Source organism: Diceros bicornis, chromosome 15, assembly GCF_020826845.1.
Source record: "Diceros bicornis minor isolate mBicDic1 chromosome 15, mDicBic1.mat.cur, whole genome shotgun sequence".
NCBI classification, from domain to species: domain Eukaryota; kingdom Metazoa; phylum Chordata; class Mammalia; order Perissodactyla; family Rhinocerotidae; genus Diceros; species Diceros bicornis.
In genome coordinates, this window is record NC_080754.1 from 23,997,209 (window position 1) to 24,138,713 (window position 141,505).

Here is a 141,505-nt window from a genome sequence, read left to right on the forward strand (position 1 = left end):
ACATGTGTGTAAATATACTCACAAATGGAAAGATATCCTCTATTAAAGTCAAACTCCACTTGGGTCATTTCCTTCATCCTGAGAAGACCACCTCTCACCCCAGTGCATTGCTCTGATTGACAAGACCATGCCAAGAGGAGCCCACACACATATGCACGCGGACAAGGTTACATCTGGAGACTGGATATCGTCTTTAATAATAATGCCACAGCCCAACATCCTTTGTGTTGCTGTAGCAGGTTGTGATCGTGTGTATGTGTATTCCTGAACAGATGAGGGACCAGCAGAGACTCCCAAGCAGGTCTCAGCCAACAGCTCTGTTGAGCAGCAACTGGAAGACAATCTCCATAGCGGCAGGGAGGCTGGACTCCTGCCTCCCTTTATCCTGGCCACCTTTTGTGCATTCTGAGGGCAAGGCTGAGGCCTGTGCCCGCCCAGGTTAAAGGGCTTCTCTGCAAAGATCAGTCTCCAGTCCCCAGTCCTCACTGCCTCTGACCAGAGGGATGTCCATGGGCAAAGTACAGACTGCTAGGCAAAGGTGGACAACCTGGGCCAGCCTTGATTCCCATGTCACACTGGGGCAGCACCACAATGGCCCAGCCCTGGGCAGAGAATCCAGAGCTACCGGGGCCATCTGATTAGTTCCTTTAAGAGATAATCAGGATGGATCCCAGGCCCTTCCAGGGGCCAGCCAGAGAGGGGCAGATTCGGCCCATGATGGCCACACAGCTCATCATTTCCAACCCAAACCTATGAGCCTGCCCCGCTGCCATCTCCACTCTTCAATTCCTCACATGCCTGGGAGGTCCACAGCCCAGACATGGCAGGGAAGATCAGCATGATGGTGGGTCACAAGGAGGCCATGACAGACCTGGGCTGAGCTGGAACTGCAGCCATGTGCCAGCCTGAAGCCAGCCCTCTGCCCCATGGTCACCGCCAGCCAGAGCTCTCTGAAGCCGGATGGGACTCCCCACAAGGCAAGGCAGCAAGTTCTTGGCCTAGTGCAGAAGGAGAAAACCAAACTGGCTCCACTGTCCCATCTCCATCTGCTCTGTGCCTTAGGAGGCAAGGAGCCCAAGTCCCCAGGACAGTGGTATCAGCTGTTGGGGAAGCACCGTTGTCCAGGTGAGGCCTCGGGCCGGAAGCTGTGTTTGTTCAGTGGGCTAGGGTAGTAGGTGGTCGTGTACACGTTGGTCTGCTGCAAAGGGTAGAAGTTGGCTCTGTCATCAGGGATCAGGTTATTCTTGTTCAGGGTCTGTGGGAGAAGGAAGGAACCAGAGAGGAGGGGGTGAAAGGAGAGAGGGCGAAAGAGGACAGGCCAGGGCAAGGAGATCAGGAACCAGCAATGAAAGAACATTCTGACGGCTGTGCAAACAGCGTTCTGTTCACAACACCACTGCTCCCTCCAAGTGGCAGCCCAGTTACACCCAGCTCAGGCCAGAACCACTGCACCCTTCCCCCTGCCCTCTGCTTCTACACGGAGACTCCCACCTTGAACTCCATGGGTGTGTACTTCTCGTTCTTGGGGGTGCCCCCACCCTTGTAGTGCAGGTGGTTGGGGGTGGCGGGATGGATGAGCGTGGACTCCTGGGACTGGCGCTGGCAGCGCTGGCAGGACAGGTAAACTGCCAAAGTCAGGAGCCCAGAGCCCAGGAAGCAGGAGACGCCCGTGGCCACCAGGTGGATGAGACTGAACCCTGGGAGAAGGAGATGCAAGTGGTAAGGAAAGGGCCACTGTGAAGAGGAGAGAGGCTCTGAGATATAAGAGAAACAGGGAGGCTAGGCAGCCCCTCACCAGGCACTACTCTCACAGGACACCCTGTGGCCTGGGTCAGAGGAGGCAGCCAGAGGGTGTGGAGTTGAGTGACTCCTCCTGAATACAGACTTGCTGACTGCCTCCTAGTTAGGTGGTAGGGATGGGACTGCCCAGACCCCCCTAGAGACGGCCTCAAAGCCATGGGGGTCCTCTACAAGGTTGTCTGTCTGGAGCAGGAGGTGGAGAGACTCCAGATGTCAGAGAAGGTGGGTCTCCTCCTTGAGGAGGAAGAGCAGAAGGGCAGTGTCATGGGGTGGGGCAGGTCCCTTTTACCTCCACAGCCGGTGGCCTCCTCCACACTGGAGGCAGGCAGGATCACTGCAGGAAGACAAGCAGAGAGGGGGTTAGGGCAGGGAGGAGAGGCCGGGGTCCCCTGGGGCTGAGTGTGTCTCTGGGAGGACCCTTGGGTCAGCACTGAGCTGTGGGACTGGGCCTGGGGGCCTTCATTCTTCTCTGTCTGACCCAGACCCCAAATCCAAGAAGGGTCCGCCCCTTTACTACACAGGGCTTGGCAGAAGCTCAAAGTGTGTGCTCCTCCCACCATCGTGTTTCATCCTGCACCCCGCAGGATACGTGTTCCAGGAGGGGAAGGGGCGCAGGGTGGGAAAGGTTGGTGTGAAGGTGCTGGCTTGAAGGCCTACCGGGAATCTCGCTGTAGGGGCAGGGGCGGCTCTGGCTGCTGTTTCCAGCACAGGTGCTGGGCCCTAGGACCAGCTCCTCACAGTGCCGGCTGCGGCTTTGGGCTCCGTCCTCAGTGCACACGCTCCACTCAGACCACAGCGACCAGCCTTCTGTGGGTTGTGAGTTGGGACAAGGTTAACTGCCCCAGGACCCCCTGGTAGGGATCGGAGGGCTCCACGGTGCTCCCAGCCCCGGTCAGATGCACTCAGTACCTGGGCAGGCCTGCGTGGCACACAGCGCCTCTTCCGTGTGCAGCCCGAGACAGATGTCCTGGCCAGGGGAGGGCGCCGGGCTGGTGCAGGAACGTGTGCGCTGATAGTGGCCACCGCCGCAGGAGGCTGAGCATGGGGACCATGAGGTCCAGCAGGACCAGGCGCCCCGCACTGCAAGGAGACAGGGTGTATGAAAGTGCTGCAGGTGCACACTGGGCCCAAGCCAGTTTTCTACCCCATCCCAGGCTAGGTCACTCTGCCCTGGGCCACCCTGACCTCATCATCTGCCCCACTCCCACCCACCCCCACAGCCCACTGTTAAGGAGTGCCGCCGCTTCCTCAGGGGTGGCAGGGGAAATGCAGGCTGCAAAGGAGTCATAAAAAGCAACTCCACCTCAAATCAAGCTCCGTATCTGAGGATACGGGGGGGGGGGGGGGGGGGGGGGAGGTTTCCTAGGCCAAAACGCCTTAGCGCAGAGCTACCTGGACAAGCCTGGGGGTTGCAGTCCTGGTACTCGGCGGCGTCGCCTACGCAGGGCAGGCCCCCGTTTCGGGGCTCCGGGTTCGTGCACGTTCTCTTGCGGACGCGGAAGCCCAGCTCGCAGTCCCGGGAGCAGGACGACCACGGACCCCAGACAGCCCAGTCCCCGCTCACCGTGTGTGGGGAGCTGCCCCCGCTGCGCAGGAGATCCTCCACCAGGGCTGCGGGGGTGGGGAGCGGGCTCAGCGACGTGGGCGCCCAGCAGCCCCCTACTCGCGCCCTGCAGGCTCCCGCCTTCTTCCAAACCACGCGTCCCGCCCACTCGCAGCTCCTGCCCAGCCTCCCCCACCCCTGCCCCATTGCTCTGGGCCTGGGAGGGAGGGAGGGAGGGTGGTGGTGGAGCGGGGAAGAGGGAGGGTGGCTGGGGGGGGATGGAGGGGGAAGAAGAGAGGGAGGCTGGGGGGTAGAGTGGGGAGAAGGGAGGGTGGCTGGGGGCGTGGAGAGGAGGGAGGGAGAGTAGCTGGAGGGGGCAGGAGAGGGCGCAGGGCTGTACCGTCGGTGTCACAGGCTCCGGAGCCGTCCGCGGGGCAGGTCCTGGTCTCCGTCCTCCTCCTGCCGAACTGCAGGCCGTGGGGGTCGGGCATGGGCGCGCGGCACGTGAAGCGGAAGCGCTGCTCCTGCCGCGCCCCGCCCTGGGTCACGTTCACCGGCAGCCACGGGGTCCAGGGCGTGTTGCGCCGCACTTCGGGGCAGCCTTCGGGGTTGCACGTCTTGAACTCCTTCGGGATGGGAGCGGTTGCTGCTTCACAGCCTCGCGGCCCCCGGGCCGGCCCGCCCCTTGCCCGGTGGTGCTCGCGCCCCGCCCGCGCCCCCTCGCCCGGCCCGTGCGCCCTCGCCAGGTGCTCACCACGCCGCAGCCCGGGCAGGAGTTGCCATTCTCACAGGACCGCCGCCGCGATTGCACGCCGCCCCCGCAGTTGCTGCTGCACTTGCTCCAGGAGCCCCAGGATGCCCAGAAGATGGGCACTGGGCAAGGCGTGTTTTCGTTACAGAACCTGAGGGGAAGGGGAGAGGAGTCATCATCCTAGGGAGCGGGCACCCCCTTCCCTAACAAGAAGTCACTGGGAGTGCAAGACTAGGAAGAACAAGAGTCCACTGGATCACCGGATCAGCCAGGCCACTTTCTAGTGGGCCCAGAAAGTCTGGGACCTCAGGGCTGGCTTGTCTCAGAAACCTCCAGCCACACCCGGCTCACCGCTCCTCCCGGCTCTTGCCCACGCAGATGCGGCCCCCGTGGCGGGGAGCTGGGTTGCTGCAACTTCGCTGGCGGACCTGGAAGCCAATCCCGCAGGAAGTGCTGCACAGGGCCCACGGTGACCACGGGGTCCACGCCCCATTCCTGGAGGGTCGGAGGGGACAAAGACAGATGACCTCTGAGTCCTAGCTTCTCAGATCTAAGCTACATCTGCACAGATGGATTTTGTATTGTAAGGAAGCACCAGGGAGTGACACAAAATATCAGCTCCTAACCAGCCCGTCTCAGGCACACCCATTCGTTTGTTCGTTGGTTCACTCCTTCTCCAAGATGTATTGAGAGTCTTCTTCCATACATCAGGCTGTGCTCCTGGCTAAGGGCACAGAGATAGGACATGGCCTCTACTCACAGGAGCAAAAGGACACATTCTCTAGAAGAAGGCCCCAGTTGCCTTTCCAATCTTGCAGCCTTTGTTTCAACGCCCCTGTTCTCCCCTGCCCATGCTGTGCTCCAACCACAGACACCACTCACTCTTGTCTACTTTGACTCTAATTTTCAAATTTTGGCTCCACCACTTACTGGCTGTACAAGCCTGGGCACATTCCAGAAACCTTCTGTGCCTCATCATACTCTTATCTACGTAAGAATATGATTGTATTCCTACCCCATGAGGTTGTTGTGATGGTGAAGTTATTAAATGTATATAGAATCAAGTTATTTTAACAGTGTCTGGAATTATGGGTTACTTCTTATAACCACTTTGTGGAGTCCCCAGGTACTAAGCCATGTGCAAGCACTTTATATGTATTATTTCATTTAATCCTCCCAACAACCCTCCAGGTGGGTACTGTAACCCTCACTTAGAGCTCAGAGTGGTTAGATGGCTTGTCCAAGGTCACCCCCAAAGAGTAGCAATCCAGGATTGGCATCAGGTCTGCCTGCCTTACCATCATGCCATGCTGTCCCTCATGTTTGGCACAGGAAGGCTCATTGAGGCAATGGCTGTCTACGGGTGACTCTCATGCCTGTCCAGACTTCCTCTTTGTATCAAGAGCCCTCGCAAAGCAGAAACTTCTCTCCCACTAGAGGGGAAACTCCCCCAGGGCTCATGATTCCTACCTCAGACAGTAGCCACCTGTCTAGTCCCCTGCACAGCCCCAAAGTGGTTTCTGTCCCTTAGTGCAAACACGTGGCTAGGGATGACCCATTTCCTCTGTTCCCCCTACTCCAGGCCACCGCCGGCCAGGCCTGTATCCTCACATACCTGGAGCAGTTGGCGATGTGGATGGCAGGCCCCAGGCAGTTGCGGCCCCCACAGCGGGGTCGGGGGGAGTCGCAGGCTCGGGCCCGACACAGGCAAGAGCCTGAGTTGTCCCCATCTAAGTGCTCACATGGTTGCCATGGTGACCACTGGCCAAAGCCCCCATCCTGAGTCACGTTCCGCACCTGCAGACACACATGGGGGCAGGACCTGTCACACAAGGCAGGGGTAGGGAAGCCACAAGGTCCTGGGGGACATGGGGATACTGATGGGGAGTCACAGCCTGCATTGAGGGAAGAGGTCCTGGGTGGGGGGCATGAACGGGTTCTCACAGGACACGCTGTGATGTTCTGGGTCCAGAGGCTCATGTTGGAGCTGTCCTCAAGCGTGCTGCAACGTTGCTGCTTCCCATCCCAGCCGCAGTACGGGTCCCGCGCCCCCAGGCATGCCCTGCCAGACAGAGGTCCTGAGACTCAAGCCCACTGGCCTCCCAGCCTCACCTGCAACCCAAGAACACACCTGGACGCTCCTCTCTGAGTAGCCTTTTCCATCCAGTTCCCCTCCACAATAATACTACGTTCATCAAGCAATTATGTGTGCCAGGCATCATTTTAAGTATTTATAAGCATGAATTAACTTAATACAACAACCCAATGAGGAAGGTACTGTTATTATCCCAGTTACATGGAGGAAACCCAGAGAGCTTGTAACCACGGGCCCATTTAGAGCCAGTTTGAACAGACCCCATCTCTTATCAACAAAGTGATTAAGCATTGTCTTTCAGAAAAACTGCAAAGTCACGCAGCCAGGGCATGCGCAAAAGAAGAAATCATGACCTGAGACGACCTCGGAACCAAAGAGCCTCCTTCTATGGAACCCAAGGACCGGGACGTGACTGGAACTTGAAAGTCGGACTAGTATCAAAAGTGAGGGGTCCCTCATTAAGGAAAATCCGGTGTTAAAATTCCTTCCCAATTTCATCATAGATGTTTAGAACCTCATCATAAATGTTTAAAACCTTACCGTAAATACCTGAAGCCCACCAATCGAAACCTGTCCCACCAGCGTATCCGCGTGCCAACCTGTTCTCCCTAACCTCTTAAATTTTGTCCCAAATCCTGAATCGGGGAGACAGATCTGAGGGCACACTCCCCCTATCTCCCCAGAGATCGATCTTGCAGGTTAAAAAGCTGATTTCTCCCCTCAAAGGCTGGTGCCATAATTAATTGGCTCGTTTATGCGCATCAGGCAGAGAACCCCAACTTTGTGCGGTAACAAGCTGACCACGGACGCATGCCCTTGCTCTCCAGAGCCCACACACAACCAAGAGACTGCACTGCCTTTCATGAGTCTGTGCCCCACATTCCTCATCTAGGGCCGCAGGAGAAGATGTGGTGGACAGAGATCCAGAGAGGTCGTGCCTTTCCATCAGATGCTATGACAGTAGAGTCATAGAACATTAGCGATGGAAAGGTCTTAAAGATGATCTTGCCCATTGTTTCTCAACCCTGGCTGCACATTAGAATCACTAAAGGAGCTTTTAAAAAATACTGATACCTGAGCTCACCCCAGACAAGAATCTCTGGCGGTGGGGAGGTTTTTAAAAGCTCCTGGATTACTCTTATGGGATCCAGGCTGAGAATCCCTGGGATCCATAATTCAACCTTTTCATTGTACAAAGGAAGAAACAGTCACAGAGGAGGGAAGAGGAGCTTCCACAAGATCACACAAATTGTACATGGCAGAGCTGGGGATGGGACCTAGTCTCCCCAACCTCGCTTTCCCCCTCCTGCTCCTGCCTCCCAGACGGAGGCTGTGTCTGACTTCACACACTGAGTGAACGTGGGCCTACACTTCAAACACAGGTGCAAGGCCAGGGACACCTGGGCCCAGTCCAGGGTCACCTGGGGCATCCACACGCTTGTGCTGTTCAGTGGCAGGAACCAGAGTTCAGTGCGTTAGCAACATGAGAACAAGCTCAGGCTGCCAGGAGAGGGGCCACATCCAGGACCCCAGGGCGGGTCTCTCTGCAATGACCCAGAAAAGGTGATGTTCACACACCGAGGTGTGCCCCACATGCCTCCACTTCTCACATTCAAGGGCTTCTCGCTTCCCTTTCTCCTCTGACTTTTTCATTGTATCCTTTCAGTTTTTAACAAAATAATTAAATCTCTACTAGTAAGACTTCAAGGAGGAGAAAAAGATTAGGGAATTATGGAATCAGGATTTGCTGTCCATTGCTAAGTAAATAGAATATCAGACTCTGGAGCCTGAAGGAAGTTCCCCCTAACACCCAGAATGCCCACTGGCAACCCCAGAGATACCCTGGATCCCTTCTGCCTCCTTCCCCAACTCCCACCCCCTCTGACCAGGCCTGGCTGCTCCACTGCCATGGGCCTGCTAGAGAGGGTCTAGAGAGAGCACTGAGAGCGGGGGCAGAAACTGGGGGTTAGAAAGCAGACGAGGCTTTGGGTGAGGGAGGTGCTGGACTGAGGAGGGCGGGGAGTCCACGCCATGACGTGAGTCTGCAGATGGACTTCCCATTGGCCAAAGGGGCCAAGGACACGAAGGACTAAAGGGATACACTAAAGAGTCAAGGGCTTGCCCTTTCTGGTGTCTCTTTCTCTTCTCTTGAAGCTTCAGGAAGAGTTACCTGTCAGGTGAGTTCTTTATTTTCAGTGAGTTCAACAGACCATGTCAGGCTCCAGAGAGAAAAGAGGTTATATGAGAGACTTTACAAAGAAGAGGGTAGGGCTGCCCCTTGTCGCCGGAGGAGATCAGAGGAGATAATGCTGTCCCTTACTTGGGCAACCCATGACCTCATGTAAGGGAGGTGATATTTGGGGTTTCAGTGGCTGAGGGGTAAGGGCCTCGCTGGACCCCAGCAAGCACACTCTGGCTCATCCGGGAATCCAGAACGCTCATCTGTTGCTCGAGAATCTGTTTCCACTTTATTTACTTGAGGACGATTTGTGTAAATTGTACAATATGTGTGCTGATCTTTTCATCCGGGATCAATGGCTTCATTTGGGGGTGTTTCACCAGCAGAATGCATGGAACTAGACATCATGGACCTAAATACAATCCGTGAGCAAAAGGAGTCCCAGCAACCTGTGGTTCTGAGACTGCTCACTGGCTGACATTTGAACCAAATGGCATGCTAGCAAATTCAACCAATCAGAACTCAGTAGAGCCCACCCCCAGAGTATTTCCTCAGCTCTCAGAAAGGGTATCAAACTCTAGAAGCAGCTGATATGGCATTTTATAAGCAACATAAATTAACTGGAAAAAAAAGAAAAGAACTAGCTATGACTAGTGATTAATAATAATAATAATAATATTCTCTCCATCAAAAACAAATGCCCGCCAGTAGAGAAAATGGGTAAGAGCAGAAAATTTAAATTGGCTTATACCAGACAAAAGCAGAAGATTCTGGAAGAATGCAATTTGCCTCATGCTACTTCTTTCATCTAGGGCCTAACCAGTTCTAGAGCAGTAATTCCCAGTGTTGACTCCTGGGGATCTTTTAAAAAGCATAGGCAAACCAAACAAAAAACTCGCCTACATCTGGCTCTCTTGAACTGGAGTAGGCCCAGACACTGGGGTCTTTTAAACGCTCCCCCAAGTGATTCTCATGAATAGCATAGTTGAGAACTGCTGTTCCAGGGCCACTTTTGTCAGGGTTCCCTAGCCAAGAGATGAAGGGCTTGTCTTTCCAATCCACGACAGTAAGAAAGGAGGGAAGAAAAACGCAGAGTAGATGCTGGCCCCAGCCCCCAATCTCCCCTCAGGCTCTCTCGTCCTCTCAGCCTCTCTTGCTCTCAGTTCTCCCAGAGAGGAAAGAGGAGACCAGATTCTCCGCGGACACACCTGCCCTGCCCTGCCTGCCCCTGGCCCTGGCTGCCTGAGGGGGCCTGCGAGACTCCCCGGGGCCAGTGCCTGAGCTCTTTTCTTGTGCATATCCACCTTCCCTACTTTTGGCCAAAGGCCACTCCAAAGCTTACAGAGCAGGGAACGTTCTTAAGAAAATTAAAGCTCCAAGCAGAGGAGAGTTAAAGTGTGTCTCTGACTGTAGCAATAGGTGGCAGTTTAGAGTTCCTTTCATAAAAGCAGCCATCAGCCCAATAATATATCACCATGTCTTTCTTACTACAATGTTTCAAGTAGCCATTACAAAGGGAACAGGTTCATTCTGTGGGCTCGGAGGCAGGACAGAGATGGATGGTGGAAGCTGCAAGCAGGCGAATTCCAGTACCACGTAGCAACAGCCTCACAATGGGAGCTGTCCAAGGTGGAGCTTGGGAGCAAGTGGCCATTACTTCAGGTGGCAGCGGAGGCAGACCAATGACCCCTGCCAAGGAGGGAGGTCAGGAGGAGATACTCTCTGAGCCACCTTCCTGAGTGAGTTGGGGCAGAGAACCCTCTCCCCCAAGGGCAGCGTAAGAGGCACACTTCTGGAAAGAGGAAGGGGGCAGTCCATGCATAAAACACCTGCCTTGTAGAACCAGTCAGCGGTTCATTCTCTGCTCCTCCTCCTGTGGGCCCTGGTCTCTCTCTGGCCAGGCCAGGGTCCTGCTGGTGCCCCATGTGGGCTGAGATTTGCCTGAGTGAAAGGAGCGGGCTGGAGACAAGTCCCTGAATTCTGGGCAGAGGAGGGGGCCTGAAGGGGCTTCTGCTTACCCCCTCTCATCCTCCTGCTAGTTTTGATAGGAATGAGGAGAAAAGCACAAATTATCTATCCTAGGAGACAGTAAAACCCTGTGACAACCCGCCCTACAAAAGCGCAAATTCTGATACAATGTGATAGGCAGTCGGCTCCCAGACTCCCGGGGTGCATGGGTGGTGGCTGCACCGGCTTACTTTGGTCATTTTATTAACTTTGCAATAACATGACTTTACAGCTTACATTTCTAGATCCACGTACAGCTTTATGGCCGGGTTTTCACTGCACACATCAAGGGCTCTTATTCCAAACTCAGGAAACCAAGTAGGACCAAAGTATCAGACTTGAGAATGCCCTCTTTCCACCTTGCTGCTCCACCTGGCTCCAGGGTAGGAATTCTCAGCCACGCTACGCAACCTCGCTGTCCCCTCTCTGCAGTGCCACGTGAGTGGGGAAACGTCCCGACATCCTCCTTCCTCTCATTCCGCTGCAGACCCCACTACTTCACAGCTGGCCTGGAGCCACACTAGCTCATGCTGGCCAGCCATCTGCCCCACGACAATGCTGCTCACCACTGATTGATCTTTGTAAAACACCTATTCACACTGCCTGTCACTCTACTCCCTGCTCAAAGACCATGTCAGTGCCCACAGTCACAGGAGTCGAGTCAAAATCCTCCCTTGGCATTCTCAGCTGGCCTCAATCCACTCTCCAGTCTCCAGCACCAACCTCCTCTTGGGCCAAATAATCAATCAACTGAAGGATCAGTCAACTTAGTTCCTTGGGCTTGGTGGAGTATAAAAGTACTGGGACACTGGGTTTGCCTTCAAGGATTTACAACCTCTTGGAGAACAAGGCACATGTTAAAAGTTTAATAACAACACGAGAGTTGAAGAACACAAGATACGGGGGAATGCTGTCAGCAGGTGGCTGGTCACTCAGTGCCAAGCAGCACTGTCTGTATTCAGTGTCACAGAGGCTGAGGCCCCAGAGAGCCCAGGAGGCTGGAGGGCCCCTGAAGGCCATTGTGGAGATAAAGAAGGAATAAGGACACTAACTACCACTTACGACTCGCTGGACTAGGCACTTCATGAATATTATTCCAATCCTTACGACAACTCCCAAAATTAAATATCATTTGTTCCATCAGAATTTCCCCCTATTTTCCCAATAAGAAAGCTGAAGCCCAAAAGGTTAAGTAACTTGCTCAAGATCACATAGCTAGTGGATGATGGAGCTGAGATGGGGCCCCAGGCATGTCCAGTTCCACCAAGTGGTCCCTCCCACTACACCCCCTCTCTTTCCCCACGTGTCAGATACAGGCCAATGTTTCTCTCCCCAACCAGTCATCTAGAGCTCTGAGGGAGATGAGGGTGTTCTAGGCCTATTTCATCTCGCCTCCCTCCTCTCACACCAACAGCCCTGCAGAGTGCTCTGAGCGTGGTAGGGCTGAGTAAATGTCTGGCGTTTTGCTGATGGAGCCACGTGTTGGGGCTGAGGGGAGCTTGAGTGTCTGCCCACTCACTGCCTCCTCCCCCTCCTCCCCCTCCATGGCTGCCACACCATGACCGTCCAGCCTCTCCCTGGCCTCCAGGCCTCCACCTGACTCCCAGTACCCCGCAGTGAGGCTGGACAACACCCCTTGGCAGCAGGGGTACCCTTTGTCTCCCAAATCTCCAGAACAGACAGGCAGAGCCAGGAGGTCTCTGTGTTGCAAAGGCCACAGGAGCCCACGTGGCTGTGGCTATGCCCGCTAAAGGCAGCTTTTGATTAACTTGAAAGTGAGGGGGTGCTGTTCGGGGCACCTCAAGTGGGAGGAGACTTAGACACATTTCCATTTGGCTTTGGCATAGGCTTTTGTTTCTCCCTTACATGTCAGCATCATTGTTGCCAAGTTATCCAAGAATCCACTTGAACCTAAGGTATGGAGAACTGACCTCAGAAGCAGGTGGGAAGCTAATGCAACGTGTCACTTGACTCCTCACCTCCACCCCACCCAAGCCAGGCCTCTCTGCCTCCTCCAAGTAAGGAAGGAAGATGGGCAAAAACTGGGGCCTGACTCAGAGCATCACCTCCCATCTGCCCCCACACCTGGGTAATAAGTGCTGTGGTTTCAAAGATGAAGACCAATCTCTGAACTGAAGGAACTGAGAATAAGTCAAGTGGGCTAGAGATGGCTGACAGGCGCTGACTATAAGGTTGACAACAGGAATCACAACAGCCACCACATCCTTGGCTAAGCACATACCTCCCCCAGGCAGTGATAAGTGGTTTATGCAGATTATCCAATTAACCTTCACAAAAACCCTGCAGAGATTTTATGAGGAGGAAACCGAGGTTCAGAGAGGTTAAGTGACTTGTCCAAAAGCACACAACTGGAGACTGTGCCAAGTGCCATCCCAGGCCGACCTGCCTCCAAAGCTCCCTCTCTCAAGCGCCCCTTCTGAAGCGCGACAGGCGGGGAAAAGCCCGCCGCCCTCCCGCCGCCCGCTTACCCCTGGCTGCGGTAGGCGGCGCAGCGCTCCAGCGGGACCCGCAGCACGCCGTCGCTCAGCCCCACGAAGAGCGCGCGCGCGCTGTGCAGGATGCGCAGGCTGCGCAGGGGCTCGCGGCGCCCGGGGGGCAGCACGTGCAGCTCCTCCAGGTAGCAGCCGCGCAGGCTGCGGCTCGTCGTGGACAGTGCCTTCAGGATGGTGCCCGACTCTGGAGAGGCCAGAGGAGGGTGGCCTTGAGGGCCCCGGACCTCGCTCGCAGCCCAGCCCCCGCCCCTCAACCTCCTCCCGCCCGGAGGAGCCCAGGCTGGGCGGGCGGGCTCACCGGTGCCGATGTAGAGCACGTGGTAGAGCGTGTCCTTGGCCTGCACAAGGTCCACCACGAGGTGTGAGAAGCGCACGCTGTCCTGGGTGACACAAGGCTCCGGGGTCACCGGCTGCACGGCCTCGCTCATCAGGAACAGGCGCTGGGCGTCCTGCAGGCTGCGCTCGGTCAGGTTCTCGTTGGGGCCCACCTCGGGCAGGGTGCCGCACTGCCGCGGGGAGCGGGGTCACGCGTGCTCAGCCACCCGGGCTGCCGCGATCCCCTGTGCCCCTCCTTCCTCACGGTAGCCCAGGTGGCCGGAACAGACTCTGATTCTCCAATTCCCCCATCCCCAACCCACCCGCTGGGTCCCCTGCACCCACTAATGGGGAGAGATGCCTCTTCTTTGGGAGGTCAGGGGAAACGCGGCTGGGAAGATGGGGGAGGAGAGACCTGCCAGGGCTGGGGAAGAGGAGGAGGAAATGAAAAGGGGGCTGGATTATCTAAAAACGGATATTTTGCGTGTGAATAACAAGTGTCCTGTGATCCTGTGCTGTTCTGTAGGTGCCCCTCCCTCACGTTGGGCTAAGCCATGTCTTCCCTCCCGTGGCCCTACTGGCTCAAAGCTCTTAGTCCGTCTAAACTGAAGCTGCACTGCAACTACCATTTATTGATCACCTACTGCCTGGCAGGCACAGTGTCATATCTATGAGGCACATATCTGTGAAGTCAGGGGTATTATCCCCACATGCCAGATAAGGAAAAAGAGACACTGAGAGGAGATTGAGACTTGCCCAAGGTCACACAGACAGAGGCCTAGATCTGGGTCAGGATTGTTGGACTGCATTGCCTGCGATCTTCTCCTGCTCCGTACTGCCGCCTGGGCAGGAAGTTGGATGGATATGAAAGTCCACCACCAGTAGTTTCCTTTGCCCCATGGCTCTTTCCCCTGGCCATCACAGCACTGGAGATGCTCACACCACCCGTGGCTGGGCCCTGACCACTCCTGGCACTCAGAGACCATCCAGGCATTAGTACCTATGCTGGGTAGACTGCAAGCAAACTCCAGCTAAAATCCCTGAACTCTGGCCAGACAGCTCGTAAGTGCTCTCCTGGTCCCCTACACTGAGTAGACCTGAGGTCCCACCTCCCTGCCTCCCTGGTGTGGGGAGGTGTAGGGTCACATTTAGAGATGGCTCAGAGCATGCTCCCTTGCTCTGCCTTCCACTCAATCTCCCCTTCTCGCTCCACAGTCTTAGAGGGTGTCACCCTCTTACGGGACCATCACAGACCCCACAGATGGGTGTAGACCAGCAGGGACAGATTTGGTGTTTGTGCTAAGTAGTTGGGAATCAGCTTGTGGCTGGTAGTCTGGGGAAGGCGGTGTGTGAAAAGAAAAGGGGAAGAGAAGCTATACCTGGAAATTGGGGATAGGGTTGGCGATGGGGAGCCAGGCAGCCCTGGGGTTCTCCTGGTAGCGAAACGGGCCATTGAAAGCCTGGGAGATGGCACTGAGGTTGAAGGCGCAGACAGCAGAAGCAGCGATGCTGTTTCTGAAAGGCAAGAGATGGTGGGATGCTGCCCTCCCTGGAGACCTCATACCCTCTCCTTAAATCCCACCGCAGGCTATCAAGCCACAGCAGGGCACAGCTCCAAGGCTTATTAGGCACCTGTGATGAGTCTGGTGCCTTCTGCACCATAAAGGGTGTCACAGAAGGTTGTCCTCACTCTGGAAACCCTCTGGGAAAGAAAGATCCACTGATGGAGATCCACTGGTGGATCCTCCTGTGCTACTTCCTCATCCTCTTCCCTTAACCAGTGAGAGGGTCAAATAACGTCAGTGGTTTTCAAACCTTTTAGTCTCTGGCCCTCTGTAAGAAATATATTTTATAGTACAACTCAGTATAACAGACACAGACAAGCACGCACACAGATCTGCGATGAATCTCCATGAAACAATTCTTACCCTTACTAAATATATTAACCTCTGATATTTTTATTCCGATCTATTCTGTCTTATTTATTTTATTTAAAAAAAAAGCTGGTTACCAAACCACTGATTGATGCTGCAGCCCACAGCACCCTGAGCCAGAGGACCTCTCAGACCTCTTTCAGTCACAGAATCAGACGTTTCTATGAGGGTGACGTGAACAGTTCAGAGAGGACACAAATACACCAAATGTTTCCGGTTCTGTTCTCTGCATTGAGTTCTTCTCCCCAGTGTGCCCATTTCTCTCCCCCTCTGCCTGGCCTCACCCCCACCATCTCCCCCGGATGCTGCGTGTGCTCCTGACTGGTCTCCCTGCAGCCTGACTAGTCTCCTCTAATCCATTCTCCACACAGCAGCCCGAGTGAGCGTTTCAAAATGCACCTCCAAACTAGTCTCTGGCCTGCTTCAAGCCCTTCAATAACTTCTCCTTGCTCTTAGGATAAAGATCAAAACCCTTCAAGCAGTCTATGGGGCCTTCGGGACAGAATCCTCCCGTCCCAGCCCTTCAGCCTCCTCTCCTCTCTTTCTCCTCCTCACCCTCCAGGCTCCTGGCATGCTAGTCTTCACTCAGTTCCTCAAACATTTCTTCCCACCCCAAAGCTTTGTGCCTTTTATTCCTTCGGGCTATAATGCTCTTCTCGCCTAGTTAATTCCCACTCATCCTGTAGATGTCACTTCCTATAGGAAGCCTTCCCTGATCACACCCCTCCATACAGGTAGAGGCTTCCTTGCACACTGCCTTTTCCCTTTGTAGCATTTATTACAGTTAAAAGGGTGTTTTATAACCGCCCTTTCTAGAATGTAAGCTCCTTAAGAGCAGAGCCAGGTCTGCTCTTGCTCACTGGTATCCCTCCCTGCTAACACTCCAGGACAAGCACCTGGCATGAAGGCAGCTCACTATGCATAAACTATCTACAATCCACACTCATGTCATCATCTGCCCTTGATGCCTCTCCAGCGGCTCCTGCCGTTTGCTCATGGTGCCCACGCTCTGGTGCTGACTGCCGGGCTGTTCACCGAGTCCCGGCTGTCAGCTCATGGCCCGTGTGGGCTGTGCTGCATGTCTGTCCCCCTGGCTTGGACGGCTTCTCTGCTTTACTCTCATCCCCCCAGACAGGATGAGCCTGGCACTCCTCCGGTGCCTGCCACCTGGGGCCCAAGAGAAGCAAACTCCACTTTACAGTTCATATGTTTCTGAGGTCCTTACAAAGAACCCTGCCCAGCATCCTGTACAACAAATGAGTTCCTTGGTCTCTGATGCTATTTAGCCTTCTCTATACCACAGTCACCTGACTGGGCCACGCCTTGCATAGAAGGAGGCAGCAGGAGTGGGATCTCATGATCTCCATGAGGGCTACCCTTCCTCACACCTAGGAAACAAAAGGGGCTCTCATCCCCAGCCTGTGTTTCCCAGTGCAGTCAGGACTGCCAGAAGACCCTGCTGGTTAGGTTTAGCAGGACCCCGGAGTCCTGAGGTGGGAGGGACCGTAAAGAACCCTCTCTGAGCCCACCCATAAAGGGCTGCTGCCGACCGTCCGGGGCTGCCATCGCCCTTGTCCAAGGCAGACTGTCTGACTTCCATCACAGCAAGTCCTTCCTCTGTGGAGCCAGATTCCAGCTCCTCTGACTTTCCCCATAGCCGGCCTAGGCCTGCCCATCGCAGCAACCCAGAATAAGCGCTTCCCACTCCGGAGGCAGCAAGTCATAAAATCCTCAGACGACCCAGTGCAGAGGGCACGGCAATCCCCAGTTTACAGAAAGAGAAACAAGGGCTCAGAGAGGGACTCGCCCGACCCCACCGCCTGCGACGCCAGGGGAGGGCGGGGACTCACATGTTGGTGGTGAAGACCCCGTAGATGAGGTCCTGCTCCGGCAGGTGGAAGGCACTCTGCAGCTCGTTGTAGTAGAAGGGGACCTCCCCCGGGCGGGAGCAGTTGAGCCGGGCTTTCATGAACGTGGTCCACGTGTCCTCCAGCAAGAAGCGGCCCCCCACGTCGTTCTTGCACACGCGGGCCACGCGGGAGTACACGGTGCGCCCGCAGTCATGCTCCACCGCGTTCTCCCGCAGGAAGAAGTAGGCGAACAGCCCGATATCATAGGCAGCCACGAAGTTTGGCTCTGGGGGCAGAAGAGGAACCAGGGGTGGGCCGCGCCAGCAGGGAGGAAGGCGACACTTCCTTTTTCCCAGATAGGCATCCTGACGCCCCCTCCCATCCTGACATGGGGCGGGTGGTGGTGGTGGTGGGGGTGGCTAACTAACCTGTTCCCACCTCCAATACCAAGTGCAGTTATAGTAATTGTGAACATGTGTTACTGAGCACTCACTGTGTACCAGACACTATTATAAGTACTTCATACGGATCAGCCCATTTGATCCTCATAACAGCCTATGAGGCAAGTGCTATGATTCTCCCTATATAACAGATGAGAACATTGTGGCACAGAGAGGTCAAATACTTGCTCAAGGCCACACAGCTAGTCAGTGGAGGAGCAGGGATTCAACTGCAAAGGGCAAGAAACTCATGCTGCCCTCCCCCAACCCCTTCTTTCCCATTACCTTTTCTCCTGACCAATTCCTGACTCTTGCTCTCCCCTCATAGCCTGCCCTCCATCTGTTCTGGGTCCTCAGGACATCTGGGATTTCATCTGGAGGCCATCTCTAACATGCTGTGGCCCTCGGGCAAACATCTGCCCCACTCAGGGCCTCTTGATGAAGTGCATGGAGCCCTTTCAGAGTTTGGGCAGGAAGGAGGACTGATGGAGGTCAGGGTGGGCTGGCTGGGGCAGAACCAAGGGAGCCCCCACTCCGGGGCTGAGCCTCCTTACCATTGAGCCACTTGGAGTTGTACTGGGCAGTGCGAAGTGGCGGCCCGCTGCCCAGGCTGCGGTAGATGGCGGGGTCCCGACCTGAGAAGTCGATGACCGTGGCAGCGTAGAGCTCCCCCTGGGAGGAGATGACAGCTGTGGAGTTGTGGCGCGGGTCGTAGGGGCAGCGGGCCACACCATTGATCTTCTCCATAGTCCGGCTGAGGTTCCCCACCTGGGGACGACAGGGAGAGGAGGGCACCTTTCCCTGAGTCCCAGGAGCTGCCTGTTCTTTCAGAGTTTTGTCTCCTCCTGGGCCCCTGGTCTCTCTGGGCCTCCCCCTCTCTCCAGCCTCCTCCTCACTGCCGACCCCACAGCCCCCCGGTCAGGACCCTCCCAGGTAAGGTTGACTGATAAAATACAGGAGGCCCAGTTAAATATGAATGTCGAACAACAATGAATAATTTTTTAGTATAAGTATGGCTCGAATCTTGCATGGGACACAGTTATGCTAAAATATTTGTTTATTTGCAATTCAATCTAACTGGGCATCCTTTTTTGTTTTTGTTTCGCTAAATTTGGGAACTCCACTTCCAGGCCGTGTGCCTGGGCAAGAGAACGTCTTGGTGCCCGCTCCTGCCTGCCCCACCCCAAAGCCCCCACCTGTCTAGTAGAGCACACTGGGGAGAAGGCATTGGTCCCACACATGAACACTTTCCGGCCAGCGACAATCAGGACTCGCACGTAGTTCTGACACTCCTCCTGAAGCAAGAAGGGGAAGTGATAGAGGGCTGAGCTCTCCAGGTGTGGCTCTGGGCATCTGTCCCTCACACCACTGCACCACAAACATTTGAAAACACTCCCTCCGCCCCAGCTCCGGCCTGCTCTGAAGTTCAGGTTGCATCTGTGGACATCTCCTCCCCCGCACCTCCCTCCCAGGCCCTCTCGCTGCACCACTGCCCCTCACACGCTCAGGGCTGCGTCCTCACCTGCACCTGGAGCCTCCGGCCCCTCCAGGCTGGGCCTCTCCCTCCATCCCCACAACCACAAGCCTCCTGCCAGTCCAAGCCAGGCCCCGGACCACCAAGGCCACGTACCTCAGTCTTCCCTTTGCTCTGGCAGGAGTGGCGCGTGTCCTCGTTGGAGGCCCACTCTGTGGCCTGTGGGAGGAGCATACAGACATCACACGGCTGTGTCACTCACCGCAGGGGCAGGCAGCAGCCGAGTCTGGAGAGGACAGGAAGCTGGGGAAGGGTCAACGACAGCCTGCAGGGTGAGGGTTCCTCTCACTAGGTCCACATGGACGCGGAGGGCAGCCCGATATCCTTACCCAGAGACCTTTAAGGAGTGGACGTTCCTCAGTCCCACACCCTCCCCACCTGCGTGGGCCAGGGGAGGCCCGGAGTAATGACTCCCTCATGCTGCATCATCCCCCTGCAGCTCTGTCCCAGGACCTCCCCAGTCCTCCCTTCTCTGGATCAGCCAGGGAGCTGGAAATGGCCAAGCAGGGCCTTAGTACCACCCCAGACCCTAAGTGCGAGACGGGAAATGTGCCTCCATTGTGTGCCAGATGTCCCTCAAATGAGTGGGAGGGAGGGAGGGAGGAAAGGCTAGATTTTGCAAACCTGCGAGACAGGAGATCTATTTAATTTTCACACTACAGCCCTGCAAAGTGGTTTCATTTTTCTTAACAAATGAAGAAACTCAGGTGCTGGTACGTGGTGGTCCAGAGATTGGAACCCCCACTGCTGATTCCAAGGCTCTGTGTTTGTTCTCTTTACCCACTGTCTCAAGGACTCGGGACTTCCCTGTTCTTATTGCCACCCCTCCCCCAACTCTGTGCCATCTGCTTCCCCCTTGTAGCATCACTCATGCTTTATCCTGGGGTCAGGTGGTGGGCACGCAGCTTTCACTCGGGGACCCAGAGGACATTACCATGTTTCTAAGTGCCCAGGGCATTAGGAGAGGGCTCTCCCCACCCAGCATCCCCCTTCCCTTCATCTCTTCTTTCTCTCCTCTGACATCCCTTCCAGCCTCTGAAGAGCAGCGGGAGAGAGGAGTGGTACCCTCCACATCCAGGCAGCGTCAGTAGCCCTAATGGGTGGCTCATTTTCTGTTTCTGGGTGACATGTATAAACATGAACTGCCTACCTGTCCTGGGAGGGGGAGCCCTTGGCAAGCAGCTCTCCCATCCAAATGGGAAAAAAAAAAAAAAAAAACACACACCTGCTTTTAATTTCTAACAAAGTTCCTTCAGGCTGTGAAGTCACTGCCTGCAGAGCTCCAGAGGCTGGAGCCGTGGGAGGTGAAGAAGGGCACTGGGAGAGGGAACGGGAGGGCCACTCTCTGCTTTCCAGCCTGCAGCCCACCCACAGCCCAGAGACGGCTGCTTTGAGGGCCAGAGGGAGGGCTGACTTCTGCAGACCCTGGATGCAGAAGCGAGGTCATGAGTTTGGTCACGCCTCCATCAGACGTACAGCAGGCTGGACTCAGCCTGCCACGCCAGGCCTGGAGCTCAGGCCTCTGCTCCCAGACCTTGGAGAAGGGCAAATGGCCCCTGGCATCTGGCCACAGAGCTACAGGGTTCCTCTGGACAGAAACAATGGAGCCATTGTCGTACTCAGGACCCCATCAGCTCCCAGGCTGAGCCTGATGTGAGAGGAAAGAGGGACATAAACAAGCAACCTCAGGGCCTCTGGGGCCAGAAAAGAGCAACGACCCACAAACACTGCAGATGTCTGGGCCTAAAGCTCCTAACAGTGGGAGGCTGCGGGGGGAGTGTGTAGGCAAAGGGGCCTTGCTGGGGCCTTGGGGTCCCTGAGCACAGGGGCACTTTGAAGGGATCAGCCTTGTTCCTAAGGGGGTGGGAATCCCCTTGGGTGGGGGGCAAGTGTGTACAATTAAAAGGAGTTAGGTAAAGTCACACTGAGCTGAACACGGGGACAGCCACTGTCAGGGACTTGACACCTCTCCTCCCTTTGGTCCTCACCACAGCCAGTGAAACACATAGCTTTCTGCTCATTTTACAGGTGAGAAAAATGAAGCTCAGAGAGGTTGAGCAATTTGCCCAAGGTCACAAAACTAGTGGGCAACAAACCCAAGACGCAAACCCAGACAACTGACAGCAGAGCTAAGCTCTCTTTGTTACATCCCGCAGCCTCTCACAGTGAACGGATGTCTTAAACCAAAAGTTAGAACGTATGGCCTGAAAAGAAGATGTATATTTACAATGATAACAGCACAGAATGGGCTTGTTTGAATCATTTTGTTTATTTTTATTTTAAAAATTATTTTTATCAAAGTAATGGTGTACAGAGTTGAAAAAGCTAAATAGTATGAAAAAAATCATTATATTAAAAAAAGCCAGCAACCCACTCCTCCCACACCCCAACCCCATTTCCCAAGGACAACTACTTTCAGCTCTTTTAGCTGTTTCTCTATATATGGTTTTTAGTCCAATTTTTCAAAAATATATATCAATCTCAGATTCTGACTTTCTGTCACGGAGGTGAAGATTTTTCCCACTCACCCATCCCCCTTCTCTCCCACCCCAAAGCACACACGTTTCTCCTGTCCCTACCCTCCCGTTATAATTATGTAATATTAATGGTTTATTATTTTAATATAATTATTTAATATTTTAAATTAAAATCAACATTGGTATTTACATTATTATGAATATGTAAAAATTGTTCATAGTACCCCAGATTTCACTGAATGGAAGACACCATCAATTGTAATATGAACCACTAAGAAAGAAAATAGGCTGCCAATCAAACATTTATTGCTTAAATTTTAAATGTAAACTTATTGAAAATGCTCTTATTTAGACATACATTTCTTATCATATATCAATCTTGTGCATACAGAAAAGAAAAATGTAAGCAAAGTTACTTAAGCATTCTTAAACCTTCTTTGAATTCTGAGTTCATCTCTTGCAAATCACTTTCCTATTCAGAGTTGTCAGTGCTCATTTTTTGTTGTTTTGTTTGTTTGCTTGTTTTAGAGTATCATTTTTGAGCCACCCAGGGTGTCAGTGATGCAACAATTCTTATAGAGTATTCCACTCTGGTCTCCAGAATTTCCTTCCAAGCTACTGATCCCATTCTGCAAGTATGGATGCTGGCACTTTCTTGATCTTGCCAGAAGGTGTGCAGAGGTTTTCTGACAAACCAGGAATCATATTCCCTCCTCATTCGATCCTAAAATGGTTTGTGGACTGAAATGTTAATGGGTTGCTGTTGTGGGGTCAGAACCCAGGAATAATGACCAAGTTCACGTCTGCAGAGGCAACGACAGCTCCATCAGGACTGCAGTCTGGCCGACAGTGACTGTAAGATTCTTCCACAGAAAGACGTGGCCTGATTTCAGACTCATTAAAATGTGGAAATGTGTATCTCAGAATCAATGAAATAGGCCTATTCTGATGAGTTTTCCTTTCTTGACCATCTTTTTGTTTTTCCCAGACTGAATAATTGTCTTGATTTTCTTCATTTGTTTGTTTTGCAATGTAACTATCACTAATTTTTCCCAAATGCCCAACAAGTGTTATAAATCCTGCTCAGTATCATTTGCTAACTGTCCACACAAATGGTTCAGATAATCTGTTGTTCCCATCCTCTTCCTCCTGCCCCAGCATGGACTATTGTTCTTGAGGCCTGTTGTGCTTGGCTGTTGACTTGGGACTTACCTTCTCTCCTCTCCTCTTTGCTAAATCTCATGTTTCCCTCTTTCTTGATTGACTTGTTTATTCTGGTAGAACACATCCCCAGCATCTTCCTAAGAAAAGGAACATGGTAGATCAATTTTTAAAAGTTTTTGCATGTCTGATCCATTCTGTCTTCATACTTGATTGATAGTTTTGATAGAGAATTCTAGATTGATAATAATTTTCACTCAGAATTTTAAAGGCATTTATTCCTCCATTGTCTTCTAGATTCCCATGTTGCCATTCAGAAGTCTGATGAGACTCTTATTCCTCATCCTTTGTAGTGGCCATTTTCTTTTTCTTTTTTTCTTTAAGTTCTAGAAACTTGAGGATCTTCTCTTTAATAGCAGTATCCTGAATTCCACACTGACGTGCCTTAGTGCACGTCTCTTGGGAACCCAGTCAGCCCCCTCAGTGTGAAGACTCGTCCTCTGTTTTGGCAAGTTTTCTTATGTTATTTCATCCTTAATTTCTTCCTCACCTTTTCCTCTGTTCTCTCTCTCTTTTTTTTTTTTGTGAGGAAGATCAGCTCTGAGCTAACATCCATGCTAATCCTCCTCTTTTTGCTGAGGAAGACGGGCTCTGAGCTAACATCTATTGCCAATCCTCCTGCTTTTTTTTCCCCCAAAGCCCCAGTAGATAGTTGTATGTCTAGTTGCACATCCTTCTAGTTGCTGTATGTGGGACGTGGCCTCAGCATGGCCAGACAAGCGGTGCGTCGGTGCGCGCCCGGGATCCGAACTCCGGCCACCAGTAGCAGAGCGCGTACACTTAACCGCTAAGCCACGGGGCCAGCCCTCTGTTCTCTTTTTAGTAACTCTTATTATTAATCCAACACACTATTGGCTCTTATGTATTGCTCCTCTAGTTTTCTGATATATCTCCTCTATTTTTCATTTCTTGTTTTTTGTCGTTCTAATTTCTGGGAGATTTTTCTTCAACTTTATCTATTTCTTCATTTCAATTTTTATTTCCTCAATCATATTTTTAATTTTCATATTTTTAATTTATTGCTTTGTAAATAAAAATATTTTTATATCTCAGAAGATACTAATCAGTTTTTTCTAAATAATTTTTAAAAATATGTTCTTGTTTTTCTTGTGTGGTCCCTGTTCCTTACAGTTTCCTTCATTCTATTTGCTTATTTGTTTTGGTCTTTCTCTTTCACTTTAGAGGGTTTCTGCAAATGTCTGGTGATTTTTGGCTATTTGTGCATATTTTTTAAAAAGTCACTAACCATTTTCCACTGAAAAGAACCAGGGCTTCTTAGAGAAATGGCTGATTCCGTCTGGGCAGAAAATGTACCAAGTGAGCCTGGAACACCTCGTCACACCAAATAGCAAGGATGCAATCAAAGACAAGGGTCCACTCAGAGGACCCCAGGGCCAACTTGAAGAGGCCCCCTACTGGCAAAAGATGGGATAGTCATGCAAGACAATGCAATGGACTGAAACACATAATGTTTAAGGCCATGAGTCTGTAATGATAATAATAATAAAAGAATAAAATTAATTGATCATCATCGACAGATACTAGCAAACCAGCATATTATTTGAAAACTGGTAAATAAAGACAGCATATCCAATATTTATCTATATGACTTTACTATATGACTGCATCAGTGGGTAACCAGAGGATAGAAGTTTCTTTTTGTAGAAGTAGTCCAGCTAATATATTTTAACACCTAAGAATTAATGGATCTAGGAAACGATCATCAGTGGCTGCTAACATCAAAAAAGTAGAGAAAATCAGATACCAAGTATCTCCTAAAGAAAGTACACAATAACACCTATGAAGTAATCTTGTTGGAATCTAAATTGAATGAAGTCTTTAGATCTAACAATCAATTTACAGATGATACAGGGAATAGAAGAGCATGTTAAGTTATACCATCTAGATTGCAATCAGCAAAATCCAGACTGTGGGAGACTCTATAGGTTTCTTCAATAAATAAATTGCACAGAGAGAAAGAAGGGAAACATTGTTTAGAAGGAGCTTAAAAGACATAGCAACAAATTGTAAAGTATAGTCCTTATTTGGATCATGACTCAAACAACGAAAACTACTTAAAAATTTTATAAGACAATTGGGGAAACTTAAACATTGATTGGATATTTAGTGATACAAAATTGTTAATTTTGGGTTGCTTTTTTATATAAAAAATAATCTTTATTATTTAGACATGCATACTGAAATATTTATGATGGCAAGATATGTCTGAGATTTGCTTCAAAATGATTCAGGGCAGAGAAGTGGAGGATATAGATGAAACAAGATTGACCATGAGCTGGTAATTGTTAAGCTTTTAAGTTGCTATTGAGGACATTACGTTCATTGTATTATTCTCTCTACTTTTGTGCGTATCAAATTTTACATAAAAAACTGTATTTGTTTGTTTGTTTGCTTTAAGAGTAAAGTACTAAACAGCTAATTGGGTACTAAACTCCATGGGTAGGGCTTTTATAGACTGGTGGGCTTCTCTTAGGGTGCCAGAGGAGGTGCCTTTTTCACTGGGAGACCCCTCTATGTCATATTCTAGAAGTTTGGTCTCTGGAGCCATTGAGTTTCTCCAGCAAGGACTCCTCCAATCTCCTGCCTGGGAGTAGGGCAGGGGGCATCCAGAAAGTAGACTTTCATATGATCTGTTTGTTCTAGTCCCACACCCCATTAGTTCTCTTTACCTTTCCTGCAATCCCCTCACCAGCTGGGTCTCTGGAGAAAGGGTCTTAGTCTCCTTTGTTGGGGGAGGGGTAAGATGGAGGAACAGAGTGCTGTGTAGGATGGAATAGGAGACTTGGGTTCCAATCTCTCAATTTAGAGAATTTCAACCATTCCTCCCCTTTAGCCTTGTACATCATCCTCACATTCCACAATACCTGACACCCCAATTTATGAGCCCTTCTGGGGAGCTGGCTTGCTTCTCTGCCTTATCTCCCTCTATAAACTGTTCTGCTCTGCTAAGTCAATTATGATTGCTCCATCCACTTTCCATCTCCCCAGAATGCGTTTAATCTCTTCTCCACTGATGTCTGTTTTGTTCTCTCTGTCATTGTGGATCTGTACCTTTTAAAGTTTCTCACTGTCCTTTTAGTGGGGTTTTGTGAAGGAGTGGAGATAGACGTGTATGATCAATCTGCCTCGCATAATGCTTTAAACTAGGACTGTCCCATAAATTCCAGAATGGCAATCTCTAGTAACAGAGTAACTGCATGGTTTTCTGCTACGGGAGAGAGCAGGTGAGACAGCCAGGAACTGGATAAACTTCTGTAGACTCAGCAACTCCCCTGGACACCAGAGACAATGGCTGAACATTAAAACATCTTCTGAGCATTGAGTCCACCCCTCAGCAGAGTTTAGATTTCCAACAACCCTAGAGCTGCCAAGACTCTAGCTTGGAGAATGTGGAGATAGCGAGAAGAGAGCTCAGAAATCGCTCTCACCGTCTGTCTAGGCCCAAACAAAGCCCCATATGCATCCTGATGTGTGTGTGCGAATGGTCTCCCTTTCTGCACTTGGAGGACATCTGGCAGCCCAAGATCATAAATCCATTGCAATTAGGCCTCCAGCCACATCATGCCCTGGAACTGCTCTGACAAAGGTCACTCATGAGCTCCTCATTGCGAATCCAAGTCAGCACATCATACAGCAGCACCCCCCCTACCCCCCGCACTGCTGACCGCTTGCCACCTTTTCTTTCCCAAAACCCGTCTATTAAGTTACATTGATAAATAACCATCACAGGTGAGCTCATTTGACTTCCCCTCCTTCTCTGCAAGCATGTGCAAGTGCATACACACACACACACACACACACACACTCACACTGCCCTCTCTGCTGCTACCTGCCTCTCTCCTCCTTTCAGTGCTTGGAGAATTGGGAAGGCGGCTGGATATTTCGACATTCCTTAAGGAATAGTAGTTTACATAAATTGCTTAATAGGGCTTAGGTACTTAGAAGTCCTTTTAACGGACACTGGTGTACATAAACTGTTTGCATTTAGATTTTTCTTTAAGGGATGATGTTAATTATTTAAACTATCAATAAAGCATTGCATTTTAAATTTGGTTAAATCATACCCTGGGGCTATGTGGGAGCACCAGTTGGCTGTAAGGGAGAGTTACAATCCTGCATACCCCCAGGGCAGTATGGAGCTAAGGGAAGCTGGGCTGGGGGGCCTTGGCCCTGCCTCCTCTTATTGCAAAGCGATGCAGCTCATTTTAGCACTTGGCTGCTGGGAGCCACTTGTGATAACGGATGCTGAAGACTGAAAGCTTGTAAGTGGAGACCCGAAGCCCCAACAGCACAGTGGCGGAGTGTGCTGAAGTCAGGCTTTTACAGTTAAAAGTCAGGGCTTTCTCACTGGGCCAGACAACAGACCAGGGGACCAGAGGCCGAGGTCTGCCGCAGCCTAGTCAAGAGGATGTTGGACGGCTCACTCCAACTTCTCTCTCGGTCTCTCCCCTCTGTGGCCACATGGTAGCCCCAATGGTGGGGACATGGACAGGAAATGTATTTATTTCTCTCCTTAGTTCTGTCACAGAGAATCAAGTCTGAACTCCTGAGGTCAGGCCAAAAGAGACACTCTGGGAAGGTGGTAAAACCAATTCCTTGCACTTGTGACTGGTTTGCAGGGCCCTTCAGAGAACCCCCTGAAGCTGAGACCCTGTCCAAAGCACGACTTATGGGGCTGGCATAAGATTTTTCCGATGGCTGAGACCAGATCAACGTGGAGCTGCATGAATCAGACGCCGAGACTCATCAAACAGCCAGAGAGTCCTAACATCCGATAAGATACGGGACCTAACATCGGATAAGGTATGGGACCCAACATCTGATAAGATATGGGACCCAACATTGGATAAGCTATGGGGCCCAACGTCTGATAAGTTATGGGACCTAACACCGGATAAGGTATGGGGCCTAACATCTGATAAGGTGTGGGACCCAGACCTGCAGGCCAGCTGTCAGGGACGTCTAGGGAAGCCAAACAAGTTGGGCATCATCTACAGAAAAGACCTCTTGACACCCTAGAGCAGCATTTGGCTGCACATTGGAATCACCAGGGAGCTGTTAAAATCCCAGTGCCTGGCTGTACCCCAGACCAATTAAGTCAGAATCTGAGAGTGGGACCCAGGCATCAGTATTTTTTAAAGATCCCCTGTTGATTCTAGTGGGCAGCTAAAGGAGAACCACTGCCTAGAGTCACGCTAGCTACATTCCCAACCTGAGTGATGCTACCCAGCTCTGCAAGCCAGAAACCTAGATGGACCCCTGTGGTCCGAGCCTTCGATAAGCCCACCAGGGCTCCAAGGCTCACCTTCATACAGAAGACAATGTGCCTGGTGCTCCCTGGAGCTGTGTGATGCTGTGACCCTGTGTGATTCTGCCGCCTGAAGATCTCTTTCTCTGTCTTCTCTCCATCCCCACTCCACTGCATTAAGTCACTCTGGCCATCACTCACCTGGACTATTGCAGTTGTCTCCTAATTGGCTCCTCCACTAATCGATTCTCTGCACTGGGCCAGGTGATCTAAACACCAAATCTGTCCATGCCACATCCCTGTTTGAAACTCTATAATGAGCCCTCATTGCCTTCAAAATAAAATATGGACCCCTCTGCTCAGCAATGAAGATGGGCCTCTCTCTCTTCCCGGGCCTCATCTCCCACCTTTATGCCACTCACACTCTGTGATCCCACCACACTGGGCCCCTCGGTGCTCCATACTATTTCACACCTCTGCCTCCTCCCTAACTGCCTGGCAAACCTCCATCCTTAAAGCTCCAGCCCTAGGGCAGCTCTCTGGGAAGGCTTTGCAGACCCTGCAGAGCCCAGTGGGTTCCTCATGCCTCTGGGCCACCACTGCACCCCCACGCCCCACCTCCCTGCGTGCTTCCCGCAGTCCTGCCATTATTCCTGTGCATCACTCTCTCTTTCCCCTCTTTGGACACTTCACCGCTCCCAGAAAACCTTCATTTGCAGACCACAGGAACCGAATAGAAAGCCACCTACCTGAGCTCAGGGCAGGCCCCCTGGACCCACTTCCTCCCACCCACTTTGATCCCCCTCTACACTGGCTGCTCCCAGGCCCTGACCTGCTGGGTTTGGTATCTTGGCTTCATTTTCTGTGGGTACCAATTGGAAACTAGACTCTGGACGGGCTGCTCGTGACTGAGCTGGCAGGCCATGGGATGCTGCCTCTGGGGACTTCCTCCGCCTTGCTCCAGCGCAGGCCCCAGGAACATGTCACACTGTTCCCACCCAGGAAAGGGAATCATTTGTGATCTCTTATGTGCTTGTTCCTTGAGGCAAGGGACAGCCTGATTCACCTGTGGATCTCAAATGCCTAGTACCATGCCTAGGACTGGACCTGGCCTTTAGTAGGTAATCAATAAATGTTTATTGTGTGGGTGGGTGGATGGATGGATGGCAGGTTGGCTGGTAGGAGTATGGACAGTAGGATGGAAGGAGTGATAAATGGATGAATGGCATTTCCTTTCAATTTGCCCTGGTTCCGCCTGCCTCCCTTCTGATGGTCATGCCTTTTCTGCTCCCTTATACTTCCCCTCTGGCAACCAGCTGCAATGGCCCCTGGGGGTGTAGACCCAGGTGCAGCTAGAAGAAGCCAGACTGGAATGTACATCAGCTCACCAAGGAGGTCTCCCCTTCTCCCACTGCCCTTCATAGTGAAACCCTATACCAAACAGCCCAGTACCAGACTAACTCCCTGTACGTTCTGTAATTAGGTTATACGATCACCCATCATCTCTTCCTGGCTACGCAGTACTGTGAGCTTCGGAGGTCGGAGACTCTGCTTGTCTCATAGCCCCTCCACCCCCTGCTCAGTTCTGGTACACAGTAAGTGCTCAATGAATGCTTGATCACTGGGAGACCAGCAAGCTCCCTAGACACAAGAACTGAGGCTCTCCCCTCATTGAAGAAGAGATGACCTTCCTTTCCCTAGAATGTTCAGCCTCTGCAGAGATGGTTTGGCATCTGTTTCTCAATCTGGGATAAATGTTCTGGATCAAGGAGTCCCATTAAAATGCCTCCCAGAGCACTTAGGGAATTACACTTAGGGAGTCCTTCTCACCAGCAGATAATAAATCAATCAGCTCAGTGAAAATGCTGAGATAGACGGGATCACATAGGGCAGGCTGAGAAAGGAACCAGGGACACCCTTGCCCTTAAGGCCCAAACTCAGAGACCCTCCTATGGATTTAGGCGCTGGACTTAGAATGGCCAACCGTTCCAGTTTGCTCAGTCCTGTCCCAGTTTTAGCACTGAAAGTCCTGCATCCCGGGACCCCTCGGTCCCAGGCAAACAGGGACAGCGGGTCACCCGCGCTCTGGTGCTCTTTTTCTCCCTCCTCAGCAGCACCTCTGCACAGTGCGGGAGCCCTGTGTGTGCCTCCACATTTACGTGGCCGCACTCCCTCTTCCAACCATCTTCCCAGCAGTTGCCTCGATGGCCACTGTGAGTCCACGGCCAGTGCAAAGAGCTTGGGGCTCCCACTTCAACCCTAGGGGCTGAATTCTGAATCTTGCTTCTTGTGCTGCCAGCTCAGCTCCCAAATACCACGGAAATTACAGGAAGGGGAAAGGAAGGGAAGCAAATGTACCTGAAGGAGGGAGACATTGGCAAGGCTGAGTCTGAAGAGGTAGTTCCTGTGAAAACAGAAATGGAAATCGTCAGTCAAGCTGGTTCTGCCGGCAGGTCCCCAGGAAGCAGCTTCCTGGCTCCTGCCTCATGGGTGCCAGAACTGGGTGCCGACGGCAGACAGCCTACGGTGGGCGGGCCCCCAGGGAGGGCTTTATCTCCATTAGCTCATTAATCCTCACAGCAACCCCAGGAGTAGAGAGAAAGAACTCCATTTTACAGATGAGGAAACAGGTTGGGTAAATGGCCCAAGTCAGAGAGATAGGAAGTGAAGGAGCTGGGATTAAAACCCAGACTTGTCAACTCTGGAAGCCCAGAAGTCCTGCTCCCTTTACATCCTGGCAGGCCCAGAAGGAACCCTGCCCACCACCTTTCCCAGCCATGGAGCCCATTTCTGTTCTACTTAAAGCCTCATGGAGCTCTTGCGGGGACCGAGACAGGCCATCTTCCTCCATCCGTCACCTACCACCCTGAACCACTCTCCACAAACAGGCCAGCCGTCCCTCCTGGCTCCACACCTAAGGGCCCTGGAGTCCTGTCTGCTTTCTCATCTCCTGCAGTCCCTCCTGTATTCAATGACTCTGGATATGACCTTTCCACGGCCATCTCCCTGAACCACCCTGCCTCCTCTTGCCAAAATTGCCCCTCTGCCAACTCACGATTCCTCTCCTCTACTGTCCAGCCTGCACAGGCTGCCAGACTCATCTTCCTCAAACACCATTTTCATCATATCAGCCTGATGCTCAAAAACCTTATATAATGAAGCTTATGTCCACACAAAAACCTGCGCACAAATGTTTATAGCAACTTTATTCATAATTGCCAAAACTTGGAAGCAACCAAGATATCTTTCAATAGGTCAACGGATACATAAACTGTGGTACATCCAAGATAATGAATATTAATCAGAGTTAAAAAGAAATGAGCTGTCAAGCCATGAGAAGACAAGGAGGAAGCTTAAATGCATATTACTAAGTCAAAGAAGCCAATTTGAAAAGGCTACAGACTATATGATTCCAATTATATGACGTTCTGGAAAAGGCAAAACTATGGAGACAGTAAAAGCATCAGTGGTTGCCAGGGGATGGGGCGGGGAGGGAGGGATGATTAGGTGGAGCACAGAGGATTTTCAGGGCAACGAAATTATTCTGTAAGATAATGTAATGGTGGATACATGTCATTATACATTTATCCAAATCCACAGAATATATACCAACAAGAGTGAACCCTAATGTAAACTATAGACTTTGGGTGATAATGATGTGTCAATGTAAGTTCATCAGTTGTCACAAATGTACCACTCAGGTGAGGGATGTTGATGGTGGAGGGAGGCTATGCATGTGTAGGGGCAGGGAGTTTATGGGAAATCTCTGTATCTTCCCATCAAGTTTGCTGTGAACCTAACACTGCTCTAATAATAAAGTCTTAATTTAAAAATGCCTCTTAAATAATAATAATGATGATGATACTACTACTATGAATATCGGCCACTCACAGTGTCAGGCACTGCTGACATTGCTTTGCCTGGACCCTGGAGCCACAAGGCCACTATGCATGGACTCGGAGGGTGGCAGAACCACTGGGTCAGAGTGCCACATGAAAGCGCAGGTTCACAGAGTAGAGCCTGCACCAGAGACAGGGAGAATTACAGCTCAGCCACTTGCTGGGGGCCTTCTGAGAGCCTCAGTGTCTGCATCTGTAAAATGAAGAAACCCATGCCTGTCTTATTTCACAGGGCGTGGAGACAGGGGAATGGTGTGATGCACGTTAAAAGGCTCTATTAATGTCAAGCAGATGTAAAGTCTTGGTTTTCCCTAAGAATTTTCTTTCCTTCTTACATCTTCTTTTGGCCATTCTTCTTTTGGTTCCTGAAGTTTTGGGGAAAAACTGCTTTAGAAAGTTCTGACCTACCTCAGCTGTGCTGAGAAAAGAAATGAAGGGAAAGCTTGTAGAGTGGGCCAGAAAGAGGAGAGGCCCTGCTGGATGAATCCAGGCCTGAAGGAGACACCTCAGACGGTGACTTCTCTCCCCCAGCTCTGGCTCCAGGCCCAGGCCTCACTTAGCTTCTTTGCTCCCAGGGCTGGGCAGCCTCACCAGTGACCTTGGCTCCAGGCCTCTGCTGTCCCTCCCCAGCCCCCTGCCCTGCCTTGCCCCTCCCTAGCGCTCTAGTAGGGTTTCCCCACCCCTACCCTCCTGGCCTAGGGACAGACGGTCTCCGGTTTATGTTCTAGGCTCTGCCCCAGCTGTCTGCTCAGGTAACACAGGCATCTGCTCATAGCTTTAAAAAATTAGGGGAAACATTGCATCATTTTATTCATTTTTATCCCATCAAAAACCATTCATCACAACATCGCAGTCTATTCTTCTGGGAGATGAGAACAGAGAGGGATCTCTGTAGCCTGACCCGCCCTAAATCCCTTAGGGAACAAGGCAGGGTATAACTGAATAAAAAATCTCCCCAGCCTGAATTCTAGAGGCCCAGGGGGTGGGAAAGAAGGGGAAAAAAATGTCAGGCAGAAGAGAAGGAGGAAGGAAAGTGACTGAGAGAAAGGGGGAGAAGAAAAAAGAGGAGGACCCACTTCGTTTGCTGTCGGGGTATAGGGACCAAGCCCACAGCTGACTGTCCGCCTGTTCTCTGAGGGCAGAGCCAGGCTCAGGGGACCCAGGAAAAGGTGTGCTTCCCCCGCTCCATGTGGGGGAAGGAGGGGATGGAAAGAGCAGTGGGACCTCAGGCAGCTCACTTAACCCTTCTGAGCTCCAGTTTCTTGGTCCACACAATGAGGACAATCACAAAATCCACTTGCTGGGTGATTGTGAAAATTGGACGGTTTATTACACGCCTGATTCACTATGTGTTTTAAATGCTTTACTACAATCTGGTACATAACAGAGTGCTTGACACATGGCAGGCGCAGAATGAACGACAGCTTTCAAAATGCTCCCACAGGCTTCAGAGAGAGGCATCAGGAGTTTAACAAGTGCATGTGTGAAACGGGTGGGGTCTGAGGAAGGGGGAAGGACTCTGCCAGTGTCAGCCTCCTGATTGCAATCTTGTACTATCCTCGTGCAAGATGTTACCATTGGGGAAGACTGAGTGAAGGGCGTACAGACAGGATCTCTCTGTATTATTTCTGACAACTGCATGTAAATCTCTGATTATCTCCAAATAAGAAGTAAAATAATTATTCTCTTTGCTGGGAAAATAAAGTCCACACTCTTGTATACTTGCCTATGTACAGACTCCCTCTGGGAGGACACACAAACTCACCGCAGGGCATGCCTCCAGGGAGGGGTCCTGCTTGGTGGTGGGGGTGGCCCCGTATACTCTTTTGTACCTTCTGAGTGTTATACCATAACACATCTCACCAATGCAAAATAATTCATTAATTTCAAAATAGAAAAAGAAAAAGAACATGTGTTCAGCCCCAGCTTGCTAAGAGCCCTGTCAGGTTGGCAGCACAGAGACTGCAACCCCGACTTTACAGATGGGGAAACTGAGGCTCGCGGGTCAAGATCACCCAGGACAAGAACACAGCCCATCTGGTCCTAGGCCAGAGCCCTGGCCTTTTCCTATGGCAAATGAGGGGGTGGGACACTCAGGACAGCCCAGAGGTCAGGGATGGTCAGCGACATAGTGTAGCCTGGAGGTGCCCATCCCAGGGGCCACCCTCCCCCATACCCAGACCTGCTGAATCAGGACCTCTGGGGTGGAGAGCTGCTGAACAACACCAGTGCAGTCGGAGGGGATAACACGGACTGGCAGACAAAACTCTAGCCCTGGGGTTGGGAGACCTGGGTTCTTGTCCCCATACTCTGTTGTCATCTTGCTATGTGGCTTTGGGAAGGTCACTTTCCCCTCTCCTGTCCCCTGCCCCTTCATGTTTAAATTGAGGGAGTTGGATTAGACCAGCAGTGCATCCTGCTTACCTGGAGGGCTTGCTAAAATGCAGGTCGCAGGGCTCCACTCCCAGCCTTTCTCAGAAGGTCTGGGGTGGAGCCCAAGAACTTGCATTTCGAACAAGTTCCCAGACGCTGCTGGTGCTGCTGGGCCAGGGACAACTGGAGTCAACCATCTCTAAGCTCTCTTTCCCACCAGAGCTGACGGTCTATGATTTTGTGAGAATCATCTCCACCTACTCCACCCCATAAAGTCTCCACAAGTCCTCCCGAGAGCATATTATCCTGTGAGTGCTGGACCAGGACAGTGGGGCTAACGGAGACCAGGCAACAGGGAAGTGAGGTCCTTCGTAAAAGAAGCATGAGGCCGGTGTCCTAAGTCCCAGGTGCAGGTGGACAGCCGGCCAGCAGGGGGCTCCTGGGCACTTCTCTGCATGGAGCTCCTAAGAGGACGCCAACTAGGCAGGTCCTGGCAGCATGGCAGGGACAGGGGTAGGAGGTGGCTAGTGCCTAGGTGTTCCTGCTCTCAATAACTGCCAGCCACTAAGGGGTGTGGCTTGCTGAGATCTGGAGGCCTAGAGGTCACTTCCCCCCTCCCCCTCCCCTGAAATGCTTCCCCCTCTGGGGGACAGCCATTCAGACATAGAGAAGGCTTGGCAGAGAGGAACAGGGGCCCGGGATGAGGGTCTGCCCCAGGTGGGCTCGTCCCCAGTAATGTTCCCTCCACCCAATTCAAAGCACCCCTACTCCTGGCCCCAACCCTCCTGCACCTCATTACCTAGCTCCCACGATGAGCTGGTTCCTGGAGGGATCCAGAGCGAGCTGGGAGAAATCTCGGGCTCCAGGGAAGGTGAAATTAGAGACCCATGGCTTCAGATCTGGTGGAAGAAGAGACAACCACTCCGTTACTATTGGACCAGAGTCTCCCAGATGTGCCAGCATCAGACCCGAGTATGGAAGAGGCAGGGGGCGCCATGGAGACCTGGGTGCCACCTGCCCACTGGCAGTGGGAGTGTTGTCACTGTTCCCGCTGTGTTCCCTAGCTCAGAGAAGGGCCCCACCCACCCCCTAGCTGCCCAAAGGGAAACCCGTAATCATCCTTGACTCCCCCAGACCAGCCACAGTGGCAAATCCCGTCTGTTCTACCTCCACATTGTTTCTGAAGTCCACCCCTCTTGCCCTCTGCACCCCATCCCCCGTCCAAGCTACCATCATCCCTTTCCTGCACTGGTGCTGACAGCATCCTAACTGGCCTGGCTTCTACTCCTCCTCCTCCAGTCCACTTCCCACAAGGCAACCAGAGTGATCTTTCTAAAATGCAAATCTGGTTATGTCACTTTCCAGCTAGAGCCCTTAAATAGCTCCCAGTTGCCCCCAGGAAAAGTCGCAACTCCTGTGAAGTCCTTCGGGTTCTGGACCCACTGTCCTCCCAAGCCGAATGCCTGGCACATTAATTATTTAGTGATCCACTGGAAGATTGCTGCTTCACCTTTACATCCCCCCTCAAACTCTCCACCCCAGCCACACTAAACTAGGACACTGTGCACTTTGTCAGATCTATCCCACAAGAGCCCGCAAACCTTTGCACTTCTGTTCTCTCTCCATGGAATAGTTCCTGGTCACCTCCATCTCCACCCTGCCTCCTCTAAGAAGCCTTCTCTGACTCCCCCAAGCCAGGCTGAGGGGCTCCTACAGACTTCTACTTCACTACCATCAAAGCCCCCATTTTGCTGGGTGTCGAGCCCAGTGGTTTGCCCTGGGGGACAAGTAAGATCTTGGTTCTTGGATCTCTAGGCTCTGCTCAGCACCTGGAAGTATTTGAATGAATGTATGAATAATCCTCAACTCCCATCTCTACAAGAATCGAGTTTTCAGACAAGGCTCCATGGAGGTGGGAGAAACAGAGGGTGGGTGGTCAGTGTCCATCCCTGTCCCCAAGGAAGGATCTTCCCAGACAAGGCCAAAGCCTTTCATGGGGATTGGGAGGGCAGACAGATCTCACAGCCCTCTGGATGGATGGGTAGTGGTCTGGGGAGGGGATACCTGGGGAACAGTGCCCAGATGACTTTCCCTCCCCCTAGAGACCCACTTCTCCCATCTTGGTCCACAGCCCCTAATAGCTCTCCCTCAGGCCCTGCCTCATGGACGGGAGGGAACTGACCAGTGACGAGAGAGTGGTGGGGCATAGGAACTTTCATGCCAACGGCGGTAAGGATGTGGGGCTGTGCTTTCTCCCCATAGTGCATTAGCGACTGGCTCATAGAAGGCCCAGAGGAGAGTGTGTGTGTGTGTGTGTGTGTGCATGTGTGTGGGTGTGTGTGTGTAATCCAAGGGAAACAAATCATTGCTCATTATCCCTCCACTACAGAGTAAAAGCAGCCCTTCATTTCTGCACGACATGCAAACACTTAATCGCTCCCTGGAGAACTGGAGGTTTTGCGAGTTGGATGTTTTTCAGAAAACTGTGATATGCACGATTAAAAAGAAGAAGAAAGAAATTCTGCAGCAAAATGAAGCAAACACCTTGGGTCAGCTTCTGCCCTCAGCAGGTGACTATAGGTTGGAAAGGATTATCAGGAAGTTGTAATGGCATTTGGGCATTGGATTGGATCGGCATAAGAAGTGGATCTGGAGTTGGGTAGGCTGGGTTTTTAGCTGACCTCAGGGCCACTCTCAAAAATCCTGGTAGGACACGATACTACCTTAGAGACTAAGCCAAGGGTCTTCCTCCTCCAGGAAGCCTTCCTGGATTATTACCTCTCCACCCTGATCTTATTTTGTTCCACATTCTCTCTACCCTTTCTGTTCCATTCACATTGTAGGTTTTTGTCACTCTGAATGTGCTCAAGTCTATTTTCTGTGGTGGGGGGGGCAGCACAGGGAGCGTGAGGAGTTTGCCTGTCCCCATGAGACTGGGTGCTCCCCAACAGCAGCAACCAGGTCATACTTTAATTCCCTTGTTCCCTTCCAACAGGAGTATTCCAGATGCAGGCAGCTGAACAGGGGGAGACGCGGCATGACTGGTCTGCGGCAAACCAGGAGAAACTCCATCTGGGGGCTCCTGGGCTCAGTCTTCAGTCAGGCCCTTTCTTGGGGAGAGGGGAGAGGAAGAGGAAGCAGGGCAGGAGCCGGGGTACAATGGGAAGTGGGGGGGAGTGGAGGGCGGTGGCCCCTTCCAGTTTCTGTCCCTCTCCCCCAGCCCTGAAGGGACTGACAAGGGCGGGGGGAAAGAGAGGCCGGCGGGCGCAGCACGGTGATCCTGGGGGAGCCGGCTTGGGAAGGGCGCCCGCCTCCTCTTATTAAACAGGCAAAGAGGACCAGAGGGAAGGCTGTCTTTAAAACACCGAGCACGTTCCGATCTCCGTGTGCAGCGAAGGATTCGGACGGCGACTTTAAGAGAAAAATGACATTCTCCATGACGCGCCTGTGATTTTAATTATAGTCAATTCGATTACTCACATTGTGGATTAACCACTGCCAGGGTTAACTCCATACTGGCCTCTCTCTGCCGCCTAGAAAGGTAGTGCTGTAGCAACAGGAATAACTTGCGGGCCAAAGAGAAACACAGGTGGGCCCCCTTTAAAGAAACCCATAGGAGAAAATGTCACCTTACCAAACAGAAGACCATCTGTCAGATTCTGCATCTGGCAGCTCCTCGGGGGCATTTAGGGGTTATTCACAGATCACTCAGGTGTCAGGGGAGAGAGAAACTCACAGCTATAGGGTTGGAAGCTGGCTGCTCAGTCAGAAAAAAACTGTAACATCTGAGGGGACCCCGGGGGCTGGGGGTTGGTGCTGAGCTGGATTATGGCGACTTCTCTGGACACAGCATAACCCAGCATGAACTGAGGCCCTAGTGTGCGCTCAGCAGTGCTAAAGGGCGTAGAGACGCCTGAGGACCAGTCCTGGCACAGGACCAACTGTGCTGGGGGACCAATGGGAGCAACGTTTAAGGAACAAGAGATACTTGAGTACTCAAAGGAACTGGTTCCCTCTGAGGCCCCACAGTGTCCCGCTCTGAGCCTCACATCAAGCAGGACCCAATAAAAGTTGGGTGAACGCACAGGAAAACCCAAAGCTGTCAGAAGGAGGAAGCGGGTGAGCTGAGGGGAGGCCAGGAGGGCTGGAGAGGCAAAGCAGAGACGATGCCACTCCCCAGGGCTGTCGGTCCAGGATAACAGACCAGCTCCGCTTGCCCAGGGCTAAGGGAACTCCTTCGTCCCTCTACGTCCACCACCTGTGCCAGTCTGAGCCTCATTCCTTCATTCTGCAAGAGGGTGGGTGGGAGGTCAGTTTCATTCAAGTAATTCACACCTGAACATTAAAAATGGGGTCAAGGAAGCCAGGCACTCAAGGAACACCTCTTCCACCTCTCCACCCACCTGCCCCGCCCTGCCCAATTTGCTCCGGTACAGAGCAGCCTGGCTGCTCTCCCTCCATCGTCCCTGCCCCCAGAATCAGCCAGGCCAATAGCGCCCCCGGCAAAGCCCCTGAGAGGAAATGGTTCATTAGGAGCTGCCACAGGGGCCCCCAAGGTGAGGAGCACAGCCTCCAGAATCCAGCTCCTCTGTCCCCTACTTGATCCTTCCCTTTAGTGACAGCCACCAGCGCTCCGGGAGCCATCAGAAGTCTGAGGGTGTACGCGCGTTTTGTAGGCTTAAGGACATTGCTAATTTACTTTAATCCACTTAAGCCTTCAAAGCCTTGGATCCCAGCTCAAACAAGACAGCCCGAGAAGACAGCTGGAAACCCTCCTCCAGGAGACAGGAGCCGGTCCACTGCTGGGAATCTCGCACTTCTAAATCGCCCCTAGCTTCCGCCCCAACTCCTATCCATACCGCCCCCCCACCCCCCAAATCCCATGCCAGCCTCGGACTCCTGGATTTATTTTTCCGCTCTGGTTTCCATCTTGCCCCTCTCGACTGGCTGTGCGGAGTCCCAGAGGAGAGGCTGTCATCCTTTGGCCAGGGCACCTCAGGGTGGAGCACCTGCCTCTCCGCGGGAGTGGAAAGAGCGCCTGACGGAAGTCAGGACGCCGACACTGAGGCCTGACTCTGACAAGTATCTCCAACCTTCTACACCTCAGCCCTCCCATTTGTAAAGGAGGTGACAGTCCTTGCCCTGCCTCCCTGCCGGGGTTATGGTGAGGAAGAACTAGGAAATAGGAAATTGATAAGACAATAAGTGTTTATCAGACTTGAGAACCTAGGGACCCCTGACACTACACCCCAGTGTGAGGGATGTAGGTAACTGATGCTGAAATGTCCATGGGATTATAACACCACAGGTCATGGGAGAACATCTGTGATGCTCCAGTATTCGTGTTTTGTTTTTAGATTATCGTCAATTGTATATACTAATTTTAGAAACCCTTATTGAGAACTTATGGACCCCGTAGAATATGTCCAGTGAGTCACAAGTCTCAGTTTGGGAAACACTTCTGTAGGACACTCTCACGACCTCCCTTGACAGACGGGGGTTCCCAAGACCCCAAAGACGGGCATCCCTGCAGGCGTCTCAGAGCAGAGGGAAGCTTTCCAGAGATCTCCAGACACTTCCTAATGAGTGAGTCATCTGCATTCTTCCCCCCAGGGAGGCCAAGAAACAGAGCTCACGCTTCCAGAAGAGGTAGAGCTGAGAGGACCAACCAACCCTTGGCCACCCCACACAGGGCATCCACAACCTCATTCTCTAGCAAAGGAATCCCCGAGAAAGACCCTCGTCCCCCAGGTAAACATGGAGGAAGGGTCTGAATAAATTGTCCAGAGACGAAATCAGACCTCTCCAGCCCATGGCTGCCCATCCTTCTTACACCACTCCCCAGAGTCAGAGTCTCCGTAGCCTACAGGAAATGAGCATCCTGGGACTTCCAACAGGCAGAGAGACCCTGCTCAGGCCCCACCTTCAGGACACAGTCCTTGCGATAACGGGAGTGGGAAGTGGCTCTCACCTGCAAAGGCCACGATGGGGTGTTCCCTCAAGGTGCACAGCTGCTGCTCACTGCCAGGGTCGCTGGTGACATCCTGGGAGCTGGAGAGGTGGAACACCAGCAGTGTGAGGCTGGGCGGCAACAGGGTCACAGCCAGGGGTCCCGGAAACACCATGGTGGGCCCCTCTGCAGTCCTAGCTCCCGGACGCAGGCTGGGGAGGCCCTGCAATGCAAACACTCAGTGTCACCAAGTGCTCCCTTGGCAATGTCCCCTCCTCCCAATTTCCTCGTGGTGGTCAGCAGCCCTGTGGGTGTTGTTTGTTTGATTGTTCTTTTAAATAAATTTATATTTTATTTATGTTACTTAGAGCTTACTCTGCTCTGGCAATGCAAAGTTATAGATCATACCCTGAAAGTTAATTTCTCTTGTAATGGTATTCTGGACAAAACTGACAAATTATAGAGCTTTTTCTATTATGATTCCAAATGGCTTAGAATTAGTTTTAATGATAAAGGTGGTAGCTTAGGGATTTTAATAAATGGAGCTAGGACAAGTGGGTAGCTATTTGTAAAAAGATAAATTTGGATCTATAACTCACACCTTATACTAGGAAAAATTCCAACTAGATAAAAGATTTAAATGTTAAGAATAAAACCATAAGAATACTAGAAGAAAATGTGCACAGAATTCTTTATAACCGTGGAGAACCACAACTCAAAATCCAGAAACTATTAAAGACTGACACATTTAACTATATAAAAATCACAAACTTCTGCATGCCCCCCTCCCCCAAAAAACCAACATCAAGCAAAATCAAAAGGCAAATGGCAAACTCGAAAAAAATATTTGCAATTCATAACATAGACAAGGGGCTAACATTCCTAATATATAAAGAACTCTGGGGACTCAAGAGGAAAAAGACCAATACTCCAGTAGAAAAATGGGCAAAAAACATAAATGCAAAGAGGGCTTAAAAATATGAATGACATTTATTCTCAATCATAATAAGAGCAACGCAAATTAAAACTTTGAGATACTACTCTTCACCTATCAGTTTAGCAAAATCCAAGTGAGATGACACACTCTTGGTGAGGCTGTGGGAAAGGGGCACTCTTATACACTGCTGGTGGGTGTGCAACATGATCCAGCCCCATGGAGAGGAATCGGGCACTATCCGGCAAAACGAGAGAGGCATTTACCCTTTGACCTAATTTCTGAGAGTCTAGACCAGTGCTACTCAAAGTGTGGTCCATGGACCAGTGTCAACCCACAAACTGTGATGATTCTGTGGTAAGATAAATGCAGAAATTTGAGAGTAAGTGTTTAAAAAACTTTTATAGTCATTTGACGGAGTAATTTTTATGTCTGTTGGATCTAATAAAATATTTGGGCGTGTATTTTGCATAGTTTTTTTTCTTCAACTCACTTCTCTGGTAATTCACTTTTATTGCATTTTACATTAGTATTCATCTGCGACAGATTGTAAATTGAGAAGTAAAGCCTGGTCCTTCACCACAGAGAGTTGGGAAACAAAACTAGACAACAGAGGCACCTGTACACGTGCAAAGTGACTGATGCACAAGATTATTCATTGTAGCATTCTTTGACATGACAAGACAGAAACAGCCAGATATCTAGCAACGGCAGACTGCTTAAATAAGCTATGGTATATCTTTGTAATGGAATGCTATGCAGCTCTAGAAAAGAATGGGGATTTTCTCTAGATTTTGATACAGAGAAAGACCGGGTATACTAAGTGAAAAAAACAAAGTGCAGAAGTGTGTAATAGCATGCTACCTTTTGTGTAAAAAAGAGGGTAGAGGGGCTGGCCTGGTGGCATAGTGGTTAAGTTCGTGTGCTCCGCTTTGGCGGCCTTGGGTTCGCGGGTTTCAATCCTGGGTGCTGACCTACACACCACTTGTCAGGCCATGCTGTGGCAGGCATCCCACATACAAAATAGAAGAAGATGGGCAAGGATGTTAGCTCAGGGCTAACCTTCCTCACCAAAAAAAAAAAGAGGGTAGAAATAGGGATATATATTTATATTTGCTTGTATTAGCATTAACATACACTGGAAAAATAAACCAAAACTAATTTTAAAAAAAAGGTTATCTATAAGTAGCAAAATGGTGATTGGGGCTTCTCAATATATACCTTTTTATATTATTTCATTTTTGAATATCGAATATGTTTAATATTACCTATCCAATAAAAATTCTAAAAACTAGTTTCGGTTCCCTAAAACTTCTGGCACCCCAACAGTTCCCGTGGAGGCCTGACTGGGACCCTCTGAATCAGCTCCCACCTCTCCCCCTCCCCGGCCCATCCAACGTGTCACCACGCCCTGGTAAGCCCACACCCCTCACAGGTCCCTAACCCACGGAGTGACCTCCTTGGTGTCACTTTCCTCATTTGTGACATGAAAGGTTGAGCTAGACTGGGAATTCCTGCCAGCAGTGGGAGCAAATCAGGATCATTTCCTCCGGGAGTGGGGTCCTGTGGCCGGCAGGTGAGTGATCCCAAAGGTGATTCTGATGAGCCTCCCCAAGGACTAGAGGTGCCTGGGGTTCCTTCCTGCTCTGAGACCCGTTGCTCCTAAGCCTTGCTCTCTTCTCTTCCTACTGCACTACCTTACTCCAGGTCTGGGAAATTACGTGGGATGATTTTCTTCCCACCTCAATTTCCTCACATGTGTGGGAAATGGGCTAACGCCTATCCTTGCATTACTGCAAGGCTTCAAGGAAATTCCCCAGTGACCACAAAGTCTGTGCACCCAGCAGAGCCCCCTGCTCCCTCATCCTGCACCCTGCACGGCATTAGGCCCTAGAGTGCCATTTTGGTCCCCTCATCCTCAGCTCAAATTCTCTGCTGCTCCCCAGAATAGTCTGGTCATCCTTCTTAGAGACCCTCTTGGAGGAAGTCTGGGCCCAAACTCATGCCCTGGAGTGATTTTTCACGTACAGTTATTTCTCAGTCTCAAGCTGCCTGGGGCTTGGCAGTGCTGTCCTCTCTTTGGTGCCTACCATCTCCTTTCCCTGACACTGATTCCTGGCCTCTCAAACAGGGCGCAGAGGTGGGGGGGTGGGAATCAGAGGGTGAACCAGTCAACCTGAGTTCAAATCCCAGCTCCTCTCCTTACCAGCTGTGCGACTCTGGGAAAAAACAACCTCTCCTAGCCTCAGTTTCCCCAAATTGGGAATGAGAATAACAATACTCCCTCAGTAGTTGTGAAGATTAAAGGAGTTACTACCTTTCAAAGGCCTAGAGGAGGTCCCGGCAGACAGTGAGCATCAACTAGGGAGAGCTCCTCTGGTGCCCTGGAGGAAGGGGGGAGGGAGTGGGGGATTTCTTTTGCCCTTTGACACTTGTGCTGGATGCCTTGTGTGTCCCTCCACTCTCTCTCCTTCTCCCTGCTCAGTGCCTGGACCGCACCTGGGCCTTCCCTCTGTTTGGTCAATGGGGGACACTGGCAGAGATGGGAGGAGGGAGGCAGGAGGCAGCAGAGTGAGCTCCCGTCTTGGCTTCTCCGCCTCTAGGCTTCAGCAATCCTCCCTCCCCCCTTCCCCTCAAGCTTAGGGATGTACCGCCCCCCCTACTTACCAGCCCCTGGGTACAACACAGTGAGCTATCCCATATGGTTCCCAAACCCCTTCCCACACCTTTGTAAATAGTTCCTTTATTAAACTGCCCTCACATTTCCCAATTCGAGTGTGCCATCTGTTTCCTGGCGGACCCTGACTGTTATAACATCCAATTGGTGATTTTCAACACATATGCAAATATCATCTTTTTAGACCTTAGCTGGGGCTTTTCCTCCATCAGCCGCTCAGGGCATCTAAGGAGTTATGACACCTGCCCTCCTCTCATATTCCCAGCCCTCCCCCTGCCCCCATGCTCCCTTCCCAGGCCTCCTGCCTCGCCACCCCAGGTCTGACTACCACCCCGAGGCCCCAGGCCCGCCCCTCTGTGTGGCCACATCCTGAGATCCTGGGGCCTGAATTGACAGCACATCCTGGACCCCTTCCCCTCCCCCAGGCCCCTGGCCTTACAGAATCTAAGTTCTGCAGCAGAAGTTCCACTTTCATGATGGTTTTTATGTAAATATGTCCTCCAAGTCCCTCCTGAATCAATAATTACTAGATTAATATCACTTCTTCCACCTGGGCCCCACACAGCACGTGTGCTGTTTGAGGAGAAGGGACGGGAACACAGCACATGAATGGGGGCAGGGAAGGGCTGAGGGCAGGACCTGGGTCAGGGATCTCCTCTACCCAGCTACCTTCCCTCCAGGTGAGGGGGGAGAGGGAGAGGAAGAGAAAGCCAGAGAAGCAGGTAGACAGGCACACTGCACTGCACACAGACCAGAGTCACCCAGAGACGGAGACGAGCACTGACAAGGGAGAGGACAGGAGAAGCCTTCATTCAGATGAGCGGTCCAGTCCTTGGGAGTGCAAGGCCGGCCAAGGTACTGACTGCCCGAAGCCCATGGGGGCTCTTGCACAGGCCTAGTTCAAGGACCTCCTCTGCCCTTGGCAAGGGAGCCAGTAGGCCCTAAGAAGGGTAGAAAGGAGGGACAGAAGGAGCCGGGCAGCAAGCAGTGGAGCTGGAGTGTGGGGTGCTGACGGTCAGGACAGAGCTTTACAAATGTCAGCAGAACAGGGGTGCCATACTGAAGAAAGGCCAAGAGTGGTCAACGCCACATCACTGAGAGTGTCACAGGGTCTGAGTTTTTGAGCAGAGTTCTGGTTACTTAGGAGGGGGTGACTTCCCAACTCCCAGGAATTCCCCATCTTTGGAAATTATCTCCCCTCCAACCACAGGCCAAAGGGGTAGGCCCCCAGCGGCCTTGTATGTACCTATCCCCACCCCACCATAGCTGCTTGCACCAAGGATAGTCCTGTGATCAAAACAGACCAATCAGATGTTCTCCATGGCAATTGGCTGCATAATCACCACCACCACCCCCCACCCAGGGTCAAGTCAGTCTTTGCAGAGGACCCTGGAACATTAATGTGGCCCTGTGGGGTGGCCATCCTCCACCTGCCATGTGGGTTGAGGAGAGGAGCAGAGAAAATCTGAAGACAGACTGGCGACAGGAGACAGAACAGAGACCGGCTGGGATGCTGACCCTTCCTGTTCCCAGTTCTCATCCTTTCTGAAGTCTGACCACATTCTACTTCCAGGAGCCACACCATCCCAGATCCTTGTAATAAAATTTCTCATTTTTGCTTCAGCCAGTCAGAGTTGTGTCAGACCAGGAGTCCCCTCCACAGTGTTGCCTCCTCAGTGTACGTTCATGCCTTCCTTCTTCCTGAAGGCGTCTCCGCAGGGCACTAAGAGGGCTTTCCTTCCTCCCACCTGGCCAGCAGGTGGGACGGATGGTGCCCCACTAGCCTCTGCAGCTTTAAGTGACCTTTCGCCACGTGATAAGAATTGTGGTGCAGAAAGATAGGTGGGATCTGGATGCTGAGGACAGAATCAGCTCTGCCGACCTCCAGACTTTTCCAGGCTTGACCATCACACTTCCATGCCTATGTTTCCTTGTCTGTAAAATGAGGAAAATAATTATGCATGCCTCATAGAGTTGTTGCAAAGATTAAATGAGTTATTTTGTCTATCAGGCTTAGAACCTGCCACAAAGTAGGCGTTGGATAAGGGTTGGCTAGTATTATTATTATTAGGGAGTATTCACTCCTAGTTTATTTAAGCCCTTGTTTGTCAGGTCTCAGTTCTCATCAGCCAAGCATCATTCCTATCCCATAGAGTTTGGTTTCTCATGCTTACAACTAAATACTCCTAAGACAAACAGGAATTTCTATTTCTAATATGTTTATCTGCTCTGGCATTAAAGTAACCTCAGAATTTCTCCACTGGCAGAGCACAGCAAGAGGCCATCCAACCTCCCTGAGGAATGGAGAACACCGTTGCCAGTCCTGAGCTTAGGAGGCGGCCAGACTTGAGTGCAGATCTTAGTTCACTGCCTGTAAAATGAGGCTAATAGTTCCCTGCCTTAGCAAGACTGCTTGTAAATCTCCCAGAACTAAGCCTGGCACAGAGTAGGCCCTTTGGGAAATCCATTTGTATACACACATCATATACATAAAACAGTCCCCTACTTACCTGGGAGTCTGTCCCAGGTTGATCCATTCACTCATTTATACAGAACTTCACTGAGCATTTGCTGCATACCTGCCATGTGCCAGCCTGGTATAGATAGGAGAAGTGAGGGAGGGGGAGGTGCCCATGCGACGAAAGTATATCTCTGCCTTCAAGGAGCTAGCTTACAGTCTGATAGAGAGGAGACGTTTCCCAAGGAACAATAAATCACAAGGCAGAGATGGTGGCCTGGGGTCTGGATGGGAAAGGGGCACAGATAGCCTGTACTTCACCCTGTCTCCGGGCCGCTTGTCACCAGCGCTGTGGCAGGGTGCTCCAGGAGCGGGAGAAGGGAGGCGCAGCTCCAGCTGACTCCTGCTATTTTGGGAAACCCTTAGTGACAAGGAAAGCATTTTCCCAAATCATCAGCCAGAGCTTCTCCTGCCTTCTCTCCCGCTGCTGCCCCAGTTCCCTGTGGGTCCTCGATACGGGGTCACTCTAACGGTGCCTGGGGGTGTGTGAATGCCTGTACACGTATGTGAGAGAGAACGCACACCCACGCAGGCACCCCCTCGAGGACGCATCGCCTTCTCTGGGACTTCTCCAGGGCTCGTTTTCCCAGCACAGATAGTGGGAGGAGGATTAGCTGAAGCCGTGGGAGGGGATGAAATCGCCGAGGGAGAGTGACGGGGACAAGGGCAGAGGGCCAGGCCAGGGCTGTTGGAAGGCCCAGTTCTAGAGGGACCTTTGCTCTTCTCTCTGGGGTGCAGGGTGAAGAAGACAGGAGTAGAGAGCGTGTGTGAGCCGAATCCCCCACAGAGCCCAAGCTGGCCTCCCAGCAGGCTCCGTGTGCCCTCCCCTGCTTGCCAGAGAGCCAAGCGCCCAGATCGCCCTACGGTGGGAGAAGCTGCGTTGCCACACCAAGGACCATCAGATCATTCCTTGTTCCATTCAGCATGAGGATGAATAAGGGGGTCCCAGCCCTCCTATAGTTTACAGTCCTCCAAAGGAGGTTGAGCATGAACAGAAGACCAGCAGGAAGCAGCTCATGTGGGGGTCTGAAGAGGGGTACAAGATGCCCTGGGAAGGGAAGCGAGAGGGACACCTGTGGGATGGAGGTCTAAGATACTGCATGTAGAACGTAGAAATCAAATAGGGTCTTGAAGGAAAGAAGGTGGGGCTTCCCCAGCCATCAGGGGTGATGAGCATTCCAGACTGATGGAACAACAAATGGCCCAGGCAAAGACTCGGCCCTGGACCATCTTCAATGGTCCAGCGAGGCTGGAGAAATGGGCAGAGGGAGATGGAGAGGGAGATGAGTCTGGAAAGGAAGACCGAGGCCAAATCATGGGAGACTTGAGTGCAAACCTAAAGCTTCAGGAGGTTTTCTTCTGCTGAAAAGGAGAATTTGCTGATGGTTAGGGGCAGCAGAAGGACGTGGTCAGATCTGTGCTGAGGGAGGTCAGGTGGCAGCAGGCAGTGGGAGGGATGGGTGAGAGCAGGCCACCTGTCTGCAGGGCAACTCTGAGAACTGGAATCAGGCGCCTCTTCTCAAGAGAACCCCGTCCCACACCCGGAGCATGGCTGGATCTCAGCCCCCACTTGCACCCCATGGAGGACACACCAGCCCAACTGCAGCAGGTAGCCTTGGATAGAAGCAGTGAGGGACCGGAGCACCAGGTAGGAGAGCTGAACCAGGCAGCAGTAGAAACCACTCAAATTACTGCTGCAAGGGCCTTCTCTCCAGAGCAGCCAGGGCCCTCTTTTCTTTTGATTGATAAAAAGGTATCATCAAGAAGGAAAGGACAACTTACGACCCTAAAAGATGAGTGTTTGAGTAAACACAGCTGCTGTATATTGAGACTGTGCCAGGCTCTATGCTACACTCTTCCCCTGCAAGACCTCATGGCAATTTGGTCAGAAAGCTAAGAGATGCCCCCATGATCACCATTCTCAGTTGATAGGAGAAAACAGAGGGAGAGAGGCTGAGGAACGTGCCCGAGGTCCCAGCACCAGTTAACGGAGCTGGGATTTGCACCCAAGACCGTTGCAGAAGCCCATTCTCTGGACCACCACATACACCATCCTCCCCCGAGGAGGACTGGCCCCAGCCCTCCTGGCACCTTCCACAGCCCCGGCTCCGTGCACTCTCCAAGCAGCCTTTGGAGTTTAATTTGGTTTCCTGAGTTGGCTTCCTGACCAGGGAGAGCGCTTTCTGGCTATAAATTATTAAACTGACTTCCTGCTGCAAATCAGTCTCTTGTGAGTTTGGGTTGTAGGAGCCAGTTTTTCCAGGTCCTGAGCGGCTCTGGAGAAAGAAATTCCAGAGGTTGCTGATGGACAGGGCAGAGTCCAGATTCCCAGCCCAGCGCACTGACAGCCGCCTGGCAGCCTCCCCCAGCCCAGGCTGGACAGCCAGGGCCCGGGGCAGGTGGGAGAGAATGAGCTGCTTCCTTTTGTCCCCAACTCAAGCTCGGTCCCTGAGCCCTTGAGGACCTTTGGGGAAGGAGGCTCGGCCGGTCCTCCTTCCCGGGCCCCCTCCCTCCTTGCCTTCATTTGAAGTCTCTACTTGGCTGCCTGCCTGGGAAAGGGGGAGAAAAGAGAAGGAAAAGAAAAGAAGAGGAAATAGGGGAAAACCAAGAGCAGGAAAGAATGTATTCTGTCTGCGGTTTGGTGAGGAGGGGAAGGTGTGGGGGGCACCCACACTCCCCCACTCCCGCCCAGGGCCACAAATGCCATCTTCCCACCCACCCATCACTCACCACTTGGGGGGCAAAACTTAGCCAAGCTCAGCACAAAGATAAAATTGAGATGCAGATTCCTTCCCATTGCTCTCAATAGAGCAGATTGGATACGGATTTTCCTCCTTTCTTCCCATTTAGACCATCTGGGTGACTGGGGCCCAAAGGGAAGGTTGGGACCAGGTGGGGGAGGGGGCGGAGGCTCCGAAAGACCTCCCAGCACTTTTCACTCTGGAACCTGGGGGTGAGGGTGAGGGATGCTTGTCCCAGCCCCACCCCCTTTCTCAGGGGCAGGTTCATTCCCTGCCTTTGCACTCTGCTCTCTGGCCTGGCTCAGTTGGATTCTCCTTTCCTCTGTCTACTCCTAGCAAACTCCAAGTCTTGCATTTGTCCCATCAGAGTTTGGCAGTCCTTCCTGCAGTCCCACCCACATCCCCCAACTGCAATTAAAAGGAAAAATGTGATCACAGAAAGTTTAACAGGAAGGGCTCTTAAGATCATTTGGTTCTACCCCCTGTTTTACAGATGAGGAAACAGCCTCGGGAGAGAGTATCTAGTTCAAGATTGGGCAGGGAGCTGGTAGGAGAACAAAGACTAAATAACAACCAGCACAAAGACCACGTTATTATGTATCAGGCAGTGTTCTATGTTCTTTATATCATGCCCTTTAATCCACATAACAACCCTGTGAGGCAGATATTATTATCATCTCCATCTCATGGATGGGAAAACTGAGGCACAGACCAGGTAAGGAACTTGCACAAGGTGAAACTGGTAGAAGCCAGATCCAAACCCAGGCAGTCGGGCTCCAGACCCTGTCCCTTGCACAGTCTCGGTGCCCCAGGCAGGAAAATAGTGTTATTTGACATAGCCTTGTGAGCAGAGCCCGGGCCTGGTGGGCTTCTCATCAAGGCTCAGGCTGCCCCAGCGATCATTTACAGATGGCAAAACCTCTAAAGCATGGTCCACAATCATTCTGTACTTTTAATCATGGAGTCTGGACTTGCTCCTATGAACAGAGTATGTCAACGTGAGGTGAGAACTGAAAACAAGAATAGAAACAGGCTGTTTACATCACTTGGAAAAACAAGCAAATGTGAACTTCGTGAGGGCAGCCTTGTAGGAGATGACACGCATGTGGAGGAAGATAGACCAAACGCACAAGGTGAGAACTCGGTGTTAGAAGGAGACGCCATGGGTTAGGACCAGAACCCTGCCTCCTAGTTGTAGTGCAGCTTAAATGAAATAAGGCGAATAGTTTGGTCCATGCCTTGCACAGATTATTATGAATGGTCAAGGTGATGGTGGTTGCACTGAGGTGGTGTGAAGATAAGTAGAGATTTTCTCTGTTTTCCAAACATTCTGTAATATTTTATTGCTTTTGCAAGGAAAAAGAAAACAAAGGAGACTGGCCTACTTTAATTGCTGGAATTAAATGCTAAGGATGTTGCCAAACACAAATCAAGCTTATCTATTCATTAGAGCAGCCTCCTTTTCTCCTCCCCATGGGCAAGCTCTCTCCATGGAAACATTTTGCTATCAGATATTCAGTTGCTGTATAAAATGAAAACTGCATTTGAAAACATGCCTACAGCTCAAAAATAGACAACAAACGCAGCTAAAGGCCTGGGCTTCCTTGGGGTTTCAATGACAGATTTACTTGCTTGACAGAAGCCTTTGTGGGGAGGGCCCATTTCCACTCACTCTCCTGAGCATCGTTCCTCAACACCTAGAGAGCTAGTTCTCCTGTAATTCAAGAGATGGATGGTGCTGATGGTTGCATAACAGTGCAAGTGTACTTAATGACACTGACCTGTACACTTAAAAATGGTTAAAATGTGTTGGTAGGAATAAAATGCTACAGCTGCTATGTAAAACAGTACCGTGGTTCCTCAAAAAATTATCCATAGAATTACCATACGATCCAGCCATTCCACTTCTGAGTATAAACCCAAAAGAATTGAAAGCAGGGAATCGAAAAGATATTTGTACACCCATGTTCACAGCAGTGTTATTCCCAGTAGCCAAAAGTGGGAAGCAACCCAAGTGTCCATCAACAGATGAATGGTAAACAGAATGTAGTATATCCATACAATGTAATTACTTAGCCTTAAAAAGAAATTCTGACACGTGCTACAGCATGGGTGAACCTTGATGACATTATGCTGAGTAAGATAAGCCAGACACAAAAGGACAAACATTGTACGATTCCACTTATATGAGGAACCTAGAGTAGTGAAATTCATAGAGACAGAAAGTAGAATGGTGGTTGCCAGGGGCTGGAGAAGGGGAGAGTGGAGAGTTGTTATTTAATGGGTACAAACTTTCAGTTTGCAAGAGGAAAAGGGTTCTGGAGATGGATGGTGGTGATCATTACACAACAATGTGAATATACTCAATACTGAGCTGTACACTTAAAAATGGTTAAGATGGTAAATTTTATGTTATGTGCATGTTACCATAATTTAAAAAAAAAAAGGAGCTTCTAAAATCCATTGGAATGAGGAAGACCAGGAGGTCCCAGGAGGTGTGCTGCTGACCTCCCATATGATGGGGTCTTCTCCTGCTCTCCCCACAGTGTGGCGCCCACTGCCAGCCCTTCACTTCCCCCACCCTCCTCGGGCATGCTTACCCCTGACCACCAAGTGAAGCCAGCCCCCTACTGTCCGTCCACTCCTTGGCTGCCTGGCTGGGGCATCAGGCGGCCCAGGTATGAGGTGTGGGCAAGAGGAGATGGAGTGAAGCCACAGGACATCCAAGAGAGGCAGGCCCCAGGACTAGCTGAAACCACTCACTGAAGGGGGAGAATCTGGGGTGAGTCCTTGGCTACAAGGTGAACTAGGCAAAAGAGACGAGGTTAGGCATGAGGCCAGACTCCCCAATGGACCGTGTGGTTGCCACCGTATTCATTTCCTGTTGCTGCTGTAATCAATTACCACAGACCTAGTGGCTTCCACCAACACACATTTCTTCTCTTACAGTTCTGTAAGTTAGAAATCCAACACGGCTCTCAGCGGCTAAAATCAAGGTGACGGCAGGGCTTCATTCCTTCTGGAGGCTCTAGGGGAGAATCCGTTTCCTTGCTTTTTTCCGCTTCTAGAGGCCGTCTACATTTCATCTTCAGAGCCAGCAAGACTGCCTCTGTCTAACCATTCTCCATAGTTTCATCTCCCTCAATCACAGCTGGGAAAGGTTCTCCGCTTTTAAGGACCCTTGTGATTACAATGGGCCCACCTGGCTAGTCCAGGCCGATCTCCTCATCTCAAGGGCCTTAACTGAATCATAACTGCAAAGTCCCTTTTGCTGCATAAGGTAACATATTCACAGGTCCAGGGATAAGGACATGGATGTCTTTGGTGGGCCATTACTCTTCCTCCCACACCCACTATATGTATTCCCACTCAGCCACTCACACGTGGCAAAAATTCCTGGCATGCAGAGACTCATCTGTGCCTGAATTTCTGATGAAGAGCAGAAGCTGGTAAATGGTTGCTAGCAAGTCACAGTCACACAGTCTTGGGGAGGAAAAAGAGGCCACTGCTGAGGGGACAGTCAGGGAGCATGATGAGAGAGCCTGAGGGGCTGGGGAGAGAGGGCCAGACATGGGGAGACAACATGCACAGGGAAGGGATGCACGTCCCGTGGGAAAGAAGGTCACAAAATGCAAAGGGGAGCTGGAGGGGAAGGCCTGACAAGAGAACTGCACTTCAGACAAGGAAATTCATGAACATCGGCACAAAAGTTTTACCAAAGGAGGTTATCACTCACTTCCCAAAACGATTTTCTGAAGCGTTCTTCAAGTAATGAGTTCCACTGTGTTCTTAAAATAGGATTTACACCCAATTTTTCAGTAACACATCAAGGGATGCTTGTAAATCTATTAAAATGAAGTGAGACCAGTAACATCTGCCGCCTTCTGTGCTGGTGGTGTCAGAGGGAGCGGGAAGGAACCACGTGGGGGTTCCGGGCTCAGACTCCAGCCTGGGCCGGGTGACAGCCATCCATGTAATCCTCACGGCACCAGCCCTCATTTCACGCATGCGCAAACCAGGCATGGAGCGGTGAGGGAACTGAAAGCAACAGGTGGGGGCTGGCCCCAGAGCTGACTTCAAAGCCCTCAGGGCAGAGAGTTTTTCAGGGCGGCAAGGACTTGTGTGTCTGTGTTGGTAACAGAAGCCGCATCCCTCCCACATGTACCCAGCGCCAGGGTGGCTGCTCACGGAGTGGGTCATTCTAGGAGGACGCTGAAACCTTCAATTAGGGACAAAGCTTCTCATTCTAAAGTTATTAGAGAAGAGACTCCGCTAAATGGCCTGAAAAGGGTAAAACTGCCATGATGTCAATGGTTGATTTCACATCTCTTTGGGGAGGCAGCGAAGGCAGAGCCCCAGAAGGGGCTTTGGCCCCATTTCGCTCCCTTGGCCACAGAGCCTGCTGGAAATACTCCCTGAGCTTCAAAGCAGATAATATGGAGGAAGGTGCCCTAAAAATCTTGGACACCATACCCAGCTCTCTGTCATTACACTGTCCAGGATCCTTCCAACTCCTCAGTTGGCCCTAACTTTCATTTCTAGTTCTTCCTCGCAAATACATGGCTCTCCAAGGTTCTATTCTCAATGCCCTCTTCTCTCACTCTGACTGCTCCCGGGGTGGTCTCAGCCTCACTCTCTCCTCCCCAGGGTTTCCACTTCCACCCCAGCTCCATCAGCTCCCCAGATCTCCAGCCCCTCTCTTCCAGACTCCAGACCACATGGCCATCTACACCTCAGTGTCACCCAGACATCTCTACTGCAGCCTGCCCCGAGGGAATCTGTCATCTTTCTCCCTTAACCTGCTCCTCCCACATCCCCCATTTCTGTCAATGGAACTACAATACCCCTCACTGGCCCACATTTCAGCATTCCCAGACTCCCCTCTCCCTAACTCCCACATCAACCCACAGTTGAGTCCTAGCACTTGTACCTCTTCAGTGGACCCAAACCCAGAAGTCCTCAGGGCTGTTGGGTGACACATGAGCTGAGTGCATAGGAGGGGGCAGGGGAGGGTGGGAGGACACATACCCCAACTGGACAGGACAGCTGCGACTCAGCTCTCCTCTTCTCCAGCTGACTGTTGACCTCTCAGGACGTAGACCCAGATCGGTCCATTTTTAAAGAAAGTCTATACATCTGGATTTATGTGAAATTCCCTTATTTTTAAATGCTGGCAATTACTTGCATTTTTTAAATCCCTATGTGCGCCAAACAAAACAAGTCTGTTTGTGACCTCAGGGCTTCAGCCTCTCTCCCACCGTCCCTTCTCTCCGCTCCCAATGCCAATATGCCAGTATGTCCCCATTCCCTCCAGGACAGGGAACCACCTCCTCAGGGTCTCCCTGGCCCACTTTGTCCATCTTCCCTCTGCTGGTCTCAGGCCCAATGAACCAATGTTGGGTGCTTCAGCTTTAGATTCAGGCCCTCCAGAGAGGGGAGGAGGGTGAGGGTGGAGGAGGGTGAGGGCGAAGGAGACAGAGAAGGCTGATGCCACTCCGTGTCACAGAGCCATTAATTAACGAGTTAAACATCTGGCATTTAATTAACACCTTCCCTCCTCTTTCATCCTCCCTCCCATTTTCCTTTCCCACAGGGGCTCCATGATGGGTGAGATGGAAGCAGAAAGCAGGAGGGCAGACATGGACAATGGGCTGGGAGGTCCTGGCTGGAGCAGGGCAGGGGAGGAGAGGGGCAGTGATGGTTCCCATGTGCTGAAGGGGAAGAGGACTGGCTGGGAAGAAACAGGTTTATGTTTCAGCAAGAGGGACTCAGATTAGTCCAGAAGTTTCTTGGGCAGGAGCTGAGGGCAGAAGCTCAGCGCCTAGGATTGCACAAGGAAGTCCATAGCTCTCCTTGTGGCAACACTGTTGGTTGCCTCCCTGATATTCATTCCCCCATCGTCCTAGATAACAAACCCCATGTTGCACAGAGTGGCAATGTTCCTAGCCCCAGGTGAGATGCTCTCCCAACCTCTCATGCGGTTAGGGGTTGCCATGCACATAGTTCTGGCCAATGAGAAATAAGCAGAAGTCGGGCTACAGATTCTGGGAAAGTGCTACTTTTCTTAAAAGAGAATAGACTCAGCTGGCACCAACCCCTTCCCTCCCGCCACCTTTCTGCCCTGAAGAGGAATGTGATGTTTTAAGCTATTGCAGCCGTTCTGACACTATGAGAGACAGGCCAAGAAGACAACAGAGTATCCTGACGCTATTGAGCCAGTGAGCAGAGACCAGCACCTGCTGCCACCTCCAAACCTCTTGCTAAGTGATTAAAAAAGTCCTTATGTCTAAAGTTATTGTAGGTGGTATTTTGTTACTTGCAGCCAAAAGTATTCCTAAGTGATACACTCTCCCATCTAAAACCTCTTCTCTCCAGAGAGACAACAAACTGACCACTTGTTTCACTAGAGTTGAGTAAAGTCAAGAGCAGACACTCTGCTCAGAGCTTTTCCTGGCCTGGAGTGCCCAGGACGTGGGATTAGGGACTGGAAAGTTGACAGCAGTGTGGGCCGCGGCTGCATTAATGGTGAGCTCCGAGCGCAGCCCTCTCATTACTGCCTCCCCAGCGCCAAGCACACAGCCTGCCACGTAGTGAAAGCTCAGCTGACACCTGTTGTGTGAATGAATACATGAATGGATGGATGTGCCACTGCTTGGCACAGATGTCCCAGTGACAACCAGCTGCCAGGATGGGACTCTCTAGCAGCCAGCTTGAATCTAGCTGATTCAAGACCCATCCTTCTCTGAAGGCCAGCCTGGAACATCTCTCCCCTTCAGAAGTCCCCTGCCCCAGTTCCTATGATGCCCACCTACCCTCTAATCTGGCATTGATCAAACCTCCCCATTTGCTACAAATCTGGCTCCCTGGTTAGACTGAAAACCCTTAGGCAGATGCCTCAATTCTTCTTAAGCCACCAGAAACTACCAGTGTCTTGAACACTGAAGACAGTTGATAAATTCTTTCAGTTGAGGTTGATGCTTTGGAGGGGTGCTAAGAGGTTGATGATATAAAGAGTTGCTCAGAAAAGAGCTCCCCTACAAAGAATAGTCCCCAGATGTCTATAGTACCACCTGAAATTTTCCTATTAGACATGAACCACTTTGACTAGCTAAGTCATCTTAAGTAAAACACTTAACCATTCTGAGCACCAGTTTGTATAATGGGAATAAAAATAATAAAAAACGTTTCACAGCACCCTTGTGAGCATCAAATCAGCATGAAAGTACATTGTAAGAATGTTTATTAAAATAAGCCTTGAAATGTGATTGGTCTTGGAAGAATTATCCCAGCCATTATTCACTTTTGAGTGTAATCTTGTAGCCCTTAGGATGGAGAAGAACTTGAGTTTCCTCTTCCCAACCACCTTACAAATGCCTCTCTACCATCTTCAGAAGTATGTCAGGAACTTCTCAAGTTTAATTAAGGTGGCATTTCATAGGAGAGGACCAACGTTGGGGAGGTACAGCTCTGTGGGGGTGCTGGGGGTGCCCCACCCTGATCCCCATTCCTGGGCCGATGTGCCCACCATTCCCCATCCCCCAGCAACCTTCTCAAGAGGCTGGTCTTTAGCCTAGGGCATCTCCTCCCCAGATATGCCTGGGAGACTAAACCCCTCACCCCTGCTCCATGGCGAGGGGCAATCACTGACTCATGCAGGGGTATAAAGCCCATCCTCCTGTCTCGGGTGCAACAACTTCCATGGTGCAATTCATCCTCCCGAGCTTCCCCCGGGACCAGGCAAGCCTCCCCCGACAGCGTATCTTCGCCTGGTTTTGTCCTCCGCTCTGCTCTGTCCTGCTTCCCTCAGGCCCCATCAGGGGCTCCACGTAGGCACTCCCAGCCCACACAAGAACCCCAGCTCAGGCCCTGCTTCTCGGGAAAGTGTCCTAAGACAAACCCTTAGGAGGCCTCTGCAGAGGAGGGCTGACAAGAAGCTTGTCAGGATCGAACTGCACCCCTCTCACTTGGCCCAGGGCTCCGCCCCTCACTCTGTAAGGAAGACAAACCATGGTTCAGGCTCAGCTCTCATCCTCTCCAGGGCTGGAGCCTCAACGAGAGCTGGTGTCTGCACCTTCATCCTCCACACTCGCCTGAGCTCCTCAACACTCCCCTGTCTCTCCAAGGAAATGAGTAAATCCTCTCCAAGGCCCCAAAACATTTTGCTGGAAAGCTGTAAATCCAAAAATCAGTTGGTCTCCATGTCACCAGGTTATCAGGTTGGGCCCCCAGGAATGTTTAGGCTCATAGACTCACACAGCGTTAGCACAGAAAGGGCCTCGGGAGACGGTGTAACTCCTCTTTACAGTTTAATTTGGATTATGTTTCTGCATCCGTGCTCTCCCCTCTCATTATAATTGTGATAATTATGGTCTGCTATATTCTCCTCTAGGCCATTTACACAGCTGGACAGTCAGAGACACATGGATGCTAATCCCCCATCCCAGGCCCTTTTTACAAGGCTGGTCTCCCCCAAAAGCAATGAACCTGAGCCAGACGGGATGGTGGTCCTGGGGGTGACCTAGCAATGGGGTGGGGTGGGGGTTGAAAGGGCCTGAGGGGTCTGGCCCCCAGGCACCGTGCCTCTTAGATTAGAAGAGTGGGGGGCAGCTGTTTGCACTATGTCCCCCATCCCAACACCCAAACCAACAATTTCCACCAATGTGGACATATTTATTTGTAAGCAAGCGCTAGGAGAAATCAGGTACATTTGGATCTTCCTGAGGTTAGCAATGCCTTATGTGGACATCTGAGGTCATCCTGCCTGTGCCCCCAGGCTCCAGGCGGGACAGAGTCTCCCCAGTCCAGGGCAGCTGGATTTGAGGAGAAGAGGGTCACTTCATATCAACCACACCTCTTAGAGATCTCACCAGTGTCCGGTATCCGTTACTGTCAGGACATCCTTGCATCTTTTCGGCTCCATGAACCAATATCTATCAAGGGCCCTAACAAATGCCGTGAGCCTCAAGCACTGGGGGAGGACACTGTTTCTTTCTTTGGGGAACCTCTCTTTTGAGAATTCCATGGTCTTCTGTTCACTTATTAATGCTTACATCTGATTCCGTTTTTCTCACCAATGACCCCAACTTGCCAAATCCCAGATACCAGGTCTTCCAGTGAAAATACATGGTTTCTGCTCTCTAATAACTATATCTAAGATTTATTGTGGTATTATATGGCAGTGTGCTAACTGTTTTACAAATGTTATTCATTTTATCCTCACCATATGCCTATAAAATAGGCTTTATTGCCTTTTGACGGATGAGAAAAGTGAGAGGTTGGGTGGCTTGCCCAGGGTCATGTAGGAAGGGGCCGAGCCAGGATCTGACCCTGGGTCCGTTTGATGCCAAAGCCCATGCTCTTAGCCAGCCTGCTTCCCACCTCTGTATGGGGCTGCTGTAGAGACAGATTCCACCAGGAAGGAAGGTGGGGGTTGTGGAGGGGGTTCATGGTGCTCTCTCCAGCTGTGCGAGTGCAGAGCAGGCAAGCTTCCAGGGTCTCCTCCTCAGTCTTGTGTCCAAGGCTGAGTCTGGCTCAGTTCCTCTCCCACTGCCCAGAGCTTCCTCTCTATATCCCATTCTGTGCTGGGTTCTGGATCCATTATCATCTCTCCTGGTCGGGAATGCCTGCTGCCATGAGGGCCTTCTCTGTCCGGACCTCTGCAATGAGATCTCCCAGCTCCACTCCCATCCTTCTGCACCCCCCAGACATCACAGCCCCTGGGTCCTCCCAGCCTGCCTGGAGCCCACCTGTATTTATACTTCTGGGGTAAACAAGTCCTCTGTGCCCCCTGGGCCGCTCAGTGCTGGAGCTGGAGCCACTGGCCTCTTCTGCTCCTCCAGTTTGTCGTCCCTTTCCAGTCACTGCTCATTAGCTGGGCCAGCGGCGGGGGTGGCAGAGAGCAGCGAGGCAGATAATCCAAGGTGGTGGGGAATGTAAAAATCATCTCTGTTTGGCTGTGGAAGGTATTTTTGGACCTACAGTTGAATGTGGGTGTGTGTGATGTGCTGGGAATTCACAACACTTCAAACCAAATCCTGGAGCGAACCCAGCAGGACCTGACTGCTGCTTTTAGGAATTAGAAAACTGTCTATCCTCTTCCTGTTTCTGCTGGGCCGGGTAGCTCAGCAAATAAGACTGATGTTCAGGACCCTGAAGCAGAGCTGCTCCCTCTCTATCAGTCAGACCCCTAGCCCAGGCCCCTGGCTGCAAACTCGGATGACGACAGGGGCTGGGCAGCCAAGTAAGTGAGGCCAGCTGGTGTAACGCAGAAGGGAGCGGCAAAGCGAAGACTGTAACCCCTCCAGAAGGGCACAGCCAGCCCCCAGGGGCAGCTGCTACTCAGCTCCAGCTGAAGGATCAACCAAGAGCCAAACAAAACACATCTGTGAAGGAATTTGGCCCACTGACAACCAGTTTGCAACCTCCAGCCCAGTGGTTCTCACACTTCAGCATGCAGCAGAATCGCCTGGAGGGCTTGTGAAAATAGATCGCTGGGCCCCCTCCCCAGGGTTTCTGATTTAGGTGGGTGTTCAGGCATTCTGAAGTGGGGCCCAAGAATGTGCATTTCTAACAGGTTCCCAGGTGACGCTGAGTCCAGGACCACACTTCAGGAACCACTGTTCTAGCCTAGTGGTTCTGCAAAAGGGGAACCTTATACTTCCTTACCTTTTAATATTTGCTAGCTTTTTTCAGTGTCAACTCAAGAGGTCATCATGTTCTTAAGAAGTTGAAAGTCATATGTACACGGAAGGAAGGCGGGGTGCACTTTATCAAATGTCGAATATGCATCAGAAGCTTTCATGAACAGCATCTCACTTAATCATTGCAGCGTTCCTGCAAGGTAGGTGTTACTGCTCCCCTTTACTGCTGACAATATAAGGCACAGAGATGTTCATGACTTGCTCAAGTCACACAGCTAGTAAGTGACAGTTCAGGGACTGGAATCCATATCAGCCTAACTCCAGTGCCCCTTTCCCCAAGCCATCAAACTCCACAGAGAAATGAGGTCCCTCTTCAAAACATGCCCTGTTTCTGGAGGTTCAGCAGAATGGCCTTCTCTTTAGGGGTCCCTCTATGTCTTTCCATCCGGGCAACTCTCGCAGGAAGGGCTGGACCAAGAGCCAGGAGACCTGGAGAGTTACAGGCATCCTTTGCCTCCTTCCCAAAGGAACGATCAACCAAGACCTGGTCCTTGGGCACTGCCCAGTGGCCTCTAATTCCCAGAAGACAGGATGGGCTGAGTCTGGGGAAGCATAGGGCCCTACGAATGCCATGCCTGAGGAAGCCACTCCTAGACAAACACCTTAGTCTTAGGGACTACATCAGAGCAGGATGGGGGAATTTTCTGCTTAATGTCTACAAACTCCTAAGAGCAGGAACCGTGTCTGTTTTGCTCAGCACTGTATCCCTAGCTCCTAACACAACACCTGACATGTAACAGACATTGAGTTGTTTATTGAATGAGAGAGTGACTGAATGGTGGAACAAAGGGTAGGGAATCTTTGCTCTCAGCCAAAGGGAGTTGCATAATGTGCCTACTCATGTTTGAAAGTTTAGACACTCATAAAGCAGCCAGCCTTGAGAAGGAAGATGTGGCAGGTGATAATTCTGCTCAAGGTAATTGATCAGAAGCGTTTTCCGAATCCAGAGTGGGCTCAGAGGCAAAAGTATTAACAGGTTGCTGAGAGATGACAAGAATGATGTCATATTTACCTCTAGATCCCCAGCCCCTCTGTCTGTTGAATGAATGAATGTGAGTCTTCCATCCTGAATGCCCGATGGGGAAGGTGTTCACACCACACTGCGGGGGTGGTGGCGTGCCTCTGCAGACGAAGACTTCCCCAAGGCTTTCAGGAAGGCAGCGGGGTGTGGGGAGAAGAGCACGAACTCTGAGTGGAGAGCCCTGCTCTCTCCCTGAACTAGTCAGCAGACACATTCCCAGCGGGGGCATGCCAGGCAGTGTGCTCTGAATCATTGGGCCCCACTGCCTCCATTCTCTTTAAAATAGGGATAATGACAACAACAACAACAGCAAACATAACAACGTCTTCACAGGCTTGTCGTGAAGAGGAAATGCTTGCGAAAGTGGCGGCACTGTGAGTAAAGTAAGTGGCCCACAAAGTCCCGTTGACCCAATGAATTCACTGGGAGGCCCCCCGCAGCTGGATCCCTCCTCCAGTCTGGATAGGTCTGAGAAGAGTCCCTCACCCCTCCAGGCAGAAAGTTCTTCCATTGTCTAACTTGCCTTCCTCCTACTGCAACTTAAACCCTCTTACTCCGCTGTCCATGGTGACAGGGAATAGGACGGCAGTTGGTGGGACCTTTCTGCAACACTGGCTCTCCGGTATTGCCAGGAAACCAGCAGTTACAGACTTGTTGGAGTCAGGCATGAATGTAGTGGAGGGCGTGCACTGAGTTAACGTATGACTTGTCCAAATCAACACAACTCCAAACCACATGGTAACACACAGGGTTCTGCTGCCCTGGGTGAAGTGTGCCAGCCGCTTTCCCAGCCATCCAGCACATTCTGGATCTCTCCCCTCATCCAGCTGTGTGTGCGCAAAACTCAGCCTGGACCAGTCATCCCCAGAACTTGAATCAAGTAAAAGCTGTTCTCGGATTAAACACAGTTTTGCATTATCTGTGCTATGGTATGACTGCATTCAGCTCTTCGTTTAATCCACTAGCTCCAGATGGTCCCACGGATGCTCCTGGGCAAATAGGTCCAGCACCGGAGAGAGGCCACCAGCACTGGTGAGAGTGGTTCAGATGCTGGGTTGGGTGCAGTGGAAATGACTCATCACAAATGTTAGTGTCAGGGACCACACAGATCCTCTTCCCTCTGATGGGCTCTTGCTGCACTTCACAACCACAACTCCATCAGATCCCCTGTGAAGTCTGCAGGCAGGTTGCCATCCTTCCATTCAACGGATGAGAAGTCAGAGGCCCTGAGAGTGGCCATAGACCCAAACGTTCAGAGTGGCAAGTTAACCCAGACTGCCCTCCCCTGCTGTACCTTCTCCAGCTCCTGGATGCAACCTGTTCCCCAAGTGAAGCCTTGATGGCTCACACTGGATAAGGCTCCGAACAACTTGAGGCTGGGAGCCTGAAACTGAGAGAGCCCTTCCTGACTGATGACATGTAAGGCAGAGTCTTTATAGACCCTGTTTAGGAAATCTGGGGGCTAGAAATGACTGAATCCCAAGGTCCCCAGAAAAATCACTCTTAATATCCTCTTTGGGGAGTGAGCAGTATCGAGACTAGGGCAGGAAAGAGAAACGATGGCTACTCATCCCAGTCTGGATCCCTGGCCTCCCTGACTCCAAACCCCGTTTAGGTTACATTTCTGTCCTTTCCTCCGTTCCCACCCCCAGCTTCCCAGTCAGGCGTGCCAACTGGGCCTGGGTGCCCAGACCCCTGAGGGGAGCCAGCCAATGAGCTGCCAAGCCCAGGGTATGCAAGCTGGTCCAGTTTAGCTTCTGAGATGCAGCGGAGGATGGCACCCCAAACCTCCGTGCTGCAGACTTGTCTCCTCGCCCACCCCTAGGGGAGTGGGGCTGAGCCTGGCAGGCTGTGGAAGGTGCTGGAGTCAGCCCCCTTTCCTACTGTAGAGAGAAAGAAAGAAAAGGAGTGGGGAGAGGTGGGGGAGGAAAGAGGGAAGGGTGCCATATGGACAGGGGCTAGAAGGGAACAAAGAAAAGTGAACAGTTCATCTGTTAAGGTCATGAAATGGAAAGAGTTTTTTCCTTGTGGTTTATATTTTCGCTGTTATGATGGTGTTTGTGCAATAAATAAAACCGTGAAGGGATAAGAGGCTGGAGTCCGTGCTGGAGCTGTGTGATGCTGCACACTTGATGGGCTGCAGATTCCCAGGGAGGGCAGACAGTGTGGAGCCCGGCGTGGGGGGAGGGGGAGGCAGAGTGATGCTGGGATTTCTCACATCCCTCCAGGGTTTCCTCCTGGAGGGCTGAGAGTTTTCTTCACAGGTCTCAGTTCCTGGTGATCTGAGCCCTGCCAGCTCAGGTTCCTGAGCTTCCAAAACATAATTGTGTCCCAACTCATAAGGGCAAGGCCATGGGCCGGCTGGGAGCCGGCTGCCATCCCCCGCACATGCCCCATCAGTGCCCAGCTCCATCTGGCAGCAAATAGTTGGCAGAGGGAAGCCAGGAGAAAGAGCCCAGGCACACCATCCCCCATCTGCTCCCCACACGTCATGTGCTGCAGCTCAGGGAGGGAGAAGGCTCACAGGTGGTTGGCTGATGGGGAGGGGAGGCTGGGACAGAGAACAGGGCACATGCAGCCCCACTGTGCAGCCCCAACAAGAAGCCTATCTGAGAACTGCTCCCATCGCCCTCCCTTGTCAGGCAAGCTCCCTCTCTCCTGCACAGACAGGAGAAAGATGGGTCTGCACAAAGACCAGGCCTGGGACTGCACCACCACCACTGCCCCAAACGCACACCCTCAGCATAAAAATGTGCACATGGGTGCACACTCACTTTTGCACACGCACACACTCTCAGGTGCCTGATATCATTCCTGCGAGGTTCCTCCAGCAGGTGCAGTGACGCAGCCTCACTGCTGCCCCAGCACCTGGCACCTACGAGGCAGGTGACTGGTCCTTCTAGCTTGGGGGTCGGGGGCAGGGCAGGGCACGTGCTCGAGGACCTCTCAGGTGGACGATGTCTAGGAGGTGAGCAGGCTTTGGGGCCTGGTTGGGGGGCAGAACAGAGAGCTTCAGCCCTGAGCCAGGAGATGGGAGGAAAGGAGGGGGGTGTTTAAGAGAAGCACAGTGAGCTCTTTCTGACCCGGTACAAAAGCAGCCCTTCTTAGAGAAAGATGGTCAAGATCTGACAAAACAGTGCTTAATGAATGTCTCTCTTTAAACCTGGCCATTGGTGCCAAAGCCCCTTAAGCTCCACATTCATGGAGTCCAGTTATAACAAGAATAACCACTAACAGGCTTACTATCTTCAGGCATTTTTCTATAAGGACTTTATCTATTACTCACCCTGCAGCCTCACCACGCCCGCCATCTCCTTTTCCATAACGGAACTGCCTGGGCACAGAGTGGCCATGGTAGGGCCCGTTGGAGCAGCATCTGAAATGCAAGAATTCTGGGGAGGGGCCTGGGGTGTCCTCTGCTTAGGCCCAAGGACAGCAGGGGCATAGAATGGAGAGGGAATTGCATTTTTATCCTAGAAGCTTCAGTCAAGTGTCTGCAGGTGTGGTCTGCAGGCAGCTGTGGGGAGCGCTGCACAGGGAGGGACAGAGTGGGCGCTGGGCCCGGGGCTGGGGTGGAGGGAGGCACAGCTGAGCCCCTGCTTGCCAGGAAAGCAGCCGCTGCTGACTGGTGGGGAAGGAAAGTGATGGATGCTCCCCTGTCCAGCTGCGCCTCTCCTGGGTCAGGCCTCGGCCTCAGCAGGGGAAGGAGGAGAGATGCTGAGACAGGGAAACTGATGACTGCCTGAGAAGGCAGGGACCAAGGCAGGGACCTGCCAGCACCCCTCCGCCCCCCCGCCTTTGCATGGCAGTCACACAAAACACACAGCCCTGGGTTCAAATCCTAGCCTGGGCATTCCTTAACCTGAGTCGGCTTCCTCATCTGTAAGACCATGCAGCACAGTTGTGAAGACTAAAAAAGATAATGTTTGCAAAAGCACAAAGCCCTGGCTGGCACCTAGAAAGTACTCGATAAATGTCAGCCATTATTTTATCATCATTATTAGTGTTGTGATTATGCGGACCCTCCACATTGCTCACTCCAGATGCTCACAATAGCCCGCTGCGTACCCTTCTTATCTTTCATCTCTCCTCCCAATCCATCCTACACAGAGCTGCCAGAACAACAGTCCAGGGCGATGATTTGGGCACATTATTCTGCTGCTAAAAACCTCCACCAACATCCCACTGCCTACATGCTCACATCCGAACGCCATGCAGAGCAAGGCTCTTTCCAGCTGGCACAAGCTACCCTCCCTGCCTCCTCTCTGGCCATTGCCCTTCACCCCCACCTCCTCAGCTTGTCCCAAATCTAGCTACTCCTCATGCGATTGTCCACCTCTGTGCCTCTGCCTCTACTGTTCCCTCCACGCATATGCCCTCTTCTCCACTGAAAACTTCATCCTTCAAGGCTCACACAGATGCCAGCTCTTCTGGGAAGCCTATGCTGACACTTGCACAGCTAATGGCTTCCTCTGCTGACAGAGGCAGCACATGGTTTATACAGCTCTCTGCACGTATCCACCCTGTGTTTGGCTGTGTATGTGAGGGCAGTGCTTCTCAAAGTGTGGTCCCTGGACCAGCAGCATCTGTATCTCCTGGAAACTTGTCAGAAACGCAAATTCTCAGGCCCCACCCCAGATCTACTTGATTAGAAAGTCTGGGGATGAGGCCCAGTAATCTCTTTTAACCAGCCCTCCAGACTCTGATGCACTCTCAGTCAGGGAACCACTGATGTAGGGTACCTGTACCCTACAGGTGGTGCCTAGTACACAGAGAGGTGGTGGGTTGGATCAGATCACCTAGGCAGCTTTGAAAAGACACTGCTGCCTGGGCCTCACCTGCGGAGATTCTGATTTAATTGGTCTAGGGGTGGGACCTATGCATCCACATTTTTTTCCTCCCAACCTTTTATAAATATCTTCAAATACACAAAGCAGTTAAAAGATTGTACAGTGAATACCGGTATGCCCACCGCCTAGATTCTCTCATTAACACTTTGCTATATTTGCTTTAGCACATATCTATCCATCATCCCTCTCCCCACGCATTCATCCATTTTATTTTTTGATACATTTCAAAGTAAGTCGCAAATATCATACACATCACCCATACATATGTGAGTGATTTAAAAACCCTCTAGGTGGTTCCACTGTGCATCCAGGGCTGCTCTGATCTCAGCTGGGAACCTCTGATAGCCTCCTGGCTTCAGCTCCCACTGTGAAATGGGGATGATGATGGTGGTGATGGTGATGATGATGGTGGCCATGATGATGCCTACTCTGCCTCCCCATCGTGGCAAGGATGGACGAGACCACAAATGAGAAAGCCCTTTGGAAAGGGCTTTACAATTAACAGGAAACAATCGCTGACTCCAAGCTGGAGAGAAAAGTGTCCAGATCTGCCACAGGTTGCCAGATAAAATACAGGATGCCCAGTGAAATGAGAATTGCAGATAAATGAAAAATAATTTTTTTAGTATAAATATGTTTCAAATATTGCGTGAGACATACTTATACCAAAATACGTTTCATTACTTATCTGATATTCATATTCCACTGGGCATCCTGTATTTTTATTTGCTAAGTCTGGCAATAGGAGCTAAGCCCCGTCCTGTGGAGGGCAGCAGGGTTGGGACCCTCCACCCAGAGAAGAGTCAAGGCTGAGCAACAGCAACTACTGCCCTGCCCAGCCAGCCCCTCTGGTGCCTCGGAGCAGGTGCCTGCAGGTCTAGGGTTGGTGGGCAGGGCCAGGCAGGGATCTGCTTTAAGCTGACATCTGCCCAGGAGTGATGGTGATGGCCAGGGCCTTGCAGAGTTAGCTAGTGTATTAGTCAGGGTTGTCCAGAAAAACAGAACCAATAGGAGATTAGATAGATAGATAGATAGATAGATAGATAGATAGATAGATAGATAGATAGATAGACAGATACAGAGAAAAAGAAATTTATTTTAAGGAATTGGCTCATGTCATTATGGAGGCTGAGAAGTTCAAAATCGGCAGGGTGGGCTGGCAGGCTAAAGACCCAGAGAAGAGCAGATGTTGCAGTTCAAGTCCGAGGGCCACCTTCTGGCAGAATTCACTCTTGCTCGAGGGAGGTCAGTCTTTGTTGTATCCAGGTCTTCAGCTGATTGGATGAGGCCCAACCACATTATGGAGGGCAATCTGCTTTACTCAAAGGCCACCAGTTTAAATGTTAATCTCATCCAAAAACATCCTCACAGAAACATCCAGAATAATGTTTGATCAAATATCTGGGCACTGTGGCCCAGCCAAGTTGACATAAAATTAACCATCACAATCAGCAAGTCTCAACCATCAGGGCACAAAAGTACCCCTTGGGAGAACTGATGAAAGTGCAGATCTCCAGGCTCCGCCCCAGAGATTCTGATGTGTTAGGTCTGGCATAGTGCCCGGGAGCCAGCATTTTAACCTTCATTTCAGATGGTTCCAATCCAAGGGTTCCTGGGCCCACTTTGGGAAGCACTGCAGTTGGAGCTCGATAAATATTTGCTGACTAAAGGAATGCTGAAGGCAACAGTGTGGGCAGGAAGGTGTCCAAGCCAGGGGGGGCCACCCCTGCAAGCCTGTGTCCTCTGGGGGCTCTGGTGCAGGTACAGTGATGGCAGACGGGGAGCCTGCCAGCGAGTCCCGCCCCAGGCAGCGATCCACAGTGTATTTGCAGACAGACAGGACACAGAGGGCAAGACTTGTGCCTACTCCAGCTGTGGCGCTAACCCAAAGGGCAAACCCCTGAACCGCCCCTGACCCTGCTCAGACCCTAGCGTGCCCCTCTCTCCGCTGTGAGCTGGCGGACGTGCTCAGCCTCTCATGAGCCGATGAGATCATGGCTCAGGAATCTGTGTGCAGTCGGTTGCCCCTGAAAAGAACCACGCACTCAGCTAGGGAAGCGAGCAGCTGAATGTTCACAGGCCGGTGGCAGAGGTGGGGTATGGGGCTGCAGGGACCACACGGCATCCCCAACACCAGCCAGCCGTGCTCTTCCTTTCCGGCAGAAAATCAATCCCAAACAGTGGAAGCCCATTATGACACGGCTTGTTTTTTAATGGACTACCATAGACCCTGGGTCAAAGTTATGTCACTGAAAACCGAGCAGCTAAGTAGCAGCCTGAGAGTGGAGGGAGTTAGGCAGAAAGAGACCCTCGGTGGTTGCTTAGGCCTGTCTCCCAGCACCAGCATCTCAGCGTAACAGGATTATGAGGATGGATGCCTCAGCCAGGTGGCCTAGAGGAGAGCTCTGCCAGGCCTTCTCCAGGGGTAGAGGAAGGACGAGGCTTCATGCTGAAAGACTCATTTATCCTGCACGTGCCTGATGTGGAGTGCGTGGTGTCTCTATAGGAATATAGTCTGTTCCTATATTGAGCTTATGCCACCTCTGGGGGTTCAGCTCAACTGGGCAAAAGGGAGGTAAAGCCGAGGGCGGGAGAGGAGGCTGATGGCTGTTCCTTCCTCCAGGCCCTTGGGCACCTGTTACTCTGTCCTGCAGCTCTGGGCTGCTCTGTTTCCATCCTGTTTTGTGTGATCTCAAACACCACCATGCTCCCTCCACCCCCAGTCACACTGCCCAGGTCCAGCGACCTTATCCGGCCAGCCGTGCGACTGAACAGCAACGGGAAGGGGGTTCAGGGGGAGATGTGGGAACATCTCAAAAAGAAAGAATAAAGGACTGAGACTCCACAGCCTGGGAAAGAAACAAGAGCATCAGGGGGATGGGAAGTGGGGGAAGAATCAAGATCCTCAAGTCTGTGAAGGGCTGCCACCTAGACAGGATGACCAGAGACGCCCATGGCTGTAAGGACGAAGCAAGGCAAAGAGGAAAATCAGACCTGAAGCCATGGAGCAGGCATGGGCCCCCATCTCTGAGAGCACTCAGGGAGCCTCCAGGAGGAAAGCCGCTCTGCCTGACAGACCACAGAAGCCAGCCCCACAGTCTGGCAGCCCCTGACCACCCATTATGGCTTGTCATCTGTGAACATTTCCACACTCTCCCTGAGTCTGTTCCTATATGGAGCTTACACCACCTCTGGTGGTTACAAGTTCCACATAGTTTACTACCTGCTGTGTAAATAGCATTTACTTTCATTTGTGCTAAAGCTGCCTTTTGCCAGCTTCAAGGGCTGCCCCCTCACCCATCCTGATTTCAGGGTCTTGAAGATCAAGTCCATAGGTCACCTCGATCACAGTCTTAACAGGGAGAAGGGATTCACAGTTGAGATGGCCCGGACCTCACTTTCTCCTTCCTGCACTAGAGTCCTGGCAGACTTTTAGAAAGAAAATCCCTTAAAGAAGGAACAACAGGCCACACATCTGGTTTTGCCAAGGTCAGAACCAAATGCCATGCTGTTTCTAACACCCTCATCATAATGCTTGGCTGGTTGGCTAATCTTTTTGGCCAAACCAGCACACAGGGCCAAAGCCTTTAGGAGACCATTTCCAATAGCTCCTTAGATCTCCTGAGCTGTGTCAGACTATTGGCAACTCTCAACTTCTGGACATGACTTTATTTACTTTTCCCTAAATGTAGCCTTACCTATATGGGGGAAAGTGAAGCTAATACTTTTTGGGCCATACACATCAGGTGACCAGACATTTTATCACTTGGAAGCTTCTGATATCATCCACATTGTCTATTGGACTCTGCTATTGGCTTCCCCCATGCAAAAGAGTATCCTTTCCCTTCTGTTTCGTTCTTAAGCCAGTCTCTGATCATGACACAAACCCCTCTTGTCCCAGGATGACATTGTGGTGTGGATCTGAAAGACCCAAGGAAGGTCTCCCGTCTCCGGGGCTGTGGGACGCTGGGCAGGGCAGTGGTGAATGCAATCCCACCTTCCCCAGGGAGCTTCAAGGCCAGTGCAAGACCCATTATTCTGGCTAGTAGGGCTCTTCCTGAAGCAGGGCAATGGCCCAAATTATTATAATTTTTTATTGTGGTGAAATATACATAACATAAAATTTACCATTTTAACCATTTTTAAGTGTACAGTGGCATTAAGTCCATTCACATTGCTATCATCACCACCATCCATCTCCAGAACATTTTTCATATTCCCCAATGGAAACTCTGTACCCATTCAATACTAACTGCTCATTCCCCACTTCCCCAGCCCATGGTAACCATTATTCTACTCTCTGTTCCTATGAATTTGTCTATTCTAGGTAAACTCACATAAGTGGAATCATACAGTATTTGTCCTTTTGGGACTGGCTTATTTCATTTAGTATAAGGTCATCAAGGTTCATCCATGTTATAGTATGTATTACCAAATTATTTCTTAAGTCATGTCCCCAGATGGCACTTTGGGGGCTTGGTGAAGAAGGAATGGACGCCATTACTGGAATGGCATCCATAAATGTGGATGTGTACACACACTTGGCTCTTGCAGATCCATGAGTGTAAATGCACGTGTGCTTACACACACTCCTCCACATGACCTCCACGAATCCCAGAGGGCTGCCCTCCTGCCCGTTAGGAGCAGTTCTCAGACCTCCCTGTGCATTAGAGTCACCTGAAGAGGTGGTCACCATGCGGGTCCCAGGCCCTGAGGAGATTTCTATTGGGCAGGGTGCAACAGGCGATGCTGAGGCAGAGGACTGGGCACCACACTTTGGGAGAAATGCAGTCACGGGGGCTGCTCCATGTGCAACAAGGGAAGGACTTGTCCCCAGCTTGGGATCATGTACAGCCAGTCTGCACTGGATGGCGTCTCATGAAAACCGACAGATGTGGGCTCTCAGGAAATCAAGTCATCACATCCCCAAGGCACGCCTGGCCCATGAGAGTCAGCTCTAACTTCCTGCACCCTCTCCAAGGGAGTTTCCTATCCTTCTCTACTCATCTAACCCCTGGACAATGTACACCAAGGGCAAGACAGTGTGCTGGAGGCTCTGAGGGAAGGAGAGACAAAGTAAGAAGTTCTGGGGTATCCGGGTGGAATGAGACAAGAACACCAAGGCTGTCACACAGGTAGAGCTTGACACAAGCTCGGCCACTGGGTTTTCTGAGCAGAGAGAGAGAGAGGGAGAGCACTTTTGGAGCAGGGACAGCTCCTCAGAGGAGGTGGTACTTGAGATGGACAGAATCCTGACGGTAGATACAGGAGAAGAGGCAGGAAAGCGAGGTGTCGTTTTGGGAGTCAGCCAGGATCCAGCGTGACATGGATGGATGGAGAGACTCTGAGTCAGAATTCTGGGTACGAGTCCAAGCGCTTTGCATTTAGCCACGTGACTGCGGCAGGTCACCAGGCCCTGCAGGCTGTTATTCCTTATGTCAGGAGCACGGCTGGAGGGATGGGAGAGGAGGTTGGGCCTTGAATGCACTTAATTTGGGGGAAGCTAGGCACCATTCAACATTCTAGAGCAGAGACTCATATCCTCTTCTTTTAGCCGTAGGCTTGGGGAGGGTGGGGGAGACTCTCTTGACCTGGGCCCCTCCCATGAGATTGGCCTGGTTAGCCTGACACCACCAATCTCTTCTTGGTTTCCCACTTCGGGATTCCCTCCAATGAGTGCACAAGCTCTAGAAGAGGATTTCCTCTGGCTCCCGGGAGAACTTACAGCCCCCTCCCGGCCCCTGTTCACAAAATCAGGAAATGTGAACTCTAAATAATTTATAAACATGTTAAATAAGGCTGGTTCTAGCCTTGATCCCCGGGGAGCTTGCTGTTAATACCTCCCTCATTTAACATCAGCCTGAGCCAGACATCATTAGGAAGGGAAATCTCCTTCTCTCTCTTTTAAAAATCATGTAGCTTAAATGGTTTGGGATTATTTGCTGCTTTGAATCATTCCTGCTGCTGCTCCCTCCCATTACGGGGATAATTAAGAATTGACTATGGTTGGCAAAAAGCATTCGACAGCCAACTTTTTATTTGGTTGTTCAAGTGCCCCAGCCCTCTCTGCCCACCCCCTCTGTCTTCCCTTTCTTGTCCCTGCAGCCCTGCAGCCCAGGTCCCCCAGGGCTCCCCCGACCCAGGTCTGCTGCCGATAAACACGCTTGGGGCCCCATGGAAACCACACACTGAATGGAGGGAAAGCAGGAGACCATTCACATCCCTCTTATTCCACTGCCCCATTTCCTCCAGGCATCTTGCCTGGTGTCCCTTGGGCCCGGGGCCAGAGTGTGTTTGTTGGGCTGCCCTGGTCACCCGGGAATGGGGTAGGCTCAGATCCCGGGCCTGTCCCCCAGCTGGCCATTCTTTCTTTCGAGAGTCACTCTCTCTGACCAACTAAAGCAGGATTAGAGGCTTCAGGAGGAACAGCATGCCTCCGATCACAGAAGGAGGGTCGCTGACACGGGGAAGACCTCTCCTGGTCAGGGCGCTATGGAATGAGGTGTCACCTGTCTCCATCCCCCTCAGCCACAGAGGCTCCTCAGTCTCCTGCTGATCAGAAAAGGCAAGCGGCTTCCTGCCAGCCTAGCTCTTTGAGGGTAGCCCCAGGACTGGGGTGATGGTGTGATCTCCTTTATTTCCCTGCTTCCAACCAGAACCACATCTAGGTCATGGCAAGGATATTTTTTTTCTATTTCCATGTCACTGATTTCTAGTAATCTAAAATCCTAGAAATTCTTTCTGCAGTCTAACTTAAATCTATTCTGCTGCAAGTTTGATGAATTATAGGTTGTTCTCAGTTCAGGAAGCTGAAGCCCCACCTCCTGATTAAAAACTTAGGGGAAAAAAAACAAACTATAAAGACACACAGGAAGTCAAGCTGCCTTTGGGGGGAGATGGAGATTAGAACGCAGAGAAGCTTCTAGAACAGCTGCCTAGGTTTTCTTTCTCCACCTGGGTGGTGGTGTAAGATGCTAACCTTAATATAACCCGTTACTAAAACACCTATTTTGTGGTTTTCTATATTTGTTTTATAATATCTCAATTAAAATTAAAAGAAAAAATAAATCATCAGAGTGTCAAAAACAATCCGTCAGTTGTGTCACCATTCAGGCCCCCTTCCTATGAGCTCTTCCTTGGGGTGAACAACCCTAACTGCTTTACATCTCCTCCAAGGTTCAGGGCCCCTGCACCAGAAGGTCAGCCAAATCCTGTGACATTTGTCTCAAGGGAACATTTCAGGCCAGGTGTTGCTGGACCACTTAAAAAGATGGAGAGCTGGAGCTTCCTCGAGCTTCCAGAACAGGTCGTATGAGTATTATGTGCTGGCTTACTAATAAATATCTAGAGAGAGAGAGAATTTGGGCTGAGACTGCCTTTCATGGTAACTGGTAGTGAGGGAGGGAGGAGGCCTGTAACCCTTACCTACCCCTAGTATCTGCTCAATAAATGTGAGCTGTTATGGTTCTGTCCATCACCACATGAAGGCGGAGGGAAGGGGAGTGGCAGGGAACATAGCAGTGTGAAGGAAAAGAGGAAGGAGGAGAGAGAAGCAAGGGCAGGGTTTGGCCTCTAGTAACACGTTAATTCATCAGCCTCATAACTGGTCCCGCTGTGAAGAGGGGTAAATACACAGCTGGCAAGGCTGATAGAGGCACCTCCACCATACTGCTACAACTACTAGATACGGAGCGCTTGCCCATAATTCTCCAACTAACCTCCCCCTTCTCTTCTCATTGGCTGCCTCCCAAGAGGCCCTCATAGGCTCATTCACATAGAGCATCCTCCAGGCACCCAGGTATTGGAAGCTGCAGATGTGGGTCCAAAGGCCCAGAGCAGGCCTTTCCCTGGAGTCCGCCTGCCCAATCTCCCCACCCCCACAGCTAATGGAGATGCCTGGCAAAGAGCTTGGAAGTCCCCTAACAACTCCCATTATGGCCAGGAGACAGATTCATTGTTAGGAAGGTGTCTGGGTTTGCCACTAAAGTCCTCTTTCTTTGTCACTTGTCAATCGGGGGCTGCCAATCTGTCCATATCTCTTTATGTCCATCTGTGGTCTCTGGTTTGGGTCCATGTCTTTATCTCTTTGTTCTCTCCCTCTCTGACACTCTTGGGCTCACCTGTTCCAACCAAAAGCCATGGTGGAATTCTTGGCATATCATAAGTGTTTTTCTTTAAGAATAATGACAAAGAAAGCTACAGAGGAGGAAAGACGAAGATAGATTTTATTCTAAATTTGTTCAACACAGGAGATTCCCCAGGGATGAGACTGAAAATGTGAAGGCCCAGAAAAAACACACAAGGGAAAAAAATAATTTCCCCCTGTTTGGTCCCAAGGACTTCTTTGAAATATATTATTTCAAATACATTTCTGTATTCTGAAAGTTTTACAGAATGAATAAAGTGTTTAGGATGGGGTGTTTTTACGTTCCCAAACCATTTCTAAAAACAATGCAATAAGATTTTACACCAAACAAGCTACATCCATCTTTTCGTCTTCATCTAACCATGCTCCTTGTCTGACATTCCGTTCTAATGACCTGGAGGAAAATCAATTGTTCTTGGGAATCCAAGTACATTTCCACTTATAACTACAGAGGCAAGTAAAATAAATTACTTTAATCAAGTATGGGGAAAATTTTGTCCTCAGCAACTCAAGTTGTTGTGACAGTGCCGGACCTAGGGTCTGGAGGCAGATCTGTGGAGAGGTGGAGGGGAATGGCCACAGCATTTAATAGGTCTACTAAAACAAACACAAAACATGTCCCAGCTGCTCAATGCAGAGACAGTGGGCAACTTTGGGGGTTTGGGTCTAGAGAAAGCTGGGAAGTCTCCCCAGACAATCCCCCCAACGTGGGGGCCACGCCATTGTATCGTTCCAATCTGCCCCCTAAATCTCCTACTGCATGTGAAAGAAATGGAGCCATATTTGGAAAAACATGTCACAAATCAAGAAATAAATTAACATGTGAAAAAGGAGAGAAGCTTGTCTCAATCTAGGCAAATCTTCAGTTTTCGAAACTCTGGGAAGATGATAAAAATGAAGTGTTAGAAGAATCAAAAATGACTCCAGGTGACGGCTCAGAGAATGAGGCTGATCAGATAAAGTTCTAGGGAGCAAGTTGGGTTCAACGAGATTTAAAGGTTTCCCTCTCTTTACCTTCCACAATTGCTTTTCTGAAAATAAGCGCTTTTTGTTTCTCGCCAACACCAAGTCCAGAAGACATAATACTGGCCTTTGTCTTACTCTAAGTGTATTGTAGATGGAGTCTTCTGTGCAAGGTTTTGCCTGCATCTTAAAAACTGCCAGAAGAGAAGGATGCTAGACATCTGAAGGGGCAGGCGCTTTTATAATGGGAAACTTGGAATTATTAGCAGAATAAACTGTAACAGTTTGATATGCCCAACAAGCTCATTTTACATTTTAGAAATCAATTATATAAACCATTTTGATGTTTCGAAACAAAGGGACATCAGCTCTTGTGATAATCACCAAAAAAAAAAAAGTTTTATACATATGTTCATTTTCTTTCTAATATCTGAAAAGACAGTCTCTTTTCCCTGCGCCTCCCAAATTTCTGAGAATGTTTAAATCCAAGATAACACACTCTCGGTGCTCCCCAGAAGGCAGACAAGAGGATGGATGGGGACCTGGTAGGTGAGGCAGGCTCCAGACACATGTGTGTATGTGTGGGTCCCTTTGTGTGTCTGTGTGGGTTAGCCTGCCCCCTACCCCCCTGCAAGGCAAATGGTGGATGTAAGAGAAACAAGGAACACACACACACACACACACACACACACACACACACACACACACACGAAGGGGTGTCCACTCAGCCAGGAAAAAAACCCAGCTGAATTTAACCCCAGAACCCTACATTCGCTCCACCCTCTTCAAAAGAGATTTGAAATTCTTTCCCAAACTTTGCTGCACTTTCCATGAGAATGGGGATGTTCCTGCATAAAACATGAGTTTGGGAGGATAGGGAGCAAGCAGGATGGGGGCGGGAGCTGCAGGCTTGGGGGAGCCTTGGGGAGTTGGGGGCAGTGGGCAAGGAGAACAGAGAGGTGGGGGAGGGCAGGGGGAGGCTATGTTCTCAGCCTGCATTTCTTGCAGGCTCCTTGGAGACCGGAGAAAGGCCGGGAAAGGTCTCAGCTGGGGCCGGCTGCTCACAGAACCAGCGGAAAGCGGGATGCTGAGCCTGACCCGATGGAGCCTGACCAGTGGGGGTTTGTGGACCTCCAGGAAACTGATGCCAGCTGTCCGCACCAAGGAAGGAGAGGGGCAAGGCCGGGAGGGGAGAAGAGCAGGAGGAGGGAGGAAGCCCAAATTAAACACTAAAGCCTGTGGACTGTCCCCTCCTGGACGGCTGGTTCACAGAGGGCAGGGACAAAGCTTCATTTCTTTTGGTGTCATCACAGAATCCAGGCCAGCGCCGGGCCTTCTACATGCTGTTTTGTGAATGACCACAGGTGGCCAGAGAGGAGTCTTAGCCTGTTATCAGCACCCCAGCGAGTAGGATTTAGGGGTCTGCAGGAGGTCTTCTCCCCGGCAAACCGGTTATTAGCATTGCTTGAATTAACTCAGCGATGGGCTAAATGCCAGCTGTGGGAGAGAGATGTTAGGGCATTGCTCCTCTGGGGAGAGAGGCGTTACTAAAGTCACTGGCGCAGGGCTCTCACCACAGCTCTGAAGGGCAGGCCCGTTTACGCTGCTGCTGCGGGGAGCACATGGGAGGATCAAAGCAGGCATCCTCGAGGTGGGCAGCGGTTCTCAGGTCCGTGGTGTGCACTGCAGACGCCCTGTATTGTTCACTGGATTGCCGGGCTGCCTCTGCAGGCTCCTCCCTAAAGGGACTGGGATGGAAACGACCTTAAGGTCCTTCTGGAAAAAGCCAAGGTATAGTGGGGTTTGTTTTGTTTTGTTCTGTTTTTGTAATTTTGAGGATTTAATGATGCCCTCAAGATAAGTGGCTGTGCTCCAGAATGTGGCTACTGGATTTTCGCAAGTCACTAGTCATACTGCAAGATGGGAAATGATGAGATCAGTCACAGAGCTGCAGTGGGAAGCCCCCACCCCCCAGGTGTTCTAGGGCCGCGGTCCTCAAACCTGAGCTGTATCAGTGTCACCCAGAGGCACGTTAAACACAGGTTGCTGGGCCCCAACCCTGGAGTTTCTGATTCCATGGTCTGGGGGAGGCCCAGGAAACTGCATTTCTAACAAGTTCTCAGGTGACATTGATGCTGCTGGTCCAAGGACCACACTGTGAGGACCCCCTCATATTATATATGAGGAACAGGCTTCGGGGTTTTAATGGTAGAGAGCCAGATACTAACAGCCTATTTCCCTGAGCTCCTCCCCACCCAGAACAGGAGAATGTAGAGGTGAGTCTGAAAGGAGAAGAAAAACACCAGACACATTTAAAATCAAACACCCCCCACCCCATCCCCCATGTGTTCAGGGAGGGTCTACAGAAACACCAGCCACATGGGTCCCCCTGGAGGGGCCAAATGGGCAACTGGGGAGGAAGTGGTCAGCGCCAAAGTTGGACAGCAGACAGCAGCAGGAGGAGGAGGAGAGGCAGGGAGAGAGTGAACAGACTGTGGAAAGCAATTAACCCCGAGGGGAGAATTGAGGGCACTGGAGAGCCTCCTGCCAGCCCTGGGGGGCAGAGACTAACGAGCCCCTCTAGGACTAGGCAGTTTGGGAGCAACCCCGCTGCTTCCAGCTGCAACGTGACCCCACATCTCAGTTATCTCCCAAAAGCTCTGCTGGGAGAGTAGCCAGAAAACCAATTAATCTGGACCTCAACTGGGCTCCCACAGCTGTGTGAGGGCCACCATGTCTCAATCAGCCTCCGTCGCCCCCTACGCTGGGAGCTCCTCGAAGCCAGAGACGGTCGAAGTTGGATAAAGAAACGAGCGCGGTGTGAATGCGGCCCTCCCGCTCCCACAGAAGGGGGCTCTGCCCTCAGTACACTTCCTCAAGAGGACTCGCACCTGCTTAAGCCTTCAGCGAAACTCTCCCAGGTTGGGACGGCCAGCAGGGCTCCAGGTATTAACTGGCATGGAATAGGCAGGAGTCCCCTTCTCCAAAATGCCCTCTCCATTAGGGGAAAATTTTTTGTGTGTCTGACCAGCACGTGTTCTGACAGAGTCAACACCCCTACTCGGGGGACTGGGCTGGGAACCCGCGACCCCACCAGAAGCTTCTCATGCCCACCCATCCAGTTACCAAACTCAGTGCCCTGCTGTTTCCCGGCGGCCACACAGAAGCTGCTGGTGGGCCAGAGAGGGCTGAGCTAGGGTCGCTGCCTGATGTTGCCCAGGCTCATGTTGGGAGAAAGGTCCCATGTGCAGAGCTGCACCTGGCTTCTCCCTGTAAGCTGACCCTGGACTGGCCCACCAGGGCCCCAGATGGGCTGCCTGGCCTGTGCCCGATCTCATGTACACATGCTCGTGCCCCCTGTGGGAGCAAACGAGGATCTGTGGCCCTCAGAGCAACCTCTCTGTTCCTGTTCCATGGTGAGGAGGTCTCACGTCAGTCCTGGAAGTTACATAGACCCAGGCCTGGCCCAGCCCACAGGCCCTGTGCTCCTATACGACCAGCCAGCCCAGAACAGAACAGACACAGAAGGTGGGGACCCAGCTCTGTCCTGGGACCATGAAACTGCAGACCTCAGAGCATTGCCACAACACCTACCACAGCTTACATAGCTTCAAAAGCTGCAAAGCACAGAGCAGTTTATTGTCCCCAAAGCTGCCCATCTGGGATTTCTCTCCTCTCCAGTGCCCATCAAGCTTTTCAGAGAAAACTGGCTCCTCGAGGGAGACGGGGCCAGGAAAAGAGGGGAAGATCCGAGGCCCCAGATAGTTGCTGGGAAAACAGATTCTGTGTAGTTGGGTGGCCATGGAGGCTCAGGGCCTAGGGACGACGTGCTGTGGCTTATCTAGGGTGACCGTAGACCCGGCAGCTCTTGCGGCCACCTCCCCGCCCCTGCTCTTTAGACGCTGTTGGTTTGGGGACTGTAAACTTACCCGCCAGAATCAAGCATCGTCAGCAGATACAGTCTGCTGCCGGCGGGTCGCACACGGCCTCTTAAAGTGCAGCAGGCTGATTAGGTGAGGATTTGCTGCTTTGTTCCACCTGAAGCCCCTCTCTGCTCGACTCCACAAATCAGAATTTGGCCATAATTTCTCTGCAACATGAGGCTTCCTGTAAGTCCCTCCTCTGTGCTGGGGGCAGGGGAGCCTGCCTTGTAGCTCTGAAGACAAGTGTCAGCAGAGTAGATGGGAGGCATGGAGAAAAATGGCTGGCACTTGCCTACTCAAGGATAAAGGAAGGGCACTCCTTAGCCAATTTATCTACCTGCCTCCCAAACTCACTGTCAGAAAAAGGGATGTGAGGGCTTCACTCTCTTTCTCACTCTCTCTGTCCTGCCCCCATCCATATCATTACAGGTTCTGAAACACCTCCTCCGTGAAGCCCTCCTGGATTGATAAAGAGCAACACCACCATGATCCCACAGAGAATCGGATAAACCAGAAACTCAAGAGGCTTCTTCTCCCCTCGTTTGCCCTTCCTCAGACGTATTTTGCCTAGAAGGATGAGACTTAATCCAAGCGAGGCCTGGAATCCTCTCAATTTCTTTATTGGTACATAATAGGATGTCTGTCTCACCCTGCAAGCTTCGCGAGACAGGGCTCACCTCCACATCATTCATTTGGGACAGGATCCGGAAGCTGCCAGCAAGCGCACGAGCACTGCCCCAGGCCTTGGGTGCTGAACCCCTCCTGGCCTCCATGCCAGTTTGGGGTTTGGGGCAAATGTCAGGAGAGAGTGGTGGTACCCTGCAGTGGGATTTTCCTTCCCAGACCTCATGCCCCACAGATGGAGGCCCAATCCAGTACCTCTGAGCTTCACCACCATGTTTCTACTAGAAAGATCTGGAATTTGGTGGAGACTGGGGAGGACTAGAAGTGATGGAACATGAGCGAGATCACACGAGCCCAGAGCCCAGGTGTCTGCACTCCCAGGCAGAGATGGCTACACATCACTGGGCCATGCTGAGACCAGTTCCACGAGGCCAAAGGCCACCTGAGGGCCAAAGGAGAGATGTAGCAGCAGCAGCGTTAATGGGAGCAGCATTCTCAACCGGGGTAATTTTGCCTCCGGGGGGACATTTGGTAATGTCTGGAGACATTTTTGGTTGTCACAAATGAGGGTGCTACTGGTGGGTAGAGCCCAGGGATGATGCTAAACACCCTACAAGGCACAGGACAGTCCCCCACCAAGAATTATCCAGCCCCAAACGTCAGTGGTGCGCTGTTGAGAAAACCTGCCCTAAACACTGCTGCTCCCCACCCCCTGCCGTGCCATGATTTTGGAATCTAAGATCAGAATTCTCAAATAAGTTAGAATCACGCTCCTCCAGCCCTGCCTTGGATCTCAGACAGGCTCCAAAAGATCAGGGTGTATTGGAAGAGTGGGGTGCAGAGTTGTCCCCCATAAACCTCTGGAAAGTTGGAGATTCCCTAAAGGGACCTCAGAAATCATGTCCAAACATACTCATTGTATGAAACTTATGGAGATATAAGCAAAGACTGTACAACCACAAGAGAGCAGAAAACATGATCACAGACACATTTGGAATTCTAGAAGGATGGGTACCCTGTGGAGTCAAAGAGACAGTTGAGGGCCCATATAGGAACATGGGAAGCATGACTTCACTCGGCATGCAGCGGCCTCACAGAGGTCCTTATTCCCAGAGGCAGCCCAAGCTGAGAATATAACCATGACCACCGAGGACGAAGGTTTACATGGGTAGACAGAGGACGGGGCTACAACAGAGGGTCCCTGGTCCCAACGGCTGCGTCTCCCCAGCCTCATCGTGTCTCATTTTGCACATTCAAGGTGGGGACCTGCCACTGGTCCAATGCCCTTTCCTGGCAGTACCGGCAGCAACATGGCCCCCAGGAGCCCAGCAGCCCAGGGTCCAAGGGAGTAAGTAGAAGGACTGAAGGGACTTCTCAGTGGCCCCAGGATGGTGATGTCAGGGTGGGAGGAGGCGATAAGCCACATGGCCAGGAAAGAAAAGGGGAACCTCACTGTGTTCCCAGCCCTTCCGCCAGCAGGGGTTTAGCGCAAGAGAGCAAGTTGCTCCAAAGCCTGAAACATCTGTGAGCAGGGGGCATTTTGGGGCCACCATCCGTCCACACACTCTTAGGCACATCTTTACCTGACCAGGAGAAGGAAGCAGTGAGAGAAGCTTCTCCTTCCAGGGTCCCCTTACTCCTGAGAAAAACACCTGCAGCCCCAATTCCCTGATGCCCCACATCCTCACCCCAGGTTGGCCCTGCTCCCTAGGTCTTCCACGCCACCCAGCCGTCAGGAGGTGAGGCAAATTAACGTCCAGTCTCTGAAAAGAAAGCTGCAGAGCTCATCCGCTGTGACTCACGTGGACACAGCCAGCAAACACAGAAAGGGACAACCATCCAAGTACTCACCACCAGCAGCTCAGCCGCGGGCACCCAGAGCCCCAGACGCAATGTGCGACATCAGACGGGGGCAGGAGAAGCAGTCCTGGGGAAGCCAGCACCGCCGGCCCAACAGTCCGTCAGAGCCCAGGGAGCAGTGGCTCTCCCACTCCTCACCCCCAGTGCCAGGGCCCAGGACCCCAGCCCCTGCCTGGGAGCAGACCCGGGGCCACAGGCACGCCCGGCTCCCAGGTCTCTGAAGGGGGCTGGGGGCTTCCTGGGCTGATGAGGGCTTGAGTTCCCGCTCGTGTGTCTCAGTCCAGGGGGCCAGGACTGCTGCTAATGCTTTCAGAGAGAAAACACTTCCTCGTAAAATCAACCCGGCCTGCTGTGCTCAGGTTAGCAAGAAAACACCTCTGTCCTGCCTGGCAGCTCCGGGCGGCTCGCTCCGGCTGCAGGGAAAGCAGGACGCACGCAGCAGCCCGCCGGGATCGGCTCCGATTGTCCCTCACACTGTGAGCCTTGCTCCCAGGGCCAGACAAAAGCGCTGGAAACAGCTCGCAGCCGGGCAGTGACACGCCAATTGCCAGTGCCCAGGCCGTCCTCTCAGCTGAGCCCCAGCCACCCCACTGAAGGCTGGCTTCCTCTCCTGAGTTTCCTCAAAGGCGCCTGAGGATGGTTTAGAATGATTTATCCTCAGGCAGTGGATTGCTCATCCCAGAAATACTGCAACTTTGGCTGGACCAGAGAGCAGTGGTGTCATGCCCGGGCTTAGGGAGAAAGAGAGAGACCTACAAGAGTTTGTGCGTGTGCACGTGTGTGTGTGTGCGCGCGCCTATACATGTATGTGAGCAAAAGGGAATGTGAGAGGTCTTGTGTGTGTGTGAAAGAGTGTCAGAGGCAGTGCGTGCGTGCGAGAGACGGGGAGTGTAAGAGGCTGTGTGTGTGTGCATATGTGTGCCTGTGAGCAGGAGAGCAGTGTGAGAGGCAGGTTGTGTGCATCTTCCTGGGGTGTCTGCCCCTCTCTGATTTCCATCCAATCCCTCTTTCCTCCTGGGTTTTGAGATGGAGGGGGTAGGGGGATGGGTGGTGAGAGACTCACAGATTCCAGAACAGGCAGGAGACACCACCCCCTCCTCCCCGCCCCCAGGGTGTTAATGCCACCCCTCGCTCCCGCCGCCTCCACAGCTGCTGCTGTCAGCAGTCAGCTTCCTCTGCCGAACACTCTCTGCGAACACTCTCGGGTAACAACTTTGGAAGAAGCAGCAGCATTTCACAAAAGAGTCCGCGGCACGATCCCTCCTTTCTCCGGCCTCAGTCCTTTCCTGCCCCCATTTTGGTCACTGCCCTCCCTGCCCCCATCCCAATGCCCATTCTTCAGAAGAGGAGAGCCCAGAAGCCTCCCCTCACCTGCTGCCATCTCAGAGTCACATCCCTCTTCACCACCCTCCTGGGGGTCCCGGGCCAGAGGGGGAGGAGAAGCCAGCCTCCATGGAGGAAAAAGGGAGGAGGGTAACCAGGGTGAGGATCTGGTGTAGGCATGAGTGCTTCGGAGAAAGATCACCGTCAGGCTGTGGCACCCCTAGCCTAAAGGTCATTAGCTTAACCATGCAAGGTGACCGCCTAGGTGGCTTGGTATTGTGGGTACCCGCCTAGGCCCAGGGGTTAGGCAGAACCAGGACCTTAAAACTTATTAACTGTGTTCTTGAGCAAATTGCTATGTCTCTGAGATTCGGTGTCCCTATATGAAAATTGGGAACATTAATGTCTACTTCATGGGATTGCTGTGAGGATCAAACGAGAGATGGATGTGGTGGCTCCTGCAGCGGGAAGCAGCCTCCAGGTGGGTGGCTTTAAGAAGGAGAAGGGCCCGGCTCTAAGGAGCTGCGAGAGGCGTTTAGAGGGAGCAAAGCCAGGATGTAAATCTGGAGAGGAGAGGCTGAGGGACGACGTGTTGGAAAAGCCAGTCCAGCAGAGGAGGCGGAACACAAAAACAGGGCCCACAGAAACGACAGGAGAGAACAGGGCACCGAGTGTTGGGGGTGGAGAGAGCCCCGAGCCCAGGAGAAATGTCAGTCCGGGGTTTGCTGGAACGGAGTCCAGGGACCGCGGCAGAGAGTGGCTGGATCAGCACCAACAGTCAAAGGCCAAGAGGGACAAACTGAGGCCTAAATAGAAGAGAACCAAGTGTCTCCAGAGAACAAGAGGGAAGTAAAGGCAATGACCCTCGCTCCACCAGAAAACCCTCAGTAACCACCAGTGCCCGCGGGGATGATGTGGGCCACAACCCAAGGATCTGGGCCTGGAGACAGCCCCTGGGCAGAAGAGGCTGTAATCACAGGTTGACCATGGAGGTCTCGCTTCATACCTGAAACGGGCTTGCCTGGGCCACACGTGGTTTACATCCTGAAGCCCCCTCTGGCAGAGGAAAAGTAAAGAGGGCATGGCGCCCAAGCTCAACAGGTGGGTCTGGCTCTGCTGGACAGTGAGGGGGCAGGGGAGCACTGGTAGCGTAGAGAAGAGGTGTTGTCATGAATGCTCGGGTCAGCACCACAAAAGAGACAGCCCAGTGTGATAGAGAGATCCTGGCTGGGGGAGCCAGAAGGCCTGGGTTCTAGTCCTCATTCTGCCAACAACTGACTAGGCTGCGGGCCTTCTTTGGCCCTCTGTATCTTCCTCTTTGAAATGAGACTATATTAGTGGTCTTCAAACTTTTTTTCATCAGCAGAACCCATTCTTCAAATGAAGTCTTATCTAGAACATCTATATCTAGATCAGATAGGAGAAGTACACTGGTGGTTAGGGAGCTGGACCCTGGATGTTCAGCCTCTCTCAGCAGCTCTCAAGGTACCTGCTCAGAGGTAGTTCTCAGAGGAGCCCCAGAGCTCCCCAGAACACAGCATGAAACTACAGTACTAGCTCTCTCTGAGGGCCTTTCACCTCTCTGACACCAAGGCTTTTTATCCTCAGGGGAAGTTAAGGAGACACCAGCTTGGAGGGCCCAATGTGAGAGGGTCCCAAGGGAGGGAGCGACTGTCCCCCTCAGAGCACCTGTTGGGGCTGCAGGCCCTGTAGCAGAGGCAGCAGGAGGTGGGAACTGCAGCTACAGATGGCAGAAGGGAGGCCAGCCTGGTCCCAGGCTCCAGGGTGACAAATTAACTACACGGAGAGGCCAGATGGATGCCCCTGCCTTTGGCACCGTGGCTCCTCAAGGAAACACTGGGCTGCTTTTCATACTCTGGAGGGTTGCAGGCTCGCTCTCTCCCCAGCTCAGCCAAATCATAAATCTAGCCTGCCAGGGGAGCTGGCCACCCTGACCCGGCCCCGTGCTTCCCCGTCTTGGCCTCACCTCATGCCAAGATGGGGATCCAGGCACGAGGAGCAGCAGGAGGGACTGTGCGTGGAGCTGGGCCTGCATGGACTCAGGGTCCTGTGTTAGTTTGGCTTTCCAGATTGTCCTTCATCCAGATTTTTCTCTTTTTGCCTTTCGAATCCTTTCCTTCTATCAGGATTCTGCCATGGGCTTTTACTATGCCCCCCTCACACTAGACTCCTCAGCCCTTCAAGGGTTTTATATCTGACAGAAATTGAGAAGATCCATGGCACCTTAAAGCTGGAGACTGCTTTCTCCCTGCCCCGCACCTCCGGGAAGGAGGCAGGAGGAACATTCGCCTGCCCCAGCCCCACTCGGACTGTCCTCGCCCAGGCAAAGGCTCCTCAGCGGGAGACGCAGACCCAGCCGGCCACAGGCAGCCCCCCGGATTCTCTGTCTCCCAGAGGAAACGCAAACAGCCTCACGGAGGGAGGATTTTATTTTTTCCTTGGCCCATCTTTGGTTATTTCTTTCCCACTCCCACCCCCTCTCCGCTATCCCAGCCCCAGGAAAGGGAAGGTTCAGAAAGGGTTTCCCCTGGCCTTCCCTGCCTCTCTTCTCTGTGCTTTTCTTGTGAATTCAGTGCATTATTCTGTGTGGCACTTGATGGCTTGTAACCTCCTTGTTTACCCCTCACAAGACTGAGGTGGGTATCTCCAGCTCCCTTTTCCAGGTGTGGGAGCTGAGGCTCAGAGGGTCTGACTTGTTAGTGGCAGGGTGGGGACTCGACCTCCAAGCTCTGGGTGTCTCTCACTTTATCATGACTTGCTTCTCCTCACCTCTCTTCAGCTTCCCTCAATTTCCTCTCTTCTCCTCTCTCTACGCTCCTCTCTTCTCCCCTTTCTCTCTGGCATCTCTTCTCAGTCCTTCCTCTGCCCCCCGTAAAGATCTCCTCCAGATCCACCGAGGTCTGAGCAGGTGGGACCTCAGGACCCTCTCACCCATCCCCTGGATTGCAGGTGAGGGGACTGAGGCCAGGTTACCTGGCCGGGTGCCCAGGCCTCTCCCCCACCTCTACCAGGGCACGGGGGTGGCTGTGGGAGGCGGAGAAGGGTAATGCATTTCTTAAGTCATCCTGATTTTATTACTTGGAGCATTTCTAGGGCAGGACCCAGAAAAATGCTCGCTGGCACGCTCCCTCCCTCCCTCTGCAGCAAAGATGTCGCATCTCTACATAATGCTTGCGCCCTATTTCACTTAGAACGGAAAGGTCAAGGTCCTGTGAAAGTCGCAGCAGAGTCTTTGAGAAGTTCATCTGCTCCCGGCCTCCACCCCCAGGCCAGGAGACCCTGTCCCTCCCCCTGACCACACAGAGTGGGTTTAGGTCTCACTGTTTGTCTCCCTGGGACAGAGGTCCCCCAGCCTCTGGGGACTAGCCTTTCGTATCCTCACACCCCTGCTTTAGGGCATTCCTCCCTCAGCTGGAACCTCAGTGGTCAGCAAACACTGTCTGAGCACTGCCATGCTGGGCACAGTGACATGTGTGGCTATGTCCAGCTCTCAGCAGCAGAGCCATGGTCTGTCAAGAAGGCCCTCTCACCGCAGTTTGGACACCCCACCTCTCACACCAGCCTGAATCTGTCCCACTCTCAGGGCCAGTCCCACAAAGTCATGTCCCAGGGTGGCTTTGCAAACCATCCTGGAGTGGTGTAAATAGAGAAGCTCGTTTCACCCCAGGCTCAGCTACTCAGAGCAGCCAGCAGAGGTGGCCGGCCATGTGGAAGGAGCTGGCCGGGTAGAGCAGAAAGGACATGGGCTTGGGAATAAAGAAGCTTGGGCTGAATCCTGATCTGTCACTTATTAGCTCCTTGACCTTACCTTGAGCGAGTCCCTCTCCTGAGCCTATATTTCTCATCTGTTAATGGGGGAGACAAAAGCTCCAGCTTCTCTGTTCACCAGGTGTAGGAGGATTAAACAGACCGCACAGGTGAAGGTGCTCTGGAAATGGATGTAAGGAAGGAGTGCGGTTCCCGGGGCTGCAGAGCTGACAATGCTCCACTCCATCCGCATGGCCCCAGCCTCTCCTGCGAGGTGACTCCTTTTGTTTTAGGACAGTGCTGCCAAGCTTCCTCTGAGTGTGGTTTTGTTCCTGACTCCCGGCCTCCCTGAGTCCCCGGGTAGGAGCCTGCAGCTCTATGCTCCCTCTTCCCAGAGGCCCTATCAGGTGAGAACACACTCCAGGTCTCATCCCTCCACTCATCTCAAGAAGTGGCAAGATTTACTTCTGAGGCCCTCATTATCACCTAATTGTGTTCCCACTAAACGCTCATTAATTAGCCATTCTAAAGCTGTCAGCACATTTAAATAGACTCATACACTCCAGACTTTTCGAGTTAAAAGAGAACTTTGGCAAGTCCAACTTGTTCAACCCCCTCGTGTTAGAAATGAGGAAAACGAGGCCCAGAGAGGTTAAGTGACTCAACCAAGGTCACACAGCAGGCTAGTGATGGAGGAGGGGGTAGAAACCCAAGCCACTGAGTACCAGCCCAGAGACCCTTCTTCTCACTCACTTTCCTAAAGGAAAGCAATGTCACCCCTCATCTTCTATCATCCATCCTTTTCCCAAAGGAGCTATTCTAGGTTGAGATATGACCCCAGCTGAAAGAAAATATAAATGTGGAATTTTTCAGTTTGTTGTTAGTGCCATCGAATCGATTCTGACTTCTAGCAACCCTGCGTACAGCAGAGCAGAACCCTGCCTGGTCTTTTTGTGCCATCTTCTCACCTCCCGGCGCTATATCAGACAATGCTCTGCTGCTATTCATAGGGTTTTCATGGCCAATTTTGTCCGAAGTGGGTGGCCAGGTCCTTCTTCCTAGTCTGTCTTAGTCTGGAAGCTCTGCTGAAACCTGTCCACCATGGTGACCCGGCTGGTGTTTGAAATACCAGTGGCATAGCTTTCAGCATCACAGCAACATGCAGCTGCCACAGTATGACAATGGACAGACAGGTGAGGTGGTTCCCTGACTGGGAAACGAACCCAGGCTGTGGTGGTTAGAGTGCCGGATCTTAACCCCTAGACCACCATTGCTGGCTGTAGATTTTTAAAAAATGGTGATATATGGGAGCCAGCCCAGTGGCATAGCAGTTAAGTTCATGCACCCTGCTTTGGCAGCCTGGGGTTCAAGGGTTTGGATCCTGAGCGCGGACCTACACACTGCTCATCAAAGCCGTGCTGTGGTGGTGTCCCACGTACAAGGTGGAAGAAGACTGGCACGGATGTAAGCTTAGCAACAGTCTTCCTCAAGCAAAAAGAGGAGGATTGGCAGCAGATGTTAGCTCAGGGCCAATCGTCCTCATTGGAAAAAAAAAAAATGGTGATATATGTACCTGAGCCAGATGGTGATCAGCTGTGACATGCTAATAGACCTCATGCCTCCCAGGGTGAGGGCAGCAATGACTCTCCCCTTCCTGGGGAAGGGCAAACATAGGGACTAGACCAGAGGAGCTCGAGGCTGTGGAGGTGGTCTCTGTGGAGACCACCAGCATCAGGTTAAATGCAGACTCTTGGCCCCCACTTGGACACCCTCACTCAGAATCTCTGGAGTGGGGCCCAAGAATCTGCATTTTGAGTACCACAGGCTAAAAGAGGTTCTATAAAAGAAACAACCACAAACATGTACGACAACTATGGAGCCAGAGAGGGAAAGAGAGAGTGCAGCAGAAGTAGACTTCTAACAAGAGGAACAGAGGAGCAGCCCACAAGAATGATCTAAGGGAGCGAGGGCGGGAGGCAGGAGCGGGACTGAGAGCACAGCAGAATCAAGGAAGCAGAGGTACCATGATGGCTCGGGTCCAGGACCTGGGTAAGTGCCCATACCTGGAGCCAAAGTTCTCAGTCATGGTGGCCATGGGCCCAGTCATTCATGAGGCAGGTGTCTGCCAGGACAACAGTTTCAACCTGAGGCCAAGGGGGTGGCCCTGGAGGCCCAGGTAGGAACAGGAGATGCCTCTATAGCCCTCAGTACACACTGGGCACTGTCCCGAGTTTTTATGCATATTAACAAATCTAATCCTATTTAAACTCCAAAGTGGGGGCACTGTTATCACCCCAAGCGACGATGAGCAAACAGGCTAGGAAACTAGTCACAGGGCCAGTAAGTGGCAGAGCAGGGACTCGGACCTTCTCTGACTTCCCACACTGCCTCCTGCCTCAGGAGAAGAGCAGAAACTCATCATTCGGCCTGGTGCACAGTGTTTCTTGTCAGGGGAGACTATGGCATGTTTTGAGGGATGTGCCTTCCTTGTGTACTGCAGGGATTTAGCATCCCTGGCCTCTGCCACCAAAAGACAATCAGGTTCCCAAGTCACATTGACAACCAAAAACAACCCCGCACCTCCAGACACCTATGTGAGTGGTGGCGGGTCCAACCCAGGAGCACCACCTGAGGCGGAATCGAGGCTGGAGTGGGAAGACGCACTGAGTCCCAGAGGCTTGGCCTCGCTCTGCAAGGGACTGTGCTGAAAAGGGAGCTGGCAGAACCACAGGAGGGGTGCCTGGGGGGAGCAGGGTAGCTTTTGTATCCAAGAGCCCCTCAAAGCTCAGGGTCCTGAGCTACTGTAGGAGAGGTGAGGAAGGGCGAGGATGGAGCAAAGGGAAAGCAGCGAGAAGCCATAACCTCGGACACCCGGTGCTTGAAAGGGAAACCCCAGGTGAGTCTGAGTGGGGATTCACCTCAGCTGCCTTCCATTGACCCCAGCATCTCCACATTCTCTCCCACGGTGGCAAACACCGGCCACAGCTCTCCAAATCTCGGAGGGTGAGGTTTTCTACAGAGGCCTGGGCAGCAGTAGGAGTATCGTGGAGAAAAAGAGAAATAAATCTAAGAACCTAAGCGATCGACTTTGGAAAAGAAACTATCCCCCCACCACTATTTTTTTAACCTTGCTGGTGGCAGCAGAAAATTCACAAAGAGCTGCAGCAGCCCAGAATGGGCTGGGAGGACCCTCTGTCCCCTTTCGTAGGGGACCCCCTCTGTCTTCTCATAAGATGTGGCCTCAGGGCAGTGTGGGAAACTTTCAACCTTTCTCTTGTAGTATTCAATACACCAACCCCACTGCATCCAACTCTTCTTTTCCCACCTGTCTCCCCTTCAAAATTCGCAGGGACCAAAAATCCAGACTGTATTTGTAATGTGCCGAAGAATGCATTCAGACTATATAAACTAAGCCCACACCCACTTATCCTCTTAAAAGCCCAGGCCTGACGACTCCCACATTCAGCCTCTCAGTGAGCAGCCAGGCGAGGTACTTAGAGGCAGAAGGAGTGAGCACAGATAATCCATAAAGCAGAACACTACGAGGCGATGACATCCCTCAGGTATTTACTGGGTAAAACACTCCTTTGAAAGCTCTAAAACTCTACAGGATACAATAAATGCTAGATGCTGTGCATCATACAAGAGCAAGTAAAACATAATCCTTGCCCTCCAGGAAACAAGATATACACACAATGTCATTTTGAAAACAATGTTACAATAAGCGTTCTACATAGTAATTTCTATTGATGTTTGGAAGTGCCAGAGAGATCAGCTGAACCACCAAAGGCAGGAATCAGAAGGGGCTGTGCGTCCCAGCATGTCAAGCATCATTAGAGAGGCCCCGGTGGGAGAAATCCAAGTGCAGGAAAACGCAAATGTCAGGTCCACAGGGCAATGGGGATGGAGAGGACAGAGGTGACTTGCGAGCATCCTTCTCGGGGCCCTGTGCTGGTTCAGGAGACAGGCATCATGGTTGCGGGGATGCCGTAGAGCTAACTTTTAATTATTCAGTGAACCCAGTGCATTGCAGACTGAAGGAGCCCTTCACATTTTTGATCTACACAGGGGTAGGCATTCCCTTGGAAGCAGACCTGCTTCAGAGTTCCCAAATGCCTTTGTGTGGATAACCATTGTGAGACACTTCCGAAGCAAGAAACACCCAAGTTTCACAGTTCATTTTTGGCTGCAAAACTTGCAAGAGCAGACAGACAGAGGCAAAATCCTGCTTCTCCGCCATTGGCTAGAGCAACCCAAATTGAAGAATAAGCACCAATTAGCTGGGTGAGAAGTCAAGCTGTGAATCCTGAAGAGCTTTAACCTGATGGCAAATTGCAGTTCTTCGGACAGCAGTGGGAGGCAGAGGCAGTTCCAGCATGGATCGTTATGTTATTTACGTCTCTTAGTGACCATCAGAGCACCTGGTTAGGAGCAGTCTTATAGGAGAGGCTCCTTTTTGAGCACAGGGTTATTTACTCCAAAAGAAAGTACCTTGGATGCCATGTCAAAATTAAATTTGTTAAAAACTAATTATAAAATTAAACTTCATTAAATCCACTGAGCTTTGGTTTTCTTATCTATAAAATGATGACAATGATCCTGGTGCTGTTTCCTGAGATAAGGATGAGGTGGTGCTAGGTAAGCTGGAAAGCACAACAGAAAAGTGACCAGTGTCGAGAGTTCGTGGTGTGTCTTTAACGTCCTAATAAACCAGGTAGGTGAGTAGCAACAAGCATGTATAACTGCCAGCAGGAAGGGGAATGCATGCAGACTGCTGAGTTCAAGTCAATTGAACATTTTTTTGAATGTTCGGTGAGTGCCTGGCACTGTGAAAAGTCCTGGGGCTACAAAGGTGGATGAGAGGCAGTCGCTGCCCACCTGGAAAGTCTCAGGAAGAAATAAGCCCCCACATCAAACTCAAAACATAAACCAAACTTCTGAGAAACCAAAACAAAGTAACAAAGTGCAAATACTAAAGCCTTCAGGCTCCATCCAGAACCCACACACTATTATTCATACATTCATTATTTAGCCACTGGGATGCTTTTAGTTACAAGTAACCAAAAACCTACTCAAATCAAAGGGGGCTTAAACCAAAGAAAATATAATAATTCACATGAGAGGAGGTTTAGAGTTTCAAAAAACATCATCCAGTTCACGGTTCTTTCTACCTCTCCACTCTGCCAGCATCTGTAATTCCACATCCCATTCTGCCATCCCCAGTAGGCTTTTTCCCAAAGAACGTTCTGGAAGTTATAATTCGGCTGCCAAGAGCAATCAAGGCTGGGTGTCTCATCTATATCTACATAGAGAATGACTTCCAGTGGCTCTCTGTTGCTAGTGAGGAAGGACTTTCCCAAAGATCAGCTGAGAGCCTCTCTTCAAATCCCATTAGTCAAAATTGTGTCACGTGTCCATTTATGACCCAACCACCAACAGAAGAAGAGAGTGTCCCCTTACACCAATCAGGCGCACTTAGGCTGAGGTCAATCCTAAACTTTATTGCTGCTACTCAGGGAATGGGTGTGGAATGGACGATGGGAAGTTAACCACGAGATGCCCTCCTCGGTTTACGGACTTTAGTCATTCATTTTCCAAGCCCATGTAATAAATGCAAATTAAAAGTGAAGAGAAATTTGCTTTAGGCGGGTACACTGTGTCTAGCAAGAAGGGACATCAGTCAGCAAGAAGCACAGCTGAAAAAACTAAAAACCAGGCACAGAAACTGAAAACCTCAGGGGGCCATTTGGTATAAGCAAATCATTCCATAAGCCCCCACTGAATTAGAGCCCAGTACATTAATTAAGGTTCCTAACACACCCTCGGGACATCAGCAAAGGTTACGTTTATGTTGTGTGACTGTTTAAAAAGGCAGGAACACACGCAATACATTTCATGGAGAATCACAAATACAGTGGCTGACAATTTTTAAGTGTTGTTGCTTAAAGGGACAAATCTTAAGCTAGGTAGAAAACTATGAAATTTGGAAAGACCAACCCCTGCTTCTCTGGAGAGCTGGGGTTTAGTGTGCAGACTGCAAATATGATACACCGCAGGCAGCAAGATGTCACGGCTGGCCTCCCCCCAGGCTCCCGCGCGCTGATAGACATTGATTGCCCCTCATCTCCGCACTGGGTTGCTGATTACCAATGCCAAACAAACAGTAGGTATTTGTATACGATGTTGCTCTCCTAGAACTCATATTAAGACTCCCAGCCCCACCTGGACCTATCAAATCCGAATCTCACGGATGTGGCCCATACTCTGTCTTTCCTTAAAGTTGCCCTAGTAAATCTGATGAGCAACCAGAACCAACCTCACAGGACCTCTCTGAGAATCCAGAATGCTCTGAGGAAAAGCCCTCTGAATGGCAGAGCCAGGGCCTCACGGAGCTTGAAGAGGTCATCTCTTTTCTACTCTTTCTTGCCTTCAGGAAGGCCAGCATGAAATGTCAGAAAGAGTGGACACTCTGGGCCCTCAGCCTTCTGACATGAGCACAATCCAGCCCCCACCTCCCCAGCAATAAGGAACAGGTCCCAACAGTACCTGACACACACCACCTGTCACTCAACCTCTTCCTGCCCATGGCCGCCCCCCAACTCTGGACCCTACCTCAACAGCACCTGGGGCAGGGGCAATAACAGCCCGACAGACAAGGTTCGTCCCTCCCCAGCCAGGAAGGACATTCTTTGTCACCTATTAAATGACACCACTGCTAGTTTCTACTTCACAAGCTCCTTTTGTAATTGACTCACCACTCCACCCTGCCAACCTCTTCAAAGATGGTCTTCATGCTGTGTCTGGCCCCAGTCCCTCTCATTGCAACTGGCTGAGGGTAGGGGATGGGGAGTAGAATAGGGACTGAGGACTCCTTGGTCACTGCAACGTGACTCCCAGGGACAGGCGAGTGGTTGGCCTGAGGGGGCGATATGTACTCTTCACCTTTATCCAGGCAAGAGAGAGAGCAATGTCCTCACCTGAAACACTCCAGCCAGGGACACCTGGGTCCCAGACCTGCCCTGCCTGCAGAAGTCACCATGTCCTGCAGGCCAGCCCTCAGCTTCTTTGACAATCTGCCTCCACCTCCCCAACACCTGTGACCTTTAGTTACCAGCCTCTGTGCGGCCAGAGATTCTGGGCTTGACCATTACCCAAAGGCTCTTCCAGTCCTGGCCCCACCCAGCACCACCTGTGGGACCTTGAAGATGGCCTGTAACCTCCCTGAGCCTCAGCCTCCTCTTCTGGGACAGATAAGGCTGGTCTTGGCTCATCTCCCCAGTTCTCATGAGGCTTAAAACATACAACAAATGTGCATGTGCTCCGTCAACCAGAAGGCACTGTTCACTCATGAAGGATGACTGTCCACTGGGCTCAGAGCATCTCCAGCTGGGAAAAGTGTCTCATTCATCTTTGTGTCTCCAGTTGGCACATGTCTCCTGAGGAATGGCTGGGGGTGGGGTGGTACACGAACTGAATGAGGAGAGGGCGACAGAGGAGGATGGGAGTGCCTGACAAGTCAAGATGGTGAAAATGAAGAAAGTCATGGATAGAAGAAATGGCCCCCTTTCCCATCACTCTCCAGGGACTAACAATGCTCCCAAGCAGTGGCCCCCCTCCACCGTTGATTAGACATATAACTTTTAAAAGTGACTCTAGCTCCAAATAGAAAAGGATATTATTAAAGCTTTTCCATGCCAAATGAAATAAAAAATGGAACACATCCAACCTTTAAACTGAATGGAAAATCCCTTTTTGTTAACAACCCTCTAAGGGACTTGCTTGGCTTGGCTAGTGCAGCTCTGAACGCTGAGATTGGGAACTGGGAGATCTAGAAGCTTGAGGTGGGGCCCGGGAGGGCAAAGCCTTCCCCCAACTCCACATTACTTTGGTTTCCTGGAGGAAAAGGCACTCAGGAGGCTGAGGGAGCCAGGATGCAATTGGGTATTTTTAAGTAAGGGGAGGACTTGTTCCTTCGTCCTGAGCAGCTCCAGTCTTGGGAACCCAAAGGACGATCCTTACCCCCACATCAGCTCTGCTCCACGCGCTCACCCTACCACCCCCCCCACTCCCATTCCCAGAACAGAAACACAGCCTCTTAGAAGATGAAAAGGGCAGCTGCTTTTCATCACACACCAGCCCTCCCACTACAATCCCAGCTGCATTTTCAGATATTCCCGCCTCCCTTTGCATCCCCACGTCTAAATGTAATAGAATAATTGGGCTAAGATATAAAGGAGAACTCCCCACCCAGAAAAGCATGAGAAATCAGAGGGTGGTAATTTTCAGACACAAAAGAACACCCCCGCAATGTTACCCTTGCCCTCTGAACACAGGCAAATGGCAAGCCAGCATACCCCCTTGGGCACATCCCTGCCACACACACACACACACACACACACACACACACACACACACACGTCTTGCTCTTGCCCCCTTCCTTCCTCCCCACTCAGTGTTAGGGCTGAGACAGGGCCTTGCTCCCAGGAGCAGAGGGTAGACACGGGCTCTCTGGAGAGCCCCACATACTCTCCAGGGTAGAGCACAGGGAGGCCAGAGCCAGGGGACCTGCTTTAGCCACCTCCACACCCGCTCCAGAGCTCCATGACACCTGCTCAACACCTCTCAACTTGAAACCTTGATTCTTCCCCTTGTAATAAGACACTAAGTCAAGTATAAATCCAATTCTACAAACATCTAGTCCGTGCCAGGCAGCAGACTAGACTAAGGAAAGATACAGAAAATGTACGGGCCACTGTCATAGTTTTCAAAATGCTCTCATATAAATATATTTAACTCATTAATGAGGGATGGTAAAGGTAGCTCCAAGAGAATGTGAAGAACAGGGGTTTATATAATCAGTCAGCAAGGGCATGCAGAAGTGAATTTAAGTAGAGACAAAACTGAAGAATGTCCTACCTGGCAAGAAAACCATAACTTTTGGAGTTATCTTTTCCACTGGACAGAAATCATTTGCATCTTTGCTGGGGAAAAATCTGTGTTATCTTATCAATCTACACGTTAACATCTAACTTCATAAAGTCTGGCCCCTAATCAATAATAGATTGAAAGTCAAGCAAACGTACATCCCCCTAGAGAACGAAATAACCTTTGGGTGGACCTGTTAGGCTACAGCACGAGGTTGCCAAGCCATGCAACCATCCTGGTGCCTTGTTTCCAAGATTTGGATGCTTTTCCTTAATACCTTGGTCCTTGCCCTCAAGGGGCTGCCAACACCTGGTGAGGCAAGACCGTCACACACAGTAGAGTTGAACAGTATCAGAAGAATTATTGCTCATTTTATTAGTGTGACAATGGCACAGCGTTCATGTACAATATAAATACCTCTTAAACAGTCGAGATGCATACTGAAGTATCTATAAATAAAATTCCACAATGTCTAGGATTTATTTAAAAATATGCCTGGATAAACAAAAGTTGGGGGGAAAATAGATGAAACCAGATGGGCAAAATATTGATAACTGTTGAAGAGAAGTAAGAGACACATGGGAATTCACGTATTCTTCCCACGTATTCTGCTTTGGGATGTGTTCAAATTGTCATCATGCTAATAGTTAAAACAACATCATATCGCATGTTTGTTACCTTCTCAGTATCTGATACACTATATGATGTACAGTATCCACTGCTTTTTCTCTGTGTCCTCTGCTTAGGATATCAACTCCATGGGGGCAGGGGTTCTCATCAGTTCTCCTCCCCCAGCTCTAGAAGAGCCTCCAGCACCTGTAGGCACACAGTAGGCAGGTGTTAAAGGGTTATTTGAGGCACTCCACTGCTCAGGGCCCAGGAGAAGGGGCCACTTGCATCCGGTGGGCTTGTCCCTGCCCTGATGGGTGGGTGGGATCAGATCAGGAGGGGAGGAGAGCAGAGCATGAGGATGAGGTGTGCAGGCCGGTCAGGAGGAAACCAGGGAAGCACAGAGTTTTGAGAAGAGGTTGCTGACAGTGTCAAATGTGGGGAGATCCCAGGAGGCCGAGCACTGAGAAACGGCCACCGGACTAGAAACCCTCAGAGCGAGCCGCTTCAGAAAAGTGACAGCGGCAACCAGAGTGTAGGAGACCAATGTGGGAACTGGGGAAGGGTTGCACAGAGACCGCAGGTGGAGACCACACATTTGAAAACCAGACGGACAGAGAAAGAGCCGAGAAACCAGGGAGCAGTGGAGCTGGCAGCAGGTTTTTGGAGAAGAGCCAAGCTGGGCCTGTCAGGAGACAGGAGAGAGGCGTGGCCATCCAAGGGGCAGGTGGGACAGACTCCTACAGGGCAGGGGTGGCCCTGGGCCCTGGGTTCAGGAGCCGAGGGAGGGGCTGAGGCCTCCAGCTGGAGTGGGGTGGGGGGCGCCTGCAGCTGCCCAGGGTGAGGGGGAACAGCCCATGGGGTGGCGTCCTGCCCACACTGCAGGTGCGCCTTTGATGTGGTGCGGGCTGTGGGGCAGAGGAAACCCGAGCTTCCCAGCGCTGCCGGCTGCATCAATGCCACCCAGTTTTCCACAAGGCCGCAGAAGATGTGGGCCCACGGGCCCGTGGCGGGGCCACTGCTTTATGGCCAGAGCAGCTGGCAGGAAATCAAGGCACAGCATTTCAGCCTGAGATGAAAGGGAGTTTTTACCCAGACTCCTGCGGAGGCACCCGCACACCATTCTCCCCTCTCTGGGCTGGGTCTCAGTGTGGGGAGCAGCTTAGAGACCTCTCCTACTTTCTTTTGCATTTCCTCACTTCCCTGAGGGGAAGAAGACACAGTGGGCGGGTCCATAATGAGAGGGGACTGTGGGTAAGGAAAGGGTCTGCGTTTTCTCTGCGGCTTTCAATCATCCAAGCTTCCCCTGTGGGATGAGGGAGGGGCCTGTGAACACATCAGGCACAAACACAGAGAACACAAAGTGTGCTCCCTCGGAACCCTGAGACATTATGCCCCACCTCACCCCACCTCTGTATTTAGAGATTTACCGCCTCCGTTCACAATTATATTGTGTGTGTGTGTGTGTGTGCGCGCGCGCGCGCGCGCGCGCGCGCGCGCGCGTGTGGCAGAGAGACAGAGACAAAATGAGAGAGAATGCAGCTCCACGGCTGCCCCACAAAGGACCATGCCTGTATCCCCTGCTCTATTTCCAGCCACTGAGACTCACCAAGTGACCCTGAAATCCTGCAGGGGTCAGGACCCTACTCCTCACCCCACACTGGAGATACAAAATCAAGGACTCTTTTTTTGAGAAATGCCCCGTCCATGCTTTGAGAGAGAAAGGGTAGGGGAAGCCAGGGTGTCTTATGACTTCAGCTCTCTCATTAACAACTCAACATACATTGACTGAGGCCTCAGTGCCAGGCACTGGGCTGGGCGAAGGGATTCACAGATACGGAGGCTCTCTCTCTGCCCTGGGAGATGGAGCCCCCAGCAGGGAGACCATTGCCACACTAAAGCAGTACCAGTGGCACGAAGTGCTGAGGGCAAAGGCAGAAAAAGGTGCCCCAGGGGTCCTCTCTCTGACCGTCCCTGAGATTCACCTGGGGAGCCCTAAAAGTACATCAATGCCCAGGCCCCACCTGGACAAATGGAATCACTCTTTGATGCTGGGACCTGGGCTTCAGTAGTTTCAAAAGCCCCCCAGGTGACTCTACTGTGCTGCCAGGGATGAGAACTGTTAAGCCATATATCCCCTTTCAAAAGGCACAACAAAGGAAAACAGGAGTCAGGGCCCCAGGGAGGTGCTGCCAGCTGGGATTTGTGCCTCCCCACCAAGGCTTGGCATGGCAGGTATTGGGGCAGTAACAGCCTCCCCCAACGGCCACCCCAGCCAATGCCAGGACAGCCCAGAAGGAGAAGGGAGTGGCTCAGACTCCTTTCTCTGCAACCTTGACCTTCAGGCCAGAGAAGACCAAGAGGTTTTGCTGACCTGGGGCCCAGAAGCAACCTGTCCCTCTCTTTCTAAAACTTCTTCTGAGTTCTATTCTTGCCTTTTTCAACACCCCAGTGTGCTAGAGGGATGAGAAAGGACAGCGCCCTCGCTGAGTGCCCTAGACGCCCAGGGAAGGAAAGGCTGCTGCTGATGGTGAGCACTCTGGGTGGGGGTCTTCAAGACCAACCCCAAACAGGTCTGGAGGGGAGAGGGCAGGGCTTACCCTGGAAGAATGCAGAAAGTACCCGAGGTGGCTAACTCTGCTGGGTGCGGGGCAGGGAGCCCTTGGCAAGTCCAGGACCCCAGGGCCAGGGCCTGGCACCCCAGAGTCCCCCAGGATGTGAAGTGTGATAGGACAGAGCGTGGAGTTTGGAATTGGAAACAACGGTTTGAAACTGCCTCTTACTAGATGTGTGGCCTTGGACACATTCTTTCCGGAGAATTTCTTCAACTCTAAAATGGATAAAACAGTACCAAATTCAGAATTGTTTGTTCTTGTAAGAATTAAATGAGATAATGTACATAAAGCAATCAGAATGGTGTCTGGCATGGAGTTCAGTAAAGGGGAGTTGTGGTCACCAGGAGAAGAAAATAAGGAGGTGAGTGTTCTTCGACAATGATAAAGCACTCCATAAAAAATGGGCTTTGTCAATGCCATCATCATCATTTAGCCCAGGGCAGGTGAGGGTGAATTACAAGAAACTATCAAGAACCAGTGGGCGGTCCAGCCTTGTTCCTAGGGATCAACCCCTGCAGGCACGGCAGCAGGGCTGTGGGCAAGGCCAGAGCTCAGCTGACAGCAGTGGGGCTACCTGCTTCTCGCCTCTCCCAGGAATCTTTAGCTTCTGGAAGGCAAGAGCTGTGCCTTACACACCCCATCTCTCCAGCATCCAGCACCGTTCTGGTACATGGTGGGGACTCAAGTCAATATTTATCATTACTAGACAGTCAGTCCAAGTGGAATTGGAGAGGTTGGTAGGGCAGGTCAAGGGGTCAAGTCTGTGAACTGGAAGAAGGTCCACGTGTGGCACTACTGTTGCACTGCCGTGAGAGTTTCCAGAGCCCAGAGGACCGAGCAGGCAACACCACAGGCCAGCCCAAACCACCACCAGCCAGGCTCCACCTCTCTTTCCTGCCCTGGCTCTTCCCTGCTGAGCATTGCCCCACACGTAGGGTGTTGAGGCTGCGGGAATCCTGACAGAGATGCTGCCATTTCCTCCCATCTCAACGTCCCCACCAGGTATCCCTGGTTTCTCACCGCTCACTTTGTAATGTAAGTATTATCACCAGATAATGAGAGCACTAGAAGGTTGTCTCTTCAAATCCTGAGAACGACTGTGACCTCCCCACACTGGAGGAGCCCTTTGTCCATCCATGTCCATCATCACTCAACAAGGAGGAGGAGCTCGGCCATAAAGCCAAAGTCACAGCCCAGCACGGATGAAACCCCAGAATGACGGTGGCCTCCACATCCCAGCTTCTTCTGCCTGCACTGGATGTTATCCCAGGTCCTTCCAAGCCCCGTGATTCTCCAGCTCGTTGCAAACACTTTCACCCACAATGTGAGCACTTCACAAGGTTTTGAATTTAGAACCAGGCAGAATTTTGGCACAGTCCCATCAGAGCAAGCCCAACAGGAGAAACAGCAGTTTCTCTGGTGCCTCAAAGGATAGATCATCCATGCACACAGGCCACCTGAAACAGGTCTCCTTAACACAGATAAAATCACCTGAGCCCTGTGGTGGGCAGGGTTCAATTTCTATCAGTGCTTTTGAGACAAAAGTCTCTCCAAATCCCCTCACCAGCCTCAACACCCCAAACCTCTAAGATAAACACGGGGTGGGATTCGGGCTGAACATCTGGGCTGTGCAGCCATGGGGCTCCATCACAGAGGCTCTGTCCTGTCCTGGAGCATACCTCAAGTGGACAGGCCCAAAGGCCATTCTTGAAGGCACACAAGGGGGGATGCTTGGTCACCCCCTCTCATGGAGCTGCGGAGCCTCTTCCCCTGAAGCCATCACCTGTCAGGTCTGCAAGGGACCGGAGTGAGCCAGTGAGATGGAGAGTATGACCTGGGGCCATTTACCTAACTACCAGAGCCTCAGTTTCCCCATTCATAAGATGAGGGAACAACTCTTAGGATGGTCCCTGGGGATTAGGGAGCATCTGTTTAGAGAGCAGAATGCCAAGGACATTAAGTGTCCAAGACATGGTCACCCCGGTCCTTGCCACACATGAACAAGCTCAGGGTTGTGGCAGGTCCAACATAGGGGACTGTGGGACATCTGGGCCTCATCCTGGGTGATTAACCTGTGCATATGGGAAGATGGATGATGGAGTCTGGAGTTTTTGCCCAAGAAAAGGAAAACCTGAATTTATACTGGGATGGGAGGTGGGGCCTCCATAGGGCAGCAGACTCTGCCTCAGCCTCCCTTAAATGATGCCTGCTCAGCACCCCCAATATACACATGCACACACCCCTGTGACTCAAGCTTAAAGTATCCGTCCTGGAGGCTCAGAAAGAGCGCCCAGGACACAGGCTCCTGACAGAGGTGCAGGCCTGGGAGCAGTCACTAGAGGGCTCAGGGAGGTCACAGGAGAGGGACAGCCTGGGAACCAGTACAGGGCTGGGGGGAGAGGGAGACAGAGAAAAACCTTCCCCATCACCTCCACAGGACACAGAATGACCCAGAGAAACGCCCCCACCCCCACTCCCTGGGCTCCTAGCAGTGACAGCACTTCTGAACCACACCCAGCAGAAGAACACTGCGTACCTCAAATGCTTGAACCCCTAGTTTCCAACCTCCTCTCCACCACCAAATGCATTTCCTGGCTCTGCCTGGCACCTCTGCTGTACAGGAGCCTGCAGGCAGCCAGCTGCGGGGAGAGGCCCCCTGTCAGGTGGAAAGAGCACTCGCTTTGGGTTCACCGGGGCCTGGGTTCAAATCCTGCCTCCATCTCACTCCTAGATAGTTGTGCAATGTTAGGGAAGTTTCTTGACCTCTCTGAGGTCTTTCCCTCATGTGTAAATTGGCGGCTAATCTCTCCCTTATAGGCCTCCATGAGAACTTAAGTGAGAGACCGGCTCACAGTATGTCCCCACACATGGTAGTTGGTATTGGAGAATACAAAGCAGATCCCACCAGAACTATCCCCAAGGCTGGAGGCGTTCATCTACCCCTAGGGTTACCTGCACCTTCTCCCTCTGTGCTCCTTTCTGCCCCCCTCCCCATTTCCCTCCATCAGAGCCTCTGGATGAGGCTGCAGCACCAAAGTGCCAGCAGAAAGCTTAATTCACAGTCAGGGAGGTTTCCCCAGACAGGTGACCAGGGCAGGACAGGGCAGCGGACAGTCACAGGCACCATCCCTATCCCACCCAGGCCCCAGGCCTGTGTGGAGCCCTCCTCCCTAGTCCTGCCTCTCAAGGAGAGGAGTTCCTGAAGGAGAACCTGCTTCAGACATTTATCCCAGTGCGACAATCTCAGAGCAATCCTCTCTCTCAGCAGGACCAGGCTATGAAGTGTAATTAAAGCCACGGGTTAATTAGGAGCGGCAGCCATCTTGCCAAGAGGGGCACCTCACACTGCTCATCCTGCATCCAGAGCCCTCCGTCTCAGAGGTCCGGAACACAGGAGCCCCACCACCTCCCCCGCGTCCTCTTCCTCCTCCACCCGTCTACCCCAGCCCTCAAGATCACCAGCTGAGTCATGCCAGAGGCGCCTTCAATCAGCTCTTTTATTTTATTTATTTATTTATTTTTTGGTGAGATCAGCCCTGTGCTAACATCTGCCAATCCTCCTCTTTTTTTTTGCTGAGGAAGACTGGCCCTGGGCTAACATCCATGCCCATCCTCCTCCACTTTATACGGGATGCCGCCACAGCATGGCTTGACACCCAGTGCGTGGGTGCGCGCCCGGGATCCGAACCGGCGAACCCCGGGCCGCCACAGCGGAGCGTGCGCACCCAACCGCCTGCGCCACCGGGCTGGCCCCTCAATCAGCTCTTTTAATATCTCTCGCAGTTCATACTCGGAAAGTTGTCCCTGTAGTCTAACTTAAATCTTTCTTTCTGCAGACTGATGGAGGGAGTGGGAAGAACTGATATGGATATGAATTAGGGCTTCATGGAAGGTGCCCTGAGAAGTGTCCTTATAGAAGGGGAGAGCCTTGAGCCCCACTCCCCCAACCATGAGGAGGAGATGGGGTGAGGGTCCTGCAGGATGGAGCCAGGGATGGAGGCAACGTGATGGATGAAGAGAAGGGAGGAGTGATAGCGGAGAGAGCGAGCTGGGAGGCAGCCAGCCCACCTGGGTTGGAAGCCTAGGACTGGCTTATTAGTTACCTAATATGTCCATGTCTCAGTCGCCCCATCTGTAAAATGGGGGTAGTAAAGTCATATCTACCCTTAGGGCTGTCGTGAGCTAAAATACACAAACCAGCTTTTTAAGCGGCCTGGCACAATGCAAGCTCTCAGCAAACTCTAGGAGATGCTCCTAATACTCCCTCCTCCTCTGCAAATCGTTCAGAGACTGGGGCTTCCTCCTTCCCCCTTTCTCTCAGACTCACTCCTTCTTCTCTATTCCAATGGCCTCACTGCAGTCCTGGCCCTCATCCCCACGTGCTCCGCCCAGGCTGCGGCCCCACCTCCTCCCCACCCTCCACACGGGCCTCCCCCTCCCCCCACATCAGGCTTCAGCTCCCCAGTCCTCTCTGTGGAAGGACCAGTTTGCTTGGTGCCCTTAGGTCCCAGGTACCTTTCCAGGTGACCTGCTTTACTACACGAACTCATTTAATTCAATTCCCACAACCACCCTCTGAAGTAGGTATTATGGCCATTTTATAGATGGAGGAAACTGAGCCTCAGAAAGGAGAAATAATTTGCCCAAAGTCACTCTGGCGGAGCCAGAATTCAAACCCAGGTCTGCGTAGCTCCAGGCTGCCTTCCAAGCCAGGCTCCTCAGCAAAGCATCTGAGGCCTTCAGCATCCCTCCCCTGCCCCTAATCTAGCCCAATTCCTGCCCCCCCACCCCCACCCTGCCAGTCCAGCCCCTGATGCACACCCTCACCATCTCTTACACGTTTTCCCCCACGCAAAGAGCAAGAATAGAAAAGAGAGAAGGAGAGACTATAGGACTGAGAGAAATTTGGGTAAAGAGAGGAGGTGGAGGGGGAAAGGATGCAGAAAGGGGGCTAACATGGCCCACAGATTTGGGGGACTTCTCTGGCAGGCCCTAAAGCTCTGTCTCCAGCTTGGCTTCTGTCTTCTCCAGCAGCGTGTGGGATTCCATGGAAAGGAAAGGGTGAAAGGAGCCTCGGGCATAGGAGGCCCAGCTGGAGGCTGATGAAAGGACTGCAAAACCTCCAGCTGCTCCAGTTCAAGCCACTTGGCCCAGCCGCACATCCCGGGCACGGGAACATGCAAATGAGGCTCAGCCCAGCTGTGGGGATCTCACAGGAATCCTGACAGGATCCTGGCAAGCACCAGAGGGGCTGGAGGCCTCAGGCAGGCCACACAGCCCTGACTTCCAGAAGGGGGTAGGAGGTGGTTTTTGCAAACCACAGAGAGGAAATCTCGATGGGCCGCCTGAGAAAAATTCCTAAAGAGACTATAAACAAAGGGTGGTGGGGACTTGGGAAAGGCAGCTAAGATCACAGGCAGACAGAGTGTGTTCAGTAATCAAGTCCTGTCAGGCAAAGCTCATCTCCTCCGTTGACAGGGTCACCAGGCTGCTAGACGAAGGAAATGGGGTTCACCTGTGTAGCCGATCTTAACAGAGTCTGACAAGCTTTTCAGGAAATTGTTGCGTACAAGCTAGAGAAAGGAAGCTAGAAGGTGGCAGAATGAGTGGGATATGTAGCTAGTTGAACAAATCATACCCAAGAGTATTCACCAATGGATCCAGACCCCTGGGAGGGAAGTATCCAGGAGCACACTGTAGGGCTCTGACCTATCCCACCACATTCGACATCTTATCAATTCCTTGGATCAATATATGGGGAGTATTTGAAGCTGGGAGCAACAGCAGATATACTGGATGTCAGAGACAGGATCCTAAGCCCAGAGATGAAGAGATGAGGCAGAAGGGGACTAATGGAAGTGGGGAAGCCAATTGGTCTCCAATGTTTGAAAAGCTGTGGCAAGGAAGGGACTGGGTTTGCCTGAAACAGCCAGATGGGGAAGAGATGGAGCCCACAGGGAGAGACACAGACTTCACAGAAAAATAAGAACTTTCTATTAGACATTGTTGACCAAAAATCAAATGGGCCACCTTGTGCGGAGATGAGCTCTCTGTCTCTGGGGAAGTGAAGACTCCACCAGCTGACCCCTTGGTAGGGACTTGTAGAGGTGACCCCGGCATCTTCCAGCTCCAAGAAGGGCCCATTCACATTTCCTGCCCTGCTGACACCAGCAACTCAGGCTTCCTACCCATTTAAAAAGTTAGAGGCTACCCTGAGATGTTTTGGCCCCGAGGCCTTTCATTGATGGCTTTAGCAGATGAAACTGCATGCTGAGGGCAGAGAGTCTAGACTCTCACACCTCAGAAGATCAAGTTTGGCAAGATCCAGGTCCACTGGAAGGACGAACCTGCTCATGCTCACAAGAATAGGGGTCTTGGATAGGGATGGGAAGGAGAGTGGCCATGGCTCTCCATTGTGGAGGGAGGGAAGGAACTGGCAGCCCAAGCGTTAACTGACCCCTCACTTGAGGGAGCACCATGCTGGAGGGTGCTGTGTGGGGATACAGAGGAGCCTCCACCCAGGCCTCTCTTTCAGGGGCTCAAGGTGAACTCATCAGGAAGACAGGCTTCTGCAGGAAAGGCGACTCTGATGCTCATAAGAAGATCCTTCCCAGGATGACCTCATACTTATAGCGACCATCCACATAGGCCACTTCATTTAATCCTCCCTTAAGCTAGTCCTCCCTCAATTTACAGTGCAAAAAAGGAGGCTCAGAGAGGGAAAGGAACCTATATAAAATCTACAACAAAAAACCAGTCAAGCTGGGTTTGAACCCAAGTCTGTCTCCTCCCCAAGCCCACGTTCCTTCCAAAGTTCTACACGGCTCCCCCGGTAAACGGGTGTGGGTTTTCTGTAGAAGTGCCATAAGCATCCAGCAACAGAAAGAACACCCTACTGTGGTCCAAAGCAGTGTCTCAAACTTCAGCACGCATCAGAATGGCCTGGGCTGGTTAAAGCACGTGTTGCTGGGCCCCTCCCCGGGAGCTGCCGCAGTAGGTCTGGGGTTTGGCCCAAGAACTGTCGCCTTCCTAGCAGGTTCTGGGTGGGCTGAAGCTGCTGGTCAGGGGACCACTGCTCTGGAGCAATCAGAAAAGGAGGCAGTGTCCTCCAGACACAGAACTGCAGAGAGACAGAGGTACGCCGCAAGGTCGATCATCTGTATCCAGGGCAGGAGACCCCCAACAGCATCTCGGCAGCAGGACTGCCAGCTGGTGCTGCTTCACTAGAACCCCTCTGGCTGCGAAGATGTTCATTCTAAAAAATCCAGCTTCCTCCACTTTTCACTCTAGAGTCTCCTGGTTCTCCTGGGCTGATGAGCTGTGTTCTCTTCTACAGGGAGTCCTGCTTCTTCTGCAGTCAGCCACCATGACCCCCTGGGTTTTCTCCCTCTCTAAACAGATAGGCTGCTTTCACCTGACCTTTTGTGGCTGGGTTTCCCAACCCCCTCCTGAGGCTGGATGCCCTCCACTGAGCACACTTGAGTTGGTCAGGGTCCCCTCTAAAATCCATGTCCTGAAATGAGAACGTTAATGACCAAGGAGAACCCAATCTGGACCCTGAGCTTCTCTTAGTGCCATTAAGATGACGCTGCTTTGAGCAACCCCATCACCTTGTCAGCTGCTATGAAGCCTGTGCACAATTAAACCCCTCAGATCTTTTTCTCAGGAACTGCAGCCAAATCAAGTCTGCCACCACCTTCACCCCGCTCATGAACTTGAGTAATTAATTTCTGCAATCTAAACGCGACTTTCCATCTGCCCCTGTTAAATTTCATCTTGTTGGTTTAAACTCAGCATTCCAGTCTTTTGAGATCATTTTGAATATTTATTCTGTCTTTTACAGGAGCTGCCCATCACAGCCTTGTCATCAACAAATTTGATGAGCTCACTTACTCCAGTTTCATCCAAGTCACGCATAAAAATGTAAAGCTTCATTTTTCAGAATCTCTCCTGCCACAAACCATCTTCCCTTTTGGAATCCCTAATCGTATGATCATAATTCCCGAAATCAGACTTCCTACAGTCTAGGGAAGCCCTGTAGGTATGGCATTTCTCTCCTTGGCCATTGTTAACGCCAGGCTGACGTGGTCTCCTTCATCCAAGCACTGCCACACCACCACCTAGTTCTTCGTCATGGTCAGAATCAAATCAGAAGGACAGTTTCAGTTGCTATTTCTCTACCTTCTGAGCAATGACAATGTTACATAAGCAAGAATGCAAACAATGTATCCAATCCTCCACTGTAAACAGTATTTGACATCTGACAGAAGTCAGGCTGCCTATCCCCCATCATTACCATAGTATGCCTCCCTGACAGCTTTATAATCCATGCTGGGAAAGCAACATCCAAATTCTTCTGACTGGGTGGGGAAACTGTAATATGGATATGTCATAACTTGGACTTGCTCAGCTGCAAGGCATGCTGGGGTCTTGGCAGCTGGTCAGTGAGGAGGCAAGAAATGTTTTCTGGCATGGGGCACATGGAGAAAGGGGGTGAGGACAGATTCAAGGAAGTGAAGAGGAAAAGGGGGCCTTGAATAGCATGCCTACTCTCCTGCCCTTCATATGTGAGGACTGCCCCTCTTCTGCTGGAGACAGGTGCAGTGAATGTTCATGGGATGCTGATGGAGCATCTGTGAACAATTTGTTGACACCAGGAGCCAAGGATGGAGAAGAGGCTATGCAGTGGTTAAGTGTGCAGGCTCTGAAGCCAGTCATTCTGGGTTTAAATCCCAGCTCTACTATTTATTAGCTGTGTGACCTTGGGGAAATTGTTCTCTCTCTCAAGGTTTCCGTTTCCTCATGTGGAGAGTGAAGACAAAAATAACACATGTACATAGGCACATGAGGATGAAGAGAGATAATGCATATAAAAAGTTTAGCAGACTGTCTGCTACATAGTAACAGCTCAATAATTAATAGCTGTTATTAATGGAACAATAGCTTGAAGGCACTGAGTGCTGATAGTTCCGGGGCCAGAGGTGTGAAGAGGAAAAGGCTGAGAAGGTGAAAGAAAAAACTAAAGACTCTGGAGGTTTGGGGCAGGAGAGACTTGGCGCTCACCTGGAGGAGTGAGTTGACAATTTGGGGAACTGACCTGCAGATGAAGCCTGGGCACAAGGCGAGGTCAAGGATTCCGACCTTCAGGTCAGGTAGGATGAAGCAGCCAGCTTGAAGCCTCAGAGGAGTTCAGTGAAAACAATTTGCTTTTTCTGCTCTGAATATAAAATTTTTAACTGCTACAGAAAGTTAGTGAAAAATTGTCTAAATGGTCCACGTTAAACAGAAGCATAAATATTACACTTCTAGAAATCTGTTCTGAGGAAATAATCATCAAAAGGCACAAAGATTTATATACAAGGATGTTCACTGCACCATCATTTATAATAGTCAAAAATGGTTTAGAACCTAGATGTCCAACCCACAGGGGATTCGGTAAATAAATTGTGGCTCATCCATAAGATGGAATTCCAGGCAGCCATTAAAAAGCCCATTTCAGAAGAATACTTAAGTCACGGGGAAGTTATCAGAATATGTTATTAAATGAAAAAGGCTGATTACAGAAGAACAGACAGTACAATCACAATTTTGTTACATACATATCTAGAAGGAAACATACAAAAATGTTGAATGAATGTGTATTACTTTTATAAATGCTTTTTAAGAAAAAATGACCACCAAGAAGTTACACTAGAAGGAAGCTCTCACAATCAGCTTAGAATAGAAAGGCATTAAATTCAGAACACAGGAACACAAACAGTAGCTATGACCTGAATGCCAGGAGCTGTGGCTGGTATCTACTAGAAAGGACCTGGCTGTTTTGAAGGGCTGAGATGCTAGGAGATTCTGTGTGCCATTGGCGTGAGGCCAGGTGGAGTCTAGGAAAGAAGATTTAGGTCAGTGGCTCTCAACCATGGCTGCATATTAGAAGCTCAAAAAAAATACCAATGCCCAGGCTCCACCCTCAGGGATTCTGACTTAATTAAGGTCTAAGATGGGGCTGGTCATCTATATTTTTTCAAAGCTCTCCAGATGATTCTAATAGGAACCAGTGAACTAGTTGAGCTGGACCAAGCTACTGTGACCTGTATACAAAGGACACTTGAGCCTTTCTCGCTAGACTGAGCCCAGCATGTGAAGAGACACTCACTCTGGAAGCTACAGAGATGCTGAAAGGGAGTAGATGGCCCCAAGGCCGTCTATACAGAAAAATGACACTCAGCTTTGGGGGACATTCACAGAAGTGCTCCTTAGACCTGGCCTGTTTAGGAGTTTTTGCCACAGGACAGTGCTCTCCACTTGGACTCCTGCTGAGGCCCTGGTTACCAGTGGACTCCAGAAACTGCAAGCACTGATGACTCCACATAAGCAAGAAAGGGAAGAAAACCAGGATCCTGGGAAATCTACAGGGACCTGACTCTGCAGAAGCCGGAGCTAGTGGTGTTTTCCTCTTCTGTCCTGCATTTGGGCAGAAATACACCCTGGCCAACAGAGCAACGTGTGAACCTTAAAGGCAGTCTGCTCGGGGTGGATGTGGCCTCTCGGAGGGCTCCTCATTTCCCCCAGGTGCCTTGAGGGAAGAGGAGCAGAGGGAATAGCCTGCTGTAAACAAAAGTTTGTATTAAATGATAAGATCTCCCTCAGCTTCTCACTGCAGGTATAGAGTTACTCAAGGCACCAAAAGAAGAGAAAGAGGCTTGGGTCAGGTGTTTTCCTCCGGGTTCCATCCATCCCTGAATAATTAAGAGCAGCTCTTTTGTGCTCCTTAAAGCCGGCTCCTGGGCGGCCTTCAGGACAATGACAGGGTAATATGGATGGAGTTTTGGCTCAGGTAGACCAGAAGGTTGGCAAGGAGGGATGGATCTAAATTGCTACCCCACCAGCCATTTCCCTGAATTTTCCCGGAGGCAGCCTCACGTCAGCTCTGGCAGAAGAACAGAGCTGCAGATAATCCAAAATGCTGGGTGATGAAACCATAACCCACAGCTTTGCAATGCACTGCATCTATGTTTATTCGTGGATGTATGTGAGCGTATTTATACACACACATACACCTCAATACAGAGCATATTTACCTTCTAAATGATGTTTGGCTCAGGCGGAGGCTGAAAGGACTCTGAAGATGCTGTGACTGGCAATCAGGTGGGTTACCAACAGTCGGGCTGGATGGTAACTAGCAACTGGCCTGAGACCAAACATCCTCAAACATAATCCACAAAAAAAGGGAATGAATCACTCCTGGAAATTAATAAGTGACTGTAATCTCCATTCAAAACAACTTACTTCGAGAGCCAGAAAGGGCTTTAGGGTTCGTGTGACCCCCTCATTTTCACAGATGGGGAATTTAGGTTTGGCAGACATGCTCAAGTGGGGAAGCCTCCTTTGTTTCTAACTCAGTCTGCTCCTTTGGGAATTTAAACCTATCTCCTAATTTGATCCTCAGGGGACTGGCAGAACAGATGGTCAGCAGCCATCCTCCAGAACCAACCCTTCCTATCACAGAAGAGACCAGCCAGAGACATTCTTGGTTCAAATGCAAAGATAATCTGATAAAATCAACAAGCCTTCAAATTTAAACGAGTTCCAGGTACAAGTCTGATTAAGTCATCCTTATTAAACCCAAATCAATGGGGGCAGTGTCATGGTGGGACTCAGCACACACAGCATTGCCTTTCAAGCTTTCATTTGCTCAGGGAAAGCCCAACAGAATCCTTGTCTTCCTGTTCCAAGTCAGAAAGTGGAGAAGGATGAGCAGCCCAACTGTTGGGAAATGTGCTCAAGGTCAAACTCTCCCAAGCCTGGTCTCCAGCCCAGGGGTCCATCCTTGGGCTTTCCCCACTGTACCCAGCAGCAAATTGGGTAGGAGGCCATCTTTTTTTTCCACTCTGAAGCTACCAAGTGTAGTAATTTTTCATTGGTGAGCCCCTGACTAATGTCAGGATTAAAGAGTGCATTCTGCAAGGTTTGGTTCTCATCTCTCAGGCTCACTAAAGCAAAACACCAAAGCAGAGGGAGGGAAAGTGACATGGCAGAGCCACAGAACATTCGGCACCCCACCCCTGCCCCTTCAGACCTCTGCTCCCAGCTGGAACTTTTCCCTGCCACTTTCTAGCATTCAAGCTGGTTATGAGGGAGATTTCTTCAGAAGGTTATAAAGGAGATTTCTTCATAAAGAAAGTCTTATAGGAGATTCGTCCATCTGAGATAGAGAATGGCATACACAAAGATCCCCTTCCAGATTACCCATCAGAGAGCTATCTCCTCACTCAAGGCAGACATCATCAAACCAGATTCAGAGAGAGGGAGATGCACAAATGTATAGCACTATGCCAGTGAAAGCCAGGCGTTGCCCACACAAGCTGTAAAAGAAGGGCTCAATTAGGTCAATTCAATGAAACTCCATTAGCCCAAGACACTTGCTTTGGCCTCTTGCCATACATTTCAGATCAAGTTAGTTAAGCTTTGTCATAAATTTAAGATAAACCTGGTGATGGTAAACTCAAATGCAAAGATGTGAATGTGAAGAAAACTCATTCATTAAAGGTAACTATTTCCAACACATACATAGTCATCAATTGATGAAGACAGGCTAGTGATCAAGGTGACTGAATGAGGCACAGGATGGTTCCAGGACCCACTGGGGTTCAGACCGTGAACCTGAAGTACAAATACCAATACTCTCTCCCAATAGTCCTCATCCCCAGATCTCCAGGTCCCTGGCTTTGCCTCTGTCCACACCACAGGTCCAAGGCAGGTGTTCAACCCCACTTGATGAGTGAAGAATCTGAGGCATGGAGGAAGACTTGGAACTGAAGGAACAGCTAAGGTGGTGGAATCCTAGCCCTCCCAAACTCCGGACCCCCAGTCCTTTGGACAAGCCACATAACTGTCAGGTCACCCAGACAAACACACAGGAAAAAAAACCTCCACAATAAATCCCATCACAGAAGTCGAGGCAATGCTACTAATTATGTTCTCCTAGTCATGCTGATCCACCTCCATCCTGGGAGATCAAAGATATGTCTTGTTGACTGTTGTATCCAGAGCTTCTAGCACAAAGACTGGCACATAGTTGAGGTGCCCAGGAAATGATGAACATGGGCGTTTAGTGCCACTGTTGGTCTCATTTACCTTGTACTCAGCCAATCACAAAGCCAATACTTGAGGACCATGGGGAACATCTGGCTGCTGGTGGTGTGTGTGGTGGGACAAAGGAGGTCAGCCCTGGGTCCTTTAAGGCTACATAATAAGGAAACATGCACTTCTAATCAGGGACTTTGTCCTTTGCCCTCTATGTCCATTCTACCACCTCATTTCTCAAGAAAAGTAGTGAATTGGTTGATTGTAGGGTAGTGATCTGAGTTGCCATCTTCTTCACTTTCCCTGTGGGATATAGGAGGATGACAAAATTAAAAACAGGAGCAATGATCAATGTTCAAAATAATTGGACCCGACAGCATCTTCTTCCCAAGTGCACACACTCTATCCACCAATCTTGAGCCTTGCGAGGCTGATCCTCCATAAACGTCTGTCGTCCCTCTGTCCCCTTGCTGGGGCTCCCCTTCCCCTTTTTAGACTCACACTCAGGGCTCAGTGCTTTCTGGATATTCCTTGGGATCCTCAAACATCCTATGTGAGCTTCTGGTCTTTTCTCATCCAACCCCTGAATAAGGTTTTACTACATCAAGGGAAACAAAAATTCATGGTTGGATTTTTTTCTTTTTTGTAAAGAATAAAATTGGTTTACACTCACTGGGTTCCTGGGGGATGGGGGATGGGGCAGGAGACCTGAGTTCCAGTCTTGGCTGTACATCTGGAACCTTGCATCAGTGGATGAGATTGCTCAGATTTGTATAAGACAAGATGGCTCCCTGACCTCAAGGAACTCATCATCTCATGGAAGAACCCTGGTGGGCCCTGAGAGTGAGGGTGAGCTGGGGTTCCAGCAGGTTAGAGGTAGGACTAGGCTGTGGAATGCTCCAATCAATCCCCAAGGTTCAGGGAGACATGATACCACGCACACACAAAGAGATGAGATCACTTCTTAGAATCGGAATTTCTTGATCTGCAGGTCTAGGGAGTCAGACTGCTCAAGGGCTGCACATTGGTTTTGTTTGGACCATTTTATTTGGCCAGTTTGACTTTGAACATCCAGTTGTCCCAAGCCTGGGCCATTCTAATTGCCTGATCAGCACATTGTTACCTGCCTGCCCTCTGTAGGCATTTGAGTTTGTGACTGCCCTGAAAGGGACAATCTCCAAGCCCTCTTCCAGCTTGAGCCTCCATAAGAATTAACTAACAGAGGGGCTTTCAAACAAGCCAGGAAGGCTACCCCAATCCAGAAAAGCTTCTGTGATTCCTCCATTCCCAATGGGAGGTGGCAATCCACAGAGCCAGACTGGACCTCTTGGCTTCTCTGCCTTTCCAGTCTGGCTCTAGGAGAAGTGGAAGGGGAGCACCTCCGCAGCCTTCCTTTCTCCTGTCCCACCCTCCCTATACAGACAACTGGTGGGGAGGGGGGCCACGTCAGTGAGCCCAGCTCTCAGCCCCACCTGAGTCACCAAGCTTTCTTCAACCAGTCCCCTCCTAAGCCCTAGGTCACCGTTTGGCACCGAGTCCTTGCTGCCTTGTCCTGCCTGTGCATTTTCCCATTCATCTTCTGCCTCTCCAAACACACACACAAGTGTCTTAGGATCAAACTGGTGAATTTAGCAGCCTCTCTAGTCGGGGGCTCAGCCCTGTACCTCTTTGTATCTACCAGCACCTAGCTTAGTGCATTGCACCCTGTAGGTGCTTAAAAAGTGTTTGATGTCCACAGTGATGATAATGCCGGCTGTTGTCAGCTCTGGAGGAGGAAGTCTCTGGCATTGAGTCCCTGGACGGAGAAAAGAGATGGAAGATCTGCCATCCCCTCCCAGACTGGTGTGGTAGCTGTTGACATGCAGAAAGGAGATACCTGCCCCCCCACACACAGACACACAGACACACACACACACACACACACACACACACACACGCACACATGCCTTTCCCAAGCTGGCACAGCCGGAGGCAGCCCTTCCTCCTGAGTGGTCTCCCCAAATAGTCTCACTGCCCTATGGGTGACCAAGGGGCAAACTCCCTCTCTCTCTTTGATATTTTATCCCCCTTCCTCCTTGGTTGGGAACCTAGACTTGGGGCAGGATACCCGTAGTTTTTTCCAAGCTGCTTCTTAACCTGTCCCCCTTTTCCTAGTTGTGAGGTCCCGTGCTAAAGCTCGAGTTCCCCCTGCTCCTTCTCAAGGTCACGTACTCCGGTTCAGAAAAGGTGAGAGGCCACTTTTGAACGCCAAGAAGAAAGGGGGGGGGAGGGTAAGTGAGGAGAAAGAATGGAAGCGAATAGGCTAAAAGATGAGGTTAAGTGGGGTAGCGAAGACGAGGAGGCCCGGAGGGCGCTGGAGAGAGGCGCCGCTACCGAAGAAACAGAATGAGGCCGAAGTGGTGGGTGGGGTGGAGTGGGAAGGGGGATGCCTGAGGAATGTGGAAGGAGGTTGGATTCGCTAGGGGCTGAAGGAAAAAGATGGGGGTTGGGGACAGAGAAGGTAGGATTGTAGTGTGGTCTAGACACAGGCAAGCTTCCATCCCCTAATCCCAGGTCCCTGGGCTCAGCCACCGGGCCGGGAAGGCAGGCAGCCTCTCCGCTCCGGCTGCTCGCATTCCCACCGCGGAAAGCCTGGAGGGGATCTCAAGGGTGGGGGCAGAGTCCGACGGTTGCCCCTCCCCATGCAAACTCGGGGCCCACTCCTGCCGGGCGCGGCGGGGCGGGCGGAGTGACCCGAGGACCGGGCGCCGGGGGTAAGGCGAGGAGGGAAGAACGGAGCTTCAGGTGGCTCCTCCTCGTTGTTTAAAGTTTGCGGCAGGCGAAGAAGCCGGCTCCGTCCTCCCTCCGCCGCCAGCCCGCGGCTCCGCTCGGCCCGGTCCCCTCCGCCTCGCCTTCTCCCCTGGCGGGTCCTAGGCCCACTTCCATCTCGGCCCCCGCCCCGCTCCGGCCCGGGATCCCCTCTCGTGTCTCCATCCCTCCCTGTGCCCGCGCGCCCCCCCTCCCTCCCTCCGCGCTGGATCTCCGGCACGACGTGAGCGGAAAGTGAATGGGCAGCCCCAACCACAAAGACAAATTACCATGAGAAAAATAAATCAGGAAATCGCCGTTCGCGTCCCGCGTTCCCGCCGCCGCACCCCTCTCCACCCACCGAGGGGGAGCGCGGGATCCCCGGGCCCCTGCGTCTGGGGCCTGGCAGGGCAGAGTTGGGCTCGCGGGGCCCCGCCAGGGCAGGGGATCTGGGAAGAACCGGTGGGGGCGGTGGCCGCGGAGCGGGGACGTCCCCGAGCGCGAGGTTTCACACTCCGGGCCGGCCACGCGTGCCCACGCGCCTCGCCGCCCGCACTCTCCCTCCACCGGGTTTACTCGTCGGCCCTCTCTGAGCCTCCATCTCAGCGCCAGTCTCAGCGCCTCTGCCCCGCGCTCTCCCAGCCTTTCATTCGTCCTGCCCCGCCTCCAGGCCCGGGGCCTGGGTCTCCATCGCGGCTGCTGCCCAGACGCGCCGACCGCAGCCAGGCGAGGGCCCCGTGCAGCCCGGACCCGGAGCGGCGGGCGGCGGGAACGCTGCGGCGCGGGGAGCGCCCAAGCCGAGGTGGCAGCGGGCGGTGCGGAAGCCCGGGGACCCTCTCTCCTCCCGCCCACAGCCTCTGTCACCTGGTTCCAACTTGCCAGCATCCCCGGGCTTCCACTCCTCTATCCACCCGAGTTGCCGAAGTTTGCAACTTGTAGCCCCGGCCCGGGCAGGGGAAACGCCAGGGGCGTCCGGGACTCACCTCCCGGATGCGGGCGCAGGTGCTGGGTTCCCGGCGGCTCCCGGCTCTCGGCGGCGCAAAGCGGCGGAGGCGAACCAGGAGGGCCAGCGACCCGTCTGGGAATGAGACGGCCGCGCAGGAACGGCTCCTGGCCCTCGGCTTGGCGCTCCCGTGCAGTCCCCACCCGGGCCTGCGCCCGCTGTGCTCGGTTCCTCCAGCAGCCGCTGTACGCGCGGCCGACCCGCCCGGCTCCGCGGAGCTGGGCTCTGGCAGCAGCCCCCGCGCTCCAACTAGCTCCCGACCCGGCGCGCGGGTGAGAGCGGGGAGGAGGAGACCAAGGGAGCAGAAGGAGGGAGGGAGCGGCGGTGGGGGAGGAGTTGGGAGCGATGGGAGAGAAGGAGGCGAGCGGGAGCGAAAAGGAGGAGGGGGTTGGAGAGGACCTGCCGCGGCGGGCGCTTCACCCGCCAGCCCTGAGGCGTGCGCAGGAGCGCGAGGGGGCGCCCTGCACCTCCGCATCCCCGGGCTCGCCCCGATCCCCGCCTGGCCTGCCAAGTGTGTTACCAGGAGGATGGACAGAAGTCCTGCTCCGCAGTCGGCATTCGAGCGGCGAGACCCAGGTCCCCCGAGCACTCGCTGCCTTTTGCCACATCTGCCTCACCGTCCTCGGCACCCCCATTGTCGAACCTGATTTCCTCCCTGGGCGTCAGCCCACCCGAACCCTGCACATCCCGGCCCTTGGGGCCTGAGGAAAATTTCCCTTCCCCCCGGCTCCCAAATTCCCCAGTCCTATCAGCTAGGGACGATCTTCCTGCCTGTGGATTCGAAGGGGAAAAGAACCGCGGACAAAACAGGGGAAATCTGGTATAAACTGCAGTCGAAGGGAGTGAGGGGAGGTTGCTGGGCTGTACTGGAAAGCCAGAACCGGCCCGATTAGGGTCAACTTCACAACCTGCACGACCTTGAGTGAACCTCGCCAAGCCTGTGAAGCAGGGTTGGTGACACCCCCCCCACAGAACTATTTGAAGAATAAGTAAGGGCTACAGTGAGTAAAAGTACATCAGGAACCTTGGGAGGACATCCCAAAAATTAGCGATCCCGGGGGGCGGCTGAGTGCGCTGGGCTGTGGAGGGAAGGATTCGCGCGGTCACACCGAGCGAGGCTGAATTGTTTACAAGTTGGAGTATCTAGTGTTTCTGTTCGCAAGAAAGCAGGAGAGAAAGACAGAGGGGCACGCTTCAAATCTATCTGCCCGGGGTGCAGGAGAGATGGGAAGGGAGCCCTCTGCTGAACAAAAAAAGGTATTTTAAAATAAAAAAGGTGACCTAAGAAAAGAAAACGCAAGAATGAAGGATAAAGACAAAGAACCTGAAAAATTAAATCCTGAGAAGTGTGATTTTAAGAGATAACCAAATGTGAAATAAAAAATTTAAGTTGGAAGAAAGAAAACATTAAAAGACTTTCTAGGGTCTGCCAGACATTGAAGAATTAGAGAGAAGCATTTTACATTACAAAATTCTGGATAAATGAAATCTCAGATAAAGCAGAGGGATGGAGACAGTAAGAGCCCCAGAGAAGCACCCCCTACACACCCACCCACACCCACACCCACACCCCCCCCCACACACACACACCTCTGAACTGAGGTGAGAAGCAGTTTGGCCCTGAAGATGGGAAAGAAAGAAAGATTCCAAGAAGGGAGTTCATGAGATGCTGTAAGAAGGGAGACAGTGCACAAACTCAGAAATAAATACTTTCTAGGGCAACAGAAATGCTGAAACTCATAATATACGGAATGGAGAGGAAGTTGCAAAAGTAAGACATACTCTAGACAAGACAAGAGAGATACAGAGAAGAGGAAAAAAGGAAGGAAAGGTGCATGCCCCAGCAGAGGGGTCTGGTGGCCCATCCATTTAAATGGAGGTGGAAATCAAGTTGGAAGAGGTAACGCATGGCCTCGAGTCCAAAACTATCATTCTACAGACAAGGACAATGAGACCTAGAGAGGGGAAGCAACATTCCCGGAGTCACAGGTTGGAATGGGGGAAGGTCTCCTGATCCCTTCTGGACCCTTCCACTGCTGGAGTGCTGCCCCCCTCCACACATCCTCATCCCATTCCCCACAGAACCGTGGAGACTGTTTTTGTCATTGAAAAATATAAATGGGTGTGATATATAGACATCATTTAATTAATACAGAAACTTGAAAACATTCCGTATATTGCAGGAGAAAAGGGATGAGCAGGAGAGTTTCCCATTTGTCTGGTTGAGGGAGCAGACAGAATGGCTTCTGAGTGGTTCTGTAGGCATCAGCTCTCTCTTGAAAGGCAATAAATATCTCCATCCTTCACCATATTCTCTCACCCTCCCTCTCTTTTTCCATCATGTTTTGGTGGTTTTATCTTTCTTCCCTCCCCGTCATCACTTCATGCCCTTCCTCGTTCTCCCTCTCCATGTTATGAATGAGTATATGAGTGTGGGAGGGTGCTTGGTGCAGGGAGAAAGGGGACCCCACTCTGGGAACACAGGACAGGAACCCTCCCTTTTCGGGGGAAGCAGGAGCCAAGAAGGGAGACACCCAAGGAGACACAGAGGAGCATTGCTGCTTGGGATGCTGGGCTAATTAATCCTAATTGCGTCCTACAGTGCTGTATTGATTAACAGTGATTACTCAAGAGCTCTCAATACTAGAGAACTTTAGAAGTCCAAGCCTCAGGAAGGGACAATTGGTTCACTAGCCTGGCTTCCCACCTGCTTCAGGCAGCCCCAGAGTTTGGCCAACCCAGCCTTGTTAGAATCTCTGAATCATTTACCTGGAACAAAACCTGGAGCGTTGACTCCATCACCACAATGTCACCACCACCTTCTGTCACCTTCCTTAAACCTTTGCAATAACCTGTACAATAATTAATTCTATTAGGAGCAATTCTCCACCTACTGGAACAGTGTTAATTAAGCAGAATGTAAATACAGTAATTAATACAGAATTATCCAAAACAAACAAGCTAAAGAGCAGCGAGCATAGGGAGTGGGAAGGAGTTTTTAGAATTCACTCTTGACCTAGAAATTCCGAACTTATCTTGAACTAAGGTGCCAAGAGATTAAGAAGTAAGTCCAAATTTTCCTGCTCAAGAGTGGAGCCCAACGCAGTCTTCTGCCTCCCATCTGAGGGCACTTTCTGGGAGATCTAGCTACCTCTGACAAACAAGAGTGCAGCCTCTCCCAGGAGTGTGTGTAGGTGTATGTGTACCTGTAGGGGTGTGTGTATGTATATACACATGCCTGCGCATAGCCCCGGCTCAAACACAAATCTGGCCTTGCAGTAAACAGCAAGCACACAGCAGCCACTCGTACACTGATAGGAGAGAGGAATTGTAAAGAAGAAGGCAGCAATCACTTATAATGTCCAAAGAGTTTCCTGGCCCCAGCATCACCTGCTCATTGTTCCTGGGGGTGGAAAAGAAAAAAGAAAACTCCTACCCCAGAAGTCATTGTCGATTTGTGAACCAAAAGCACACTTAGGTCAGAGGAACTGAAGTGTCACTAAATGGCAGCATTGCCATTGTCTCGAGCTAATGTGAGAGATCTTCCTTCCTTCCTTCCTTCCTTCCTTCCTCCCCAAACATTTAAGTGCCACTCACTATGCTAGGTGGAGAGGTCACAGGAAGAGGAGAAAGCCAGACCCTCACAGGCAGGCGGGAGAGGCAGACATCATCACAGCCAATGCAAGGACCGTCACAGGACCAGAGCACCACGCACTCTTGGAGGGCTGATGACCAGCTCTACCCGGCAGGGCAGGGAAGTCTTCACAGCAAAGGGCCCCTCTAGCTGGGAATGGAGACAGGGCAGAAATTTGCCAGACAGAGAAGCAGGAGGAGGCAGGGTATTCCGGGCAGAGGAAATAGCATGTATGAAAGCACAAAGCGATATAATTAGATTTCTGTTTTGGAAGAATTGCTTGGCCCTGGTTAACAGATTCAGGGAGAGCTGAAGCAGTAAATGTGAGCAGGTGCGTCGCGTGGCGGAAAGAGCACCACAGCACAGTTAGAGCTTCTCAGTTCCAGGACCAGCTCAGACACTGACAAGCTGGGTGTCCTTGCACAAGCCTCTTAACCTCTTCAACTGCCCTTCCTCATGGGTGAAATGAGAGGAGTTGATCAACTGGTTTCTAAGGTTCTCCTTGCACACAGATTCTATCTCTTCTTGCAGATATTTCTTTGAATTATGTTCTTTACCACATTTATGCACTTAGTCCTTTCCACGTGTATAGCACTTCACGGTTTACAAAAGTGTTTTCTACACAATATCTTTTGACCTTCACACTCCTGTAAAGGAGAGAGCTACACTGCGACTCTAGATGATCTTGTTCTGCCCTGTGGCTGTAAACACCATCTCTATGCTGATGACGTCCAAGTCCGTTATCTGCAGCTCTGACCTTTCTCTTGAAACCCAGATGCAGAGAACCAACCTCCTGCTGCTCTCCTCCACGTGGACATCTAACAGGCATCTCAAACTCGATGTGGCCAACTCTTCTGAGTTTCTTTCCCCAAACCAGCTCCTCCTTCTGGCTTCTCCATCCTAGTAAATAAAGACTCCATTCTTCAAATTCTTCAAGGCCAAAATCTTGAAGTCATTCCATCCTCCACATCTAAACCATCAGTAAATCTCATCGCCTCTACCTTCAAAATACTTTCAGAATATGACAATTCTCACCACCTCCTCCACTAACACCCCAATTCAAACCACTCTCCTCTCACCCGGATATCTGCTCTGCCTCCTTCCACGTTTGCACCTACAGTCTGTTCTCCAGACAGAAACCATCCTCAGAGTGTCAGATCCTGGCACTCTGCTTAAAACGTTCTATGGCTCTCCAGCTCACTAGAGGAAAAGCCACATCCTTACCAAGTCCACAAGGCCTTTCTGACGTCTCCTACCACTCTCCCCTCCTTCCCTTCTCATCAGCCTCATCAGCCTCTCCACTGTTTTTCAAACACCCAAGGCTCCCACCTCAGGGCCTTTGCACTTGATATTCTCTCTGCCTGGAAAGCTCTTTGGTCAGATGTCCACATGGGTCATTCCCTTACTTCCTTCAGTATCTGCTCAAGTATCAATTCATTAGAGATGGCTTACTATCCTTTCAAAAATGACAAACCTCTGTCTCTCTCTATCATCATCTGACATTGTACATACTTATTGTCTGTTTCCTCTGACCAGAAGATAAATTCCATGAAAGTGGAGACATTGCCTGCTTTGTTCATTGCTACAATCCCAGCCCACAGAATGGTGCTTGGTAAAAAGAAGTGCACAATGACAATTTAGTGAGTGAATTATTATTATTGTCCCCATTGTACAGGTAGGGAAACTGAGGTGCAATGACACAATTGGCCATTTTCAGAGCTGAGATTTGAACTTAGATTTTTCTATATCATAATGTTCTTTCCAATTGATTATTAGTCAATAGCTATATTTGCACTAAAAACACTTTTTAATAGAAAATGCACTTAGAGTAAAACATATACTAATTGTTTTCCACCCGGTTAACCACATGGGTCCGTTGACCCACACAGCAGCTCTCCAAGTCACAACAGAGCGAAGAATTGGATCTGAAAACTCAGACCTCTAATGTGGCCACCAATCCCACATGTGCACATTCATCATGGCGTCACTTTTGTTTCTTGTGTTGTAGTTCTAGTTTTTCTTCTCAATCCCTGAAAAAATAAATCCCCTTCCACGTCTTCACATATTTACCCTCCCACATTATCCCTGGCACCATGTGTAAAACAGCGTGTGCATGCACACACACACCATTTTCACGTCTCCTAAGTCAGGAGTGTGTTGAGAGAGAATGAAGCCTGACTTTGTGGCTTTCCCTTGGGCTGACACCCAGGGGTAATCACATCTCTCTCCCCAGGCACTCAAGAGTGCCTCTCCACCTTCCTCTTTCCTGCTGTCCTGGCAAACACTGTCAGATTTAGGCTGAGGATGAGTCAGGAGGAAGTGTGGTGTGGGAGGGGTGTGTATCAGAAGGAAGGGCAGAGGCATGCCTGGTCCAGCAGATGACACCAGGCTTCCTGGTAGATGAGCTAGATAAAGGGCCAAGTCAAGTGCTGAACTCCAAGTGAGGGGGCAGGGGTCACTCTCAGGACATTTGGACCTAAGGAAAAACACAAGATGTGGTCACCCTTCTTGAAGACATTTGAAAACAAGATATCTGTGTTGGTGATTCTCTCTCAGCACCGGGGTGAAGCCACAGAGGTCTTGGATGGATTGGGACAGGATGGGCACTGGCCAAGGAAACCTAAGGCTGTATCCCTAGAGGGGGATCTGAATCCTGTTAAGAAGAGGACCCCAGATTGTAATCAAGAGGCCCAGGCCTGGTGCTTAGAGGACCAGAGCAGGGCCAGACCTCTGGACAGGAGATAAGGAGGAATCTGAAGGAGAACCTGCTGCCTGAGTAGGGGTAGAAAACCACTAACATGGTTGAGAGGTCCAGAAAGACTCCTTTGCCCTGACCAAAATGTTTCTCCCAGGCCCCTGAAATCCTCATGGTGGGGGAACAATAGGTTGGCATCATGACTTGTCTAGACAAGGCAACCCATAAATTAACAGCACCTTAGCAGGGAGGGGGATAACAGTAATTCTCTCCAAATTATCTGCTGAGCACACCACTATACTGGGACCATACTACGTACCCAGAACCCGTGGAGAGGAATCCTTCAATACATCATTATTGATTGAATACATGGAGGGATACAGTAGGGGATGATGTTGGACTGTGAGCAGGCCCGGATTAGAAAGGCCTGGAATGCCATGGGAGGGGGTTGGATTTAATCCTACAGGCCAGGCAAGGAGAATCATCCAAGTTTGGAGCAGGAGCCTGACATGATGAGATGGTGGCAGTGGGTGAACCTGAGTGAGGGAGGCCAGTTAGGAGACTGTTACAAAAGCCCCTGCAACTTACTGAGACCTTGATTAGGGCAGAGATGACAAAAATAATGAAAACTCATTATCCACCTTTGCTGCATGATGCAGGAACCAAAGGGATTGGGATACAGAATAGGGAACTGAGATGGAGAGGAGTAAAAAAATAAGAACAGGAATATGGATGCCCAGAAAAGCTGGAGCTATGAGTCAAGTGGATAACAAGGGAAGGTATGATGCAGAGAACTTTGCCCCCTGTCAATATGGCTTAGCACTGGCTCCACCCCAAGTCTGGGAAGTGAAGGGGGATGGGATGTGCCCTTACACGTCCTGTGATGCAGCAGGCAGCTTGGATCTCAGACATCTCAGACATTAGCTGAGAAGCCCTGATTCTCAAGGAGAGGCAGCAGGCTCCTTCATGTCAATTAAATAAGAATTTTTCTACCTCTGTTATTTGCTCAGCTCTGCACTGAGGCTAGAGAGGACACAGATAAAGGATGAGCAATGCTTAAGGGATGATCATCTTATTGGGAATGTGAGGTGCCAGCAAAAAGTAAATAGCAGGTAAATGCCAGATTGGCTGCTCCAGCAATAAACACCAGAGAAGTTCAAGAGAGAGGGATCCCACAGAGCCATGTCCAGGAAGGCTTCTTGAAGGAGGTGGGAATTGTCCTGGACCACACAGAAGATGTAGGAGTGGACAGGCACAGGGAGAAAAAAGACACTTAGTGGAGTTCTTTGAGAAAGTGAAAAAGTAGATATAAGGGAGAAACAGCTATTAACTACTTAGACTTTTTAGAAGCTTTTGACAAAATTCTCTTGGAAAGGCTCTTTTATTTTATTTATTTATTTATTTTTTGTGAGGAAGATCAGCCCTGTGCTAACATCTGCCAGTCCTCCTCTTTTTTTGCTGAGGAAGACTGGCCCTGGGCTAACCTCCGTACCCATCTTCCTCCACTTTGTATGGGATGCCGCCACAGCACGGCTTGCCAAGCGGTGCATCGGTGTGCGCCCAGGATCAGAACCAGTGAACCCTGGACTGCTGCAGTGGAGCACGCACACCTAACTGCTTGCACCACTGGGCCGGCCCCAGAAAGGCTCTTTTAAAAGGTTACATCACCATGGGGCTAAAGGAGGGAATGATGTCTCTTTCATCAAGATTAGTGAATGGCTGAGATACAGAAAACAGAGGGTAGGAGCAGATTTTGGCTTCTCTAGATGGTGTACTGTTAAAACTCCCTCTTCAAGAATCGATGCTGTAAATGGATAAACAAAATGTGGTATAGACATACAGTGGAATATTATTCAGCTTTAAAAAAGAAGGCAATTCTGACACATGCTACAGCATGGATGAACCTTGAGGACATTATGCTGAGTGAAATAAGCCAGACACAAAAGGACAAATATTGTATGATTCCACTTATACAAGGTCCCCAGAATAGTCAAATTCACAGTGAAAGAGAGTAGAATGGTGGTTGCTAGGGACTAGGGTGGTGGGGAAATGGGGAGTTAGTATTTAATGGGTACAGAGTTTCAGTGGGTTGGTGAAAAAGTTCTGGAGATGGATGGTGGTGATGGTTGCACAACAGCATGAATGTACTTAATGCCACTGAACTGTACACTTAAAAAATCAGGAAGATAGTAAATTTTATGTTGTGTATATTTCACCACAATTAAAAAAGAAAAAAATATACATGTAGAATGATCTAGTTTATATATTAAGAAGCAAATTTTTTTAAAATAGCTAATATGCTAAATGTTATGTGTATTTTACCATCACTACCACCACCACAACAAAAGAATCTATGCCAAGTCTGATCAGATTTAACATCTTTATAAATGTGCTGGAGGGGAATGTCACATGACAAAACTCCACGTTGCAGACGACTAAATGTATTCTTTTGGTTACAGTAGAAATAAACCGATAGGCTTGACGGTAGGAGGCACCAGAGCAGTGGTCCTCAATGCTGGATGGTCAATAGAATTGCCTGGGGGAGCTTTTAAACATACCTGTATCTGGACCTCAGTGTCTAGAGAGTCTGACCTAGCTGAGGTAGGGCCTGGGGAACTAGGGGTTTTTCAAATCTCCCAGGTGATGCTAATCTACAGCCAGGGTTAACTGCGTAGAGTATCAAGGCTGAAAATCCTTGGGCTTGAGTCTAGGCTCTGCCAATTGCCAGCTGTATGAAGATCAAGTCACTTAATCTCTCTGTTTCTCAATATTCTTGTCTTCAAAATTGGGTAATAATAATCCCTACGTCAGAGGGTTGCAGAGAGGATTAAGACAGATACTGCACACTTAGCACAGTGCCTGGGGCATTTTAAGAGCTCACTAAATGTTAATTATTATTGTTATCAACTGAGTTTATACAAATTGGCAGATGAATTTAACATGGCGTGTACAAATATATTTAAAAATAAACAAATCCACACTTTGTGACTAACGTCTCTGTCAAAAGCCAGAAAAGGGCCTGTGTCTTTGGAAGCATTTTCCTTTCCAGTACATGAGTTTGAAGTACTGCTTTGCTCCATAGTCCAAGAAAACACACATCAGGCATCAGCAAGGGGTGGAGGCAGACTGAAAATAACCAAGCCCACGCCCTTGCATTTTTCTAAACTCAATGCTTCCTCTCCTCATTGATTTGTGGCGAGTTCTAGCCATGGAACCTCTGAGGGGATATTCTGACACTGGAGAAGGAAGGGAGATAGAACAATTGAGGGCTGTGGAGGGAAGACAGGCCATAAAGGTTAGAATTCTCCAGACTGGAAAAGGACACGATAGAAATCAGTAAACTCATCAAGAACCAGGAGAAGGTGAACAAGGACTTATTCAACCCAAGCGCTCGCTGGAGGGGAAGATGAGCGAGGAACAGTTAGAACAAATAAAAGAAATGGGTAATAAATTCGTGAAACACATTACTCCAAGATGTTGTACATGAGGGAAATATAAATGAGTTCACAAAGGGTCTGGACAAATTAATGTCAGAGATGTAAATGGATGCCCAGGGGAGCTGACATATGCCCACCTTGAAAGTCAGCATCAAGGAAGGCAGTGGGCACATCTTTTCCAACAATGGGCTGGAGAGACCATGGTCTGACCGGGATGTGCATTCCAATTTCCTTAGTGTCCCTACGGAGGGATTTGGCAAATGGTCGGGAATGAATATGAATGTGCTATATTCAGGGACAGTGAGAAAACTGGTTTGGCTGGAGTAAAGGGGCCATGTTAGGAAGTGTCGGGGGGTGTTTGGATATGAAAGACTAGATTATCATTAGATTATCAAGGGTACCCAGAACTGGTGCTGAGGGGCTGAAATTAATCCAAGAATCACAGAATGTTATAGGTCTTCTAGTCCAACCCCTTCATCTAAAGGATAAAAAACTTGAGCTCAAGGAGATAAATTCACTTGCCCAAGGTCCTATGACGTGTTAACAGCAGAGCAGAGATGAGAATCCTGGGCTTTTCCACTACACTGCATGGTGGACTGGGTCTGGGAAGGACGTTGGAGGAAGACCACTACTAAGTCAATAACCTTGAGCAAGTGTCTTACCTCCTTTGAGCCTCTGTGAAATAACATAACCCTCCCCAGGCCACATTAGCCTGGGGGTAAAAGTAGCAACTTGGCAGAAGTCACAAAGCTATATTTCTCGGGCTGCACCCCCGTTAGCTCTGTGGGAATTATAGCTTTCCTCAGATTCCTCCCAGGTAGTCCTTGCAAGCCTCAGCATAGCTCTCAGCCAAGTCGTGGGCGAAAGTCCCATCAGCTGCCCTTGCTTTATCCCTCCTCCTTGCTTTGGCTTTTGGGGTTAATGTCCCCAGCCTCTACTGATGTCCCAGCCTCTACTGATGTCCCCAGCCTCTACTGATGTCCCATATGAGCGGCCTCCTGGTATCCAGCAACATCTCCAAGGCATGTCTTGATGTTTGCGTAGAGGGCATTGTCTCCCAGGCTGCAGAAACCACTGGTCTCGCTTTCCCTCTTACTGTCCTTTTTTATTGTTTCTTGACGATGGAACCAAAGTACTTTTTGGTGTTGTTTGCTCTGTCCTGCAGCTGTCGTGCCTTAGGACTGGAGGCTGGGCTACAGGACAGTCTGAGTGGTACATTCCTGCTGCACTCAGAATTCACTCTCTCCAAAACTGGTTCTTCACCCTTGAGTTTCTCACAGTGGTATCCTGGGTGCCCATGACAGTGTTGGATACATTGTAGGTGCTCAACAAATATTTAATGAATGAATTAGTGGGCAAATGTCTCTCTTCCAGTGGATTCTCACTTCAAACTTAGAAAATTAATTTTTTCCCAGGAAAGTCAAACCAGTCCCTGTGTCTTTGTCCACCTCATTGTCCCTGCAGCTTCTATTTGGGCTTGTCTGAACTTTAGGGTAAACATGGTTTAGGCTCCAGCTAGGACCGTATAAATCTAGGGTGCACGCAATGAGATAATGTAGATCAACATGTCCAGCATAGAGCCTGGGAGATCACAGATAACTCAACACCATTATTCCTTTTCTTTCTTTAGCCTAACTAGGATCACTAACTCAGAAGGGGGGAAAACATCAAAGGCTTCGCGCAAAGAAATTGATTCAAAATGAAAGCAGTTTGGAGTGGGGAAAATTATGGTGCATCCACGTCTGACGTAATGTGGGTAGTTGTACTCACCGAACATTAAAAGGGCTACAAGGATTTTATTTATTACAATTTTGCTTTAGACCTCATCCATTTCCAGAGGATTAAAGCAAGTAAAAAAGTTAGAAAACAAACACATATGTATAAGAAAAGAAGGAAAAGAAAAATAAATGTATCATCCAGTTGGTTGGTTTCAAGTGATTCAAGAATGGAGAGAGGGAAAAGCGAGGCTGGGGAGGGCAGAGATGGTTGTTAGGGGGTGAACATGTCACAGGTTAGTGTGTTTGGGATGGAGACCAAAGAGGTTCATCCGTGGGAGTTCCCAAGTGAGGGGGAAGTGCTCCATGTTTCTTTGATCAATCTAAGAAGAAAGTAGAAACCTGGTTAAAAGGCAACAAAAGAGGTATGTTGGTAGATTTGAAGTTGGAAATGAAAATAGTACTGCTTTGAAGGAGGCAATTTGTACTGATGCTACAGGATGATATTTGAGATGTTAACTACTGTGTTCTTTTCTTCTCCTCCTTTTCCTCTTCTCCATCTTAGTCTGGCCTGAAGGCAAGAGAAGAGAAAGCTCCCTGGATTTTCTAGACCTTGGGTTTGGCACGAGAGGGCATGTCTAGTTCCAATGAGTGGGGCAGCAGAGTTAACGGAGGGAGAGAGACTGCCAGAGTGAGCTGGAGACCTGGGAGGGGTGTCTCATGAGGAGGGGATGTGCCTCAGAGGGATGTGGTCTGGACGGTCCCCCCAGTAAATCTGATGGGGATGTGACCACAACTCAGGGATCCCCAGCACCAAGAAAGTGCAGCCTCCATTCCAAGGAGGACCAAACATTACCCAGGCCAAGTCCAACTATGAGGCCCGTAAAGGCTGCAGACAGACACCACTATCTACCTTACAACACCACTGCCAGGGGAGCATTTGCAGTATCCCATCTTCCTCTAGGAACTCAATACCATCACCAAGGGGAAAGAGGTAATCTCTTGAATTGACTAGGTTTTAAATAAAAAATGGCTAAGACATACTGAATTTTATGAGTTTCCTTGAAAGTGACTAGAATCCATTTCTTGCATCAGGCAGATAAGGGCTCGATGTCAGAAATTAACTTGAGTTATAAGAAAATGAAGTTACATGTTTGCACATCCTAGTTTGTGGATATGAAATTTGTACCCGCTATTCTGGTTTTTTTGTTGCTGTTGCTATAGCAACACTTCAGTTAACCAGAGAGCATCCTTCCAGGAGCTTTGTGCTTCAGGAATAGCCCCCAAATGGAGATGAAAGCTATATCTAACGGCAAATGGTCCCTGCACATGGAGTAACAATGAAGATGGTAAAAGTAGAAAAGGTCTGAAGAGCTCACACTGAGACAGGTTGATTGTGTTCCAGAAGCCCTTATGTTCTCTTCTTTCTCCCACTACTTCTTGGTTGTGTGGCCTTGGACAAGTCATTTAACCTCTCTGAGACCAAGAACTTGGCAGGAGAATTGCGAATGTGCCTGGGAAACCATGACGAGCCACATATGAGCAATGTGTGATTTCCCTATTAGATGATGACTTCAGATCACACATGGGTGTATTTGTCACTCAGCCCCTGATACAGTGTTTGTCATGTGCTAAATGTTCACTGTATGTGTGTGGAACTGAACAGGTTGACAACAGCTAGTAAGGTCAAAATGCTCCCTGGGAACATGAAGACCACAAAAGAAGGATAAGAAGAGAAAGGAGAAGAAAAGGGGCAGGAAGCAGAGCAGAATGAATGAGCAGGAAATGGTGGAAAAGTCAGGCAGGAGCACTCCAGAGCCAGAGCCACTAACTGTGTGACCTTGGGCAAGTTAATTCATCATCCTGGACCTCATCTGCCAATGGGAATAATAACAGTACCTACTGCATAAGGTCCACGTGAGGATTAAATGAGTTAGCATGAGGAAAGTAGCTGGTACATAGGAAGAGCTCTGTGTTAATTACTTCTATTATTAGATACGTCCATAGGGCGTATGAAAAATGAGTACTCTCATCAATAATTAAAGAAATGCAAATAAAAACAAAATACTATTGTCACCTGTTGGCAAAGATTATTTTTAAAATTATTTACAATTCTTGAACCCTTCACATTCTGTGTAGATAAAAAAAATTTGAGGGGATGGCAATTGGAGAGGAAAGGATTGTTTTAAGAGGATTTCTTTGGAAAGAGTGGTGCTGAAAGACACACACACACACACACACACACACACACACACACAGTCAAGGGTGGAATGCCAGTGTCTATTCCTCAACTCAAGCCTAGTGAATGGGGCTTCAACAGGACCACTCAGAAAACTAAATATGTGACCCCCCAGTAGGAGGAGAGGAGCACAGGAGACTGGTATCTGTCCCCATGAACCTAGAGGGCAAGGGAGGTGGGTGGGCTGCTTGGGAGGCTGAGAGAGTTGCAGTCAAAGAGACACAGCAGCAAAGTCTCAAAAAAACACATGAAAGTGCCCCCAAGAGAGGCAGTTTTAAATATTTGCTGTGCTATAGGAGCACAAGGCCATCTTATGACAGTCCCAGTCAGATAAAAACTTTCTTTTCCTCCTTCCCACCCCTTCTTCCCCTGCTGTGACCACGGAGAGATGAGAAGCAGCAGGTAGTGAGAAGAAGAGAAAATAGGCTGACCACTGTCATTGCCAAAGGCGGACAGCTTCCCTGCAACAGATCCCAGTTGGCGGAATGCGGGGGAAGCCTTATCTTTGAATGAAGATTAAAGTGCTAATAGAATTAACATTCTATTACTGAATTTAAGATTGTGTTTGCATCTTAAAGTGATCATAGGCTGTTTTATTATTTAAAAGTGAGTAGAGTTTATACATTCAGAGACAGGGAGTAGATTTCCTCCTCTATGCGGGTTTAAAGAGACATGGGAAGCAGAAAATAAGTTGTTTTAGTGTTACATCCTAGGAGTTCTGTTTACTGATTGTGGGTTGTTTTCAGGCAGTGTTCAGCCATTGCTGTGGATGGCTGTATTTGTCTGCCCAGCTTCCAGCCCCCTCTGCCAGCAGCACGCTGAATTCCCTGTAGGGAATGGCTCCTCCCTAGTGTTATAGTGTTGGTAGACTCATTAACCAAGGCGCCCACTCCCTCCGGCTAAGAGAAGGGCGGGAACCCAAGCTAAGCCAATTGGACTTTCTCTCCAGACTCTTGGACCTTGAGGGCAGAGCTAGCGTTAGTTCCTCTACCCAGATCTCTGGAACTTCCCTTGATTCTATGGGCTACCCCACGTCCATCAAACAAATTCCTTTTCCACATAAATTAGCCATTGCCAGTCTCTGCTGCTTGCAATGGAAAGATCCTACATGTCAAACAAGAGGGAAACCATATGTGCTAGAAGAGAGCTGGCGATGTGACAAGTGTCATCCTATGGGAGGGATTCCCTAGTTCCTCTAATGAAAATGTCACAGAGCATGTCTCAGCTTTCATGGAACGTGGACAGTTATAAAAGGTGGTAGGCAGGTAGGTAAGTAGATACATAGCCAGACATATAGGTAGATAAGGATAAGACTTTTGTTTCATATATCATACAGTCCTCTTCTCTCTGGTCCAGTGCTAATTGAAACAGCAAACGGATTCGAATGAGCAAGTGTGGTTGATGGAGTCGTGTATTTTCTGACGGGCTGCTTTGGCATTTCAAAATGAGACACAGAATTAGAAGATGATACCAAGGTAGTGAAAAGGAATCACTTTGTCATGAAGCTGTAGACCAATTCTGCGGCTTTTTCAAGGAACTCTTTTCTGAATACTGTCTCTCTTGAGCAGTTTTATAGTGTTTCTGAAGCTGGTTTGTTGATATGTGAGGCTTAATAATCTCTGTCCCGGTAAGTGTCAGTGAATCAATTGTCCTGGGGTTCGAGCTGAATAAAATATATTATAATCAAGAAATGTGAACTGAGCCCTGTAGCAGACCTTGTGGGTGCCCTGCCCCGTAGCCATCCCCACCAAATTCTTTGATAATAGAATATATGTACTGTTCAGCTATCAGGCAGTCATGTATTTCAGGGATGGGTCACCTCAGCCCCAGTCCAACGGACAGTCTTAGTCATCCAAAATAATTCTGTTTATTTTGCTAGTGATTGGCTTTGAAAAGGACATGAGACTGAATTCTGTCCAGTGGGATATTAGTATCCATTTGCTGGATAGAACATTCCAAGAGAGGTTTCCTAGTCTTGGATAGAGGCAAAAGAAAAAGATTGCCCCTTTTCTGCCTCTGGGTGGTGGTATGTGAGGATGGCATACCTGGAGATAGTGCAGCTATTCTGTGACCGTGAGGAAAGCTAGGTAGTGTATTTAGGATGGCAAAAAGGAAAGATAGAACTTGGATCGTTGATAATGTTAAGCCAATTAATTAGCCAACCCTAAAACCACCTTACCCCTAGCCTTCTTGTTATGTGAGTTAACAGTCAATCTCTTTATTGTTTCAGCCATTTTGAGTTGCTTTCTATTATTTGAAAGCCTTTTCCTTTGAAGAGGTTACAATCTCTCTTAAAAATTTCACGGAATGGATCTTTCAAATATGTGGCACCGGTTGCTCTCAGACAAAGATATTTTTCCTAACCGGTATTAGCATCCTTTGAACCTTATATGAAAGAGTACGTGAGAACCACAGAACCCCCTAGGTAAGCAAACCTATCCTATTACTAGATAATTATAAAATGCCCCCTGAGGTTGTGGTCTGTTATATTTTTACCGGCTCCCTGCCCTCCCCCGTCACCCTGCCCACTCCATGTTACTTCCCTCATCTGACCCACGGACCAGGGGGATATTCTGAATATGAAGTATTATTACAAAACAAATGTCATGAACAAGCTGCTCTATCAGTAGACACTATCGAGGATTTCTTCAGCTTTGTGACAATATTAAAGATACGGCTTTCATATTACTTGTGCCTGAGAGTCTGTCAGAAGTCATATATTAAAAAGAGCTTGAGGAAATCGTGACCAGTGGTGTATCTGGAGAAAAGTGTCACCTGATGAGAAGGAGGATGATAATATCAATGATGTTTTGAATAAATCAGTGTCAAAATCCTCCTGCACAACTTCTTGGCAATGGCAAAAGATATTCTGCCTTTACTTCCAAACCCAAAGCTCCTACACGTGAAGGCACAGGGGGGCCCAGTCTAGTTCACGGTGGTAGGGATGCAGAAATAACGGATGTGGTTTCCATGGCTGCCAAAGGGTTAAAAGACACGGATGGCCACAGTGAAGAAGAAAAAGCTGTTCAGGAGGACGAGCAATCATTGGGGACAAGGCAGCTCTGACCTTTGATTTGCTAATTAATTTTGCAGAAAGGCAACTTGCGGTACAATTGCCCCCAAGAGCAGGCAAGATACAACCTTCACCTAGCTTAATGAGAGAGAATTAAGTAGCCAAAAAGCAAGCTGACTTTGGGGCTCTTCCAAGAGAGCAATTTGCAGGATGTTTCCTGGGGTCAGTGGTCATTCAGCCTTATGGGCCATCTCATCTGTCACAATTACTGCAGTGCAAAGTGATGGCCGATGTTTGGGAGACTGCATGGCATGCAGGGACACCCCAGCCTTTGATGCCATGTATTCCCAACCACTCCTGCCTCCTGTCTCCACCTATGCCTAGCTGTGTGACCCTGGGCAAATTCTTTATCATTTTTCAACATTAGTGTTTCCGCTGGTGAAGCCCAGCTGCCTCAGAAGGTTATTGTAAAGGTCAGAGGAGACAATGTGAATGTAGTAGATGCCTACTGCTGTACGGATCCATATCCCTTTGTCTCGGGACGCCCCTCACTCCACTTACAAGGTTTCCAGGGCGGTTACCCTGTTGGTACCATGACCTCTGCCCCTTGGACACAGTTGTGTCTCACACCAACTAACTGGGCTAACTGGAGTCCTGTGCAGAGAAGTTTAGGAACTGAAACAGCTGGGAGAGAAGGGCTAGTCTCATACTGAAACTGAGGACCAGTGAACTGAAGATGTGAACGTTGCCCTGACTGCAGTGCAGAAAAAGATGGTCAGCAATGAGAGAGTACAAAGAAGGAGGAGCGCAAAGATAAGAAGACAGGAGAAAAAGGAAATTTCCCTGGATCCCCTCACAGGGCTCCATCCTGGTCCCAGTCAGTTCCCAGTGCTTGGACTCCATTGGAGACCCCAAAAATCCCTCTAATCATCTCCATTTTTGCTTAGCTTAGTGAGTCATTTTCTGATACTTAACGATCAATGGAGATCTTCATAATACAGCGTATTACACGACAGGGGGTTCCTACTATTCATTCAACAAATATGTCTTGAGTGCCTACTCCAAGCCAGGCACGTCCCAGGGGATGGGATACACCGTCCTCATCCTCATGGGACTTACAGTCCAGTGGGGAATCTGTATGCTACATTTCACAAATAATCACCAAAATAAATGTATGATATAACACTTGGTTCCTTTCCTTTGTGTTATTAGAAAACGGCTAAATTGTGTCCCATTATAGACACTTAAGAAGATAGAGAAGCATCTTAATGGGGTTAAAGGTCGAGTCCTGGCACATCAGCAGTTAAACTTCTGTCATGTGGAAAATGTACTAATCCCAACAGCTTCTTCCCTCCTGCCATCACGGTGTATCTGTGGGCCTCATGTTTCCCATCATCACCTTTATTGCTCTCTTTAGATCCTGGGGTTTCAATTTCTTTTCCCATCAGAATGATTCTGCTTTTAACAACCCCAGACCTTTCCCTCTGTTATTCTGTAGCCCCAGGCTGGAGCATCCACATCGCAAAAGAGAGCCATCTCTCCCTAGCGGAGAGCTGTGCAGACCCCAAGGAGCTGTGTTGTCACTGATTTATGACTCTCCGTCCTCTGCCTATTGAAGAAAATCACTTTAGCAAGATGAAAAGTCAGGGGTGGGGGTGGAGCAGTGTTTCCTGTTTGGCTCCACACACTCTCCTGCATATTCCAGAGGCATTTATACTCACAGTCATCAGGACTGCGTGTGAGTGATGTGGAGAGAAATTACCAAATACTGAACAGAGATGTGTGATTCGCCTTACATTTATTCAGTTATGCTTTTCAGGATTTAAATGCGGGGTGGGGACGGGGAGTGATTCTGAACATGGAAATAGGAGCAGAGGCAGCCTGCCTGCAGACATTTTAGGGGAGACACGTTTTTGCCTTTCGTCTCCTATTCAATGAATCTGAGTGCACTTCGGGCTCATTAGCATCATCTTCATCATCATCAATATCATGATCATCAGATTTCTGAACGGGAGGTTCTTAAGTATCATGCTAGTTGAAGCCATTATTTCACAGATGAGGAAACCGAGGTTCAGAAAGGAGAAATGCTATGCTCAAGGTTATACTGTGCAACTGGGGCAGGGACTAAAAACCAGATCCTCTGACTTCTGATCCATTATTATCAGGCTTTCTGTGCTGAGTAAGCCTGAAGTGCTGGGCGTTGTCTAGTGGCCCCAGCATGGTACGTCGCGACCTCAACACTAAGGTGCCCCCAGTCTCAGACAGACATGAGAAAATACACGAAGCAGAATTTTCTTACCATTTGTTTCCATCTAAGCAGCAATGCAATCATATTATAAAAACTTGGGAAGTCAGGAAAAGAAAAAATTAGTCCCATCATCCTAACATAGGACCTGTTAGCATTTTGTTCTTTTCCTTTCTAATTTTTTCCTTTACATTAAGTTTTCTCTGCATGCAGTTGTGATTATAGTGTATCCACACAATCTTGTATCCTGCGTTTTTATTTAACTTTATGGCACAAGCATTTTCCATGTTATTGCTTTGTTTTCATAGACATAATTTTAACAATAACTTAATATTCTACCAAATAGATGTACCACAACTTACCCATTCCTGCATCTTTGGACAGTTAGGTTTCTCCAGTTTTCCATTAATATAAAGAAAGCTACAATGAACATGTTACACATATAGCTCCCCCCGCCCCCCCAGTATATTTATGCTATTTCTCTAGGATAGCTTCCAAAAGTGGAACAGCTAGTCCAACGATTCTGAACAGTTTTATGGCTCTTGATGCATATTGCCAAATTGTGTGCTTAAAGCTTTTTACCAATTTACACAAACAATTTTAAATGAGTCAAAAAGGTGACCAAATAAAAATTTAGCAAGGAATTAAATAAGAACCACTTCATGTATGCATCATGTACGCATACTGGGTAAATGCATTCTGGGTTGCATGCCCTGGGATAATCCCCTTTCTCTCAGAGGGTTGCAATGAGAGGAGGACAGTAAAGGTCCTCAGGCTTGTCACATCACTATTACCTCCAGGCTTCTGGGCTGTAGTTCTTGTGGTTGCACAACAGAATCGCCTGAGATACTTATTAAACTGCTGATGTCCAGGGCTGGTCCCCAGAAATTCCAGTTTAATTGGTCTGGGGTGTGGTCCAGCTCTGAGATATCGTAAGTTCCCCTGGTGATTCTAACGGGCCAGTGAGCTCCTCTGCATGAACTGGCAGGCAGGGAGCCTGAGGAGGTCAATAGAGGTAAAGACTTTGAGTGATATCCCCAGAACTGCTTCCTTCTCTGCTTCCTGTGCCCCAGGGAGACCTCAACCCATGGGTGCCAAAGAGTCTCCCGCTGCTCCTCCCATCCTGAGGCCGGACGTGCCTGCTGTGTCCAGCTCCCACACACTGACTTTGGAGGCCCAGGGATTCCTGCGACTGGGAAATGTGAAAGAACACAATGTCAGGGACAATTGTGGAGTCTCCAAACTGCCAGCCTGAGGAGCCTTGAAAGGATGGAATCCCAAATGTCCAACTTTGAGGGATTGATCAACATATCGTAGTATGCTCACATTGTGGAATGTCAGACAGCCACTAAAGAGTTTATTTGTGCTAAAATGAAACGTTCTGCAAAATGCTGAATGAAAAAAGCCAGGTGCAAAAGATGTACAGAATGTTCTGATTTGGAGATAAAAGGACCTATGGCATGCATATTCACTTGTGTGTACGCAGAAGGAGTCTGAAAAGATACATAGGAAGTGGATGGGAGTGGTGGTCTGAGGAGGGTGGGATTAGAAGCAGAGGAGTGGGGAGTGAAGGGGAGCGGAACTGTTCACCCCAGGTCCTTCTCTACTGCTTGTATTGTGTGTCTCGAGTATGTATTACTTTTAATTTCATTTCCAAAAGAATATTATAAGGTTTTCCAATAGCAGAGGGGCAGGGAAGAGTGATACCAATAGTAAGAATAACAACCTTGTACAGTCCTCGTAGCACATCACAGTTCTACAAGCACTGCCACCATCCCTTTTGAGATGAGTTGGGTCAGTAGTTTTCCCATTTTATAGACAAAGAAACTGAAGCTCAAAGAAGTAAAGAAATAGCAAGAGCATCAGGACCGCTAAGAAGTGGACTGGAGTCCAGGGCTCCAGACTCCCAGCCTCTGACCCTAGCATCCTTTTCACAATTCCATGCTTTGGAAATAAATCCCAGAGGAGCAGGATTCTGATGTCCCAGAAAACACTGATTTCCACTGGCCATGGCTTTTCCTGCCCCACCCTATACACAGTGGAGCCCTGGGTAGGCATTGAAGGGTGCCCCAGGATCCAGCTCCCAGAGGAGGCGGGAGGTGAAGAAGAGCTGGGTAGCTCACCTTCCAGGAGGTCAGTGGAAGGGATGAGGCCTGAGAGGCAAGCAGGGCCCTTCCCTGGAGGCTCCACCGTTATAGCTCCTCTGCCTCCCAGAGTGTGGGTTGAACAGAGGAGAGAGGCAGTCTGAGGGTGAACTGGCTGCGAGTGTGTGTGGGGAGAGGAGGAAACGCAATCATTGATAAATGAAAATGCAACATGCAGCATGAAGCTTACCAGAAGCATTTCAGGCTGCAGAGACCTAGCTCCCAGCCCTACCCTGTCAGACTCTGGCAGTAAAGTGTTTACCACCAACCCGCCACCTGAGTCTGGGCCTGAATTACCCCAGGCCTGGGGCATAGCCCTTCAGAGCAAGAGAAAGAGAGATACAGAGAGACAGAGAGAAAGAGAGAGAAAGAGAGAAACAGAAAATAGCTCAAACTCCATCAGAGCCCCATAAACCACAATGCCCACAGAGAGAATCTTTCAAAGGTTGTTTGTGTTCCTGGCTTCCATGCTGCACCCTCTTCACCTCTCCCCACTAAATCTGGAGTTCTTAGGGAGGTGGTGAGAGATGCAACTTCCTTACCTCTGTGTCCCTGCAGCACCTCACCTCAACGTGGCATAAATCTCCTCCATAAACGTATATCAAAGTAAGTGCAATGGGCACCATCAAAGAAGGTGATGGCCAATATTCATTCCATTTTCTGGATTTATTTATTAATTTTATACACTTTATAAATTATACATTATATGATGTAAATATATATTATATAAATTTTGTAAATTACTAATTAATTAATTTATAATTAATTTATTATTGAGCTTGTGAAAGAGAAGCTAACCATATTGACTCCATTTTGCAGATGGAGACTCTGAGCCTTATAGATTAAGGGAACTTGCCTGAGGCCACGCGGAGGGCAAGGGGGAGCCAGGCCCGGCTGGGCAGGATGACTGGATGGAGTCTGTCGGCTCTGCCCCTACCCATACTATTTTCCAAGGATGGTGCATTTCTGCAAGAGAAAGTGTTGAACCCTAGTTAAGCAGTAGATTTCCCCCAGAAAGGCAGGGTAGTTAAAGTGGTGGTTTCAGAGGTGGGTTTGATAGGGGAGAATTTGGGTTCGTTATGTAAAGAATGAACCTGTGAGGTATGTTCGTCTGAAGAAAAATCTATCAAGCCACACTCAGGATTTGTGCACCATTTTGTACATAGGTTACACTTCAATAAAAATTAAATTAAAATGAATGAGCTAGCAAACAGTCCCCGGGGCTCCTGGTGCTGTCTTATATAAAAGGATGACTGGTTAATTCTCTTCCTTCCCCGTGGGGCGGGAGATGGCGGGTGTTGGCTCCCCTGGAATCTCTCCCTGCTCCACAGCATCCTCCACATTGCCACTGAGCTGTCATCCTGAAATAAAGGCCCAATCATGTCCTCCTCTGCCTACAGTTCCTCATTGGCTTCTTGTTACCTCCAGAATAAATTCCAGATTCCTTGGCAAACTTGGCCACATTCTGTGCCTAACCAACTTTCCAATCTAATCTTTCACAGGAAAGGTGGCATGAGACCCTGGGCTCTACCATCTCCTGGCTCTGTGACCTTGGGCAGGTCACTGAACCTCATCTGCAACATAGGAGTGCTGGTAATGTGCCAGGACCGTGGTGAAGAGAACAGAGATGATGCACGTGGAATGCATAAACTGTTGGGCACCCAGTTAGCACTCAACGACTGTTTGCTATCATTTCTCATTTTTCACTTGACTGCCCAGACACAGTAGATTATTTCCTCACCACTCTCTGAAACCCCTTCCCCTCTCACTCCTACATTTTCTTTATTCATCCAAATTCTCCTCTCCTCTTTAAGAGTAGTTCAACTGTCACTCCTCCAGAGAGGCTCTTTCTGACCCCCTTTCCCTTCTCCCAATGAGGGACTTCTCCATCCTCTCTTGCACTCCCATAGCGCTTTGTCTGCACTTCCACTGGAGCACTTATTCTGTGGCACCTGCTCTGCCATTAGTGCTTTCATGGGGGACATCCTCCCTCGCTGCATCTTCTTACTCATCTCCAGGAACCTCCTGGTGAATGACTGGCACTCTGCACATTGGAGTGGATGTATGATATGTTTGTCCAGCAGGTGAACCACTTTCCAGAACTTTCTCTGAGACACACCCATTGTTCCCAGCAATTATCATGTGTAGTGTGACTCACTGCCCTCTCTGCCCCCTCCAGCCACTGTTGATAGGACTAGGGGTGAGCAATTCACCCAAGCTGGACTGATCAGAATATTTAGTCCTGGGAAGTAGAAATGGAGGGGACATCTACTGTTAATATGGCCAGCACTGCCCCATCCCCTCTATTATGGGTAGAACTAAGACAATAAATTTCGCTATAGGCTGCCCAGTGGGACATTGTTACAGCAGCCCTAGGAAACTAATATACACTCCTTTGGTGAATTTCTCCTCCCCTCTCAAGCATATGGTTGAAGATCAGTTTACTCTCCTCCCCTCCTCTCCTCCTCCCTTGTCATGGGATGCCATCATCGTCATCATCATCATCATCATCATTATCATCATCATCATTGCTAACTCTTACAGAGCCTTACTTTGGTAGGCACTACTCTAAGCACTCTAAATTTAATCTTAATGACAATCTATGAGATGGTTCCTCTTGTTACCCCTATTTTACAGACAAGGAAACTGAAGCACAGAGAGGTTAAGTGCCAAGAGTCACACAGCTAATAAGTAACAGAGCCAGGATTTAAACCCAGGTAGGCTGGCTCCAGAGTCTACGTTCTATCCTCCACCCTTGTCTACACCTCTCCCACCTGGCCCAGGAGTGGAGACATGCCCCAAGCTGGATCAATTAGAGTTTGTTCTAAGGATTTTCTTAAATTGGAATTTGTGGAGAAGAGCCGACCTTCTCAGGAGGCAACATTTATCAGGTGCCATCAGTGTCCTTTAATATGTGGAAGGAGTAGGCCTACATTAAGGAAAGGACACTCACAGGCAAAGATGAGAAATGGAGAGAGAAATGACATCCAGTCCCTTTTACCCTCTGTCCCAGAGGCCTAGCCCCAGCCCTGCCCTTCCCAAAGCTTGTTTATCAAAGCCCATAAATTACGTTCTTGTCCAAACTACTTATGTTGGGTATCCACCATTTGCAAGCAGAAAATTCCTGACTAGCACACCTGCAAATTAGAAACTGGGACTGACAACTTCCCATCTCCACTGGGGAGTGGTCTCTTGAGTGGTGGGGATAAAAATAAACCTTGGCTCTTGTGAGGCAGCAATCTTCTGCAAGGGGTTGAGGACCAGAGAGAGCTGGGGTCTGCAAGGGAGATGGAGAAGCAGATGCTGAGAAAGGCAGAGAGGGAATGGAGAGAAAACACCACGGAGTCCTGAGAGTTTTCCAGTTCTGAGGCTTGGCTGCATTCCTGCCCCTGGTTCTATGAGATCTCCCTGTATCCATGTAATCAACTCCCATTTTCAGTTTAAACTGGGACAAGTTGGTTTCAGTAGGTTGCATACAAAGAATCATACATAATGTACACACAGTAGGAACTCAATACTGTTGAATATAATTTAAGGTTTTTAAGCAAAGAAGTAAATAGAATGGGAACTATTCCTTAGGAACACCGCTCTGGAGCCTGTATGTAGGAGAATTATTTGGGGGAGAATGGATGAAAAACAGTGATAATAATAGAGAGGTACCCACAGAGGCCAGTATGAGAGATGAGCTGGGCCTGAGTGCCTGGAGAGAGATGTGGGGAAGAGGGCTTGGTGGGACTCAGCAACTGAGGAGATGTGGGAGTTAAGGAGAAGGGGTTGTCAAAGAGGGTGAGAATTTGAGCCTGGCTTCCAGAAGGAAGGATGGTGCCATTAATAGGAGGGAAGGCAGGAGAGAAGATAAGCGGGCTCTCACACACCGATGTTGAACTGAGGTACAAGTGACAGACTAATTAAAGGAACTGAACAGAAAGAAGTGTGTCCTGGCATTCGTGAAAGGAGCCGGCTGTAGAAGCAGAGACTCGGGGTCACCCTCAGCTGAGGGCTGGAGCCATCAGGGAGGCCAAGACCACTTATAGAGCATACAGGAGGAAAAGGCAGGCAGCTCCTTACTCAGGAAGTGAGAGAATGAAAAACACGGAAAGAGCCGTTGAGAAGTAGAGCAGAAACACACCGGGGCTGGCCACGTCGCTTAGCGGTTAAGTGCGCACGCTCCACTACTGGTGGCCCGAGTTCAGATCCCAGGCGCGCACCGACCCACCGCTTGTCCGGCCATGCTAAGGCGGCGTCCCACATACAGCAACTAGAAGGATGTGCAACTATTACATACAACTATCTACTGGAGATTTGGGGGGAAAAAAAAAAAGGAGGAGGATTGGCAATAGATGTTAGCTCAGAGCCGGTCTTCCTTAGCAAAAAGAGGAGGATTGGCATGGATGTTAGCTCAGGGCTGATCTTCCTCACAAAAAAAAAAAAAAAAGAAACACAGCATGTGCAATGTTGAGGAAATCAAGGAAAGAGACCATTTCCAGAAGCGGATCACAGTGAATGACGTTCAAAACTTCAGACAGGCCAGGAAAAGGCAGTTCTTGGGGGCATGAGACAGACGATTTAACTCACAGAGAAGAGATCATGGGAAACCCCCAGGGGAGCAGTGAGTGGATGATCAGGGTAAAGCACAGATGGCTTCAGGGAGAGGCAACTGTAAGTAATTTAATGCCACAGCTGCTTTGGTCTGCTCAGGGAGTGGTGAGGATGATTTTACTACTTGGAAAATATCTGGGCAGCCTGCTTGAGTGAGAAAGGTGAAGCCTTCGGGACATAACCCGGATAAGCTGGTGAGATTATGGGAAAGCTGAGCCTGAACTACCCTGCCTGATAAAGGGGCAGGGAGTGAGAGGCTGCTATGGATTGGGGGTAGACCAAGAAGATGTGAAGAAGGTGTACCAGCTAGGGCTCTGCATTGCAAATAACATAAACTGATCCCAGCTAACTTAAGCAGAAAAAGAATTTACTGGAAGGCTTTTGGTGGCTCACAGAATCCAGAAGTGTATTAGCTATTTATGCTAGCTAACAAATTATCCCAAAAGTTAGAGGCTAAAAACAGCACACACTTATTATCTCAGAGTTTCTGTGGGTCAGGCATTTGGGAGCAGCTTAGGTGCTGCTTTGGAGTCTCCCATTAGGTTGTAGTCAAGATGTCAGGTGGGG

General features: G+C 50.5%; 1 protein-coding gene across 1 annotated transcript; it reads right to left on the reverse strand.

Moving 5' to 3' along the window:
- Positions 1–887: 887 nt before the first annotated feature.
- SEMA5B (semaphorin 5B) lies at positions 888–115,425 on the reverse strand. The gene is made up of 22 exons (XM_058555924.1): positions 115,198–115,425; positions 40,172–40,373; positions 35,000–35,099; positions 30,287–30,332; positions 19,058–19,120; positions 18,624–18,722; positions 17,982–18,195; positions 16,988–17,273; positions 14,583–14,718; positions 13,187–13,394; positions 12,865–13,072; positions 6,039–6,156; positions 5,710–5,891; positions 4,446–4,589; positions 4,098–4,245; positions 3,744–3,969; positions 3,193–3,411; positions 2,710–2,880; positions 2,458–2,607; positions 2,090–2,134; positions 1,492–1,697; positions 888–1,255 (listed from the first exon to the last, which is right to left on the reverse strand). Exons 2-22 carry the CDS (start codon positions 40,323–40,325, stop codon positions 1,097–1,099), a joined length of 3,282 nt encoding a protein of 1,093 aa, XP_058411907.1. The 5' UTR covers positions 40,326–40,373; positions 115,198–115,425; the 3' UTR covers positions 888–1,096.
- Positions 115,426–141,505: the final 26,080 nt, after the last annotated feature.

Excerpts from the sequence above, each read along its gene's own strand:
- SEMA5B (XM_058555924.1), bottom strand. The coding sequence starts at position 40,325 with ATGGTGTTTCCGGGACCCCTGGCTGTGACCCTGTTGCCGCCCAGCCTC. Across the intron at positions 5,892-6,038 it reads AGAACATCACAGCGTGTCCT|GTGCGGAACGTGACTCAGGA; the intron begins GTGAGAACCCGT and ends GTGTGTCTGCAG. Across the intron at positions 1,256-1,491 it reads ACACACCCATGGAGTTCAAG|ACCCTGAACAAGAATAACCT; the intron begins GTGGGAGTCTCC and ends CTTCTCCCACAG.